The sequence below is a fragment of the Bubalus bubalis genome, chromosome 20 (genome assembly GCF_019923935.1).
Source record: "Bubalus bubalis isolate 160015118507 breed Murrah chromosome 20, NDDB_SH_1, whole genome shotgun sequence".
In the NCBI taxonomy this organism is placed as follows: Eukaryota; Metazoa; Chordata; class Mammalia; order Artiodactyla; family Bovidae; genus Bubalus; species Bubalus bubalis.
In genome coordinates this window covers 4,672,854-4,808,833 of record NC_059176.1, presented here as the reverse complement: position 1 = coordinate 4,808,833, position 135,980 = coordinate 4,672,854, and the positions used below count along the sequence as shown (strand labels likewise).

Here is a 135,980-nt window from a genome sequence, read left to right as displayed (position 1 = left end):
CACACAGCTGGAGGACCAAAGCCACCTCCTCTTGTCCTCCCCAAACAGCCAAACAAGGAAAGAAAAGGGAAAAAAAAGTTTAACAAGCTAGATAGCCGAATCCTATCTGAGCTGGTCCCAGGGAAGGAGTCATCAGGTGGCCAGGTCTGCCTTGGAGAAGGCGGGCCCTTTAGGGGTCAGAAGAGGGTGCACAGTACTAGGAGGCCTTGGAAGGTGGGCAGAGGGGCCGGGGAAGGGCAGGAGTGCCTAGGAAAGGGACCAGATGGCCCTGGGCGTCCGGGGGAGAATGGGGAGATCTGAGGGATATAGCAGGGGCTGGGAGGGGTGCATAGGAGGGTCTGGGAGGTAGGGCGCTGGGGTAGCAGGTAGGTGTCTCGCTCTGCACCCTTGTGCTTTTTCTCCTTAACCTCCCCACCTTAGAATGGCTTGCTTTCACCCATCCAGGCCCCTCTCTTGTCCCCTTTCCACTCTGAGGTTTTTTTTTTTTTTTGGCCTGTGAGTCAGCCCCCTACGGCCCTCCAGGAATCAGCTCAGACCCTGGACCCCTTAGCTCTTTTATGTGGCTTCCCGTCTCCTACTTCCTTGGCTCCTGCACTTTTTAAAGATATTGTTTATTATTATTATCTTCATTTCATGACCACTGCACTTTATTTTTACATGTTGATTTTAAAAACCTTTGATTACGATTAATTTCCAACAACATAAAAGTGGAGAAAAATGGTAACCTGTTTTCATCACAATTTACCATTTTCCTGCTGCTGCAGGCCAAAAACTCCCAGCCCCTCTCCTTCTGTCGAGACTCCATGCTGTCCTTCCACGACTCCCACTTGCTCCCAGACTCCTCTAAAGCAAATTCAGACACCATACCTTTTCCTCCAGGATTTGTCAGTGCGCGTCTCTAACAAAGAAGGACTCTTTTCTGTTTTGCAAACAACCACAATGCCATTATCAAAGTTAAAAAATTAACAGCATTTTCATAATGTCATCCAATAGCTATTCGGCATTCAAATAGCCCCAACTGACTCATAAATTTCTTTTACACTCGGCTTGTTCAAATCAGTGTCCAAATTCTTTCCTGCACTTTCAAGGGTGGCACCGGGATCGTAGGAAGTAAGTGCAGCTACAAATCCAGGGGTTTGCATAGCTACTTTCCCCTTAAGTGAGTAACCCGACCTCAGGAAGCTTCAGTTTTCTCACTGAAAGTGGAGCAAATTCTGGGTCTCCGCTGGGGTCATTTAGAGGATTTGAGATAATGCACATGAAGCCCCCAGCCCTGTATTTAATACATAGCAGACATACTAGCAAACAGTGGCTGCTAGAGTTATCCTCCACCCAGCCCCCCCGGAAACTTCTAAAGAGAGGCTGGGGTAGGCAAATCAGAGTTGGCAATCATCCAGAAAACAAAAGGCTCCTGGCAGTCCAGACCCTCTGAGTGATGAGGAAAGTACGTGCACTAAATCCCAACAGAGCAGCCTAACGTCAGGGAGGCTGGGACCTCCCAGCTGGCTTGCAACTCAGTTATCCTACAGCCAACAGCAGCTGCTGCAACCTGGGACCCACTCAGGACCCCACGGGTTGCCAGTCCACTAGGTGGCACTCTCTGCTGTGTGTCCAGGAGGGACCCCCCCACCCTCACCTGCCCTGGCCACCGCCCAGTTCCAGGTGCCACAGAGGGTTGCACGCCACAAAAACATTGCAGATAATTCCTAGAAAACATCATGCAAGATACAGTGGTTTTCTTCCCACGTAAATCCTAGCCCCATTGTAGACACAGTGGGAAGGAAGATTTTAGGACCCTTTGCTCAGGCCAGTTGCTGGTATGTCCATGCGCTCTTTCAATCGTTGCCCCAGCTACGTCTGATGTCCCTTTATGTCACAGATGAGAGGACTTGGAGAGATTAGTGACTTGTCTGAGACTGGCTAGGAAGCAGGACCCAGGATCCCGACCCAGGTCTGTCGGAAGGATGGATGCATCAAGATGCACCCGTGGAGGGGTGGCTGGCCGGCTGATGAAGGCTGTTGATTTGAGGGAGTGAATTAAAGTGCAGAGGGTGGATGGATGGATAAATGAGGGGGAACAGTCAGTTTCTCACCAACACCAAGGGCTCACTCGATTTGTGAAGAGAGGTCTCCTCTGAGTGGAGCTCGCTGGGAAAGCTCCTGCCTTCTGCGCTGCCTCTGAGCACAGTCACTGTCTCAGGGGGCTCCGGGCAACAGGCGGGCTGCCAGGCGGTGGGGACCAAGTCCCAGCTGTGGTGCTTGAGCTGCTCGGTTGCAGCCCTCGGTCCCAGCTGCTTTCATGCTGCACTGAGGGCCAGAAGACAATCCCCTTGCCACTGCCTCTCCTGGATGACCGAGCCCTGAGCCCAAGCCCGTGCTCAGTCTCGACATAGTCTTCAGTCATCAGAGCAGCCCTCCACTGCAACAGCCATCGTCCTCAGTCAAGACAGAAGGAAGCTGAGGTTCGAAGTGGCCCGTGTCTTGCCCCACAGCATGTAGGGGGCAATTGCAGAGCTAGGATTTGATCCCTTGTCTGCTCTTCTACCAAACCCATACTCTCTTCCTGTTTTCTTCTCTCTCTGACCATGCCTGGGAAAAATCTGTACTCCTTGGGGTTCACCCATGTCAGACTCAGCTTCCTGGCCTGTCAGGGAGCCAAACTTCTGTCCCCCAGACCTTAAATTTATTTCTCTGGCAACTCCTTCTCTGCTTCATCTCACTTTTAATTATCACAAATGTAGGGGTCAAACTTATCATTGACATCCTGCAGTGCAGTTATCTAAGTTATGAGTTAAATTTATGGTAGCTCCGATTATGACTGAATGCTCAGGGAAGCAGAGGTCGACTCTAGAGGCAGAAGGCGTGCAAGGCAAGGAGAGAGGGGAGCAGACAGGGGGCTGAAGGGGCAATCAGTGGTGTCCCTGGAGACCTGGCTTAAATTCAGCAGTTGTGTTTTGATAATCTGCTTAGGGGCTAAGTCGTGTTACACATACTCCAGATGCTCAGATTTCAACCCCAGCCCTGCCATTAATTAATTTTGTGAATTTGGACAAAGTGTTTAACCTCTGTGCCTCAGTTTCCGCATTTGTAGTCTGGAAATACCAATAGTGTTCGTACTTTCTTAATGGGAGCTTGAAGATGAAATGAGTCAAACACTTAAAGTGCTTTGAGCAATGTGTCCCATATGGTGAGGATGCAATAAAAATTTCATTATAATTAAAATTGCAGTTGTTATTGCTGTTGTCCATGAGATGGCATTTAGTATGTCTGACTGGTAATCTTTATCCATACTTTACAGGCAGCTGAATAGGTACCCATAGAGGTGTGTGAGCCTTTGCCTTTGGAGAGGGCAATCAGTGAAATAGGAAGACGAATATGCATTGACGATTTCATTTCTAGTTATGTACACAAGAGTTATATGTACCCAATGGACATGATCCATTTGATGAAAGCTTAAGCCTTGCAGTAGGTGAATCTGCCCTGCAGGAATTTTCTTGGGGGTCTTGAGAGTTTTAGAGAGATTGGATGGGAGCTGAGAAGAAGCTGAGTAAGTGAAGGGCAAGATGAAGAAATAAAATTGTCTTGGTTAAGCTTCATGGCTTCTGGAAGCAGCGGGCAAGTTCTCGATGTGTACTCTCTCCAAACTTCTCTCATGACGTGTTTTTTTTTTTTTTTTTGGTGGGGGGTGCAGGGGAGCCTAGAAAATAGCCACCTTAGACATGTTTCTTGTTTGGTCTTTTGAGGTTGGCCAGTTGGCACAAAGAATGGTTCCAGTTGAGTCTCACAGCATGTGAGACACGAGGGTGGGGTGACCTCCTCCCATTCCTGGGCAGAACATTTGCAACTTAAGCCTAGGTGGCGTGTGGCTGCGCGTGGGGTGGCACCAGGGGGAGCGAATGCATTTGGATGCCCTAACACCCATGCGGTAGGAGATGGGTTTAGCATCTCTGCTGACTTGCTGGGCCATGCTGGGCAGATTTTCCCAGGATGACCTGATCCCGGAATCCATGCAAGTCCTGTGGGAACTGTCAACCACTGCCATCTCCTCCAAGAAGGTTGGCTTATGTGTCCAGGACTCTTAGTACATCCTGGAGATGCCTGTGTGGCAGGGCAGATGAACCCTCCTGTAGGACCACCGTGCATTCACACACTCACTTTATGGGCTGACAGTTGGATAGCAGAGAGCAAGAGCTACTGCAAAAATGAGGCACTGGGCTTACATGATTAAGGCAGGCTGAGGCCAGGCTCTCCACCCTGGCTGCCAGCATCTTCCTAGCTGTGTGACCGCTTGTAAGTCACTTAACTTCTCTGAGGCTCTGTTTCCTCGTGTGTTAAATGAGACTAATCATGCCTTTACTCAGATATCACCTTCTCAGTGAGACTTTCTCCTTCTTGGTGTTTCTTCTTTTTTTTGACCATGCCCTGTGGCTTGTGGGATCTTAGTTCCCTCACCAGGGATCGAACATGGATCCCCAGCAGTGGAAGCATGGAGTCCTAACTGCTGGACCTCCAGGGAATTCTCTCTTGTTTTCTCTCTTTCTTTTCCCTGTTTTGTGTCCACCCCCACAGTTCTTATCAACATCTTATAAACTGTATATTGTACTTATTTTGAATATTATCTATTCCTGTCTCCACCTGCAAGGATGTTAGCTGTCAGATTTTGTCTGTTTCATTCATTGCTGTCTTCCCTGGCCTGTATCTGGCACCAAGCACATGCTCAAAACTTTTCTGGGGGGGAAAAGAAAGATGCTGTTGAATTGTTCTCATCCCAGAGCATTGTCAATGACTGCAAAGTAGGCAGCATGGTGCCTGGTGGAGAGTGTCCATCCAGTAAATGTTGGCTCATTGCGATGATCGTGTCTTATTCACAGGACCGTTGTGAAGATCAGATGGGACGTTGTACGCGAAGGCATGCTGTGGACACTACATGCCTGGGCAAGAGGTACAGCTTGACGGTCCTCTGTCTCTTTGAGGAAACTTGCACTTGAACTTTATGCTTTTCATTTTCACACCCTCTGGGAGGGAGGGAAGCCCGGGAGATCACTGACCCCTGAGGTTCAGCAGGGGGAGCGCCCAATGCCCCGAGGTGGGGTCAAGGCAGAGGCAGGAGCCTGGGTTGGGATCCCCAGCCTAGGGGTCTTCCCATGACTTCCTTATCTAGGTCCCCACGTGGGTATGTTTGTGTGCATATATTACATCATATGCATAACTGCATATGTTTTAACATATGAACATAATAGAATATGTTTTAACTTGTCATGTATTTTTTATTTTTCATGCCTGGGAGTTGCTCTGGGGCCAGCACGTTGGGCTCCCACCAGGCCAGTCTGGGAGGGCAGGAAGGAAGCTGGCTGTGTCTTGTCACTAAGGGTCATGGTTTTTTCGTTTCTGGGAAACAATGCGAACATCAAGAATCTCAGGGCATGGACTCCCCCGAAGGCAGGCCCATTTCATGAAATGAATTTTAGTTTTACAAAGCGCATCCCTTAGTTGGATTTCTGTTTTCCAGGGCACTTGTTTAAGCTTTGATGCCGGGTCCAAAAAAGAACAGATCCCAACAATTTCCGGCCCGAGGCCCATCCTTTCGGAAACCCTCGGCTTGGCCTGAGCATCGAGATCACTCGTTTCTCTAATCAGATCGGGGGTGTTGGACCCGCGGGGTGGGGGGGGGGGCGACGTGGGGGTGGGGGAGGGGCAGGGTGAGCGCAGGGTGGGAGCCGCTTGTGGAAAGGTGTGTAGTCTCATGCACAGACCAGGCAGTCCCCGCACTGGACCCTCACGGGTGTCGCTGTCCGCAGTCGACCGGTCGCACGAGTCTGGGGCACAAGGCAGAGAAGCCAGGTCACGTCTCTGCAGTTACACCGCTCACGAGTGCCTGCTGGGGTGGAACCTGGTCTGTCTGTCTGTCTGGCACCACACAGCTGCTGCAGACGGAAGAAAGATGTGGGGGAGGGGCTCAGAGCTGGGGAGGGAAGGGCTGGGTTCCCTGGCGGACTTTGGCATGCAGAGAACAGCGGATGCTGCCTAGGGACTGCTGCCGTGACTGCGGGTGGGGAATACGGCCATAGAGAGGTTAGTTTTCTTTCCCGATGCGGCCCAGCTAGCCCAGACTGGAGGCGGGTGTGGAGGCCCTCAGTGTGGCGCCAGCACACGTGCCTCGGCCCCGGGCCGCGCTGCCTCGTGACCGCCAGCGCGGATAGAGAGCCTCCGCTCCTTTTACTACCCCTTGATGGGTGTGCTCGGAAGCCCATCGTGTGTATTTAATTCTCCCCCTTGACACAGGCCCTGCGGCCCAGCCAGCCACTGAACTGTGGAAAATACTTTTTAAGAATACATATGTGGTGAAATTTTAAAAGGGGAAGGGAAGAGGACATGGCGGGTATGGGGGTCCTTGTTTAAGGTAGAGGGCAGCAGGGAACTAAGAGGGGGGCGCTGAAGGTGGGGGCCCTGCGTGGTTACTGTACTGCTTCGTGTAGTCAGTAAAGTAAGAGGGGCATCGGGAGGAGAGGGGGTCAGGGACCAAGGATTGCGGTTCATTCTTCACAACCGAGGGATGTGAAAAAGAGATCAGAGTGGTTTGTGGTCGTTCATTTTATCATTAAAAAAAAATCAAAGAATAAAGAAATAATGGCCTTGAGTAGCACAGGTGTGAAAATGGGTCTGCAGAAAAGGTGATGGTTAATCCAGGTATGCTAACCTGGCATTAACACACAGAAAGGTCTGGGCTGTTTTCTTCTTTTTCATGGGGGTTTATGTTGCATAGAATGGGCACACGAGGGTTTGTGCGCCAGAAGAGATCTTGGCTGTGGGAAGGGAAGTGTAGACAGATAAAAGCAGGCATTACTGAGTGTTTGCTGCATAGTTATTGTACAAATGAATGAATGCACAAATCGAATTAAAGAGAGCCAAGCAAGCGCCACTGATGACTGTGTTTTCAAACAAGCGTTATGACTAATTTAGTTCTACCCAACAGTAGTTATTAAAAATAACAAAACAAATACCCAGTAAGTTTTAGGCTGTTGGGACTGTGGGTAGGAGGTGTATTTACAGGTAGGTAGAATAATCCCAGGGACGGTGGAGCCTGGTGGGCTGCCGTCAATGGGGTCGCACAGAGTTGGACACGACTGAAGCGACCTAGCAGCAGCAGCAGCAGCAGCAGCAGAATAGTCACTGGTCTTGGGCAGAATGGTGGCTTCAGGTGTTTTTGATATATTATTAGGCGTGAATTAGATGAGTAAATAAAATACACGCCAGGAGGAGAGGCAAGACTGGGCCACCAAAGATCACGTTCTATGGATTTTGGCTTAAGATTAACCCATTTACATACAATTGTGGACTATTTAAAACAGCAATACAGAAACTCTCGCCTCTGTAGATCAGAAGCATTGGTCTGTAAGGACTAATCGGTATTTTTGTTGTGGATTAGTGCTGAGTTCATGTGTGCTTGTATTTCAAAAAACTAAGTAAAAACAAGAAAAAGGACAACTAGGAAACAAGGATGGGAATAACAAGGAAAACAAGGATGGATCAAAGATCATCATTATCACAATTCAGCCTAGCTGAGTCCAGTAGGAAGAAGAGCAGGGCTGGGTCTTCTGTAAGAAAGAAGCATAGAGACAGATGCTTGTCATAGTCACTGGGCTTGTTTTTGATTAGGGTGGTGAATTCATGCACGTTTATTGTAATAAATACAATTATTAGATGGAAAATACGTACAATGAGAGCTATATTGGGCCAGTGATGAGAATGTGTGAGGAACTGAAGATGGTGATTAATCCTGTGCTGCTCACCCGACGACCGTTAGAGAAGATCTGGGTTGTTTCACCGTTTTGAATATCTGCCTTGTGTTCCACAGCGTGGAGGCCCCAGAGTGGGTCTGATGACACTGTTGATGAAGATCTTGGCTGTGACCTCTGTGGGAGATGAACCACGGACCAACCAATGTGAGTGATGGGTCGTGGTGGTGTTTTACGGTTGGGTGGTTGGTTGATGGGTGCATATGCACTGTTGAACATAAATGGGCACAAATAAAATCAAAGATGGCCAAGCATATACCAGTGATGAGACACCGTCCTGAGCTCAGGATGAGGAATCTCATTTGGCCTGTCACTGAATTAAAAAATAATGTAACTGGGCTGTTCTCTCTGTAAGAAATGAGCAAATAAAAAAGTAATTATATATGTGGATCATTATGTTAATTATATGTATATGTGTGTGATTATATTATACATTAATAATATATATGTTTATATAAATATAATTGTTACTTTCCCTTAGCCTTGGGATGAATAGTGTGTCCTTATATGTTTATTGATTTATTATAAAGAAATGGGTGTTTATATTAGTAAAATCAAAATTAGTAAAATCATGGACTAAAGAAGATGATATAGCGTGACCCAAGATTTAGGACTACACAGTTCTGCAAATTTGAAGGACATTGAGACAAAAATATGCTATTTCATTTATTTTAGTAGCATTCTACTATTATGCACTATGGTTTTAGCAACATTTTCCTATTGGTGAAGTTTAGACTGTTAACTCAGTGAGAGATGCACATAGAAATGAAAAGAATTGGTAGCTTATTATATTTTGGGTAAGATTCATGAGTATCCTTTTATTGTTTTTTTTTTAAAGGGATACATAAAATTTAAAAGGACAAAGCACAGAGCAGAGAGGATAATGTTTCATAAACTAAGGCTGATTAATTCAGTTCTACACAAGTGAGACTCATTAAAAATGATCCAGGCTGTTCATTCTTTTAAAAAGTTGCTTTCTGTTGCATGAAATAGACACAGCATAGTTTATTTAATCATGCAGTTTTTATGAGAATTTTGACTCTTATTTGGGTGATACGGATAAGGCAAAGAAAATGTAAGTAATAGTTGATGTTCTTAAATCTTCAGCTAGACAGTGGTTCAAGGGTGTTCATAAGTAAGTAAATGAATGAATGAACAAATTAATGAATAAAATGAGAGGGCAAACATGAGTCACTAATAATATTTAATTATTCCAGAATTAAAATTTTTCTGACTCTGTACATGGGGCTTCCCTGGTGGCTCATGTGGTAAAGATGCTGCTTGCCAATATACGAGGGTTCCATCCCTGGGTTGGGAAGATGCCCTGGAAAAGGAAAGGGCAATCCACTCAAATCTTCTTGCCTGGGAAGTCCCGTGAACAGAGGAACCTAACTGGCGATAGTGCATGGGGTTGCAAAAGAGTCAGACAAGACTTACCAACTAAAACAACAATTCTGTACATCCCAGGTCCATTTAAAGTATGGGTAAGGAGTAGATATTCAGTATTCCTGTTTTTGCATGATGGTGTGTTGGATGTTAATTTCAGTGCTAAAAAATTAATAAATTATTTATTTACCAGATCTCCTGAATTTCAGGCAGATTCTTTACCATCTGAACCACGAGGGAAACCCATAATAAACATATAAGATACAGAATATCCAAAATGTAGACTGGTGATGGGACCGACCCAAAGATGAAAGGATTATGGATAATTTAGTTCTATGCTTTTGACTACCGTAACCTCGCATGTTTCATTCCTCTTACCAGCTCTTTTGTATTTGATTGTGTGTATGTGCTTAGCTGATTTAAACAGCCCTCCATGGATAAAGATTTAGGCTATTAACTCATTGAGCAAGGACCACAAACGGAGATGAAAGACAGCGTTGGTGTTCTACCTGTGGAGTCAGAGACTGGATTTATGGATGTTAATTAAAACTCCTTTAGAAATGATCAAATCAAACCAAGGAGAATCCGCATAGACCAATGATAAAGAAGTATGAACAGTCCCATTTAGCTTCATTAGAAACAGTTCTAGCCTATTACCTACAGGTAAAGAATGTATTTTATGTCCAATAGAAATTTCTGCACTGATGGACATGATCTGTAATTTGTTCTGTTCAATATGGTAGCCACTAGCCACATGTGACTAGTGAGCACTTGAAATGTGGTTAATGAAGATGGGGAACTGAATTTTTAATTTTACTTTATTTTTATTAATTTAAATTTAAAAAGTCATATATGGATAATGGCTACTCTATTAGTTGCATTGGGTGGTTAGTTAATGAGAATTTCTTGAATATTAGGTATGAATAATTAAATACATAAATTAATAAAAGGGTTAATTATGGGCCAGGGATGAAAATGTACCATGTAAAAAACATGATAATTAATCCAGTCCTGCATGGCTGAGATTCACTGGCACAAAAGTCTTTGGTTCATGAAAAATAGACGTAGGCTTATTCATTTATTTTATCAACTATTAAGTATACTTTGAATGCATGCCCCAAAGTTTGTGTGAACATTTCTCTAGTGTTGAAGGTTTGTGTATTTTGGTAAGAGAGTATCAAGCAGTTATTTTTAAGGTTGTAGTTGGTAGGTTGAAAAGTCATTTTGCAGATACTCATTGTAATAATATTGTTTATTTCAAAAAAATGAGTAATGAATAATAGAGACTCCATGTATGATGCAAGGAAGAGAATATGCCATGTACCAACATTTGTGGTTAACATATCAATAGTACCTGTTGTCCATGAGAAACGTGCAGACAGGTGTTACTAATTGTCAGTACGTGTTCAGAACTAAACAAGGGCCAAAGAAGAAAGTATATCATGAAGCAAATATTTGTGTTAATACCTTTCTGTACAGTTGAAACTAATTTCATAAAGTAAGAGTTTATGGGTAAGAATTACAAAGATTTAGCTACCTTTTATCCATGCCTAGTATATATACATACATTACTGAGAAATCCCATGGACAGGGGAACCTGGCAGGCTAGAGTCCATGGGGTTACAAAAGAGTCAAACACGGCTGAGTCCACAGCGACAACAAATTGCTGAGACGGATAGACATTATAGTTTTTGTTAGGTTTGATGGTACCTTCGTGGTGATTTCATTGACTATGTTATAAAAAACCAATAAATGAATACATTCTTAAAAATAAAAGGGAGGAAATGTATGAGTCATTGTTGTGATAGTGCACCATAACAAGTACCCCACAATTTCATTGGCTTACAGAATAACAATCGTTACAATAGTAGTGTTTATTTCTAACACAGGTGTCTTGCAGCATTTGTGCTCTAGGCTGTGGGTTGACTTCACTTCTTGCCTTCTTATTTGAAGTCCTTAGGTAAAGGAGTTGTAGTGTCTGGGTCATGCTTGTCTTGTAGTGAAAACTTGAAACTCCAGAGGCCAAGCAAAACCACCTCCGTACCTTTTAAAGCCTCTGCTCGGACGTTGCACATGTGCTCGGCTGTGTCCGACTCTGCAGTCCTGTTGACTGTAGCCGCCAGGCTCCTCTGTCCATGAAATTTTCCTGGCAAGGACACGGGGTGGGTTGCCATTTCCTTCTCCAGGGGATCTTCCTGACCAACGGCTTGAACATGTGTCTCTTGTGTCTTCTACATTCGTAGGCAGATTCTTTACTACTTTGCCACCTAGGAATACAACGCTATAAATATATCCATACGTTTGCTCTCTATTATCTGTTTCTGTTTTGCATATATATTTACGTATATTATTCTTTATTTCCACACATAAGTTCTATCATACAGTTTTTGTCTTTCTCTGCCTGACATATTTCACTAAGCATACTATTCTTTAGGCTCATCTGCATGGCTTTAAATGGCAGAAATTCATTCTTTTTTATGACTGAGTAGTGGGCCTTCCCTGATAGCTCAGTTGGTAAAGAATCTGTCTGCAATACAGGAGACCCCAGTTCAATTCCTGGTTTGGAAGGATCTGCTGGAGAAGGGATATTCTTGGATTTCCCTTGTGCCTCAGCTGGTAAAGAATCCACCTGCAATGTAGAAGAGCTAGGTTTGATCCCTGGGTTAGGAAGATCCTCTGGAGAAGGGAGAGGCTACCCACTCCAGTATTCTGGCCTGGAGAATTCCATGGATGGTATAGTCCATCAGGTCACAAAGAGTCAGACATGACCAAGCAAGTTGCACTTTCACTATCAATATACCATTATATATACATACAGACACACATAAAATATACATATGTATATGTGTATATATATATACATTTTAGTATATATGTAGATATGAAATTTTCTTTATCCATTTGTCTGTTACTGGAGACTTGGATTGCTTCTGTATCTTGGCTATTATAAACAGGACTGCTGTGAACATTGGGGGGCAAGTATCTTTTTGAATTAATATTTTCATTTTTTACCAGATATATCCTAGGACTGGAATTGTTGGTTGATATGGTAGTTTTATTTTTAGTTTTTAAAGGAATCTCCATACTGTTTTCCACAGTGGGTGTACCAGCTTGCATTCCTTTCATATCCTCTCTAACATTTTTTTTTTTGTAGACTTTTTGATAATAGCCATTCTGACAAGTGATACCTCATTCTTATTTTGATTTGCATTTTTCAGATAGCAATAAGAACATCTTTTCATATACCTGTTAGCCATTTGTATGTTTTCTTTGGAAACTTGAAACTTGGAATGAACTTGGAAATTCAAATCTTCTGTCTATTTTTGGGGGGTTGTGTGTTTTTATGATATTGAGTTGTGTGAGCTTTGATTTACTCTTACAATAGACATAGGATTAAATTAATGCATAACTAATTGAATTAAATAATAGACAAATAGATAAATACATAAAAAGGATCAAGAATGAATACTGGTGAAATATGCAGGGAACAAACTTTTAGATACACTTGACTTTGTTTTTCTTTCAATTGTATTTATTTATTTATTGGCTGTGCCTCGAGGCTTGCGGGGTCTTAGTTCTCTAACCAGAGATTGAACCTATGGCCCCCTTTGTGGAAGTTCACAGTCTTATCACTGGACCACTAGGGAAGTCCCAGATTAGCCCAACTTTGAATGATTGAGGTCCATTAAAAGACAAGATAAAAGAAAATGGTTCATTCATTTTACAGTTGTTTCTATTTCACTTCATTTATTTATTTTACCATGGTTGATTTACACATTCTGCTGGGAATAAAGATTTAGACTTTTAATCTGTTGAGACTATTGAGTTGGAAAATTGTTAGTGAAGTAAAATAAGGTGTTCCTGGATTGTTTTGTTGCACATTTAAAATCTGAACAAATTCAAGAAACATTAAAGAACCAAGAATTGCTATTATGAGTGTGGATTTGCATGAAATCCCACAGTGAGGTCCCTTATAGACACAGTGTTTTAGTTCTGAGAGAAATGAACAAAAACCAGAAGTTAGTAATATTCTTAAAGTCTTGCTTTATGGTTATGAAGGCTATTGATTCATTATTAATCAATCAATAAATTAACTAATAAATGTATAAATGAATAAAGAAGAATGTCCCAGGCCTAGATCACTGATGAGTACTCTGAGGTGTCCAAACCAAGGATTTTGACTAACCCCGATAACTCTGAGGTTTTTAGAAACAAACCTAATTTACAGCTTTGGTGGGATACAAGATTATCACTGAAGTTAGGAATACAGGCATTGATAGATCTTAGGGGTAGATCCTTTTATTAGTGAATCAATAATGAGTAAATAAACAAACATATTATTTAATGAAGACAAAGAGATAGAGTGAGATAACCACAACAATGAGAGTGCATAATGAGATATCAATTATTCTTGAAACATTTCTGTAAAGTTGAATTCCAATGAATAAAGGGACCAGGGTGTTTAACATGTTGATCAAGAGCCTATGGGCAGCTTTATGTAAGAGTCAGTGTTGTTTTGGGTTGGTGGTTGTTAATTTTATTAAGAAAGGGGAAAAATGGAAATACAATAATTGATCACAGAACTACCTAACTAAAGAGGATCAAGCATGGGCCAATATTAAGAATTCATGATATGAGAAGAGATAGTATTTAATCGGATTGTCTCAACCAATATCATTTTTGAAAAATATGTTTAGTTGTTATTCTTTGGGTGTTGAGTTTATGGGCAGATGTTAGTGTTATTTTGGATTCTTTCCTGGGGTACGTAGGTGATATTATTGTTAGCTAATGAAGGAGTGAGTGAGTGAAAGTCACTCAGTCGTGTCCAACTCTTTGCAACCCCATGGACTATACAGTCCATAGAGTTCTCTAGGCCAGAATACTGGAGTGGGTAGCCTTTCCCTTCTTCAGGGGATCTTCCTAACCCAGGGATCTCGCCCAGGTCTCCCACACTGCAGGTGGATTCTTTACCAGCTGAGGCACAAGGGAAGCCTAAGAATATTGGAGTGGGTAGCCTATCCCTTTTCCAGCAGATCTTCCCAACCCAGGAATCAAACTGTGATCTCCTGCATTGCAGGCAGATTCTTTACCAACTGAGCTATCAGGGAAGCCCCAGTGAAGGAAGAGGTTATTTAAAAGAGGGCAGATATAGACCAGTGAGGATATTGTATCATTAAAAATCATATATTCATCTGACTGTACTTTTCTGATGTTATATAAATAAAAGGGGATTGGGCTATGCCCGCTTTAGGTAAAGAACTGTAGAGACAGTTATATATATATATCTGTATAGATATATATCTAAAACATTACAATAGTGTTTTAGACCACTTGGCATTTGTTTTGAAAAAAAATGGACAAGTTATTCCACAAGTAAACAAATAAAAAATAAATATATGAACGAAGTCATAAAGTAAGGTCAAGCATGGTGAGAGAAAATGTGAAGAAAGAATGATGTAAACTTACCACACTCAAATCAAGGAAGACCTATAAAGATGGTCATGTCGGCTCTTAACTGTGTGGGTAGGGTTTGACGGAATTAGGAACAGACGTAGTTCGTAATTATTATACTAGGATATAGAGGTAGCAGTTGCCATCATTCCGTACATTAATAATTTAAAAAATAAAAAGAGAGCCGTTCTTGGGATAATTGAATGTGATTAGAAGGAGATTTTATGACAGATTTGTTTCAGCAAGACTAAGGTCTCTTAAAATAATCTACACTGCATCTTCAGTTTTCTAAAACCCGTGTTTTACTCCACAGATTCAACGTACCTAATCTGATTTATTCATTACCAGTGATGATGATCTTGTCTGTCACTTCTGTGGATAGAAAGCAAAGGGACTCATGTAAGTAACAACGTTTGTGTTCTTGGTTTGTGGTCCATGGAACTGTTTCAAAGGAATGAGTGGCTATTGCAAAGTCAGAGGAAGCCACAAATGGTCCAGTGCTGAGAATGTGTCATGAACCATGGATTAAGAGCGATCCCTATTAGTGCAACAGAGGTCCGTTAAAAACAAAGTTTGAAGTTTTGCATTCATTTTTGCAGTTGCTTAGTATTCCATTTTATTTTTGTACCACATTGTAGGAGTATTTCTCAGTTGATGACAGTCTAGGTTGTTAAATCCTGGAGGAGGGAGCGCCTAGCCAGATAGAAAGTATTGTCAGTCCTCTAGTTGTGAGGTAAGATAGTAAGTTCATTGTACTACTTCTAAAATACAAAGAAATTACATGAAAGCTGAGCAAGTAGAGAGTCATAAAACACATGGGAAGGGTATGAAGCAAGGTTATTGATTAATCTATATTGAAACACTGAGATTCAATTAAAAATAGACCTCATTTGTTAACTCTGTGCGAAATAAATAGTTGTAAACAGCTCTGTGCAATATTCAAAGATCTTGCTCTTAGGTTTCTGTGATTCACAGAAATCAATTTTTTTAAAAAATCAATGAAACCATGAATGAAATGATAAATAATGAATGCATAAATAATCCATAAGCAATGTATAAGTAGATAAATAAAGAGTATTGAAGTAAATAAAAAAAGAGTATTGAGCTTGGATCAGTGATGAGAGTTCTGGGGTATATGAATCAAGAATTTTGATTAAACCCTAACTCTGAGGTCCATTAGATAAAGAGTTGGTTTTTTCCCTTTTAGGGGATAGAGTTTAGGGAAAATTGGGGATCTGTTCTTGGGTCTTAGTTGTTCCTCATTATGGTGTTTATTGATGTAAATGAATCAGTGAATGCATGAATGAATAAATAAATGTGTAAGTTAATGAAGACAAAAAGGGTCACATGTGGGTATCCATGTTGGCATTCAAAGTTGGTGGGAGGATGATATAGTCATATATTTCTGTGGGTAATAAGCCTGGTGGAAATTGTTAGCATTTTTGGTATTCAAGTATACAGTGTGTAGATTCTCAGGTAACTGAGATAATATGATTTATCTTGAATGATTATTTTAAAAAGGCAAACTATGAACAAAGACGGAGTACGTGTTCTGAAGTAAGGTTTATCACTAATACTGATCTATCCTGCTGATGTTCATATGAAGAAAATAGGACCTAGTTTCTTCCTTCTAAGTCACATGGAGACTTATGCATGTGAAAATGGTGTTTCAGTTCTGGGTTTCAGTTGGAGAGTTTAATATTTCATATATATATACACACACATATATAATTTTATTATAGTTTATATTTACAGTATATGTTTTATTACATATTTGATATTTGTACAGTATATTTTATATCTTACTATAAGTGATATATTTTTTAGGAAAATAAATCGATGGTCAGATTATTCCATCACAAACTAAATAAATAAATGAAAGGCTTTGTAAAGGCATAGAGTAAGATAAAGCTAGGATTATTTGTGGGAATGTGCCATGACACTAGTTTTAAAAAGCTATCCAGTTCTGCACAAAGTTCCGGAAAATAATTAGTAGGCCATTAACTTAAGAGCAGAGAATATACAACTATGCACCTGTGATATCTGAAAACTCTGTTCTTGACTTGGGTATTGGATTCAGTGATGCTTATTACTACATAGCTTAAAATGAAAAATCAAATAAGTTGATAAATAAAAAGGATTGCAACTTTTCTACCAATTATGAGAATGTGATATGACTCAAGTTTATGATTAATCGGGCAGTGCAAAGCTCACATCCCTTTAAAAACATCTACTGTAGACTGTGTAGAATTGGCTTTTCCTCTACGGCATGAACATACCACAGCCAACTCAAGTATTCTCTAATGGCCAGTCTCTTAGCAGTTGCCATTGTCAGTAAAAAGCACAAAGATCAATATAAATAACTGTTGAAGTTCATGTTCTCAATTTGGGAAGTTTGTTCATGGATTTTCAAGGAATTATTTAAAAAAAAACTGGTTTCACTTATATAAATAAAATTAAAGAACACCAAATGTTGATCAAGAGGGGGATGTTATGCACCAAGGTTCATGATTAATAATTTTTAGGGCCACATAATGTCCCATTTTAGTATGACCCCAATGTATATTTAGACATCCAGTCCTTGATGAAGATCAAGATCGTTTATTTGCTGAGGATGGAGAACATAGGAAGAAAATTACATTGTTTTAGTTGTAAGGGAAGATGGCAGTTCATAGTTTTTTATTCTACCACTTTTAAAATATGGACAGATTGGGTAAAGAGATAAGCAGAAACCTATTATCAATATGGTTTTGCTTTGAAACACACCTGTTGATGATCTGTTTGTGCAACACGGAGGTGCATTGAAAGAAGACATTAAATGTGTTAGTTCTGTGCGACAAATATAAGTAGACTCAACTTAGTAACTATCACTCATCTTGTTCTTGGCATTTATAATTCATGGATATTGCTTGTATTATAATTTATTCATGTAAAAATGATCTTGAAGGAATGATGTGAATGAAGAAGATAAAAATGCCAAGTCTGGATCCATGATGAGTGTCTTGGACTGTCTGACTTGAGAGTTCTGATTAAACTCTGTAGCTCTGAGGTCATTATAAGAGATCTAGTTATTCCCTCTAGATAAAGGTGCTTGTGGCATAAGAAAGGAGTATTCAGGATTTTGTTCTTAAGCTCTGTGTTCCTTGGGTATGGATTTTCTTTATTATAAGTGAAGTAATGCATGAGTAGAGAAAGTCAGGAAGGAAGGAATGAAGACAGGAAAGCCATACATTGTTCATTTATGAGAATATGTTTTCAAATATTTCTGAAGCACTGAGGTCTAGGAAAATAAATATATCAAGATTTTACCTCTTTTGGCAGGGAGCAAATAGACAAGTATGCCCAAGATTGAATACTGTTATGATGGATTGATGGATTGATAGTTGGTTGCTGATTGTTTATTTTGTTAAGAAAAGGGCGAAATGTTTGCACAAATAATTAAATATCGAATAGAAAGAAAATCATGGACCAGTGATGCGAATAAGTCCTATAACAAGAGTTATGGCTAATTTAAGATGGTTGACTGTGAGTATATGATCACATGCTAATATTATTGGAAAGTTTTTGTCCAGTGAGTTATAATTATAATAGTGACATGTTATAATTATATATTGCTGTTAGTGAATGAATGAATAGATTCATATTTTACTTGAAAGATGCAAATTGCACACCAATGAGGCGCTCTATTATGGAAGAAACATAGTGATTATCCTGTTTTCCACAGTTGACTTTCATACTTAAAAAAAAATCCAGGCTTTTCCTGTTTTGCATAATGTGCACATAGACAGATGCACATAATAGTATTTTGTTTCTGGGTTGCTGCCCATTTTAGCATTTTCTGTTTTCTTTATAAAATGAGCAGCTGGTGAACTTATTCCATGAGTAATTAAATGAATGAATGAATGAGTGAGTGAATGAATACATAAAGACGAGTCAAGCTTGGGCCATGAAAAACAAAGATTAAAATTTATCTGATTTGCACAAGAAAGATTCATTAAGAAGAAAATCTGACTTTAAAGTTCTGACTTGTGGGTTAGATTGTGGATTCAGTGCTGTTAAGTATATAGCTTAAAATAAAAATTAAATAATTGAGTAAATAAAAAATAGTGATGTTCCTGGGTCAAAGACATGAAACAGGCTTTAGATCTCATCTAGAACTCTGCAATTAGTATCCTCTAAACATACCTAAATTCATGATTTTTCATTATTTTTAAAGCTTCCATTTCACTTCAGAATTAATATACCATAACTGACTTAATCATATCTAATGAAGAAGCATTTGGGTGATATTACTCTGTTTAAGAAGCATATATACCAAGTTGGGTAACACTCCAAGTTTATATTCTTGGTTAGGAGAATTTGTTCATTGTTCACTGAAATATTTAAAAAAAAATTAGATGGCTACATAAAAGTATAAAATTAAAGAATGCTGTACAGTACCTATGACAGACTAGCTAAGGAACCATAGGTGATAATGTTTAATTCAATTTTGTACAACTGATGAGTCCTCAAAAATTTGGAAAATGCTTCACATATTTTGAGAGATGTTTGCTATTCTTTTATATTTACATGACAGTTGATTTCAGCATTTTCCCTTCAAAAGATCTCCGTGGGAGGGAGTGCGTATGTCCACATTGAGGGTCATTGGAAAAGGAGGTCTCATGTTAGTAGTTCTATAGGAAATGAGCATGTAGATAGATCTTAGTAGCATTCAAGAATCATACTTTGAAGATTTTAAGATGTATATGTAGTGATTGTGTTATTACTGGACTGGTGAATGAATCAATACACAAAGGGGTAAATGGTTGAGGGAAACAAGTGCTGAGCTTGGGCCCATCAATGAGGACTCCTAGAGTGAGGGTTAGGTCTGAATCCAAAATTGTAATTAATTCCTATCTTGAAATTGGTGGCCTTTTGAGAAAAAGGCAGAAGATAAACTCTTTGGGAAATGAACTCAGAAATGGATAAATAAGTATATAAATGAATGAAGATAAGGAGGGCCATGCAGAGACCAATTATGGAATTATGCAATAAAGCAAAGATTATCATTAGTGCATGTTTGAAACATGAGGTTCTGTAGATGACTAGATAAAAGCTCTGAACTCTTCCATGGGGACAATCCAGAGATAACGAAGTGTCCAGGTGGCTGCTTTCATTGCTGGTTTTGCTGGTTTAATGATAAGAGAACAACAAAAAAAGTTTACATAAAGAGTTGCTTACATAGTTGTTTTATTGCGAGAAGGCCAAACACAAAGCAAAATTAGACTTCGTCATATGATCAGAGTTAAGATTAACCTATCTCTATTCACTGAGTTTTATTTAAAAACATCAAAAGAGGATTTAGTCAGTTACGTCAATAGGCTATGAGCATTAAGAAGGATATCCAGTGCTCTTATGCAGTACTTTGGTGTTTTTTTCATTGATCTTGATATATTGTTACAAGAGAAGAAAGGAATGCATTTTATATATAGACTAGTTATTCAAAAGAAGACCAAAGAGGGGCCAGGGAGGAACATGTGTCTGGAACCAGATCTAATGTGTACTCCGGATATATCCGAATATTGTCAAGATAAAGAAGGAGAACTCTGGGTTCCTGCCCACTTTGGCTAAGTACACATACAAAATTTACATGGAGAAATTCTTTAGACAAATTTGTAAATAATCTATTTCATGCCTAGTTATATACAGAAATCAATAAATGAATCACTAGACATTATAACTCAGAAAAAATCATGTGAACTGGTGAGAATATGCCGTAAAATAAAGATCTACATTTATCCAATGCTGCACAAGTGAGGTCCATTATAAGCAATCACCAAGTTGTTAGATTTATGGATAGGGAGTATGTAGACACATATTCGGAGAAGGCAATGGCACCCCACTCCAGTACTTTTGCCTAGAAAATCCCATGGATGGAGGAGCCTGGTAGGCTGCAGTCCATGGGGTTGCGAAGAGTCAGACACGACTGAGCAACTTAACTTTCACTTTTCACTTTCATGCATTGGAGAAGGAAATGGCAACCCACTCCAGTGTTCTTGCCTGGAGAATCCCAGGGACGGGGGAGCCTGGTGGGCTGCCGTCTATGGAGTCGCACAGAGTCAGACATGACTGAAGCAACTTAGCAGCAGCAGCAGACACATGTTTATGATTGATAAAGGTTTGTAGTCTCACATTGGTATTTACTGTATTATTTAAAAATAAAAATTAAGTGAGTCAATAAAGAGTGCCATTCTTGGGCAATGATGAGATTATTAAATGACCAAAGTTTATATTAATAATTAACACTGAAAAACTAACTTCCATTAAAGCAAACTTTTTGAAAGGCTACATTTTCTCCAAGTGAACATACTACAGATGATTTAATCACTATCTAGTGCTGAAGATCTTGGCTTTTACACACTTGGTGGGTAAGGACAGAACAGAGTAATGTAAGTGACAGAGTTTATGTTTTTGAGTTGAGAGGTTAGTTTATGGGCGTCACTTAAATTTTTCAAAGTAATAAATGGGTATGTTAATAAATAAAACCAAGTAACACCAACGTGGGCCAGAATTGGGGTTTATGATTGATTAATTTTTTAGGTCTCTTAAAATTCAATAAAAAAGATGCAGGTGTTTTCTTCATTTCCAGGGCTGCTTTACCTTGCATTTTAGTTTGGCAGTGCATTTCAAGTACTGCTCAATTGGTAAAGATTTAGGCTATTCATTTTTTGACAGAGGAGCACACTGGAAGATGGACAAAATTGTTCTAGTTGTGGAGTGAGATTATGGATCCCTAAGTTGTTCATTGTGTTGTCTTTAAATGAAAAAGGCCAAGCTAATGGACTAATGGGACTCATATGATGCAAGGGTGCTGATTAATTTATATGTGCAAAAAGCAAATATATAAGAATATTGCAAAAATGTTGTCTTTTGGCACAGTGGGAAGTGGGCATATATAGACGTTATTAGTGATAGTCAAAGATGTTGTTCTTGGGGTTTTTGATTCATGAGGATGGATTATATTATTATTAGTGAATCATTATATAAAGGAATAAACAATACATAAAAAAGGAAGAAAAAGATGTTCAATATAGACTAAAGATGAGTATCTGAAATGTGTGAGTCAAGGATTTTGATGAAGCTTTGTAACTTTGAGATTCATTAGAAAAAAGAAATCTTATTTCCTTAGTGGAAAAGGGACTTATAGCCAAAGTCAGGAGTAATCAAAGATGCATTTTTTGAGCTTTATTTCTTTGTGTCTGTGAAATGTATCCTAAGGAAAGCAATGCAAGAATAAATGAAGTGTAAATGAATGATGACCAATGATTCAAGTCAGCAGTGAGCAAGGATGATTAATATATTATTTCCTGAAGTACTAATCATAACCTAAGTAGATCAGGTCTTACGTAACTGTTTTCCATAGAGGAGATATGCTGTTACAAGAATCCATGTTGCTTTTGGATTGCTGTTGGGTAGTCGGTTGTTAGGTTATTTAGAAAAGGAACAAACCATTCACATTAAAAAGAATTGTTTAAATAAGTGCCTAATTGAAAAAAGGCCAAACATAGATAAGTATTGAGAATATGTTAGTGTATATGATCAAATCACTCTGTTTACTGTCTATTATTTGGAATGAAACAAAAAAGGATCTAACCAGTTGTCTGTGGAGAATGAGTGTATGGAAAGATACTAGTGTTAGTCAGAGTTCTCTTTCAGGGTCCTGGCTTGAATTCGTTTTGAATGTGTTGTTAAAAGTAAATGAATGAATGAGTTCATATTTTGGTCAATTATTTAAAAGAAGGTATTACATGAGTCCGTGAGGAGCAGGTGTCATGAAACAAAGGTAATGATAGACTATTTTCAATGAAAAAAGGATTCTTGTCTTATCAAGTTATTCTTGGAGTATTTAAATAAGAAAAAAATAAAAGTCAATGAAAAATTAAGGTAAATATTACACCAATATTTCACAGCCTACTCTAAACAATGCATGAATGTGGTCCTTTAAAAAAGATGAATGAGGCTGCGAACTGTGTGGTTAGGGAGTACATAGATCAATAGAATACCAGTTACATTAATTATTCTTGTGTTAGGTGCTGGATTTAACAGCATTTGCTGTATTAATTAAAAATTAAGCAGTAAACAAGTCAGTATATACAAAATCTATAATAAGAATGTGATAGGATCCAAGGTTTATGATTAATCTAGTACCTCGTGACTCCAGCTTGTTTAAAAAAGTTAAATTTATCCTATTCCATTGTTTATAAAAATGTGCATCTTATATCACAGAATGAAAGCTCTCTAGCTGATTTAATTGTTCAATAGTCTTAAGAGTTTAATTTTTACCTTTGGGTAGGGGATTGAGGAACTTCCCTGTAGCTCATATGGAAAAGAATCTGCTTGCAATGCAGGATACCTGGGTTTGATCCCCAGGTCGGGAAGATCTGCTGGAGAAGGGAATGGCAACCCACTCCAGTATTCTTGCTTGGGAATTCCCATGGGCAGAGGAGCCTGGCAGGCTACAGTTCGAGGGGTCGCAAAGAGTTGGACATGACTAAGGGACTGAGCACACACAAGTTATCGAGAGCCTTTGGTAGACGACAGTGGTCAAAATTCATGTCCTTGGGTAAGGAGATTCATTCATCCTGACATTATGTCGAAGGAAAAAGAGCTAAATATACAAAATCAAAGAAGACCACATGTCCGACTCTCTGTGACCCTATGGACTATTAGCTCCTCTGTCATGGGATTTTCCCAGCAAGAATACTGGAGTGGCTTGCCATTTCCTCCTCCAGGGGCTCTTCCTGAACCAGGGATTGAACCTGTGTCTCCTGTATCATAGGTAGATTCTTTACTGCAGAGCCACTGGGGAAGACCAAAGGATGCCATGCAAGGCCAAAAGTGGTAATTAATCAAGTTTTATGAGTAACCTGAGGTCCATTAAAAATGATGAAGAACTTTTATTCATCTTCAGTGTTTTTAATATTTTATTTTATACCATGGTTAATTTAAACCTTGCATCAGTGATAAAGAGCTAGGTCATAACTCCTTGAAAGGAGAGTAGATAGGATGAGAGAATATAGTATCAGTGTCCTCATTGTGAGATATGACACTTGGTGTTTGATCATTGTATTGTATCAGTTTTTTTATTGTGTAACAAATTACCCTACAACTGAGCAACAGAAAACAACAGTAAATATTTGTTATGCATCACATTTTCTATGGGGCAGGAATCTAGAGAGGATTAGTGGGCAGTTTTGGTTTAGGGTCTTTTGTGAGGTTGCAGTCAAGATGTCAGGTAGGATTGTAGATATGTGAAAGCTTGGGCGAGAGGATCTGCCTCCATGAGTCACTCAGAAGGCTATAGAGTTCGTGCTGGTCCTTGGCAGGGAGACCACAGTTTCTTTATACATGAACCTCTCCTCAGGACTGGTTGATTATCCTTACAACATGACAACTGAGTTCCCCAAGAGCAATCAATACAAGAGAAAGGGAGGCAGAAAGCTCAGTGTATGTGTAATTAAGATTCAGAGGTCATACACTGCCAGCCTGTCAAGTATTCTATTCGGTATAGAGGCCAGGCATCATTTAATGTGGGAGGAGACTGCAAGGCTCCGAGTACTAGGAGCCAGGAATCCTTGGGTGCCGTCTTGGAGGCTGGCTACTATATGTACCATCTTTAAAACATGGGAAAATTAAGTGAAAGAAGGACAGGCATAGTAGATAAAGTATAAATATGGGACTGACACGAAGCAAGTAAGCTGATAATCTTTGTGTATAATGTTGTGATCTGCTGCAAAAAAGATGTAACATCTTAGTTTTATGAAAAATAATCCTATAGATAGACCTTAGTAATATTCTAGGATATTGTTTATAGGGTTTTTTGAATTTTACACATTGACTTTATTATTACTAGTGACTTAAATAGGGAATCAGTAAACAAAGGTACACATGAATGGAAAGGTGCAAAGTTTGAACCAATGTATATCTGAGGTGTGTGTGCATAAATGATTTGTTTAAACCCTGTAACTCTGAGGTCAAAGACCTAGTTAATGCCTGTAGAACAGAAGTTAATGCTCAGGATTTTGTTCTCAGGCTATTAATATTCATAGGTCTGGATGGTATAAGTGAATTAATGAATAAGTATATCTATATAGAAGACAAGGAAAGCCATATGTGGTCCAATTATGAGTGTTTAATATATTTCTGTTATTAATGCATTTCTAAAGTGCTCAATTCCAATGTAAATCTATTTGGATAAATAGCATACAGAGATAAATACCTGGAAATCAATGTTCTGCATTATTTGAGAAGTGCTGACTGCTTATTGAAAATAAGAGGATATGATCTAATTGGTTATGTCTGGGAGTAAATGATGGAGAAGGCAGTGGTAACCCACTCCAGTACTCTTGCCTGGAAAATCCCACGGATGGCGGAGCCTGGTAGGCTGCAGTCCAGGGGTTCGCGAAGAGTCGGACACAACTGAGTGACTTCACTTTCACTTTTCAGTTTCATGCATTGGAGAAGGAAATGGCAACCCACTCCAGTGTTCTTGCCTGGAGAATCCCAGGGACGGGGGAGCCTGGTGGGAGGCCATCTATGGGGTCGCACAGAGTCGGACATGACTGAAGTGACTTAGCAGTAGCTGTAGCAGGGTAAAACAGGGGCCACTGAGGAAGGTGTGTTAAAAACCATGTGGCTCACTTGTCCTCTTGTTCCTTATTGATATTCAGATGAAGAAAAAAAGCAGCTAGGCTCTTCCCACTTTATCTCCGGTTCACGTGTATAGTTGCATCTAATCGTATTACAATTTGAGCTGTTCATGGACAGATCATACTGTGTTTTCTCTGGAAAAGTAAATTGAAGTTTAAATTATTCATGAATACAAGAGTAAATGAATACGTAAACAATGACTGGATAAAGAAATATACAATAGAGGGTCTAGCATATACTATTGGTAAAAATGTGCCATGTAAGAAGTGTTTAAATGAATCCCATCCTGCACAAGTGACATCTACTGTTAGGAAAAATGCTCTAGATTCTTTTTTAAAAAACATTTTATTAAAGTATAGGTGATTTACAATATTGTGTTAATTTCTGCTGTACATCACAGTGATACAGTTACATATCTATCTATCTATATACATATATACACATATATATTCTTTCCCATTATAGTTTATACATTGATAGATTCTTACCATGTTGGGAGAGAGTGCACTGTGGGATTCTTTTAATCACCATTTCATATTCTTCTGTTGAGTTCTAGATAAGTCAATAAATAATATGCTAGCCATTCTGGGCCCTTTGATTAAAATGTGTCATGAATCAAAGTTTATGATTGATCTAGTATAGGCTTTCATGCATTGGAGAAGGAAATGGCAGCCCACTCCAGTGTTCTTGCCTGGAGAATCCCAGGGACAGGGGAGCCTGGTGGCTGCCGTCTATGGGGTCACACAGAGTCGGACATGACTGAAGTGACTTAGCAGCAGCAGCAGCAATATAGGCTTACTAATATTCCTTGAAAAATATAAATTATAGACTCAGATTCTTTCTAAAATCCACTATTAATTCCACACAATGGATCCACCACACTTGACTTAATTATTCTCCATTGGTGCAAATCTTGGCATCATTTCTGTGGGTCAGAGTGCTAAAACAGATCTAAGTAATAGTAGAAGTTCTAGATTTGGTTCATGCTTATTTCAGAAAAATAAAATAATGCCTCAGCCAGTAATAGGAATGTATTATGAACAAAAATAAATTAGATTACTTCAATTCAACCTAAGTTAGGCTGTGAAAGAAAAGAAGATGGAGGACATTTTCATCCGCTTCAGAGTAGATAACTATTCCACTTTACTTTTGTACCATAGCTAATTTAAATTTCCTCAGGTGACTTTGGCTACCGAGTCTTCAGTGAGAGCACATAGGAAGATGGTTGGGATTGTCAGGGTTCCAGTTGTGGGGTGGTTCATGGTCATTCAGTCTACTATATTTAACGTGGGACAAATTAAATGAAAGGGAGTAAGCATGGATCAGCCATGACTACAGAATTTCCAAGAAATGAGGAAGCTAATAAATCCATGTGTGACACTGAGATTTGTATGTTGATCTTAGAAGTTTCAGAAATCTTAATTTTGAGATTTTTCTGTGTTGACTTTCTTATTGTTAGTGAATCAATGAATGATTCAGTCAATAAAGGTGCAAATGAATGAAGGAGTATAATGCCAAGCCTAGACCAATGATGAGTATCCTGGGGTATCTGAATTGAGAATTTTACTTTACTAAGCTTTATAGCTCCAAGATCTATTAGAAAAAAAAAATACCCCATTAACTCTGTGGGACATGATCATATAGCAGAAGTGAAGAAGTGTCAGTTCTTATTCTTGGTCTGTTGAGGTTCTCGAGTATAGATTATATTTTAAGTAAATCAGTGTGTGAATAAAATATGTAAATGAATGAAGACAAGGAAGGCGCTGAAAGGACCAATTATGAGAGTACATAATTAAATAAGGAACAAGACTAATACCATTTGGAAGTGCTGAGTTCCAATAAAATTAAATAGATCAAAGCTCTTGTACTTTTGAGTAAGAAACAGAAAAGACAATTTCATGTAAGAGTCATTTGATGAAGAGCAGATTTTTTCGTTTCTGTTATTTTTTACATATTGCTCCCTTTTCCGAAAGGCTTTATTTTTTTAAGAGCAGTTTTAGGTTCATGGCATAATTAAGCAAAATGTACAGGGATTTCCCATAGGCACCCTGGCTCTACATGCGTATCACCTCTCCTATTATCAACATCCCACACCAGAAGGGCCCGTTTATTACAACTGGTGAACCTTCACTGACACATCATTTTCACCCAAAGTCCATAGTCAACTTCAGGGTTCACTCTTGGTTGTAAATTCAGTGGCTTTGGACAAATATATTGGGTTCGTGAAAAAGTTTCTGTTTCTCTGTACCATTTTATGGAAAAACCCAAAGGAACTTTTTGGCCAACCCAATATAATGACATGTATTTGCCGTTGTGGTATCATACAGAATATTTCGCTGCCCTAAAAATCCTCTGTGTCGCTTCATTTTTCTCTCCCTTTAACCCCTGGCAACTTTAGCATGTAGAAATGTTGGAATTATACTGTACATAGCCATTTCATATTGTCTTTTTAAATTTAGTCATACTAAATTTGAGGTTCCTTCATGCCTATTTATGACTTTGATAGCTCATTTCTTTTTAGTGCGAATGATCTTCCATTATTTTGATGTAAAACAGTTTATTTATCCATTTACCCCCTGAAGGATGTGTTGGCTGCTTCCAAGTTTTGCCAATTATGAATAAAGCTGGTATAAATATCCTTGTGGAGGTTCCTGTATGGACATAAAATTTCAGCTCCTTGGGGTAAATACCAAGGAGTGTGATTTCTAGATAGTATGGTAAGAATATGTTTAGTTTCATAATAAACTGCAAAATATCTGCTCTAATAGGTGTGTAGTGGTACTTCATTGTTTTAATTTGCATTTCCCTCATTGAGCGACTTCACTTTCACTTTTCACTCGCATTGGAGAAGGAAATGGCAACCCACTCCAGTATTCTTGCCTGGAGAATCCCAGGGACAGAGGAGCCTAGTGGGCTGCCGTCTATGGGGTCGCACAGAGTCGGACACGACTGAAGCGACTTAGCAGCAGCCTCAGTAGCATGATATATAATGTGGACTGTCTTTTCGTATGCTTATTTTTCATCTGTTTATCATCTTTAGTGAGATGTCTGTTCAGGTCTTTGATTCATTTTTTAATCAAGTTGTTTATTTTCTTACTGTTGATTCTAAGGATTCTTTGTAAGTTTTGGAAAGAGTCATTTATTAGACATATCTTTTGCAAATAGTTTTCCCCCAGTCTATGGCTTGTGTTTTGTTCTTTTGAAAGTTTCTTTGCAGAAAAGAAACTTAATGAATTGGAGCTTATCAATTATTTCACATAATGTATCTTTGGTATTGTATTTAAAAAGTCATTGTCAAACACAAGATCAGCTAGATTTTCTTATGTTTTTGTTCTCGGGCTTTTATAGTTTTTTATTTTCATTTAGGTCTATAATCCATTTTGAGATAATTTTCAGGAAGGGTGTAAGATCTGTGTCTATATTTCTTTTTTTTTTTTTTAATGTGGACATCCAGTTGTTCCAGCACCACTTATTGAAAAGATTATCTTTGTTCCATTGTATTTCCTTTGTCAAGGATCAGTTGTCCGTATTTTTGTGGGCCTTATTTCTGGGCTCTCTTCTGTTCCATGGATCACTTTATATGTTCTTTGACCAATACCACACTGTCTTGATTATTGTAGCTTTATAGTACATCTTGAAGTCAGGCGATGTCAGTCCTCCAACTTTGTTCTTCAATATTGTGTTCACTATTCTGGTTTTTTGGCCTGTTCACATAAACTTTAGGATCACGGTGTTTACAACCACAGAACACCTGCTGGAACTTTAATTGGAACTGCCTTGAATCTATAGATCAAGTTGGAAAGAGCTGACGTTTAGATAGTATTAACTCTGCCTATCCATGAGCATGGAATACCTTTACATTTTAGTTCTTTGATTATTTTCATCTGAGTTTTGTAGATTTCTTCATATGGTTTTTGTTCATATTTTGTTAGATTTATACATATTTCATCTAACAAAATATTTCATTTTTTGGTTGTCAATTTTAAATTCCACTTGTTCATTGCTATTATATAGGAAAGTGATTGACTTTTATTTACCTTGTATCCTGCAGCCATGCTATAATTGCTTGTGAGTTCTTGTTAGTTCTTTTGTATTTTCTGCATAGATGCCCATGTCATCTGTTAACAAAGACAGTTTGATTTCTTCTTTCACTAATAGTATACTTTTTGTTTCTTCTTCTTCTCTTGTTATGTTTGCTATAACTTCTCGTACAATATTGAGAAGAAGTGTTGAGAGAGAACATCCTTGCTTTGATACTGATATTAGTGGGAAAGCTTCAAATTTCTCATTAGTTATGATATTAGCTATAGGTTTTTTTTTTTTGATAGGTAAAAAGTGGATTTATTCGGATTCAGAGAGAAGCACACTCCACAGACAGAGTGTGGGCCATTGCAGAGGGTGAGTAAGGCCTAGCTTTAGGTTTTTTTTTATAGATATTCATTGCCAAATTGAGGAAGTTCCTTTCTATTTCTAGTTTGTTGAGAGTTTTTTTTTCCTCATGAATATTGTGTTTTATCAGATGCTTTTCCTGCTTCTATTGATATAATCATGTGGGTATTCTCCTTTTGATCACACAGCCTTTTGATGTGATGTGTGTAATGGGATAATATCCAGTGGATCATACTGTATTTCTTTTTATACATTATTGGATTCGTTTGCTCATATTTTGTTGAGGATTTTTGCACCTGTGTGCATTAGAGATATTGTTCTATAGTTTTATTTTTTGTATTAATATCGCAGTAATGCTGGCTTCACAGAATGGGTTAGGAAATTTTTCTCAACTTTTATCTTCTAAAAGAGGTTTTAAGAGAATTGGTATAATTGTTTTCCCTTAAATATTCTGATCGAATTCACCAGAGACCCCACCTAGGGGTGGTACTTTCTGATTGGGAAGATTGTAGTTGTTGTTTTTCGCTCACTCGTGTCCAACTCTTTGTGACCCCACGGACTGCAGCACGCCAGGCCTCACTGTCCATCACCAACACCCAGAGCTTGCTCAAACTCTCGTCCATTGAGTCTGTGATGCATCCAGCCATCTCATCCTCTGTCGTCCCCTTCTCCTCCTGCCTTCAATCTTTCCCAGCATCAGGGTCTTTTCCAATCAGTTAGGTCTTTGCATCAGGTGGCCAAAGGATTGGAGCTTCAGCTTCAGCATCAGTCCTTCCAATGAATATTCAGGGCTGATTTCCTTTAGGATTGGCTGATTTGATCTCCTTGCTGTCCAAGGGACTCGCAAGAGGCTTCTCCAACACCACAGTTCAAAAGCATCAATTCTTCAGCGTTCAGCCTTCCTTATAGTCAAATTCTCATACAGACTACTGGAAAAACCATAGCTTGGACTAGTCAGACCTTGGTTGGCAAAGTAGTGTCTCTGGTTTTTAATGCGCTGTCTAGGTTTGTCATAGCTTTTCTTTCAAGGAGCAAGCGTGTTTTAATTTCATGGCTGCAGTCACTGTCCGCAGTGACTGTCCGCAGAGCCCAAGAAAATAAAGTCTGTCACTGTTTTCATCATTTCCCCATCTGTTTGCCATGAAGTGGTGGGGCCCGATGCCATGATCTTAGTTTTTTGAATGTTGAGTTTCAAGCCAGCTTTCTCACTCTCCTCTTTCACCCTTATCAAGAGGCTCTTTAGTTCCTCTTCACTTTCTGCCATAAGGATGGTGTCATCTGCATATCTGAGGTTATTGACATTTTTGGGGGCAGTCTTGATTCCAGCTTTTGCTTCATCCAGCCCGGCATTATGCATGATATACTCTGTATATAAGTTAAATAAACAGGGTGACAACATACAGTTGTGGGCACATGTTGAGGACCGATCATGTAAGAAGCATTAGGATTGACCAGATTGTATTCTCCAAATTTTATTAACAACTCAAACATAATCTAGTCAGTTATGTTTATGACTAATAACTGGATGGACAGATGCTTGTGTCATTCAGAATTTATTTTCTTTCTCTTCATAGATACTGATGTATTGTTATAATTGAACGAATAAAAAATGTTATCTTATTAGTTTGAGCTTTTGCTACTGATGTTATAGAAAGAAAAAATTCCTAACTTACTTGGATTTTTGATAAGCAACATATAGTACATTGCATATAATAATATTTCTGTTCTGGAGTACTAGCTGGCTTGTCATTTTGACTTTCTTCATATGATGGACATATGGTTTAATCATTCCTTGAGTCGTTACATAAATAAATAAATGAACATATAAAATTGAATTAAGCAGAGTCACCACTGAGAATGTGAAATGACGATATTTTATGAGATTGTGGGTATCTTCTTTTTCTGTTTTTTTTTAATTTAAATTGACATAAAGGTAATATATGGGCTTCCTTGGTAGCTCAGCGGGTAAAGAATTCGCATGCAATACAGGAGACCCTGGTTCGATTCCTGGGTTGGGAAGATCTGCTGGAGATGGGATAGGCTACCCACTCCAATATTCTTGGGCTTCCCTGGTGGCTCAGCTGGTAAAGAATCTGCCCACAATGCAGGAGACCTGGGTTTGATCCCTGGGTTGGGAAGATCCCCTAGAGAAGTGAAAGGCTACTCACTCCAGTATTCTGACCTGGAGAATCTGATGGACTGTATATTGCTTCCATATCTTGACAATTGTAAATGATACTGCTGTTAATATTGATGTACGTGCATCTTTTTGAATTAGTGTTTTTTTTTTTTTCTAATATAAACCCAGGAGTGGAATTGTTGGGTCATATGATCATATTTTTGTTTTTTTGAGAAACCTCCACACTCTTTTCCACATTCTACATTCCTACCCATGGTATCTGAAGGTTCCCTTTTCTCCCATCCTTGACAATACTTGTTATTTGTGTTCTTTTTGATGATGGTCATCTGACAAGTGTGAGGTGAAATCTCATGTAGTTTTGATTTGCATTTGTGAGGCTGAGTGGTTTTTCTTGTGCCTGTTGGGTACCTGGCATTTCCTCTTTGGAAAAAAATTAAGTTTTTCTGCCCATTAAAACTTTTTTTTAATATTGAGCTGTACGAGCTGTTTGTATGTGTTGGATATATACCCCTTATTGGATGTATTTAAATGTACCCAAATAAAGATGTAAATGTACCCAGTTCTGCAAAAGTAGCATCCATTAAAATTATCTTTTATCCTGTTAAACTGTTAAAATATAAAGATAGTTTTGATAAGTGTCTTTCTTATTCTTATGTGGTGGTTTTAACAGTGGTTATAACATTATCTGAAAGTCAAATATTGGATTAATTATAAAGGTTTGAAGTTTATAACTACCTAGTTGCACATAACTAAATCACATTTAAATTCTAGTTTAATTCTCCTGTTTCCTCCACAGAATGAACATAGGACAGCATACATTTATTTTCTAAGAAGCAAAATCTAGGAAGTTAGCTTTGTGCATTAAGAACGTAGAGAGAAATAAGTAAGACTTGAATTTCCTATCCTTGTATAGGATGATTTGTTCACAAACATTCAGTGGTATTTCAAAAGCGTCAACGTGTGTATACAGGAAATAGAAATCTCAAATATGGACCAGTGATGGGAATATGGTATGAATCAAAAATTATGTTTAGTCTAATTCAGCACAAGTGAGGCAATTAAAAAAAGAGAGTAGTCATTTCATTCATTTTTAGAACTATTTTATATTACATCTGGGGGCTTCCCAGGTGGCTCAGTGGTGAATCCACGTGCCAATTCAGGAGGTGCATGAGAGGTGGGTTGATCCCTGGGTCTGGAAGATCCCCTGGAGGACGAAATGGCAGCCTGCTTAGTGGCTGAGCACACGTGCGTGCAGCGTTACATTGTATGTTCCTCCACAAACCACGCTGGTAGCATGGCTAATAATGTGTGATGCTCCACAAGCCCATGGAAAACACTGTGTTTGAGTAGTGATTAAAGATGCTGACTTCACCACCCCTTTCGTTGAACCCTGTTTAGAGCATGGGCAATTAGATAGAAGAAGCACCCAAAATGATCAATGTTGAATATGAATTTTGTATGAATTATGGATGTTCACTGATCACGCATGTTCTCCGAGGTCCATTATAAAAGGAGGTTTTGTTCCTGGAATTTTATGATTGTGTTGTTATTCATGGATCAATTAATAAGTAAATACAGAAAGAAAAACGTGTCTGGATCGATGATGAGTTCCATGGGGTATCTGAAACAGGAGTTTTGATTAAACCCATAAGTGATTCTGAGGTCCATCATAAAGACACATGGCTAAATTATTCCCTCTGCGGGACAAGAGTGCTTGGTTCCTTGTGTTTGTACTTTTGTGGTTTTTGGGGATGGATTGCATTTTTATTATAATATTGACACATAGATAAAAAATGTATCAATAAATTTAAAAAATATATCATGTACCTATTATTAAAGTGAAGTTGCTCAGTCATGTCCAACTCTTTGCGACCCCATGGGCAGTAGCCTGCTGCAGGCTGCTCCATCCATGGGATTTTCTAGGCAAGAGTAGTGGAGTGGGTTGCCGTTTCTTTCTCCAGGGAATCTTCCTGACCCAGGGATCGAACCCAGGTCTCCCGCATTGTAGACATACGCTTTACCATCTGAGCCACTGGGGAAGTCCTACCTATTATTAAGGAATATAATAAAAAGTTAATGCATTTTCATTTCCTTAATACCACAACCACCCAGAAATGTAGCACCAACATGGAACAAAAACTGTTATATACAAATGACCATGTATATGTACACTTCTTTCCAGAATAGTAAGATCCTTTCCTGTTAATGTACAATAAACAGTCTCAGTTAGATTTTAATAATAATCCATTTTGAGCTCTCTTTATAAAAATAAAGGTATGATAATATTATTCCCTGAATAACACGATAAATCAGTACGTGAATGAATCCCTAAATCCACATAGTGGTGAATGGGTGAGATTGTCTCGTTAAAAAAAATGTCCAGTTCCATAGAAGTAAGTCCAATAAGGTGATCCTTGGCTCTTCCTGTAAGTAGCAGGTAAAGTGAGATATCTCTGATTGTAGTTTGTTGAGCAGTGAATTCGGTGGTATTCATATTATTTAACAGCCAAACTTAAGTAAATGAAAAAGTACCCTTCTTAGGAAAATGATGAGAATATGATATAAAGTAGAGTTTATGATTAATCTAGTCTTCCCTACAAATATCAATTTTAAAAAAGCTAAGTCTATTTTTAGAGTTTTTAATAATAGACTTTTTTTTCCCCTTTATAAAATGAACACTACACAGCTGACTTAATTAGCTTTAATGGTGAAGACCCTGGCTATTACTTCTGGGACTAAGGAGCTTAAAGACTGAAATAAGGAAATATCAGTGTTGGTGTTCTAAGCTCCGATGGGGATTATTAATGGGATCCCACTGAATTATTTCAATAAAATAAATAGTCAAATAGCACATGAAATTAAGGAATGCCAATTATGAGCCCATGATTGGAATGTGTCATAAATTAACATTTATGATTAATTCAACTCAGCCCCACTAGGGATCATTCATTACTAAAGGGATGCAAGGAATTTCACATATTTTCAGAGCAGTATTATATTAACTTCCTACTTAATATTCTGGCCACATTTGCTAAATCCATTTCTTCATTGATTAAGATTCAGTTGTTAACTCTTTGAGGCTGGAGTGCTGTGGAGGATGGCAGATGTCTTTTTTGTCGGTTGTGGGCTAAGATCATAGCGCTGTTCCTGTTGATCACCAGCTTTAATATAATGACAAATCAAGTGGAAAAGGAGCAGGTGGGCACTGATCTCAAGGAAGGGACTGATAGGAAGTAAGTGTGCTGATTAACTCCTGTGTGCAAAAACAGAGCCTTATTGTGAAAAGTGATTGAGTCTATTCACGCTACATTAACAGGGCCACGAACAGATCTTGATTGTGTTCAAGCCTTTGTTCTTAGTTTGATGTCACTGCAGCTTATTGATTGTGTAGTTATTATTCGTGAATCTGTGAACGAATGAATCAGTTCAGGAAGGGATAAGTGGATTAAGAAATAGAAAGTTATGCCTGGGTCAGTGATGGCTATTGGTGAAAGTGAATGAATCCATGACATTGAGTGTGCCTTCTGTGTAACTCTGAGGTCCATTCTGTATAATCAATCAATATTCTTTGTAGAAATTAAGTAGTAGAAGAAGTTAGGAAAAGACAGTGAGGCTTTTCTTAGGCTTTTGTGGTTCATGGATGTGGATTGTATTATTGCAAATGAATCAGCAGGTGAATAAAGAAAGAATTGTACATCTGAAATAGGAAGAGACCTGCTCCTGGAACAATTAGTAGAATGGCATAAAATAAGTATTAATGTTAATATGGTCTTGAAGTAAAATGAACAGGTTTAATTTGTAGTCCTCTTTCACATGGAATGTATTAGTATCTGTGGTCAAGAGGCAATGTTTTGAGTTTGGTACAATGCTGTCTGTTTTTTTTTTCTTTTAAGTAAGAAACGAAAAGGTGTTTGCCTATCACTATAAAAAATAGTTATAGTTATTTTTCTGGTGTTTACTGCTAGATTCAGTGGTATCCATCATATTTTTAAAGTTACCATAACTTAGAGGCTTCCCTGGTGCCTCAGATGGTAAAGAATCCACCTGCAACGCAGAATACCTAGGTTCAATCCCTTGGTCAGGAAGATCCCCTGGAGAAGGGAATGGCTACCCACTCCAGTATTCTTGCCTGGAGAATCCCATGAACAGAGGAGCCTGGCAGGCTACAGTGGATAGATTGCAAAGAGTCGAACAAGACTGAGTGACTTTACTAACATATACTTGACATTTGGATATTTTTAATCATTTGGTTCAGTCACTCAGTCGTGTCTGTCACTTTGCGACCCCATGGACAGCAGCATGCCAGGCGTCCCTGTCCATCACCTACAGATCTTAATCGGGGCTTGGTGGCGGACTTAATAATGTTTATTATATTATTCATAACTAAAAATTCAATACTGGATTAGTAAAAAATTGCATTTGAGCCAAAGTTTATGGTTATCTAGTTCTGCCTGACTAACAATCATTAAAAAAAAAAATCAAAATCTAGTCTAAATCAGCTTTTTTCCTCCCCAGAGTGAACACAGGACAGCTGATTTAATCACTTAATAAAGAATTTTTATTGTGAGCAAGCAGCATAAAGTCTAATATAAGTAAGTCTCTTGGTTCACATTCTTTGTTTGAATAGTTTATTCATGAGGGTCAGCTGAAGAATTCCAAAGTAATAATTATGTACTACATACATGAAATACATAAAACACTTCCAGTATGGACCAGTGATGGGAATGTGTCACAAACCCCAAATTGTGTTTAAGCTAAATCAGCACAACGGAGGTCACTTTAGAAGAAGATAGTAGTGATTTCATTTCGTATCATCTTCTCTTTTCTGCCACGGTTGATTTCACCATCTGCATGTGGGTAGAGGGGCTGATGGCTTTGCCGGCAGCCTGGAGATGATTGCTGATGGTAGTTTCATTCCGTTTTCATGGAACCATCTTTGACATACGAATGAATTAAATCAGAGAGGGCCACATAGGAAGGAATGCTGAATGTGGGTTTGATAGAAAGCAGGGATTTTTGAACCATCCACATGTGTAGCTTTCAGTTCCAGTACAGAAGAAATGTTGTTTTATTAGCTCTATAGGGCAAGAGCCTAAAGTTTAAGAATCTGATTTTTTGGAATTTTGTGATTGTGTTTCATGTGTGTGTGTGTCTCAGAAAATTAATAAACAAAAAGAAATTTCCTAGCAGGGATCAGTGATGAATCTCATGGGGTTTCTCAAGCAAGACCTGTGATTAAGCCCATCTGCAACTCTGAGGTCTATAACAGAGCGGCATCCCATTATTCTCTTTGTGGGAAATGAACCTACAACACCTTCTTCTCAGGCTTTTTGGTTTAGGGTGTGAATAGCTTTATTAAAATAAATATAACCTATGAAATAAAAATATGGCAGTGATTGAGGAATAAGAGATATATGCGTCCAACTTTGTAAGGTATGTAATGAAACATCGGTAATTCTGAAAACAGTTTTTCTAGATTCTTAATAGTCAAGGCTCTTGTCATTTATGTAAGGAGCAGATGGTCATTTGCACACAAAACTGAATGTTTTTGTTTTGTGTGGAGGCATGTTGCCAATCAATCATTTTACTAAGGAAAGAGAAATACATTTACATAAATAGTTGATTGAATAAACTGGGTAATTGGGAGGCAGAGCATGGAACAATGATGAGACTGTTTTATTCAACCACATTTGTGTTTAATTCAGTCTTTTTATGCAATTTTATGTTGCATACAAACAAACATTAAAAGAACCAGTTTGCTATTCTTTTGGCTGATGACATGAGGATAAATGTAAATATTATCTAAGGTCCTTATCCAGTGTGCGTGGGTCACAGATATTGAAGTATAATTATAAGTAATCAAATGTATACATTTGTATCTCAGTCACTTTTTCAAAAAGTCAGCCAATAGTACATCAGTGGAAGGCATGCAATTGGATGGAAAGATCCTAATTCATTATGTTTTACACAGCTGTTGTCCATGGGAAGATAAAACATTCTAGGCTTTTCCAATGGTGCACACAGACTTTTATAAATAATAGTGTTTCAGTTCTGTTTTGATGGTTACTTGAACTTTTTGGAATTCTTTTAGAAAAATAAAGGGATGGTCTTATTATTCCATGAGTAATTAAATAAAGGAATTAGTGAGTAAATTAATAAATTTATTAAGTAGGGTCAAGCTTGGACCCTTGGTGAGATTGTGCCATGAGTTGCCTCTCCCATGGATCCAGTTCCACACAATTAAAGTTCAGTGAAAAAGATGATTTAGCCCTTCATGGGTAATATGTAGAGAGACATATTCTTAATAGTTATAGTTATTTTTCTGGTGTTTCCTGCCCGATTCAGTGGTATCCATCATATTTTATAAAATAAAAGATTGCACAAGTTAATATATATAAAGTAGAGCTCTTTCCAAATGTTGAAAATAGGATGCAAGTCAAGGATTATGGTTACCTAATTATTGATCATTTAAAGTGGATAATTGTAGATTGATTCTTTTTAAAATTTGCTTTTAACTGCTCAGAGCAAGCATTTTGCCAGATTTGATTATTCACTCATGGCGAAGATCTTGACTTTTACCTCTTAGATAAAGAGAGAAGAAATCAATGTAAGTAATAAAATTCATGTTCTGTTGGGGCCTTGGTCATGGGTATTCACTGAGATATTTTGAAGGAATAAATGGCTACATACATGAACAATTCTAAGGTGGACATGCATTGGTCAATGATTAAAATATGTTAGGAATTTGAGTTATGATTAATCCATTTCAGCATGACTGAATTTATTAGGACAAAAGGATGAAAAGCATTTCACTCATTTTCTGAAAAGTTTCAGTTCACTTCAGTCCTTCAGTTGTGTTCGACTCTTTGAGATCCCATGGACTGCATATGGCCAGGCTTCCCTGTCCATCACCATCTTCCCAGCTTGCTCAAACTCATGTCCATTGAGTTGGTGATGCCATCCAACCATCTCATCCTTTGTGGTCCCCTTCTCCTCCTGCCTTCAATCTTTCCCAGCATCAGGGTCTTCTCCAATGAGTCAGCTCTTCACATCAGGTGGCCAAAGTATTGGAGTTTCAGCTTCAGTGTCAGTCCTTCCAATGAAAAATCTGGACTGATTTCCTTTAGAATTGACTGGTTTGATCTCCTTGCTGTCCAAGGGGCTTTGAAGAGTCTTAGTGTTCCACTTAATTTTTCTAACTCAAATTTAAATTTAAATTTTTTTTCAATTTTAATTTTCATACCACAGGGGATATAAACACTGTATTGATATTGATACAATGTATCAATATCAAACACTGTATTGATATCCCCCATCAAGGAGGGGAATATACAAAAATGAAAAATTTTGCCTTTTTCTTAATCATGGTAGAAAATGAAAGTTCATTGTCCTATCTTTAAAATATGGCTGCAAGAAGTCTAAGCATGGACCAATGGCTAATATGGAACTGATATTATACAAGGAATCAGATTAATTCATATTTTCAATGCTGGGCTGCATTGCACAAGGAGCTATTTCTCTAGCTCTGTGGGAAGTGAACTTTCACAGACATATTCATATCTTCAAGCGCCTTGGTTTTGTTTTCCTAATTCATGAACATTGTATTATTATCAGTGAATCAATGAATATGTCAAGAACAACATATCAAACAAAGGCACAGAATACCAAGTCTGGATCGATGATGAGTATGCGTGGGGCATCTGAATACTATTTTGATTAAACCCAGTTTGTAACTCTGAGGTCCATTGTGTCTTTGGGAAATGTGCTTACAAAGGAAGTCAGAAATATTCAAGGATTGTGTTCTTGACCTTTTGTTGTTCATGAATATGGATGGTATTATTACAAGTAAATCGATGCATGGATAAATGAAGTAGAAACAAAGAAGAGAGCTACCCCTTATCCAGCTGTGAAAGGAGCTTATGAACCAAGAATTATTGTTAATACATTTCTGAAAAGTTGAATTCAGTAAGATAGACTAAGGGTGCTCCTCTTTTGAGAAAGTATAGATAGATATATGTGAATATCAGTGTTGTTCTTGGTGGTAACTTTCTGGTCATATGTCTTATTTTTAAAATATTCATATAATTTATTATAATAATACTTAATATAATAGATGTGATCAATAATAATATAACAAATCATGATAAACACAGTATAAAATATTTTGATAAATAGTAGTTTAATATAATCAATAGTGAAAAATAAGATACAAATGATTAGATAGTTATTGAAACATGGAAAATGTTTCTGCATGAGATTTGTGAATGTAAAATTATGAATCCTCTTGTGTTCACTGATATTTATTTTTAATCAAGTAGATGCATGTTGATGATTTTTGTGGTAAGCAGATGGATATAGATTTAGTGTCTCTCAGTATGTTTGTTAAGCGTCTTTAGGCTTCACCAGTTTTGGTGCCATTATTACAAGAGAGTCAAAGCATGATTTCATATCTGTATTATTTAAAAGAGTAAAAGCTGTGGGCCAGTGAGGGACATATGTAATATGCGTAGGAGCCCAATTAATCTCGTTTTACTGCCTGGAAGTCCACTTAAAAAAAAGATCCAAGCCCCTCCATCTTCAGGGAAGAAGATATCTTGCTATTAACTTTTAAATTCAAATAGTCAAAAACAAAAATTTAGTTTCTTAGTAACACTCTGTGGCCAGTGCCTGCCATTTTTAAAAATTGGAGTATAGTTGATTTATGAGGGCTTCCCTGAGAGCCCAGTTGATAAAGAATCTGCCTGCAGTGCAGGAGACCCCGGTTTGACTCCTGGGTTGGGAAGATCCACTGGAAAAGGGATAGGCTACCCACTCGAGTATTCTTGGGCTTCCCTTGTGGTGCCGCTGGTGAAGAATCCGCCTGCAATGCAGGAGACCTGGGTTCGATCCCTAGGCTGGGAAGACGCCCTGGAGAAGGGAAAGGCTACCCGTGCCAGTATTCTGGCCTGGAGAATTTCATGGACTGTATAGACCTTGGGGTCTCAAAGAGTCAGACACGCCTGAGCAACTTTCACCGTCACTTACAGTTGATTTACAATGATGTGTTAGCTTCGAGTGTATAGCAAAGTAAATCAATTTTATGTGTATATATTTCAGTTTTTTAAGATTCGTTTCCTATACAGGTTATTAAATAATACTGAATAGAATTCCCTATGCTATATAGTATGTATTTGTTAGTTATCTCTTTTATATATAGTAGTATGCATAATGGGCAATGCTAATAGAGAATATTTCCATTGTTGGAGAAAACGTCATCAGTGAGGAAACTTGAATGTAATAACTTTTAGTGTTGAGTAGCAGGTCACTGTATGTATTTTATTTTTTAAAAAAGGTCTAGGTAGTTAAATTATCTTTAGAGCTATTGGGTGGTGTTTAGCCACTCAGTTGTGTCCGACTCTTTGTGACTCCATGGTCTATAGCCCACTAGGCTCCTCTATCCGTGGGATTTTCCATCCATTTATTAAAGCTATTTAATAAATAAATAAATTAATTAATAATTAATGAGTCAAAGTGTATGGTATAGTCAGATTGTTTTTCAGAACAAGAGTTTAAATTTATCAAAATCTCCCCCATTAAAAAGTTATCTGGCCTGTTTGTTTTGGTAGGGATATATAGACAAATTTCAATAATATAAGTCATATATTGGGTGATGGATTAAAAGGTCTTCATAAAAACATTTTAAAAGTCTTCACCAGTTTATGTCACACTAAAAGGTAAGTCAGTAGATGAAAAGGATACCTCTTCTGGATTGACTGATGAAAATGTGACAGAAACCAATGTTTCTGATTAATCTAGTAATGTAGAACTAACTTCTATTTTAGAAATCTGAGTTTACACTTTTCCTTCTTTAAAAAAATCTGTTTTTTCTGTCTGATTGAACACTCCACATTGAATTCAGTTATTGCCCAATGATGAGGATGTTGGCTATTACTTCTGTGAGTAAGGAGCAATGAAAGTAACAAAAGTTTCTTTTCTTGGTTTGTATGGTTTATTCATGTGTGGTCACTGAAGTAGTTCAACAGAATAAAAGGCTGTATGCATAAAACCAAGTCTAAGAACAGCAAGTATGGCCAGTAGTGAGAAGGTGTTACGGGCCAAGGAGCAGAATTAACACGTTTCAGAACCTCTGAGATTCATCTTAAAAAGAGATGGAAGGCATTCAATTCACATTTTCAAAACTGTTATCTAGTCCTTATTATTTCTGCACTGCAGTTGGTTTAATATTTCAGAATTATTAGAGACCCAGCCTATGAATTGTTTAGAGGAAGCTCTTAGAAGGGCAGCTTACTGTGTGTGTTCTAGATGTAGGGTGCCATTGTGGTTTTTGGATGGTCATTACATCATGTTTAAAATTGATTGAATTAAATGTGTATGGTCCAGTTATAGCTCATTTTTTGTGATTGTCCTGATATGATGCAAGGTTACACTTAAATCTAGTCTGCAAACTGTCGGAAATCAGCCTAGAGGCAATGATCAGAGTTACATCAAGGATCCTGTTCTGGGAGTTTGTGACTCATGGGATAATGGAGGTATAAATTAACAAAGGAAAAGAGTGATAAGCCTGGAGGTATAAATTAACAAAGGAAAAGAGTGCTAAGCCTGGACCAGTGATGAGATTGGAGGGTGTCTGAATCAAACATTTTGATTAAAGTGATATCTAACTCTGAGGTCCATCATTTACAAGTGGCCTTCTTTTTTTTTTTTTTCCCTTTATGGAAATGAGTATACAGCAGAAGTTCAGAATATTCAGATATCTGGATCACAGACGGCTTCTGGAGATAGATTGATTTCTCCAAGTAAATCAATGCATGAGTAAAGGAAGAAATGTAAAGATGGGTAAATATAAAGAAAGCTGGGCATGGACCAGTTATGTGAGTATGTAACAAACATGGATTATTATTATACATTACTATCGCACTGAATGGAGAAGGACATGGCAACCCACTCCACTATTCTTGTCTAGAGAATCCCAGGGGCAGAGGAGCCTGGTGGGCTGCCGTCCATGGGGTCACAGAGAGTCAGACATGACTGAGTGCCTAAGCACACAGCGCTGAATTTTAGTGAAATATATTCATAAAATATGACTCTTTTTTTCAAAGGAGTATGTATGCAGATGTATATAAGATTTAGTAGTATTGCTTGATGTAGGTGGTTTCCTAGTTGGTTGTTTTTGTTTAGAGAAGGGGAAAATTACATAAATAAATGCTGATTGAGTGATTATTTAATTGAGAAAAGGATGAACATAGCTCATCCTCAGAATGTGCCTTATGAAAATGGTTATTGTTAATCCAAGTCTTTTCACTGAGTTTTATTAAAAACAACAAAACCACGTAGTTTTTATTTATTTATTTTTTTAACTGAGAAAATGTTCTTTAATATCAACATATCTCTGTGGGTATTGAAATAGACATATGGACATAATAAATATTATTCACGTTTCTTATCTAATGTTAGTTAGTTCCTAGATATTGATGTGTTCTTACATATAAATAGATGAGGTTCTAATCACAGGCAATAGTTTAAAAGGAGGCAAATGTGGCTTAGTAAGAAAGAAGAATAATGACTCATCTTTATGTATACCACTAATTCTCTCTTCCTAGTTTAGATATGAGCATGTAGACAGGTACATGAAGATCATTTCTATTTTGGGTTCTTTCTATTCTGGATTTCTGTCATTTTTCTTTGTGTGTTTGTATATTTGAACATATGATCATATATTCCATGAATAATTCCATCCCTGAATAAATACAACAATGAACAGTTGAATTCATGTGAGTAGGGTCAAGCATAGACTTTGGTAAGAATATGCCATGAATGATAAATTCTGAATTCACCCATTTCTCTGCAAATTGAATCCATTAAAAGGGTTATCTAGGCTTTTACTTATGTGGGTAGGGGTCTATAGACAGGTATGAGCAGTAGTAACCATTTTTCTTTTTGAGTGATAAACTTGACTGTCCTCATTGGAGTATTTGAAAGTATTAGTTAAACCAAATAATAAGAATGAGTGCTCTTCATGGGTCAAAGATGAAAATGAGACTTGAGTCGACTTCATGATTAACCTAGTATCACGCAGCTAATATCCTTTCAATCAGTCTACATCTGGACTGTTCCTTCTTTTGAACATTGGCATTTGGCCCCACAGAATGAAGACTGGCTGCTTCAATCGGTCTTCTCTGAGGAAGATCTTGGCTGTTACCTTTGTAGGTAAGGATCCTAATGACTCAAATATAATAGTAATAGTCAAAAGATCTTGCCATAAGATTTTGGAGTGAATTTTTCATTAGAGTTTATCGAATTTTTTAGATTAGGAAGGTGCAAGAGAGCTGGAGTAAGATGCATATGAAGCAGGGGTGTTCACTGATCCATACATACCTCAATGAGGGCCACTAGAAAAGAAGCTTCATCTGTTGAGAAAGATCTAGTTTATGGGAAAAGAGCCTGCATACAGATCTTGGTCATATCTAAGGATCTTGTTCCTGGCTTTTTTTCTGTTCATGGACATTGATGTTATTTCTGTTGGTGGATCAGTGAATGGATCAATAAATAAAGGTATAAATGAAGTAAAAGATTATTTAGCCTGGATCGATGATGAGTACCCTGGGGTGTCTGAAGTCAAGGACTTTGATTAAACCCTGTAACTCTGAGGTCCATTGTAAAAAAATTCATTCCTCTTTGTTATCTCTATAGGAAATGAGATTGCTCAAGGGTTTAAAAATATTCAAGAGTTTGTTCTTATGTTTGGGCTTCTTAATATCGTATTTTTAGTAAATCAATGCATGAATAAATCAAGAAAGTATAAGTGAATAAGGACAAAATGGTTTATTCCTGGTTCAAATATGACAGTGTAATATATGTAATATAAAAATCATTATTAATACATTTCTGAAGCACTGGGTTCCAGTAAAATAAATTGACTAAAGCTTACCATTTTGGGTAAAGAACATTTCCATAAGTGGATGTAAGAGCTCATGCTATTTTTCTGGCCTGGTTTGTTGGTTTTTGTTTTATTAAGAGAAGGGCAAAGCTTTTACTTAATTATTGGTTAACTACCTACCTAATAGAGAGAAGGCTTTATACATGGATCTATGTTAAGAATAAGTCACATGACCAATTATGATTAATCCAATGATCTTTGCTACTTTTTAATTTAAAAAAATTATCTAATCTTTTTCCTGTGCCTGATGAGCATATGGACAGGCATTAATACTGTCCTGCTTCTTTTGTGTCACAAATATTAATGTTACTATTATAAATGTATCAAGTAATAAGTTAATATTTTAATCAGTTACTTGAAAGTAATACATGGTCCAATGAGGACCATTTATTATGAAACAAGGAGAGTGATTAATCCACTTCTAACAATTGCTATCTAGATAGAGGAACTAGAGCTAGGCTCTTAAGTTTTGGAATGGTCATTATATTTAGAGAGTGTTTCTCTTCCTGGTTGTTGGTGTAGTTTCTTTAAAAAATGTAAGAGAAAATGGCTGCACGTGTGATTATATACATACATACATATATGAAGGTGGAAGAGGCATGGACAATCGCTGAGAATGTGCTCGAATCTAAGATTGAGGTTACCTGAGTTCTTTCCACACAAGTTTCATTTGGAAAGGTGTTACAGCTCATGGGCTTCCCCTCTTGGTTAGACTGTAAAGAATCTGCCTGCAATACAGGAGACCTGGGTTCAATCCCTGCATCGGAAAGATCCCCTGGAAAAGGAAATGGCACCCCACTCCAGTATTCTTGTCTGGAGAATTCCATGGACAGAGGAGCCTGGTGGGCTCCAGTCCACGGGGTTGCGACACGATTTAGCGGCTGAACAGCTGTAGCTCGCACTGACTGGAGAGAGGACACGCAAACAGATGCGTAATAGTCACAGTTCTTATTCTTCTGTCTGATGTGGGTTTTGGAGGTGTTCATTGTATTCATTAAATTTAATACTTGGTTCAATCAATCATTATGTCATTCAGAGTTTTAATAAACAATAAGTACTAGCGTTTATTCCTCATCACTTGTTTAGTTGACTTGAATTCAACTAAAAAATCTGAATCTAGGTCGCCTTATTTGTCTACCTGCCTGTCTTATCTGTCTATTTTAATATTTCCTTTGTACTCTACAGAATGGATGCTCAATGATTCAATTAAGGACTGTAGAAACTTACGTAAGTAACAAAGTAATTGCTTCTGGTTTGGTGGTTTGTCATGGGTGTTAACTCTATTATTGGAAGGGATAAATGGCTACAAGTACAAATTAAATGAATGGAGGTCTTATGTAGGCCAATTCAGTACATCTGTGGTCAATTAAGGAGAAAAAAGGAAGACCGTTTTATTTATTTTCACAGTTAATTACTCAATTAATTAATGTACAATGTATTATCAATTTTACTTTGAATCACAGTTGATTTAAGCCTCCCTCTATAAAGACGTAGTTTTGTCACGTAAGGCTATCTGTGCTTGAAGATCAAAGGAACTGTTAAATGACTCACTCAAGGACAGGGATCGGAAACAGTTTAGATAGGATCAAACCCTGATTCTTTTCATATCACATATTGTGATCTCTAGTCAAACACAAAGTTTCCCCACACTTAGTCAATTTCAAGATCCCTGTATTTATTGAAAAAAATTTGTGTATAAATGGACCCAGACAATTTAAACTTGTGTTGTTCAAGGGTCAACTGTATACAAATAAATGAAGAGTGTAAAGCATTGTCCAACTCTGGTAATGTCTCAGGAAGTAAGAGAATCTGTAAATAAATGTTAAAAAGACTGGTTCAGCTCCGAAAGACATGGTTTTATGTTACATCTTTGGCTAATGATGCTATAGAAAGTGCAAGTAATAATTACTCTTACTATTCTGGCTCAGTGTTAAGCTTGATGTTCACTTTCTTGAGGGAAACATCAGTAAATATTAACCCTAATAAATAAATACCTAAAACTACTGATGTAATGAAAGATGAAATGCATGCATTAATGAACATGATATCTTTGTTCTTTTCATTTTCTCTGCTTTGTACTCGGAGTGGGTGTGCCAAGCTAATTTTAAGGATCTTTCCTGGTCAGGAGCTCTAGGTAAAAGTCAAAGTTATTGTCTTGTTTCTTGTGGTGATTTGTTTAGGATGTTAACTATAATATTAAAAAATAACAATATAATTTAAAAAGGCCAACCATGGCCCCCTAATACAGTTGGAATTGACATGAACCATTAAATTGATTTATCAATATTTATAACAGTGTAGATAATCAGCAAAAGGTAAATTCAGAAAAAAACCAAATGATTCTACGAAAAGATGTTAGAGATACTTGAAGGTTTTGTTTTCCAGTTTTTTGACTCATAGATATGTATTTTATAACAACTGCTTTATTATAAATGTAAGGCTAGAGGGCCTGCCTGGGTGGTGTAGTGGAACAGAATCTGCCTACCAATGGGGGAGACACAAGAGATGCGAGTTTGATCCCTGGTTCAGGGAGATCCCCTGGAGTAGTAAATGGCAACCCACTCAGGAAATGGCAATCTGATCCAGTATTCTTGCCTGGAAAATTCCATGGACAGAGAAGCCTGGTGGGCTAAAGTTCATGGGGTCACAAAGAATCGGACACAACTGAGCGACTGAGCATGTAAAGCTAAAGATAATATTAATAAATAAACAGTAAGTTAGTTAAAAAATAAATGGTTCAAGCACGTTTCCTCTAGATAGATGTTATAGATAATATAAATAATGGCCAGTATTTATTCTGCATTAGTAGAATGTTCAGTATGGTTTGCTTTCTTAGGAAAGAGTTATATATTAACCCTGGTAATATATAGCATAATCACTGAATCATGAAATGTAGATTGAAAGATTAATAGAGAAAGCATTTCAATCATGTGTCTACTCTGTTTTCTGTGTTTTGGAATGGACACATTCCAACTGATTTAAGCATGTGCCTTGGTCAACAGTCTCTAAATTTGCCTGTATGTGGAAACCAACATAATAGTGTTCTTATTTTACTTTGGGTGGTTTGTTTAGTTTATTCTTTGAAATATTTAAAAGTGTATTCAGGATAAAAAAATACTAACCATGGTCCAGTGATTAAATTGGAAATGTATGAAACACTGGGTTGATTAATCTATCTTTAGAATAATGAGGGTGATTAATGAAAGAAGTATACTCAATTAAGCAGTGATTGTAAAGAAAAATAAGGAAGCTACTGAAGGCTGAGCTTTTGTGACTCAGATATTTATTTAATTATGATTAGTAAATTAATGAACTAATCACTAAACAGAAGTAGATGGGAGGAAGAAAAAGCGGTCCAAACCTGGCTAATGATGATGTCTGATGGCTTGTGAATTATATATGGTAAATACTTAGTGACTGGAAGTCAGAGGCTCAACACAAAACAAAATCTGTCTCCTCTGTTGCAAATGATTCTATGGATCAATGTTAGGAGCAAACAACAATATTATTCTAATTTTGGATTCATGAATTTCTATATTATTAATATAAATTGATCAATGATAAAACCAATAAACAAAATATAACTAAAAACAAGAATGAAGCCTTATCAACCATAGTGTATTTCGTGGGATCAGAAATACTACTAATCTAAATTAGAGAAACTGCTGCACATAAAGAAATATATGGGCCCAAGGTATTAGCTCTTTGTCTAAGGATCGTATCATTATATTTCTATTTATGCTCATAGATATGTAAACCATGGAAAATGTAAGTACCTTTGTGACTGAGTAAATGAAATGAAGAAAATAAGAACCAATATACAGAAAGTCTCATTTTTTCCTATCACCTCCTCTGCTTTTTACTCCTCAGAATGGATGCCTATTAGCAGATTTCAGCATCTCCCATGGTCATGTGCTCTGCAGACCAAGGTGAGTAATGCAGTAAGCAAATTGGTGTCTTTGAAAGCTTTTTTCTCTGTGTTCACTGTATTATGAAAAGTTTGAAATATAACTAGCATCAGTAATAATGAGTTAATTAATGAACTTATACAGATGAGAATAAAGTTGATTAGTCAATATTTGCTGCAATGAAGATGATTATTGAAATAAATATATTTCATGAGCCAAAATATTCTATAGGTACAAGTTAGTCATATTGAAGGAGTTGTCCTTCAGTTTTTTGATTCATAGATACTTATTTTATTATTATTAATGAATTAATAAAGTGATCAGTAAACAAAGGTAGATCAGAATGAAGAAAAAGGGTCTGAAGGTTGGACCAGTGATGATGACTGATGGCATATGAGTTGTATACAATGAATACTGTGTGTCTGAAACTCTGAGGTCCAGCCAAAAAATCGAGTTCATTTCCTTAGTTGGGAGTGTCCCTATAGACAGATGTCAGGAATATGTAGGGACCTTGTTTTATTCTTCGTGGTTCATGAAGTTTTAAAAAAATTATTATAACAATATTACTGACAGAATCAAAAAGTATATAAATGAATAAAAATGATTGAATGACTAAAAATGGTTTAAGTATTGTTCTCTACTTAAATGTGTAGTAAAGAGAAATGACATTAATATGAATTAAAATGGATAACTGATGAATCAAGTATATTTTGCATATTTGATTAAGGATTATATAGACATTGATAAGTAGTAGCCCATTATTAATGTCTATATCATCCTTACTCAAAAATGCATAATATACTTGATTCATCAGTTATCCATTGATAAGTGCTGGTGCTGGTGCTAAGTCGCTTCAGTCGTGTCCGACTCTGTACGACCCCATAGACGGCGGCCCACTAGGCTCCCCTGTCCCTGGGATTCTCCAGGCAAGAACACTGGAGTGGGTTGCCATTTCCTTCTCCAATGCATGTAGTAGCCCATTATTAGAAGGCAATGGCACCCCTCTCCAGTACTCTTGCCTGGAAAATCCCATGGGCAGAGGAGCCTGGTAGGCTGCAGTCCACTGGGTCACGAAGAGTCGGACACGACTGAGCGACTTCACTTTCACTTTCCACTTTCATGCATTGGAGAAGGAAATGGCAACCCACTCCAGTGTTCTTGCCTGGAGAATGCCAGGGACGGGAGAGCCTGGTTGGCTGCCGTGTGTGGGGTCTCACAGAATCAGACATGACTGAAGTGACTTAGCAGCAGCAGCAGCAGCAGCCCATTATTGATCTGAGTCTGTTGCAAGTTTGATGTTTGTTTTGTTAAGGGAAACAATTAAATATTACCATAAATTAATAAATACCTAAATGACTATGTATATGAATTGTGGAAAGTAGGGCTCAATGGATAGAATATCTCAAATTTTTATCACTGGCATCTGCTTGGTACTATGCAGAAATGATGCTCCAGCTGATTTCAGCTTTTGCTGTGATCAAGATTGTCCTATTGCCTCTGGATTAAAAGGAGGAAAAGTTGAATGATGGTCAAGTTTGTCACCTTAGATTGGGTCATGTGTTTAAATGTATTCCTTGAATTATTTGAAGTATTAAAGAAGTTATGGCCAATGACAAATATGCTGTGAAACATATTTTTTAATTAGTATTGTGCCCCTTTGACATTGGTTAATGAAAGACCATCAGTTCATGTGTCAGATAATTCTATAGATAGATATTGGAGATATTCAGGGATCTTATTCTTGGATGGTGTGACTTTTTTTTCATTTTATTATTCCTAATGAATTAATGATTGATTTTATACAAATGTAGAAATGAATGAAGAAAAAGAGAGTCAACATGAAGCAATGAAGATAATCGATGCCACATGAATTGTAGATGGTGAATAATATGTGTGTCTGGAACTTTGAGGTCTAACAGAAAACATAATTAATCAAATCCCTTTGTTGGAAATGATCTTGTAGAGACAGATACTAGAAATATACAGAGATCGTATTCTTACCTTGGGTTCTTTGATTAAATTTATTATTGTTAATGGATCAATAATGTAACTATTAAAGAAGTCTTAAATAAATAGATGAAGGACCATTAAAGAAGTAATAAAGGAATAGATAAATAAAAAGAGAGTGAGGCATTGTCTAACTGTGAAGATATGTGGTGAGGCAAGAATTATTTTTAATAGAAATTGAAAACACTGATGCCTCTTAGGTATCAATTGATCAAGAATCACAAAGAGTCAGTTTTTATTTTCTGATCATTAGAGTCAGTTTTATTTTCTATGTCAATCTTAAATTTGAGGTTATTCCTTTTGTTAAGAAAAAATTAAAGTATGAAAAATTAATGACTACCAAAGTGGTTTAAATAAATAAAATATGGAAAGAAAAATCAGTTCAGACAAGGTCTCATTTTTATTGACTCATCTACTCTGCTTTGTATCTCTCAGAATGGACCATTGGAGCTGGTTGAAAAGCTCTTTCACGGACGTGCTCTCTGGTTGCCTCCATGCCTTTGGTGTATAGAGGCCCATGTGAGTAGTAAAATTCATGTCTTCTTTTGATAGGTTTTTAAAAAGTATATTTATTGGCCAATGATAAATATGAGATTATTCCCAAGCATTTTTTAAAATTAAAATTTAGGGTAGAGTAAGAATAATTAATGAAACAGATCATGTGATAAATGATTCTAAGGACAGATGTAGAATACTCAAGTTTCTTATTCTTTGGTTTTGTATGAATTGTAGGGTTTTAGAAACTATTATTTATGAATAAGGAATTCACGTACAGGAGAGTGAACAAAAGAGGCTGAAAAGTGGATCGATGATGACCGTTGGTGGAGTACGAGTCATGGACGATGACAACTTCATTCTGGAATCTGAGGTCTACTAAAAGACATAGAATCTATTGCCTCTTTTTGAAATGATCCTATAGGCTGATTTTAAGAATCTAAATGGACTGTTTTCTTAGATTATTTTCATGGATTTTGACTCTTCTTATAAGTGGATCAATTAATTAAGAATCAATATAAAATTTTAAAAAGTGAAGATTAATAGCATGAAGATATGTGGTAAGGCAGTAAAAACTACTAAAATATATTGAGAATACTGAATTCCATTAAGAAAAAATAAGTGGTTTGAGTGCCTTTCCTTCTTTGGCTCATGTCAATAGAGATGTTCTTATTCTGGGTCCATAGCCAGTTCAGTATTACTCATTTTTTAAAAAGGAAATTTGTAAGTATCGTTCCAGATTAGTACATTAGTAATTGATAGACTAAACGTAAGGCAGAGTGCACGCAATAATGATTTAGTGTCTCGATTTTGTTATATGTTCTGCTTTGTCCTTCTCAGAAAGAGAACCCGGAAGTTCATGGTGGCCTCACTGTAGCAGCGTTAAGCCCCCTGTGAGTAGTAATCAAAGCTTGTGCTTGGCTTGGGTGATGTGTTGAGGGTTTCCCTGTAATAATTTAAAATGTATTAAGTATAAGAAAAGAGACCAACTACGGTCCAGCAATTAAATTGGAAATGTATGAAACAGGATGATGTTTAATCAGTTTTTACAATAGTGACTAATGGAAGAGCTATATTCAATCAGGCAATGATTCTAAAGAAGAATGATACTGAAGGCTCTTGTCCTTGTGTTTCTGTGATTCATGTATATTTATTTAATTTCAATTAGTATATTGATGAATTAATGTATACAGAAACGTAGAGGAGAATGAGAGAAAGAAGCCTAACTTCAGGTCAGTGTGGCATAAGAGTCACTCACATGCCACATGTCTGGAAGTCTGCAGTCCAACACACACAAATCTAATCTGTTTCCTTTCTCATCAATGAGCCTATGGATTGATGTTAGGAATATATAATTATATTCTTATAATTTTTAATTCATAGATTTCTGTATTATTAATATAAATGAATCAATGACAGAACTAATAAATGACATGCAAAAAAATAATGGTGATACTGATGCCTTGTCCACCCATGAATGTATGTGGTGAGGTGAGAAATAATATAAACTGAGAAAACTCATGCATGTTGAGAAATAAATGGGCCAGTGATGTCACCGCCTTTTCTAAGGATCGTGAATACGATGACATTGATAAGTAGGACCCAGTTTGATAAGCCTGGGTCTGTCTCAAGTAGAGAATGTCAACTTTGTAATATTATAAATTTATATATAGATCATATGTACATATGTTTAGAAGAGTTAATAGTTACCTGAGTAAATGAAAAAATGATGAAAACAAAGACTGAGGGAGAAAAGAAAGATTTCGATTTTTCATTATTTCTTTTTCCTTGTGCCTCCCAGAATCAATGCACTCAAGCGGATGTATGCGTTTTCCATGATTTCCTTTGTGTGTTGAGAGCCTAGAGAAGAATGTGAGTAAAAGTTCAAGTTCTTGTATTTAATGGGTTTCTGTAAAATATAATTCAAAGCACCAATCATGAAAAATGTCAATGAGAATGAAGAAACAGGCTCAGATCTGGACCAGTGATGACCGTTGGTGGAGTATGAGTCATGGACGATGACCACTTTGTGTCTGAAACTCTGAGGTCCAGTCAAAGCCTGCTGCCTCTATTCGAAGTGATCTTATAGACAGATGTTAGAATTATGTTTCTAAGGATCACATTATTATCTTTATATGTAAGCTTATATATAAGTATAAATTATGAAAAATTATACTCTCATAACTGAGTAAATAAAATGAAGAAAAGTAAGACCAATTCAGAGAAAGTCTCAGTTTTTTTTTTGTCTTCTCTGCTCTGTACTCCTCAGAATGGACGCACACCAGTGGGTTTAAGTATCTTCCATGGTCTTGGGCTCTGTAGACTGATGTGAGTAACACAGTAATTAAAATTTATGTCTTTGAGAACTTTTTTTTCATGTATTCACTGTATTATAAAAGTGTGAAACATAATTAATGTTGATCAGTTAATGAATCAATCAACAAACTTATGCCGATAAGAATGAGGAAATAGAGGCCCATTCATGGACCAGTGATGATGACTGATGGTGTATGAGTCACGGATGGTGAATACTATGTGCCTGAAACTCTGAGGTCCAAAAAAAGTGAAAATGAAAGTCGCTCAGTTGTGTCCAACTCTTTGCAACCCCATGAAATGTATAGTCCATGGTATTCTCCAGGCCAGAATACTGGTGTGGGTAGCCTCTCCCTTCTCTATGGGATCTTCCCAACCCAGGGATTGAACCCAGGTTTCCTATATTGCAGGCAGATTCTTTACCAGCTGAGCCACAAGGGAAGCCCGAGGTCCAATAAAAACAAAATATAATCTGTTGCTTCTATTTGGCATACTATTACAGGCAAGTATTAGAAAAACAAAAGAATAATTTTCTTGGCTTGAGTTTATCAGTTTTTTATCTTACTATGAAAAATTGCCCAAAGAAAAAAATCAATGTACAAGTGTAAATAAATTACATTGAAGATGTTGAAGTATATTCACTCTTAATATATGTGGTGAGTCAATAAAAACTCTTAATATTGATTGATAATACTGAAGTTCATTAAGTTCAGGTCCTTGACCTCTGTGGCTAAGAATGATGCAGACAGTAAATAACAGTAATTGTTCTTATTCTTGGTCTGTGTCAAGCTTGACCTTGTTTTGTTTGTTAAGAATAAATTAATAAATATGATCCCGATGTACTATATTCCTATGCAACTATATAAAAATTAAAATTAGTGTAGTGTCCTTCAATTTTGTTATCATCTGCTCTGATTTGTATTCCTCAGAATGGATGCACCTGAATTTATTAAGCATTCGACTGTGATCAGGGCCTCTGCTGGTTTTCCTGTGTATAAATACATGTGGGTCATGTAAGTAGTTGTCAAATTCTTCTCTTGGTTTGCTTGTTTGTGATAATAAAAATAGCATTAAATGTATTCAAAGAAGAGTAGTCATGGTTTATAGATGAATACGGAAGTGACATGAGATGTTATGTTGCTTAATTGGTGTTGATATCAATTAAGTTGATCAATGACATGAGTGTACTCCATATGGCAAATGACTGTATAGATAGATATTAGAGATATTAAGGATCTTTTCCTTGAGTATTTGTGATTCACAGATATTTATTTTACTATTATTAGTGAATTGATGAACTGATCAGTAAATATATATGAGGATGAAGAATGAGTTCCTTACTTGGACCAATGATGAAGACTAATGGAGTATGAGTCACACATGCGATGAGTACTCATGTGTCTGAAACTCTGAGGTCCAGCACGAAGGAATCTAGCCCAATCCCTCTATTGATTCTACTGATTCTATTGATAGATGTCAGGAATATTTTCAATACAAAGATATTGTTCTTGGTCTTTGTGTTCATGAATTTTTACCAAATCTTACTCTAAAAGAATAAATGGCAGAATAAATAAACAAATGTTTAAGTAAAGATGAAGAGGCTGAAATATTGTTCATTCTTAGAATGCATAGTCATGAAAAGAATACTAATATAAATTGAAGCCGATATTAGATGGATCAAGTATATTATATCTTTATCCAAGGATGATGCAGACAATAAGTCATAGTTTCTACTCTGAATCTGGTACGACTTTGATGCTTCATATGTTAAGTGAAAAATAAAGAAATATTACCATTAACCAATAAATACATAAATGACTCTTTGGTGGAAAAAGTGAAAACATGGATAGAATGTCTCCATTTTTTATCATCTTCTCTGCTTGGTACTATCCAGAATGGATCCTACAAGCTGATTTCAGCTTCTGCTCTGATTAAGATCATCATGTTGCCTCTGTCAGGAGGGCGACAAAGGTGAGTAAAGGTTCAAGTTCTTGTCTTTGTTTATTTGTGTAAGGATTTCACAGTAATATTAAAAAATAATAAACATAATGAAAATGGACTATGTCCAAATACAGAAATCATTTGAAACATTGTATCAATTAATTGATAATGAAATATCATGTTGATTAACAAAAATTGAAGTTCATTTATCAAAGAGATAAAGTCTACATGGGATAGGATTCTATATAGTACGTTTAGGATATTCAAATATCTTTTCTGGATTTGTGGAATCATGTATTCATTATATCATTATCAATGAATTAATTTAATTTAGTTGATCAGAAGTAGAAATGAATGAAGGAAAAGAGACTCAAACATAGACCCATGATGTCAACTGGTGGCAAATGAATTATAGACAGTGAATACTATGTGTCTGTTACTCCCAGCACAAAAGATAATTAGTTGAATCTCTCTTTTGGAAATGATCTTGTAGATGGATGTTAGAAATATATCAAGAATCACGTTCTTATTTTGACATCCTCGATTAAGATTTATTATTACTAATGGACTGATGGTAGAATAAAATAGAAGTAAATAGATAAAGAGGAATGCCCAACTCATCTGCCAATACAGGAGACATAAGAGACACCGTTTCGATCCCTTGCTAAGGAAGATCACCTGGAGGAGGGCACAGCAATGCACTCCAGTACTCTTGCCAGGAGAATCCCACGGACAGAGTCGCCTGGAGGGGGGATGATCCATAGGGTTGCAAAGAGTTGGACACAAATGAAGCGACTTGGCATGCACCCACACTATTGACACTTTTCATTTTACTTAAAAACATGAATAGTTTGTGAAATTACTTCATGAATTAAAGAAGGGACTGCTGCTGCTAAGTCACTTCAGTCGTGTCCAACTCTGTGTGACGCCATGGACTGCAGCCTACCAGGCTTCTCTGTCCATGGGATTCTCCAGGCAAGAACACTGGAGTGGGTTGCCATTTCCTTCTCCAATGCATGAAAATGGAAAGTGAAAGTGAAGTCCCTCAGTCGAGTCTGACTCTTAGCGACCCCATGGACTGCAGCCTACCAGGCTCCTCCATCCATGGGATTTTCCAGGCAACAGTACTGGAGTGGGGTGCCATTAGCCTTCTCCCAAAGAATGGACAGATGAAAATTAAAATTACTAATAAATAGCTACCAACAAATAAAGTCAGAGAAGACCAAATATGGATATATGCTGAAGATATGCAGTGTGGCAAGTTTTATGAAGTCATTGAATTCAATATAATTTTCTAAAAGTTTGAGGCTTTTACATTCTCTTTCACAGCTACTAATTATTCCAGATTAGGTTTGCACCACAGTTTATAAACATTCCTCTGTCGAAAAGATCTAAGCTATTAATTTAGTGAAGCAACCTGAAGGAAAATGTAAGACATTTGCATTGTTTGAATGTGGAGGGGATAGTGAGTCCATGGTGGTTCATTTTTACATCTTTAAATAATGTCGAATTTAAATGAGAAAGAGTCAAGCAGGAACCCATGATGTGAATGTGTCTTGTGATTAATTCATTTCTGCATCATTGAAGTTCATTTCAAAAGGAGATTTGATATTATTATCCATGGGTGTAAGTCTTTAGTTAGATTTCTGTAATTTTCAAGAATCTAATTCTGGGGTTTAGATAGATCCTGGGAACTTGTTACAGTAGTCTACGGGAATAAATTAAAGAATCAATAGGTAGATGGATAGATAGAAATTTTTGTTCATATAGTTCTGAAGTGCAGCATTATGTTAAGAAACCAGTAGGTCAAGGGTATTACCTCTCTGGTTCGGTTAATGTACAGCAGTGTTCTCACATTTGATCAGAATCACCCAAAGGGCCTGTTAGATGACAGATTGCTGGTCCCAGAGTCAGCATTTCTGACTCAATACAATTAGTGTGGGTTCCACTAATCTGCCTTCCTAATATGTTCCCAAGTTCTGCTAATGCTGCCTATCAGGAAGCAGTGTTTCTAGAGCATCATTGATAAAGTCAAATATATGCCATAATAGTGGTCTTGCTGTGTGTCAGTGCTGAGTTTCGGGTTGCATATTTTTCAAGAAATAACAAATACAGTAATTAATAAATACCTAAATATTTAATGGAGAAAGGGGGCTCTCCAGTTGGCTCAGATGGTAAGGAATATACCTACAGGAGACACAGGAGATGTGGCTTCAATCCCTGGGTGGGGAAGATCCCCTGGAGTAGGAAATGGCAACCACTCCAGTGTTCTTGCCTGGAAAATCCCGTGGACAGAGGTGCCTGGCGGGCTACTCTCAGTGGGGCCAAGAGTCGGGCATAACTGAGCATGCATGTACGTGGAGAAAATGTCTCATCCTTTTAACGTTATCTTTACAGACCACTAAATGGGTGCACCTGGACTGAAAAGACCATGATCTCTAGGCTGCTAGTACGTTTAAGAAATGAGTACATGACCACATAGATGAACAAAATTGAACAAGGACAGATCTGTATAAATGCTGAGAAGTGAAATTTTATGACTGATTTGATTATGATTAATTGGATCACTTTGGATGATTTTGAAAACAGTTTGAGCCCCAGTCATCCATTTTTACAGCTCTTTAAATTTTTGTTTTAGGTTTTCCCTAAAGATTCCTTAGTTGATAGCAGTGTAAGCTATTTTCATCATGAGGAAGAGCACACTGGAGATGTAAGTATAATACTAGTCAATAGTTTAGTTCTGATATTGGGTTCATGGGCTTCCTCGGTGGCTCAGCTGTAAAGAGTCTCTCTGCTATGCAGGAGACGCAGGAGACGTGGGTTCGATCCCTGGGTAAGGAAGATCCCCTGGAAGAGGGCATGGCAGCCCAGTCCAGTATTCTTGCCTGGAGAATCCCATGGGCAGAGGAGCCTGGCAGGCTACAGTCCATACGGTCACATAGAGTCAGACCCGCACAACGCGTTCACATTATGAAAAAAAGGCCTACCATGGACCAATGATGGGAATGGAATGCATTTTGAAATATTTTTTTATGATCAAAACACCTAAAAACTACTGAGGTCCATGACAAAAAAATTATGTTTACATCTGTGGAAAGGGAGAGACTTCAGTAATGTTCAAGGATTGTATTGTTAGTCTTTGGTGCTGCATGAATTTTGATTTTATTATCTTAAATAATTAAATGGAAGAATAAACAAATATGTCAGTGTATAAAATGAAAAGGGTGAAGCATATCCAAATATGAAAATATGTGGTGAGGCATGAATTACGATTAATATAACTTAGACCCTCATTAAGGAGGTCCTCATTAATCAATAAATGGATCAGGAGATTACAGTTTGGGGAACAATGATAGAGGCAGGGGAACATATTAATCTGTTCTTGCTTTGAGTCTGAGTCTGAGTTCAAGTAGTTTGTTTACTTTAGAAAAAAATAAATAAATCACTATAAAATTATAAATACATAAATGACTGAGAAAATGCCATGAGAAAAGCAGGTATTCATGGGATGAATGTCTCAAGATTTTCTTATCTGCATTGCTTATACTCAGAATGAACTGAACTAATGTAACCCTTCTGCCATGGCAGTGAATTCTGTATTAGGAGCAAAGAGACAAATGTGAGTAACAGGCCAAGCTCTTATCCTGGTGGGGGTGTCTTGTTTAAGAATATTCGCTGTTTTGTTAAAAACATGCATTAAGTATAATCTAAGAAGTTAGCTGCGGCCCATTATGGAATTCATATGTCACCCATGGTCCTTAATGAGTAGATGCAAACCTATACTGAGAATTGCTGAGGGAAATTATTGTATGTACAGATGTTAAGGATACTTGAGGCTCTTGTTCTTGAGGTTCCTTGCTTCTTGTAAATTTTTAAATTAATATTAGTCAATTAAAAATTGAAAATCAACAAGTGTGCAGATGAATGAGGGAAAAGAGGGCAAATCGTGGACCGACAAAGGATAGCTAGTAGAGTATGAATCAGGGGTGATGGATGGCCTGTATCTGGCACTGAGTTGTACTATACAGAAAGAGATCTAGTCTATTGTCTCTGGTGGATGTGATCCTGAGGCAGGCTAGGAATGCTAGTCCTAGAATTTAGTCCTGGACAAAGTTCATGGACCTTAGTGGTTCGTGAATTTTGATGGCATTATTACTACAAAAAAAATCAATAACCAATCTATTCAATTACTTGAGTAAATAAAGAGGAAGAGGGTAAAGTGTTGTTCAATTATGGAAGACGAGACAACAAATACTATTAATTTAATTTGAAAGTATGAGTATTTTTTAAGAAATAATTGGATCAAGGGTATTACCTCTTTAGCTAACTATCTCATGCATAGGCAGAGATAATATATAGTCACTGTTAATGCTCCGTGTCAGTAGTGAGTTAAGAGTTGTTCTTTTTTAGGACATGAGACAGAATTATTAACATCAATTAGTATATATTTAAATGACTAAGGAAATGAAATGTGGAAGCAGTGATCAATGGACCTAAGGCCTGAATTATTTTATCATCTGCTATGCTTTGCACTCCTCAGGATGGGTTCTCAATGCTGTTCAAGTTTCTACCATGATTCCTGTGATCAAAAAATTTATGGCTGCATCTATGTGTAGGAACCAGTGTAAGTAATAGTTAAATTTCTTATTGAGGTAGCTAATGGTATTCACTATAAAGACTTGGAACATCCCTGGCAGTCCAGTGGTTCAAATTCCATGCTTCCACTGCAAGGGCTGTGGGTTCAATCCCTTTTCAGGGAACTATGATCCCACATGCTATGCAGCCAAAAAAAAAAAAATATGAAATATAATGATGGAAGGCCAACCATAGCCTGACAATGAAGGTGGTGTTGGTATGAATCATGATATTGATTAATCGGTATATTAAACATTGAGTCTGTTAGGAATTTTCCAGAAACTACTTAGGTCTTTGTGATTTACACAAGTTAATTTTGTTAGTATTTGTGAATGATTGTATTAAACAAAAAATGAAGACTAAGGGTAAAATCTGGACCAATGATGATGACTGGCGCATATGAGTCATGTATAGTGAATACTACGTGTCAGGAGCTCTGAGGTCCAACAATGAAAGAATCTGGTAGAAAATGTTGCTTTAGACATTTCTCATGTATATGCAAGGATCTGTTTTTTGACTTGTGGTCACAGATTTAAAAAATATTTTGGTAACATAATCAATAGGAGAATAAAGTTAATATCTGATTAAGAGAAAAATAATAAATATTACTATAAATTAATAAATACCTAAACTATGATGTATATGAATGGTAGAAAGTATGGATTAATGGTGAGAGTGTCTCAATCTTTTTTTTATCACCTTCTATGCTTGGTACTCTTCAGAACAGATACTGGAGTGGACTTCAGCTTCTGCCACAGTGAAGATTATCATAATGTCTCTGTCAGGAAAGAGGCCAAGGTAGGTCATGATCAAAAATCTTGTCTTGGTTTGAGTCTTCATTTAAGGGTGTGTTTGGTATTATTAAAAATCCTTAAATTAAAAAGTTAGCTGTTATCAATAATAAATACCTATGAAACATGTTGATTAATTGATAGCATGTAACATTGAGATTTGGAGAAGGAAATGGCAACCCACTCCAGTGTTCTTGCCTGGAGAACCCATGGACGGAGAAGCCTGGTAGGCTGCAGTCCATGGGGTCGCACAGAGTCGGACACGACTGAAGCGACTTAGCAGCAGCAGCAGCAACATTGAGATTGAATAACAGAAGAGGTATGGTCCATGTGGGAAATGATTGTATAGACAAACTGTAGATTCTTACTCTTGGCTTTTTCATAATGAATTATTTTTTCATTATTATAGAAAATAATAATTTAATAATTAATAATTTGATCAATACAAATATAGACACCCAGGAAGAAAATGAGACCAAAACAGTAGAAATGGACCACATAACAGTCATGATGGCTGGTGGCATATGAGTTGTAGATGATGAAAAGTGAGATCCGACACCCAAAATAACGTGTTCAAACTTTACTTTGGAAAGGATTTTATAGACAACTGTCAGAAATACACAAACATCATGTTCTTAGGTTTATAGATTTAGGTTTATTATTAATGGATCATAGATAGAATCATTAGAGAAGGAGGACGGAGAAAATGAAGCATTATTCAACCATGAGGTGAGGCAAAATATATGACTAATAAATTTTGAAAACACTGAAGCCCATTGAGAAATAAATGGATCAAGTATGTTACTTCTTTGGCTAAGGATCATGTAGACATGGCTAAGTAAGAGTCAGTTCTATTCCGGATCAGTTCCAAGGTTGAGTTTGTTCTCTTTGTTAATAGAAAAAATGTGTATGTGTAATGAAAAATTAATAGATACATAAAAAATGGAGTAAGTGATGTGGAAAGGAAGGATCAATGTAGATAAGATCCTAATCTTTTTTATAAACTAGTATGCCCTGTACTCCACAGACTGGACATACTTGAGATGATTTAACCATCTTCCATGATCCCAAGCCCTTTGGTTGCCTCTATACATTCATTAGAAGTATGGATGCCACTGTAAGTAATAGTAAAAGTTCTTGTGTTTGTTTGATTATTTACTTAAGAGTATTTACTATATGATTAGTGTGAATTAATGAGTTAATAAACAAAGAGAAATTGTGCCAATCCTGGACCAATGATGATGACTGGTGGTTTGAATCATAGATGATAAATAATGTGTGCCTGAAACTCTGAGGTCTGGGAGGAGGAAATCCAATACATTATCTCTGCTTGTAAATATCCTATAGATAGAAATCAGGAATATACAGGGATCTTATTTTTTTCTGTGTTCATGCATGCATTTTCACTTTATTGTTATAATTGGAGAAATGAAATAATCTATAAGTATGTAAATAAAGCTGGATGAGTGCATCCTTATCCAGTTGAAAAACTGTGTGGTCGTGCAAGAAATACTGTTAATAAATTTGAAAAGAAGTCCAAAGAGATACAAACAGTGTGTGACTGTTAAGTTTTGGGGTAAGAATAACATAGACGATAGTCATAGTCACTGCTCATTTTCTTGTTAGGGACAAGTTTTAAGTTTCATTTTCTTAAGAGAAAATGAAATAATTTAGAGTATTCTAAATTAATGATTGTCTAAATCACTAAAAATGAAATGCAAAAGCAAGGATCAATGATTAGCTCTCACTTTTTTATCATTTGCTCTGCCATGTACTCCTCAGAATGGATGCCCTTGAGCTGACTTAAGCATCTTCCAGGGTCTGGAGCCCTGTGGGTACATCTGTATGTGAGGACAGTGGAGAACAATGTGAGTACTAGTCAATGTACTTGTCTTGGATTAAGCCGTATTTTAAAAAGATATTATTAAAAATTAAATATCATAAAAAATTCCAAAAATCTTATGTCAAATACCATTGATACAAAGCAGTATGACAATTAATCCATATATGAAGCACTGAGATCAGTTAATGAAAGAGTTGAGTGTCAGCGGAAATGATTGTTTAGATGGATGTCAAAGATATTCAAGGGTCTTACTCATGATTTATTTGTGTAACTTATGCTCACTTAAATAATAATGAATTAATAAATGTAGATGTTAGTAGGGAATGGAGCCCTTCCTGGACCATATGACTGGAAGCATGGGAGTCTATGGTATATACTGTGTATCTATAACCCTGATTCCTCACAAAGCAAAATCTAGTCAATCTTTGATTTTAAATGACCCCAGAGATGGATGTTAGGAAAGCACAAACATCTTATTTCATTTTGGAGTTTACAAATTTAGATGTATTAATGATAATCAATAAGCAAACCATTAAAAATGTAAAAGAACACATAAAAAGAAGAAAGGGAAGCATTGTCCACTAGGAACATATGTGGTGAGGTAAGAAATATTATTAATAAAATTGAAAACATTCATACCCATTAAGCTAAGCACTTTGCCTTCTTACTGAAAAGGTCGTAAAGACACTGATATGGAAGAGTCAACATTATTGTTCTGGGCCAGTTTCAAGTTTAAGTGTTTCTTTTGTTAAGAGAAAAAAATGCTACACTATGAAAAATTAATAAATGCCTAAATGAGTAAATGAAAGGTGGAAAACAAGGATCAGTGGCAATAAGGTCTGCATTTTATCATGTTCTCTGCTCTGTGCTCCTTAGAATGGGTACTCTTAAACTGGTAGAAGCATTCTTCCACAGTCATGAGATCTCTGGTTGTATTCATGTGTTAGGACTGTGGAGGCCATATGAGTAGTAGAGAAAATTTGGTCTTAGTTTCAATGTTTTGTTTAAAGGTATTGACTTTATTATTGCAAACTGTGACATACAATCAATGAAATCCAAATAGCCCAGTGTGAAATATGGGATTAATATGAAGCATTATATGATTGATTCATATAATGAAAACAGAATAATTAAAGAAATATTGACATGAAAGTGGTTCTATATATGAGATTTCTAAGCTTTTTTGTGGTTTCAATAAAACCATTTAAAAATTATTACTGAATTATGAATTGAGCAATAAACAATATAGAAATAATGAATTAAAAGAGGTACGACATTGAATCGATGATAACTTCTGGTGGTATATGAGTTGTGTCTGATAAATACAAGTCTAGAACTCTGAGGTCTAATGCAAAAGAATTCTCTTACATTTTCATTCTTAATTATAATTGAACCAATGAAAGAATCAATCAATAAATATGTCAATCAATGAAGAGAAAGTGTCCATATTTTATCACACTCTCTATTTAATACTTTTCAGAATCAAAGTTCAAGCCTTTATTGTGATCAGAGTTATCATTTTCATGTTGCTATGGGACAGAGACCCAGGGGAGTAATGGCCAAGATTTCCATCTTGGTTTGGGAAATTAGCTGAAGTGTTTTCATTGTAATAAGTTCAATCAAGGACTTCCTTGGTGGTCCCCTAGTTAGTAGTTAAGTTCACCTTCCAAGGCAGGGGTGCAGGTTTGATACCTGGTTGGAGAGCTAAGATCCCAAATGCCTCATGACCAAAATACCAAAACATAAAAAGAAAAGTAATATTGTAACAAATTTAATAAAGACTCTAAAAATGGTCCACATCAAAAAATCTTAAAAAAAAAAGTCATGGTTTCTGGATCGATGATGATCCATGCCAGTGTATGAGCCATCAATGATGAATAATACATGTCTGGAACTGTAAGGTCCAATAGAAAAGAAATACGGTCTTTCTCTTCATGGATTTTCATTGGTTCCTTGATGGTGGTAGTGATTGGAGAGAAGTTTGAGATATTCAAGGGTCTTTTTGCTGTGTTTGGGGTCATCCTGCTTTTATTTCATCAGTATTGATGCCATGATGATTTATATAATCCGAATGAATGAATGAAAGACCTACAGCTGGGCCTAAGGGACCCAAAGATGAACTTGGGTAGAGGATGAGGGGTGGGCAAGTAACCCAGAGTATCTGGAAGCCTGAGGGCCATGACAGCACATCCCCTCTTGTCTACCTTTTTTTCTTCATGTGGACAGATACTGGGAATCTATAAAGTCATATTCTTAGGTTGGGTTAGTGAATTTAGATTTCTTGTTATCAAAAGACAGGTCCCTTGAAAGGATATACCTACTAGATTGAGTAGAAAAGGTCAGTTAGTGTCTCCTCTGGACACTTGCGGTCCGGCAAGAAATAATGATAAAAACTGCCTCTGTGGATACACATTTAGCAACAATGCACCTAAGAGGTCAACTGCTTGGCAAAGCGTCCTGTAGATGTAGCACTGGAAGACTCACTTGCATTGTTCGTACACTCTCAAATTTGAGTATAGTTTTATTTCTAGAAAGCAATATCTTTGCATTATGAAATAGGTATTAATTCCTCATGATTCAGATCATGAAATTTGGAGTGGAAGAATCAGTGACCCTAAATTTTTTTTTCTCTCTCTTTTTCTTTGGTTTTCATGGACTGGACTCTATTCGTGAGAATTGACACTTTTGAGCTGAATAAACCGTCAGTAGTCCGTGGTCATGAACCTTATGATTGTAGAAGCCCGTGTGAGTAATGATCACATTTAAGGGGGTGTACCCAGGAGAGATGTGTGGAATTAATGGTTAAATAATGTAGAAATCAGTGAAGAGAAGAAGAGACAACACTGGATCGATGATGACTACTGGTGGCGTATGAATTGTGAATGATGAATGCGTGATTGGAATGCTGAGGTCCAATGCAAATAGAATCGAGTCCATCCATTATCCATGGGAGTGACACTATAGCAGAGGTCAAGAATGCATCAGGGTCTCATGGTCCTTGTTTTGATGCTGGAACTTTCTGTTGAGTAGAATGGACAAATAGAGTAGGTCTTCCTAAACACAGGAGGAGATGTAAAGGTGAAAGTTGGAAGACAATTGCCAGTCCTGGAAGCATGGGTTGAGACAAGGGAGACTATGTATACGGCAAGGACACCTCAAATTTCAATGAGGAAGCCATGGGCCATAAATGTTAGCACTTAGGGAAAGGATGGAGGGGACAGGGTAAGGAATATTCAGCCTTTGTCTTGTGGCTGTACAGTAAGATCCAAGTGGTTTGTTTTCAAGAGATTTCCCACATACCCTCGGTTAAGGAAAGCCTGAATGGAAGCAGGGAGCTGTAGAGAGTGTCTCAACGATCCTGATGAGCTGCTTTGTTTTATACTTCTCAGAGTGAATGCATGGGATCTGATGGAGGGATTCCTCGTGGAGCACCAGCCTAGGATGGCATCTTTGCTGTTGGAACCATAGAACCTAGACCCACGTGAGAATCATCTCATTCCTCATCTGTTCTAAGATGGTTTCTCTACAAGTAAAGATTACACTGTTAACTTAGGTGACAGAAAATCAAAGATGGCCATTTTTTATCAGTTTCTTGATGAACAAGGAAGTGATGCAGCGGTAAGGTGACAGTAAAGATAAGACAGAGATGGAATGATGTGAAAAATTTCTAGAGACCTATGAACTATATGACACCTCGTTGGCCTCCTTTTAACCCCATAGTGTTAAAATCGTCATTAGTGAATTAAGGCATGAATCAGTTACCAATGTCGAATGAAAAGTCATGGTTTCTGGATCAATGATGATTCATGCTGATGTATAAGTCATCGATGATGAATAATCTGTGTCTGGAACTCTGAGGTCCAATAGAAAAGCAATGTGGTCTTTCTCTTCATGGATTTTCATTGGTTTCAGTAATTGAGCCAATGAAAGTATCAAAAAGCATGAATACACATCCAGGAAGGGCAAATGTCTCTCTCTGTGTGCTCCTTTTCTGCTCAGTACTTGTCAGAATAGAAGCTCATGGAGGTTTCAGCCTCCATGGTGATCAAGGTCGTGAGCTTCCGGTTGCTCTGAGACAGAGAGCTAGGTGAGTGTTTATTCAGCAAGTAATATAGAAATAAATGGGGTGGAATAAGATAGCACTGGATGATTGATGCCTGCTTGTTTCATGTGAGCTGTGTGTGATGAATACACTTTATGGAGTCTGAGGTATTACATAAAGGGAACCTAAGAATCTGGGGGGAGGCATTTGTGTTGGAATGCATTTTTTAGGAGCTAGGAGACCATTTTGAGCATTACCTGCTCTTTAACTCTTTTTGCTGTTTTCTAAAGGCAGTGGCACCCCACTCCAGTACTCTTGCCTGGAGAATCCCATGGATGGAGGAGCCTGGTGGGCTGCAGTCCATGGGGTCACTAGAGTCGGACACAACTGAGTGACTTTACTTTCCCTTTTCACTTTCATGCATTGGAGAAGGAAATGGCAACCCACTCCAGTGTTCTTGCCTGGAGAAACCCAGGGACGGGGGAGCCTGGTGGGCTGCCGTTTATGGGGTCACACAGAGTCGGACACGACTGAAGCAACTTAGCAGCAGCAGTAGCATTGGTTATTATTTTTCCAATAAGATGTTTGAAATATAATCAAATAATGTTAGTCACTCAATTGTGTCTAACTCTTTGTGACCCCATGGTCTGTAGCCCACCAGGCTCCTCTATCCATTCGATTTTGCAGGCAAGATACTGGAGTGGGGTGCCATTCCCTTCTATAGATAATCAAATAAGGGCATTTTAATCCCATTGATAAATAAGTAATGAATATGAAGCTTTCTATTGATTAATGCATTGTGAAACCTTACAATAAATATGTGACAGATTTGAGATGAGAGTTTCTGCAGAGATATATTAGCTATAACAAGGTTTTGTTGAGTATTTTCCAAGTACTGAGTGTTAAAATTTTAATTAAGCCTTTCCCCCTGATTTTGTGCCTCACAATTGCATCTCTGTGTTAGAAACAGAAAGCCCAGTTGTCAGTAATAGCCAACTTCTTGTCCTGTTTGTTTGCTTATTTCTACCTGAAAGAAATTTGGTCAAGTTTATCATGGATTTGTTGATTTCTGCATTTGTGTTATTTGTGCGTGTCTGTGTGTATTAAGGTTACAGTTTGAAATCTTCATACAGAATAACAAAAAGTCAATTATAGCTCAGTGAAAAATAGAGAATTTGATGAAATATTAGTTGATTAATACATAAATCAAAAACAGTGTCTAATTTTTTTTTTTACAGTGTCTAATTTTAAAAAAGATGCTGAAATCACATTGCTGTGAAATTGAACTATTTACACAGTAGTGATGTCCTGGGCTTGTTAGGTGTTTTGAATAATAGAGTTTTAAAATGTTTATGAATGGATTACTTGCTTAGTCAATAAACAAATAGAAATGAAAGAACAGAGACACATATGGACCAATTATGCTTATCATTCCAGGAAGAGTCCTGAAGGATGAAAACATTTCTGAAGTGTCTTTCTGAGATCCGACACAGAACATAAGTAGTCTATGTCCTTTGTTGAAATTGTTTTTATAAGGAGTTGTCTGGAATACAAAAAGATCATATGTTTGTTAATTTCATAGTTATAGTACTTATTAACAATGAATCTATGATGAAATCATTAAACTCATAAATAAACATGTAAGGAAAACTTGTGAAAGTGTTCTCATATGAGTATCTTCTTTTTAGACAAGCTATTGTGAATAAAAATTCAAAATTCTGAATCCCATTAAACTGGTGAGGGTCACCCCTTTGGCCAGAATGCTATAGACATGCTTATATAATAGCCATGTATTTATTCTTTTTCAGACTAGAGATTGAAATTTTCTTTTAATCAGTTTAAGAAAAAAACATAGGAAGAGTAAATAATGAATACCTGAGTGTGGTATAAATGAAATGCCCCAAGTAAGGGTCAGCGGTGATTTGGTCTCAATATCTTGACCCTCCTCTGTGTTTTGTGCTCCGTAGAATGAATGCACCAGCAATGATTTAGCATCTGTCATGGGCACCAGACCTGCGGTTGCCTCTGAAGAATAAGAGAATGGAGATTAATGTGAGTAATAGTTGAAGTTCCATTTTCAGTGTTTCTTATTAAAGAAATTCACTCAATCATTAAGGAATGTGGAATATGACTAGAGAAGGTAGCTGCATTTCTGTCTTGAGTATTTTTATATGAACCATTATGCTGATTAGCCCTAAATGGAAAATGACTATTAATGTGAGATATATTAAACTAGCAATAATTCTGTATACACCAAAGCTCCTGTGTTTTTAATTGCACTGCTAAAATTATTAGTGAATTTATGATTTATGCAATAAAGAAATAGAAACATATGTAGAAAAAGAGGGTCAATATTGGATCAGTGATGACTACCTGTGGCGTATTAGTCATGTATGATGAATACATGTCTGGAACTCTGAGATCCAATGCAAATGGAATCTATTCCATTGTGTTGTTTGAAGTGATCCTATAGTCAAAGCTTACGGATATAAAAAGATCTTTGTTTTGGTTATTACGACCATGCATTTTTTGACCATGCATGGTAGATGACCATGCATCACTCTGTTTTTATGATTTGATCAATGAAATAGTTAATTGCAAATTTATAAAATAAACAATGATGACTATAAAGACTTTTCAATAATAAAAATATGTGGCTTTAGGAAATAATACTAACATAGACTAATACATTAATATATATTGAAAAGACTGATATCCATTAGGTAAAAACGTCCTAGAAAGATGTTATCTCTTTGGTTAAGAATGATTTGGAAAATGATAGGTAGTAATTACTGACTGAGTCAGTAATCAATTTGACATTAGATTCATTAAGGGAGAAAGAAGTCAATATTATCATCATTTAGTAAATGACTAAGTTATTGTGCAAATGAAGCGCAAATTATTGGATCAATGGGGAGAATTATCTGAATATTTTTATCACCTTGTCTGCTTGTTATTCTTCAGAAGGGGTGTTCCTGCTGCTTCAGCCTTCACTGTGTTCAATCATCGGCTGCCTCTGTGTCAGGAAAGCCCTAAGGTAAATAATGGGCCAGGTTGTTGGCCTGGGTGATTTGTTTGAGGGTGCTCATGATGTTATTAAAAAGTATGAAATTAATAAAAATGTTGCCCATAGTTCAGTGGTAAATATGATAAGAAACATTGTTTTGATTAATAAATAATGTGCAGGATTAGGTTGAACAAAGCAAGAGAAAGCCTCTGAATGAGAAAATATTCTGTAAACTGAGATTATGAATATGAAGGTCTTATTCCTGGGACATTTACTGAATCATATATTATTTTTATTAATATCAATCAACTGATGATTTAATCAATACAAATATAGAAATGAATGAAGAGAAGAGACTAAGTCACGGACCAATGATGATGATCGTTTCGGGTAGAGTCCTGAACGATGAAAACATGTCTGAAACTCTGAGGTCCAATCCAGAACACCTGTAGTCTCCTCCCTTTTCAAAACTGTTTTTCTAGAGAGAGGTCTGGAGTATTCAAAGACCATATGCTTGTATTGATTTTCTGGACTTAAATTTGTTGTTATATATTAATGGATCTGTGACGGAAGCATTAAGTAAATAAAAATTAATGTATAAGGAAAAAATAGGGTGACGTATGGTCAAAATTGAACACATTTTCTGAGGGTTACTTATTTGACCAAGATTAGGTAGAAGTGCAGAAGTAAGAGGCAGTTTAATTATTGTGTTTTTTCTTTACAAGACAAAAAAATTGAGAGAATAAGAAAAAATGATAAATACCTAAATATTGAGTAAACTTAGTTCTCAATATTTTAATTATATTGCATTTTCTGTACTCCCCAGGATGAATGCAGTAGAATGATTTAACATCTTTCATGGACGCAAGCTCTGTAGTTGCCTCTGTATAATAGGACGATGGAGATTAATGTGAGTAATAGTTGTTCGTTTTGTTTTGTTTTGTTATTAAGGTGATTCACAGTATTATTAGGAATGTGGGATATAGTAAAGAAGGCAGCTGCTGTATCTCAGTGTTGAGTATGAATATCAGTTCAGTCAGTTCAGTTGCTCAGTCGTGTCTGACTCTGCGACTCCATGGATTATATGGATTATATGGATATATGCAGCATGCCAGGTTGCATATATCCATATAATTGGATAACATGAGATTCTATAAATAAACATTTAATTAAAAATAAAGATGAATGGAGTAAAACACTGTCTAATTATCAAAATATGTAGTGAGACAAGAAATAACTATTACTGTATTATGGAAACCCTGAAGTTCATTTATAACAAATGGTACATGACTGATACCACTTAGGCAAAGGATACGGGTGACAGGATCTAAGTGAAAAGACATTCTTCAGGTTCTGGCACAGAGGTGAAATCCCAGTGGTTCGTTTTTGACAGATGTTGTGTGTGTCCTAAGTTAAGGGTGGCCTGAATAATAATGTGAATGTGGAAGTTGGGAAGAGTGGCGATTGTCTCCGCCATGTTGATGGTCCGCTTTGCTTTATATTCCTCCGAGGGCGAGCATGAGACCTGAAGGAAGGATTCCTCATGGGGCATCTGCTTAGGATGGCATCTTCGTTGTTGGAACCAGAGACCCGTGTGAGCAGAATCAAATTTGTGGTCTTGGGTTGAATGGCTTGTCTAATGTTTTTGCTGCATTATTAATATATTTGAAGTATGGTTAAAGAAGGTCGTTTTAATCCTGTTGAGAATGAAGAGATTAGTATGATGCATTATATTGATTATTGCCTATGTGAAAAACTGATCATACGTAAGAAAGACATAATGGTATGAGTATTTTTCTAGAAACATGAGTGTTGGTGGTGTCAAGTCTTTTGTTGGGTTTTGTGAATCCTAGAGTTATAAATTATAATTAGCAAATCAATGAATTAATCAATTAACAATACAGAATGAGGACCCAGTCTTCTTTTCTGGATCAGTGATGATAAATGCCGGCGTATGAGTCATTGATAATGAATAATACGTGTCTGAAACTCTGAGATCCAATAGAAAAGCAGTGTCTTTCTATTCAAGCATTTTCATTGGTCGTGATAATTGAGCCAATGAAAGCATGGATAAACAAGTCTGCAGATCAATGGAGAGAAGGTTTCAATCTCTGTTTTCACCTTCTTTGTTTGATACTTTTCAGAACAGAAGCTCAAGGTGATTTCAGCCTCTACTATGATCAATATCATTTTCAGGAAAGAGCAAGGTGAGTAATGCTCAAAAATTTCTTCTTGGTTTGTGTTGTTTAAGTGTTTTCATAATATTCTTTGAAAGTGGTAAATATAAGCAAAATGTTAACTATGTCCCAGTGATAAATATGACTTGAGACCATATGTTGATTAGTTGATAATATATAACATTGATATTTATTAATGAAAGGTACAATCTATTTTGGTGTTAATTAAAGAAGAGTCAGGGATGTTTAATGGCTTGCTCTTTGGTTTTTGTTATTCAAATATTTATTTTGTTATTATCAGTGAAGTAATGATTTAATTGATATGAATATAAGTATAAATGAACTAAAAGTGGGCCCAAATGAACCAGTGATGATGATAGCCTGACTATGGATGATATAAAAAAGAGTCTGGTACTCTGAGGTCCAACAAAACCCATACTCTTTTTCTTTGTTTATTTCTTCCTGTGCACAGGTGTTAAGAATGTACAAAGTTCAAGTTCCTAGACTGAGTTTAAAAATTATTACTATATCAATGAACGCACTATTAAAGATATATAGATAATAGATGAATGAAAACAGTGAATTATTATCTAATTATGAACATATATGATGAAGCAAGAGATATTAATAAAAACTGCCAACATTGATGTCCATTTTGAAATGGATGGGTCAAGGGTGTCACCTCTCGGGCCAAGTATCAGATAGACCTGAACTATTCAGAGTTGACTTTATTATTCTGAGTCAGTCTCACATTTAAAGTTATTCTTTCTGTTAAGAGAAAACAATGTCTGCATTCTAAAAAAGTTATAAATTCCTAAATGACTGGTAAAATGAAAAGCAGATGAAGAGTCAGTGGTGATAAATTTTTTTCTTTTCTTCTCATTGATCATGCTTTCTGTTGTTCAAAATGGACACATCCACACTTTGAGTCTCTTGTAACGCACCTTACGATTGTATCTCTATGTTAGGAGCACAGAGTCCAATGTGAATAATGGTCAAATTTCTCATCATAGTTTCAGTGATATTTTTTCCTCTGTGTATACAGTGTATTATTTGAATTTCCATGTACAATAACCAAGGAGCAATGCAGCTCAGTGGTAAGTATAGAACTTTATGAAACGTGAATTGATTAACTCATAGACGAATAACAGCATATTGTTTATTGGGATTAGCATATGTACAGTACTGATGCTAGATATAAAATAGGTAAATCATGAGAGCCTGCTGTACAGCACAGGGAACTCCACTCAAAGCTCTGTGATGGCCTAAATGGGAAGGAAATGAAAATCAGAGGGGTGTATGTATACATATAGTTGATTCACATTGCCATACAGTTGAAACTAACAATATTGTAGACCAATTATACTCCAATGAATCAACATATATTCAATATAAAAATATTAGTGAATTATAAAAAATTAAAATGAGTACACTGCTGTGAGAATGGTTAGTCAATAAATAGATTAGTCAATGAACAAATAGAAATACACAGCAAATCGAGGGCTCGGTCACTGGGCCAGTGATGATCATGAAACGAAGAGTCCTGAACAGTGAAAACATGTCTGAAACTCTGAGGTCCAACACAGAACATAAGTAATCTGTTCCCTGTGTGAAATTATTTCTGTAGACACATGTCAGAAATGTAAAAATGTATATTCGTGTATTGATTTCATAGACTTACATTTGTTATTATTAACGGATCTGTGATGGTGGAAGCATTAAGCAAATATAAATATATAAGGAAGAATAGGATGAAGCATTGTCCATACTGGAATTTTGTGAGACAATAGGTACTATTAATACACATTGGAAACACTGATGCCCACAAAATAAATGAGTGAGAGTTACCTATTTGACCCAGATTGGCTAGAAATGCATATCTAAGAGTCAGTTTAGTTATTCTGCCTCCAACTAAAGATTGAACTCTCACTTGTAACAAATTAAAAAATACTGAGAGAAACAAAAAATAGTAACTACCCGACTAAATGAAATATGGAAAATAAGGATTAATGGCAATTAGGTATGAATATTTTTATTCATCTTTGTTCTATACTCCTCTGAATGAAGGCAGTAGAGATGATTTAGCATATTTCATGAGCATGAGCTCTATGGTTGCCTCTGAACAGGAGGAGGATGAAGGTTAACGTGAGTGATAGTTGAAATTTTTCTCAGTTTGTTATTTTATTAACATAATGCAATGTGTTATTAATAAATGTGGAATATAATAAGGCATCCACATTTCAGTGTTGAGTATGGATATATGAACCATATAGAAAGTTGAGAGTATTAATGAGATATATATTAAAGTAAGAATAATTCTAGTGTTGGACCAGTGATGTTTGTGATGGGAAGAGCCCTGAACAGTGAAAACTATGTTTGAAACTCTGAGGTCCAATCCAGAACATTGGTAGTGTCTTCCTTCGGGTGAAATTGTTTCTATCTAGAGAGATATCAGGAATATAAGTAGATTATATTCTTACCTTGATTTCATAGACTTTGATTTGTTATAATTAAGAGATCTGCGATGGAACCATTAAGCAAATATAACTATATATAAGGAAAACTAAGGTAAAGCTTTGTCCAAAGATGAACATACTGAGTGAGGCAAAAGATACTATAATGAGCATTGAAGTCCCTAAGTCCCATTAAATAAATGGTTGAGGGTCACCTCTTTGACCAAGGTTAGATAGAAATGCATAAGAGGCCTGCCGCAGACTTAAAGATTGAGTTTTTCCTTTCAACAAGATAAAAAAATAGATAGCAAAAGGAAAAGTAATAAACACCTAAATACTGAGAAAATAAACCATAGAAAACAAGGATCAGTGGTTATTAGGTCTCAATGTTTTTATCAGCTGTGTCCTGTCCTGTTTAGAATGAAGGCAATTCAGATGATTTAGCATCTTCCATGGACAAATGAGCTCTGTAGTTTGCTCTGTTTAATAAGAGCATGGAGATTAATGTGAGTGATAGTTGAGGATCTCTGTTTTTTTATTAGATTAATTTACTGTATTATTAAGAAATATAGTGTAAAATTAAAGAAGGCACCTGCTTTTCAGTGTTGAGCATTGATATATACAAACCATTATTCTGATTAAAGCACACATGAAAAACAATCTGTTAAAGAGAGAGATATATTTAAGTAAGAATTATTCTATACACATTAAAACTTTTTTTAAATTGTACTGCTAAAATTATTGAATTTTTATTTAATCAATACAAGTAGAAATAAATGTAGGAAAATAGGAACAATGTTGGATCTATGAGTGATATATGGTGAATACTTGTCTGGAATTCTGAGATGCAGTATTTAAGTAATCTAGTCCATTCTCAACTTGAGAAGGCATCCTATAGAGAGATGTCAGGAATAAATGAGGGGCTTATCTGTGGTCTTTGTGTTCATGAATTTTCATTGTATTATCATAATTGGAAAATGAGAGAATCCATAAATATATAATTAAAAATAAAGATGGATGAAATGAAGCAATTTCCAATTACTGAAATACGTGGTGAGCCATGAAATACTATTAACATACCAAGGACGCCCTGAATTTCAATCACTAATGAATGGCACACGGCTGTTACCAGTAAGGTTAAGGTCGAGGGGGACAGAATCAGTGATCAGAGAGGTGTATGCTCAGTTGTGTCCATCCCTTTGTGACCTCATGGACTATAACCTGTCAGGCTCCTCTTTGCATGGAAGTTTCCAGGCAAGAATACTGGAATGGGTTGCCATTTCCTACTCCAGGGGATCTTCCTGACCCCAGGGATTGAACCCATGTCTCTTGCGTCTCCCACACTAGTAAGTGGATTCTTTACCACTTTGTCACCTGGGAAGCTCCTAGTCACTAGCGAAAATCACTCAGTCGTGTACGACTCTGTGACCCCATGGACTATACAGTCCGTGGAATTCTCCTGACCAGAATGCTGGAGTGGGTAGCCTTTCCCTTCTCCAGGGGATCTTCCCAACTCAGGGATTGAACCCAGGTCTCCTGCATAGCACGCGGATTCTTTACCAGCTGAGCTACAAGGGAAGTCCGTGAAGCTCCTAGTCAGCCTTTATGTTCTGGCTCAGTGGTAATATTAAAATGGTTCATCGTCAAAAGGTTCTCTATGTACCCTAAGTTAAGGATAGCTTGAATAACACTGTGAGTGTGGAAACAAGAAACAGTGGAGAGTGTCTCTACCACATTGATGGTCCATCTTGCTTTATACCCCTCAGAGTGGATGCATGGGACCTGAAGGAAGGATTCTTTCTGGAGCACCAGCCCATGATGGCATCTTTGTTGTAGGAGCCAGGAGACCTATGTGAGCATCATCTCATTCCTAGTCTGGGGTTGGATGATTTCTCTAAAACTAATGACTGCACTAATCTCATGGGTGACAAAAAATGAAAGAAGGTAACTTTTATCCCAAAGAACTGATTAGTTCAGTTCAGTCGCTCAGTCATGTCTGACTTTTTGCGACCCCATGGACTGCAGCATGCCAGGCTTCCTTGTCCATCCCCAACTCCTGGAGCTTGCTCAACGTCATGTCCATTGAGCCGGTGATGCCAGGGAGCTGATAGGAAGCTAAAGTGAAAGAAAGTGAAAGTGAAGTCGCTCAGTCGTGTCCGACTCTTCGCGACCCCATGGACTGTATCCCACCAGGCTCCTCCATCCATGGGATTCTCCAGGCAAGAGTACTGGAATGGGTTGCTATTTCCTTTGCCAGGGCATCTTCCAGACCCAGGGATCAAACCCAGGTCTCCTGCATTGTAGGCAGATGCTTTACTGTCTGAGCCAAGGAAGCTAAAAGCTGATAATAAATTTAAGAGAGTTATAATGATGTGAGTCCCTTGGGCTGCAAGGAGATCCAACCTAGATCCAGTCCATCCTAAAGGAAATCAGTCCTGTATATTCGTTGGAAGGACTGATGCAGAAGCTCCAATACTTTGGCCGCCTGATGCAAAGAACTGACTCATTAGAAAAGACCCTGATGCTGGAAAAGATTGAAGGCAGGAGAAGGGGATGACAGAGAATGAGATGGTTGGATGGCATCACCGACTCAATGGACATGAGTTTGAGTAGGCTCTGGAAGTCGGTGATGGACAAGGAAGCCTGGTGTGCTGCAGTCCATGGAGTAGCAAAGAGCCAATATCGAATGAAGAGGAAGTTATCGCTTGTGGATCAGTGATGATCAATACCAGTATATGAGTCATTGATGATGAATAATATGTGTCTGGAACTCTGAGGTCCAAAATGAAAGAAATGTAGTCTTTCTCTTCATGCATTTTCATTGATTATGGTAAGTGAACCATTAAAAACATCAATAAACATGCCTGCAGGTCAATGGAGAGAAAGTTTCCATATCTGGGATCACCTTCTCTGCTTATTACTTTTCAGAATAGAAGCTCAAGGTGACTTTAGCCTCCATGGTGATCAAGGTCATGAGCTTCAGATTGCTATGGGTCGGAGATCCAGGTGAGTAATGGCCAGGGTTCTGGTGTGGTTTGGGAACTTGTTTTCAGTGTTTTTGTTGTATTTTTAAAAGCAATAGATAGAAGCAAAAGATTAATGTGGCCCAATAATATGTATGATATATAGCCTTATATTGATTAACTGATAATATATAGCAGTGATATTTATTAATGAAAGGTATAATCTATCTTGATGTTAATTAGAAGTAGGGGTATTCAAGTGTCTTTTCCTTTTTTTTTTTTTTTTTTTTTACTAATCATGTATTATTTTCAATGAATGAGGATTTAATCGAAATAAATAGATAAATGAATGAACTAAAACTGGGTCTCAGATGTACCAATGATGATTAGCAGGTGAGTCATGGACAGCAAATGATAACGGTCTGGGACCCTGAGGCCCAGTACATTCCTTACTCCATTTCTTTATTTTTTCCTGTAGGCAGATGTTAGGAATGTTTAAAGTTCAAGTTCTAAGACTGAGTTTTAAAATTATTAATAGATCATTGAGCGTACCATTAATGATACAGATAAAAGATGAAGAAGAACAGATATATTAGTGTCTTAACTGTGAACATAGATGGTGAGGAAAGAAATAGCAATAAAAATTCCCAATTCTGATGACCATTAAGAATTATGTCACCCTTTTGGCTAAGATTCAGATCAGTTCAGTTCACTCAGGCATGTCTGACTCTTTGTGACCCCATGGACTGCAGCACCAGGCTTCCCTGTTCATCACCAACTCCCAGAGCTTACTCAAACTCATGTCCATCGACTCAGTGATGCCATCCAACCATCTCACGCTCTGTTGTCCCCTTCTCCTCCTGCCTTCAGTCTTTCCCAGCATCAGGGTTTTTTCCAGTGAGTCAGTTCGGCTGATTAAGCATTATTCCATGGTGCTGCACCTTATGACTGTACCTCTGTGTTAGGTACACAGAGACCAATGTGAGTAAGAATTTTTTTGTCTCGGTTTTGTTCATTTCTTTTTGTTGGTTTCTGCGTGTGTGTGTGTATGTGTATATATTCAGTGTATTGGCTGAATGTTCCATATAGAATAACAGAAGGCCAAGTCTATCTCAGTGATAACTATTGAAATTTATGACACATTAATTGATTACTGCATAGGTGAAAAACAGCATCTAATTTAAAAGAGATACATTGTTGTAAGAATGATCTATTTACGTCTTAGGAATATCATGACTTTTCTAGAGTTTTGTGAATAATAGGATTTTTAAATTATCACTAGTGAATTACTGAGTTAGTCAATAAACAGAATTGAACAAAGAGTGGAGTCTCAGTCGTGGACCAATGATGATGATCGTTTCGGGAAGAGTCCTAAACGATGAAAATATGGCTATAACTCTGAGGTCCATGATACATAAGTACTATTTTCCCTCTGATGAGAAACTGTTTCTTTTGTGAGATTTCAGGAATATAAAGAGATCATATTCTTATATTAAGTGTTTAAGTAAGAATAATTCTGTATATATCATCTCTTTTTAAAAAAATTGTGCTGATAAAATTATTAGTGAATTTGTGATTCAAAAATTAAACAGAAACGTATTTGAATGAGATGGACAGTAATGGATGGATGGTAACTCCCTGAGGTGTACGAGTTGTGTGCGATGAGTGTGAGTCTGGAACTCTGAGGTTTGATGCAAATGAAATCAAGTCCACTGTCGTGTGTGAAGTGACCTTTTTGTCAGTGGTTAGGAATATACAAAGATATTTATTTTGGTTATTATCAACATGCATTTTTTTCTATTTTTATAATTGGATCAATGAAATAATCAATATACAAATGTATAAGATAAAAATGATGACTATGTAGCCTTTTCAATTATAAAAATATGTGGTTAGGTAAAAATTACTATTATATATATATTGAAAAGACTGATAATCAATAGGAAAGATATGTTATGAGGGTATTACCTCTTTGGCTAAGGGTGATACAGAAAGTGACAGGTATTAGTTACTGGCTGAGTCAGTTACAAGTTTGACAATTGATTTTCTAAGGGGAAAAACAAATACGAGCATAATTTAGTTGATGCCTCAGCTACTATGCAAATGAATAGTCAGATTCTTGGATCAATGGAAAGACTATCTAAGTAGTTTTACCACCTTGTGTGTTTGTTATTTTGTAGGACCGATGTTCCTGATACTTCAGGGTTTGTTGTGCTCAGTTGTCACACCAGCTGTGTTAGGGAGGAGAATAAGGTGATGATGGACAGGCTGTCGTCTTAGATTGGGCGATTTGTCTGAGGGTCCTCATGGTGTTGTTAAAAAGTATTAAATTAATCAAAAAATTACCATAGTTCAATGATAAATAATCAAGAATGATTATTTCAAATAATTGATAATGGGCAGAATAGAGGTCGAAAATTGGTTGAGAAGACTCCTGATGATAACTGATCCTGTAACCTGAGGTTAGGGGTATTGAAGGGTGTCATTCTTGGGATACTTATTTTTATTATCACAATTATTATTTTTATTATTATTAAACTATTGCCATTATTAAATGGAGAAGGAAATGGCAACCCACTCCAGTTTTCTTGCCTGGAGAATCCCATGGACAGAGGAGCCTAGTGGACTGCAATCCATGGGGTTGAAAAGAGTCAGACATGAGTGAGTGACTAACACAACAACCATTATTATATACTTATTATTCTTATTTATTCAATGATTAATATATATTACCATTTATTCAATGGTTTTATGAAAACAAATATAGAAATGAACAAAGAAAAGAGACTTAATCGTGGGCCAGTGATGATGATCGTGATGGGAAGAGTCCTAAATGATGAAAACACGTCTCAGACTCTGAGGTCCAACTCAGAACGTCAGTAGTCTCTTCCTTCTGGTAAAATTGTTTCTGTAGAGATATCAGGAATATAGGTAAGTTATATTCTTCTTTTGATTTCATAGACTTAAATTTGTTACTATTAATGGATCTCTGAAGAACCATTAAGCAAATGTAACAAAGTGAAGCACTGTCCAAATAGGAACATATTGAGTGAGACAAGATACCATAATAAACACTGAAAACACTGAATCATATTCAATAAATGAGTGAGGGTCACATCTTTGACCAAGGTTAGATAGAAATGCAGGAAAGTGAAAATATTAGCCACTCAGTCATGTCTGGCTCTTTGTGACCCCAGAGACTGAAACCTACCAGGCTTTTCTGTCCATGGGATTCTCCAGGCAAGACTACTGGAGTGGGTTGCCACTTCCTTCCCCAGGGGATCTTCCTGAGCCAGGGGTTGAACCTGGGTCTCCTGCACTGCAGACAGACTCTTTACCGACTGAGCCACCAGGGAAGCCCTAGAAATGAACAAGAGACAGTTCAGTAGTTTTGCTTCAAAATGAAGATTGAGTGTTTTGTTTTAACAAGATTAAAGGCATGTGAACAGAAAGGAAAAGTAATACATTCCTAAATACTGAGTAAACCAAGTGTAGTAAACAAGAACCAGTGCTTATTAGGTGTCAATACTTTTATTATTATCTGTGCTCTGTACTCCTCAGAAAGAAGCCAGCACAGATGATTTAGCATCTTCCATGGACAGAAACTCTGGGTTCGCCTCTGTATAATAGGAAGGTGGAGATTAATGTGAGTAATAGTTGAAGTTCTCTGTTTTTTTTTAAATTGAAGTAATTTACTGTATTATTGTTGAATGTTGAATATAAGTAAAGAAATGTTGAATATAAGTAAAGAAGGCAGCTGCATCAGAGTGTTGAATATGGATATATGACCTATTGTATTGATGAATGTATATATGGAAAACAGTGTATTATTGAGGAAGATACATTAAAGTAATAATACTTCAGTGTACACCTGGACTCTTTTTGCTTTATTTTTTGAATTGTTCTTGCTAAATTTATTAGTGGATTTTTATTTAACCAATAAAGATATAGAAATATGTGCAGAAAAAGGGGGACCAGTGTTGTATCTATGATGATTTCTAGTCAGCATCAATATGAATCATATACAATGAAAGCGTGTCTGAAACTAGAGGTCCAATATTGGATTAAGCTTGTCCATTCACAGCAGAGAAGATATTCTGTAGACAGATGTTGGAAAGACTGCCACATTTTATTATCATCTCCTTTGCGTTATTCTCCTCAGAATGGGTGCACTTGGGCGGGTGGAAGCCTCTTCCACGGTTACACACTCTCTGGTTTCATTTGTGCTGTAGATATGTTAAGACCATGTGAGTAATAGCCAATGCTTTAGTTTGAGTGGATAGTTGGTAGTTCAGTCGCTCAGTCGTGTTCCACTCTTCACGACCCCTCGCACTGCAGCTTGCCAGGCTTCCCTGTCCATCACCAACTCCGGGAACTTGCTCAAACAATCAAAGAAGTGAACATGCCATGTTAAGTATCAAATTGACATGAAATATTACCTTTATTAATCTATAAATGTATCTTTGAGGTCAGTTTTGGAAACAGAGTTAGTCTCTGGAAAAGATTTTTGAGATAGACATTGCGGATATTTTCGTTTATTTTTCATTTATGTGTATTTAGTAGCAAATTTATAAATTAACTCAAATATTTATGAGAATGAAAAATAAAAGGGTTTTCTTGGGCTAGTGATGATGACTGGTAGCAGATGAGTCTATATAATGAATAATATATGTCCTGATACTGAGGTCCAACAAAAACCTAGTGTATTTCTTTTAATTCATCCAAGAGATAGATGTTGGAGAAGGCAATGGTGCCCCACTCCAGTACTCTTGCCTGGAAAATGCATGGATGGAGGAGCCTGGTGGGCTGCAGTCCATGGGGTTGCTAAGAGTCAGACACGACTGAGCGACTTCCCTTTCACTTTTCACTTCCATGCATTGGAGAAGGAAATGGCAACCCACTCCAGTGTTCTTGCCTGGAGAATCCCAGGGACGGGGGAGCCTGGTGGGCTGCCCTCTATGGGGTCGCACAGAGTTGGACACGACTGACGCGACCTAGCAGCAGCAGAGATAGATGTTTACATATACCCAGTACAGCTATTGTATTCATTGATTTATATTTATTATTGTTAAGAGATTAATTTTAGAACCAATAAAAAAATGTAAACAATAGGTAAAGAAAAAGGTAAAGAAATAATAAGTAAAAAGGGTGAAACCTTGTCCAACTATAAACAGGTGGCAAGGCAAGAAATACTATTAATAAAATTGAAAATACTGAAACTCAGTCAGGAAAAAGTGGCTCACCGGTATATCTTTGACTAAATATTATATCAATACAGATAATTAAGTCACTTATAGTATTATGGATTTGCCTCAAGTTTGTTGTTCATTCTGTCAAGAGAAAAATAGATCCATTATGAATAATTTATAAATACTTCAATACGTGAGTAAATGAAATGTGCAAATCAAAGCTCGATGGGCATTGTACTTAAACCATTTTTTTTTTTTTATCATTGACTGTTTTGTTCTTTGCAGACCCTACACCCTCGAGCTGATTTAAGCGGTGGCACCGTGGCACTGACCTCTGTGTTTGCATCTGCGTTAGGAGCACAGAGACCAGTGTGAGTAAAAGTCAAAATCTTGTGTCCTTTCTGTGATTTTTTTGAGAGCATTCTAATGTATTGTTGAAAAGTAACATATAATAAGTATCGCCAGCAGTAGCCCAGTGGTAAACATTGAATTGACATGTAACAGAAAAACAAAGGGTATAAAGAAAGAGATACATTGTTATGAAAATGATTCTCTACATAGAATAGTGGTTTCGGGGTTTTTTGGGGGTTTTTTTTTGCAAATAATTGAGTTTTTAAATTATTATTAGTAAATTAATGAATTCAGAAATAAACACCATAGAAATGAATAAAGAAAGAAGGTACAAAATTGGATCAATGATGGTTTTTCAGTGCGTGTATGAGTTGTATACGACGAATACGTGTCTGGAACTCTGAGGTCCAATGCAAACTGAGACCCATTGCCTCTGTTCCAGGTGACCCTATAGACACCTGTCAGGAATATACAAATATCTTGTTTTATGTTCATATATTTTCTTTTTATGTTTATAATTGGATCAATGAAATAATATATGAAGATGAAATTGGTGAAACTTTGTTCAACCATAGAAAAGTGGTTAGGCAAGAAATTCTATTAATATACATTAAGAACAAATGTAAAGTAGGAAATTCATGGTACAGGGATGTTACTCTTTGGCTAAGAATGATATAGTTATGGATAAGTAAATTGTTATGTCCTCTATGTCATGTGTCTATGATCTGTGTCAGTGTCAAGATTAATACTGTTCATTTACTTAGGAGAAGCTAAAGTATAAATGATCCCAATTCACTACCTGCTTAAATGATTAAATGAAACATGGAATTCAAAGACTAATTAAACTGATATCTTAATGTCTTTTTTATCTTCTAGTTTTATCTTCTCCTCCTTAGGCTTGTCACCGTGGGCTAATGTAAGGCTTCCTCGTGGTCATGAATTCTGTGGTTGCATTTGATGTGTTAAGGGTTAGGAGAACAAAGTGAGTCATAGTCAAACCTCTTCTTGGTTTTGTGGTTTTCATTTTCACTGCATTCTTTAAATTCTATAAAAAAAAATAATCGATGATTGTGAACCATGGCCAAATAGTAGAAGTAGGGTTAATATGAAACATTATATTAATGCATCTGGATAGGACACTTTGAGGTCAATTGATGACTGTTTCTGTGGGAAGTCCTTCTATAGACAAATGAAAGAGCCAAGGACCTTACTTGTTTTAAGTTTTTGTGACCATGAAGCACTTTAAAAAAATACATAGTTAATAGTGAATAGGCGATCAGTAAAAAGTGTTGACATGAAGGAATTATGGGCAAACAGTGATGACTTGTGGTATGAGTCTTTGATTAGGAACACCACAGGTTAACACAAAAAATCTAATACTTTCCCCTCTTTTGAAGTGATCCTATAGGGAGATGCCAGGCATATATGGGGATCATGTTCTTAGTCTTTGTGTACAGTAATATCTAAAATTATTATCATTAAGAAATCAATGTTAGGATAAACAAATATGTAAGTGAATAAATATGAAACAAGGAAACACTGTTCATTATAAGTATTATAAAGAAATCTGATGACATAAATTGGAATGGAAAATAAAATAATCAAGTGTATATGTCTTTGAGTGGGAATAATAGTGATGATCATCATTTGCTGATAAAGTTACAATGTTGATATTTGGTTTATTAAGAGAAAATTAAATAAGTATTACTGTAAATTAATAAATGCCTAAATGACTATGCAAATGAATTGTGAAAATTCTGAATCAATGGAGAGAAAGTCTCAACATTTTTATCATCTTGTCTGCTTGATCCTTTTGCGAATAGATGCTGAAACTGATTTTAGCCTCTGTTGTTACCAAGATTGTGAGACCAAGGTGAGTAATGGTCAACATTATTGTCTTGAACTGGATCATCTGTTTAAGGGTATTTACAGTATTATTAAAAAGTATTAAATTCATTAAAAAGTTTATCATGGCCTAATGATAAATATGAAGTACTATGTTGATTAATCAATAATGAACATGATTGAGGTCTATTAATTAAAAAGGTTTAGTCTATGTGGAAAATGATTCTGCAAACTGATGTTAAGCATATCCTTGATCTTGTCCTGAAGATTTTATGAGCCATGTATTATTTTTATTTGTATCAATGCATTCATAATTTAATCAGTACAAACATACAAATGAAGAGGAATAGATCCAGTCATGGACCAATGATGATGACTGATGATAAAGGAGTCATGGGCGATGAGAAAATATGTGTCTGAAACTCTGAGGTCCAACATGGAACAAAATTAATCTGTTCCTCTGTTGAAATTGTTTCTGTACAAAGATCATATTCTTGTATTGATTGTGATCAATATTGGTCATATTCTTGTATAGCCTTAGATTTGTTTTTAATAATGAAATTAGCTTCCCTCTCAGCTCAGTTGGTAAAGAATCCTCCTGCAATGCAGGAGACCCCGGTTCAATTCCTGGGTTGGGGAGATCCGCTGGAGAAGGGACAGGCTACCCACTCCAGTATTCTTGGGCTTCCTTTGTGGCTCAGCTGGTAAAGAATCCACTTTCAATGAGTGAGACCTGGGTTCGATCCCTGGGTTGGGAAGATACCCTGGAGAAGGGAAAGGCTACCCACTCCAGTATTCTGGCCTGGAGAATTCCATGGACTATACAGTCCATGGGATTACAAAGAGTTGGACACGACTGAGCAACTTTCACTTCATTAGACATATATGGATAAATTCATTAAAAAAACAATGGGATGAAACGTCGTGCAATTAGGAATGTATGTTGTATAGCAAAAGGTATTGATAATGAAATTGAAAGCATTGATGCCTATTCAGAAATGGTGATTGTGTCTTAATTTGTTTTACTGTCTGCTCTGTGCTGTGCTTCTCAGAACAGATGCATCTTCCACCGTCATGAGCTCTCCGGTTGCCTGTGTCTAATAGGAATACAGAGATTAATGTGAGTAATCATGAAGTTGCTTTCTCAGTTTCTGGTTTTTTTAGAGGTTCTGGTTTTTTTAAGTTATTCATTTAAAAGTGTGAAATATATTTAGAGAATGCAGCTCTACCTTAGTGATAAATATAGATAGAGTTAACATATTGATATATATAAGAAAAACTGAGGATAATTAACAAGAGATATATCGTTGTGAGAATAATTCTATATATAGATTAGGGGCACAAAAAGTATTCTTGAAATTTTGTGAATCATAACTTTAAAAATTATTATTAGGGAAAAAATTATTTGATCAATAAAGCTATAGAAATGAGTTTTAAAAGGGGGGGCAATATTAGATCAATTATGACCAATGTTGACGTATGAGTCATATATATGTGTGCCTGGAAGATGGTCCAACATGAAACATTCTAGTTTATTGTCTCTGCTTCAATTGACCCTTTCAACTAAGGTCAGGAATGTATGAGGAGGCATAGTATTATTGGGAAGATCCCCTGGAGGCGGGCATGACTACCCACTCCAGTATTCTGACCTGGAGAATGCCATGGACTGTATAGTCCATGGGGTCGCAAAAAGTTGGACACAACTGAGTGACTTTTATGTTCACTTTCCTTATTAATGAATTAATAAACAAATATAGATGCAAATGAAGAGAAATTTGACCAGTCACTGTCTAATGATGATGTCTGGTGTGTGAATCACATACAATGAATTCTGTGTGTCCAGAAGTCTGAGGTTCAATGCAAAAGAACTCATCTATTCAACATACTTTAAATTACTGTAGATAGATTTTAGTATTATACAGTGATCTCTTTCTCAGTCTTTGTGCTCATGAATTTTAAAAATATAATTATAAATGAATCAATGGCAGAATAAATTAGCAAATGTATAAATGAATAAAGATGAAGAGGGTGAAACATTGTTCATTAATAAAATATTTAGTCAGGAAAATGAATATTAATATATTGAAATAGATAATAAAATGGACTAAATATATTCTGTCTTAAATTACGCATATTTTCAGTGATAAGTAGTAACCAGTAATTGCCCTGAGTCAGTTGCATGTTCGATGTTTATTGTATTGAAAGAAAAATAAAAATTACTATGAATTAATAAACACTTAAATGACTCCATACATGGAGACTGGAAATTGTGCATCAATGGACAGAGGAGAATATCTCAGCACCAAGCTGATCTCGGGTTCTGCCTTGGTCAAGATTATGTTGCCTATGTTAGGAAAGAGAACGTGATGAGTAATAGTAGTCGAAGATCTTATTTTGGGTTCAGTTATTGTTTGAGTAAAGATGAGCCTGGTGGGCTACAGTCCACGGGGTCACAAAGAATTGAACATGGCTGAGCAACGAAGCACATACATACACACACACAGTGTATATGGGAAAAGCTTCTTTAGACAGAGTTCAGGAATATTGAAGGATCTCATTGGTGTATTTTCTTAAATAATGTGATTTTTTTTAATATCCATGATGAATGATTTAATTGATACAAATGTAACACAAATGAGTAAAATGAGGGTCTAACATGGATCATTATTGATGACCAGCAGATATGAGATTTGGTCAGTTATGAATGAAGCAAAAGTGGGACAATATTGAATCCATGTCCCCTGGAGGAGAAAATGGCAACCCACTCCAGTATTCTGGCCTGGAAAGTTCCATGCACAGAGAATCCTGGAGGTCTACAGCCTATGGGGTTTCAAAGAGTCAGACACGACTGAGCAGACACACATACAAATAATCTGAATGTCCATCAGCTGGTGAATAGACCAGCAAAATGTGGTATATCTATGCAGTGGAATACTATTCAGCAAAAGAAAAAGGAACAAATTATTGATAATCTATGACTCTAAAAAGGAATGCTGGATCAATGATAACTACTGGGATATGTAAGTCATGTACAATGAATAAGTGTCTCAAACTCGGAGGTTCAACTGAAAAGAATACTGTAAACTAATGAATATTGAATGACTGAGTCTAGGAAAGGTGGAATGCAAACAACTAATAGATAGAAGGTCTCAAACTTTATTTTTTGTTCTTTTTTGTGCTGCTCAGAACGAACACTCCTGCACTGATTTTAGTGTTCTGCCATGGCCCCAAACTCAGTGTTGTCTCAGGAGCAGGGAGACCAGTGTGAGTCATAGTTAAAGTTCATGTCATGGTTTGGTTGGTTTATCATGGTCAGTGCATTGTTAACAAGTAGGAAATATAATCAGAGCAGGGCAACTGTAGTCCAATAACATGGGTTGTTAGGCCAAATTGTGTCAAGGTATCCATGTAGGAAGCACTGAGGTCAATTCAAGAAACAGATCTCGTTTCTGGGAAATGATTTGATAGGTAGATCTTAGGGATATCAAGGTTCTTATTTTGTTTTTTTTTCTGATTCATGTATATTTCTTTTTAGTTATAATCATAACGTAATAAATCAATAGGCCGGATATAATGAAGAAAAGGGACTTCCCAGGTGGCTCTAGCGGTATAGAAGCCCCCTGCCAATGCAGGAGACATAAGAGACATGGGTTTGATCCCTGGGTCCGGAAGATCCACTAAGGGAGGGCATGGCAACTTATTCCAGTTTTCTTGTCTGGAGAATCCCACCATCAGACAGGCCTGGACGGCTAAGTCCATGGGGTCACAGAGTCGGACACAGTTGAAGCGACTTTGCACTATGAAGAAAAAGATTCTGTGCTTGAACCTTTGCTAATGACTGGTGGTGTCTGAGTCAAGGATGATGAATAATACTTGTTTGCGTATCTGAGGTCCACCATGAGAAGACATCTAATCTATGGCTCTGTTGAAAATGATCCTATAGACAATTGTTACAAATATTGATTATCCTGTTTGAGGGCTTTTTTGGGTCATGGATAATGATTATATTAGTATAAGTGAATTAATGCATAAATGTGGCCAGGCCTAGAGCAGTGATTGCATAGGTAATGGAGCACGTATTCTTAACCTATTTTTGAGGAGTTAGTATTCACATTGCTTATCTTTCAGAATGCAACACATAGAGACAGATGCATGAATTGTCACTTTCACATTCTTGGATGTCTTTGGTCTGCTGGTTATTTGTTTTATTACTAATTAGGAAACATGTTTATAAAATTAAATAAAAGATTAAGCACTGTTTAAATTAAAGAAGGACACTGATAAAAGTTTGTTAGGCAGCACGAGCTATTGTGCTCACAGAATTCCATTACAGAGTTACACTGTCTGTTATCAGTTTGGTAATGAGCAGCGAACTGCGCATGTGTTAGTATTATTAATGCTATGGCATTGAGCGTGTGCAGTTTTATCATTAGAGTGCATAAATGAATAAGTTAATAGCAATCAGTCGCTCAAAGGGACAAAGCCTGGGCCAGTAATGAGCATGTCTTGAAATAATTATGATTTAACCAGTTCCGCTCAGATGATGTCCCTCTTAGAGCAGAAATTCTGTCTCTTGCTGGTTTGGGTAAGAAGAATATTGAGGGACTTCCCTGGTGGTTCAGTGGGTAAGACTTCACTTTCCAATGCAAGGGGTGTGGTTTTGATCCCTGGTTGAGGAGCTGAGATTCCTCATGCCTCATGGTCAAAAAATCAGAACCTAAACAACAGAAGCAATATTGTAACAAATTCAATAAAGACTTTAAAATATAGTCCATATCAAAAAGAATCTTAAAAAAATGTTTAAAAAATTTATCATTGAACTAATTAGATTAAAGGGGGATTAACTTTCCGCCAATTGAAGCAAGTGGCACACCCAAAGTTTTCAGGTTAGTCACAATTTTCTCACTCTGCATTCATTAGTGTATTAGAGCAAAGTCGAAATCTAGGCTGTTTCATTCTTTTTAATATTTGTTTTGTGCTCCCCAGAGTGACTCCTCATAGGTAAATGTCGTGGCTAGGGAGTCTCTGGAGAAGAAGCCTGTAGGCCTGTATAATGGTAAACAGAGTTTTCATCCTTGGACTACCAGTCTGTTGGATTACAGAACAATGGATAAAAGGCTACATCTGGACACAAAATTTTAAAAGACCAGAGATGAGAATGAATTACACATTAAGGATTAGGCTGTTAGTTAGTTAGGCTAACTAGGCTGGTTAGGTTGGTTAGTCAATACAACTGTTGAGCTGCACGTTTTTAAATATCATCCTAGAACCACACCCCTTGCATTGGAAGGTGAAGTCTTACCCACTGGATCAGGAAACCAGAGGAATTTCCTGTTTGGGGTAAGGTCACTCTACAGAGAAGAGTCATAGTCAGTGTTCTTGCTCTCGATCAGTGGTGAGTTCTAGTTTGTTAAGAGAAATGGAAATAAATAATGAAGTAAAGTAGTCAAAACCTAAATAGCAAGTCAATCAAGGGGGAAACCATGGATCAACGGAAAGAATTTTTTTCCTTTCTATATTTCTCTTTTTGGGGACAAGAGATACTCTGTCATTTCATTTAACATTTTAATTTATAAAAGAATGCCTATTCATTTTTCCTTCCCCACCCCCCCTTTTTTTTTTTTGCTATTTTCTTTGTCCTTCATAGGATGGACATGAACTACTAATCATTCTCTAATGATCAAGACCTTCATGGTTGAAGGTGAGTAATAGCCAAGTTCTTGTCTTCTTTGGGGGAACCTGTTTAGGATATTCAGTGTATGGTTTGAAAGTATGGGATACATTTGATGGCTGTTCCTCTCACTGCTTTATACCTTGGGTAGTGGGATTTTAGTCCATCATAGAGCAAGCAGATTTGTTTTCACCCAGAGCACCATGCGGATGGCTTGCCTATCTGATAGTGACTCCTGGTTTTTGCAAGTCGAACAGTTGAAAAAAAGGAAGGACAGGATATAACCAAAGACGGCCATAAAAGGACCAGTGATAAGACTGTGTTGTCAACCGAGGTCCATGTTGAATCTGATTCAACACAACAGGAAGCTTTTACAAAATGAAGTTCTAACTTCTTCTCAATGTCAGTAAAGGGCCCAGAGTTCTTGTCTGCAAGATTCATAGTTCTTATGTTGGGTGGTTCATTTAAGGGTGCTTATTATGCTATTAAAATGAACTGAATACATTAATTAATAAAATGTAGGTCCATTCATTCGTAGAGCCAGAGATGAGAGTGTAGTATAAATGATTGTTTACAATTAATTATTGTCATGGTTACCTAGTGTTCACTAAATTAAAACCCGAATCCAGGCATTTTCATTTGTCAACATCTTTTCATTCCACAGGGTGGATCGACTGTAGCTCATTAAGTTATTCTCCAACCATGAAGAGCTTTGCCTAATGCCTCTGGGGAAGGAGCACACCATGCCATGTGAGTAATAAAGTTCTTGGTTTCGGTGGTTAGTTTGTGGGTTTCCACTGTATCATTAAAAAAGAATAAATGTAATTAAAATTAAATGCCATGCATAGACCTATGATGAGAATGTGTTATGAGCTGAAGTTTATGATTAACACACTTTAGCACAAATGAGATAAAAGGAAAAAAAAAACTGAGCTTTCCCATTCATTTCAAAACTAATATGTCCCCTTTCGTGTTTGTCCCATTCCTCTCTTGATGATGATCTAGGCTGTTACTCATTTAGGAAGTCAGTACTCCATTTGTTGAGTTAGGACTGCAGATTCATGGCTGTTCATTGTAACATCTAAAAACTGTTCAAATTAAATGCTGAAAGACCACACCTGGACCAATGATGTGAATGGAATGCATCTGAATGAAAATTATGATCAATCATGTTTGGAACCCCTGAGGTCCATGGTGAAAAGACAATTAGTGTATGACTCTTGGGGGAATCATCTCAGGATGTTTGAGAATCTAGTTGAGAGAGTTCATAGATACTGGCTTTATACTATCTGTAAATAAATGAATGGATCAATAGATATATTGAAAAGAAAAGAGAGGTCAAAACACAAACCAACATTGAGGATATTTATAAAACAAGGAATATAATTACTTCAGTTCTGAAATTAGTTTCAGTTCAGTTTGAAACCTCAGTTCTGAAATATAGTTACTTCACTGACTCAATGTGAAGTACATGGCTCCATTAAGAAGACACACGTTATGTTGTTACTGGTTTGTGTGAGACACAGCTAAGCTAAATATATGTCCTTCTCCTAGTTTGAAGTGGGTTTGATTCATGAAAGAAAAAAATTAGGATTAAAGAAATGGTTAACCAAGTGAATGAGTATAAAATATGAGCCAATGATCAGTGTATGTTATTCTTTTTTTCACCTGTTTTGTGCCCCAGAATGGCTGCCCCTTGGTTATTTTAGCTATTATTTAATGATTAGTTATTATTTAACTGTTACCTATGTGGTCAAGGAGAATATAGATCAAAGTAAGTATGAGATTAAGTTTTTATTCTTGGTTTGGTCATTTTGTTTATGGATGATGAGTATATTCTTTAAAATAGATGGTTTCATGCAGTTATAAAACAAATCAAAGATTATGCTGGCACCAAGGATAATTTTTCTGAGAAACGTCATAGTTGATTCATGTTGAAAAAGGAAAAAAGGATTTTCATTTGAAAATAGATTTAGTGCTACCTCTTAAAGTAAAAAGGGCATAGATGAATTCTAGACTTAGTCCAAGATATTATTCTTGGGTTGGTTGTATTTTCCTTGGGTTTTAAATAATTAAACAAATTAAAGATAAACAGGCTAGTAAAATCACAGTGGCCACTCATGACCAATGATGCAATTATTCATGAAACAAAGATTTGTTTAATTCAACTGTTTACCCCTCTGTTTAAAGGGTACACAGAGAGACTTAATAGTCAAAGTTTACCCTCTTGTTTATTTTTTTATTCATTTACTTTTAAGTGGAGGATCATTGATTTACAATATTGTCTTGGTTTCTGCCGCTCGTCAACACGCATCAGCCATATGCACCCTTCCTCATTGCCCTCCTGCCCGTCTTCCCCTCCATCCCACCCCTCTAGGCTGTCACAGAGCACCGAGCTTGAGCTCCCTGCCTCATACAGCAAATGCCTACTTCCCCCTTGTTTAGAAGCAGATTCTTTGCTATTGATTTTATTTTTGAAAATGAGTACCTGACTACATTAATAAATAAGTAAAATTCATATATAAAGAAAATTAAAATGACCAAGATTATTCCAATGATAAAATTTTGTGAAACAAGAATTGTGGTCGACCCAGTTTTGCTTCTCTGAGATCCATTTAACCAAGAAGATTTAATCCATCAATATTAATTCTGTGTATAGTGAGTGAGGACATAGAGGTTAAAATATTCGTTGTGTTTGTTCTTATATTTTAGTGAGTTAAATCTATGACAAACTAAGAAAGAAGAGGACCAGTGGTGAAAATGTATTTTGAAACAAGGATTATGATTATCACAAGTCTACATTACTGAAATTTATGAAATAAAACATTTTAAAAGATATTTGTTGTAATGGTACATAGTCCGTAGTTCAGGCTTCCTGGGTAACTCAGCAGGTAAAGAATCCACCTGCCGTGCAGGAGGGATAGGCTATTCACTCCATTATCCTTGGGCTTCCCTGGTGGCTCAGATGGTAAAGAATCCACCTGCAATGCAGGAGGGATAGGCTATTCACTCCACTATCCTTGGGCTTCCCTGGTGGCTCAGATAGTAAAGAATCTGCCTGCAATCCAGGAAACCTGGCTTTGATCCCTGGGTCGGGAAGATCCCCTGGAGGAGGGCATGGCAACCCACTCCAGTATTCCTGCCTGGAGAATCCCACGGACAGAGGACCCTGGCAGGCGACAGTCCAGAGTCGCAGAGTCGGACACGACACAGCACCTAAGCACAGGGCAGCACAGGGTACAGGTCTGCTCTGCGTGTTGCACTGAAATTATTTGGATATTTTGCATACTAAGATCATAATTCATTACTTGAATTATTTTTTTACCCTATATCAGGGCAAATACCAGTGATCTGATGGGAGGTGATGGCAGGAGGTCCCTATACTCCAGATTTAAAAAATTTTTCTGGCACTTGGTATCTGAGAGAGTACAAAAATAACCAATACTAGGGTAATAATTTCAGCTCAGCAGTATAGATCCAAATCCATGTCAGGCTCTGTATTAGTCATGGCATTCATATCTAAATCAGATCTAGTTCCAGCCATCAGGTAACTCTTTGGGATTAGGTGGGATTACTGATAAATATAATAATTCAGTATAAGGGCAAATACATGGGTTTTCCAGAAGCACAGAAGGCAAGACCCCACTTACATATCACGTGCTTACATATCACATAAAAGAGAAGATGCCTGAGCCAGTGACCAAGTCCCTGGTTTGTAAGATCCAGGACGTTAGGAATTGCACTCCTCATATGCCCTGCATGTGGAGCACTCGTAATATATTCGTTGAATGAGTGGTTGAATAAATGGTATACATGATGAATGAATGAAACAGTGAGTTAGTGAATGAATGAGTCTTTGAGTAAACAATGGAATGGAAAATTGAGTGAAAATGTAGAGTATAAGAATGAGGGAATAAATTAATAATGCATTGAGCAAATCAATGTGTGTATGTTACATTCTTAAGTGGATGAGTCTCTGTGTGGGTAAAATTGTCAAGAGGTGGATGGTGAGGTCCAAATAGGTCAAGGAGGGAATGGACCAAAGACTAGTAGGTCAACGGTCCAATAAGTGAAAGATGAGTGAATTAATAAATGGATTCCAGAACGAGTTTATCAATGAATGCTTTAGTAGAAGTTAGTAATGAGGGGATGAATAAGCCAGTGGGTTGATGAGGAACCAAATGAATTAATTGATGAATAAGTCAAAAAATGAGTGAGGGAATAAAGTCAGTAAAAAGCGGACAAAGTTGAATAATTTAACTAATGAGTACATAAATCAATGCATGCACAAATTAATGAGGGAGTGAATAGGCAAATGGATGGGGGAATGCATATATTAGAGTTATCGAGGGAAAGGATAATTATTGAGTGAGTCAATGACTCAATGAATGAGTATGTCATCCAAGAATAAATGGAGCGCTCTGTGAATGGAAGAGTGAATAAGTGAACGGATCAGTAAATGAGTGAGCAAGTCAGTGACCCGTGTGTGAGGCAGTGAGTGGAGCAGGTCCCACTGGGCTTCCTTCCCTGACCACTCAGCCACACCCCAGCCTCAGGGCACATACTAAACACCCAGGACTACCCATCCTCTTCCGCTCACAAGCATTTGTTTACATGTCTCCACCAAGCTGACCTGCCCGGACAGCCAAGAACTGGGTCAGATTCTTCTCTCTCCGCAGGGCCTTCCCAGCCTGAGCCTAGGAGGCGCCCAGTAAATTACTGCTGAATGAATGAACGAAGAGCTAAAAATACACGTGCTTTTGTGGAACTGGGATGGCCCTTCTGAGAACGGCCGGGAGCCATTCTGCGGGGAGGTGGTGGTGTGTCAGATGGTCCGTGGCATTCTCCCACCCGCGTGCAAATTCTCCCTCGAGTCCAGCTTCCTGCATCCAGTGCCAGACAGTGAGACAGGATCCTGGCAGTTCCGACTGCCCTGGACCTCGGCCCATCCTTGGGCAACATTGGCTCGGACTGGTGGAATGGAGGCCCTGGGTCTTCCCGAAAGCTGCCCCTGCCTCTGCCAAGACAGGAGGTCAAAAATAACAGTCTTGTTTTTGTGCCTCCAGCGAGGGGGCCGCTCCTCCACTTCCTCCTGCTTTCCAGCTGCGGGACAGTGGGTTAGACGGGGAACACCCTGGACCTCCAGCCTCCCCATCACCTCTTAGACAAGGATAATGATACCTCCCTGGCTGGATTGTCCTGAGAATTAACCTTGTCTGTGTGTGTGTGTGTGTGTATGTGTGGTCAGTCACACAGTTGTGTCCAGCTCTTTGTGGCCCCATGGACTGTAACCCGCCAGGTTCCTCTGTCCATGGGATGCTCCAGGCAAGAATACTGGAGTGGGTTGCCATGCCCTCCTCCAGGGGATCTTCCTGATCCAGGGATCGAACCCAAGTGTCTTGCATCTCCTGCATTGGTAGGCAGATTCTTTACCACTAGCAGACACCTGGGAAGCCCAACCTTATCTAGCAAAAGCTTATGAGGCTCTTCTTACCTAACATAATACCTGTCCTGTACATAATGCGATACCAGGGAGGGAAGAGATGCGTTAAAAATTACTAAGGAGCTGTAATAGATGGTGTCACCTGCATTCATTTAAAAGCTCCCAACTGGATGTGGTACCCATATTCCCCTGTCCCAGAAGAACGAGGAGTTCAACTGAGTTTTTACAGAATGCCAGTTAGGATGAGCCCAGACCACTCACCTTTCAGGCAGCATTACGTGCCCTCTTCAAGAATGAATGAATGTACAAAGGAATGATTGTGAGGCCATGCTGGGGGGCAGATTACCTCCCTGGCAGAGAATCAGGGTCCTTGGCACCAAGGACTGGCACCTCCTCATGACTGAGGCTGGTCCTACTCTTCCAGCCAGCTCCACTTTGCCTTCCGCCTGCGACTCATTAAGAGATATGTAACCTTAATCCTTGAAATTGCCTGGGATGGAACGTGTTTTCACTCAATGGGCTGAACATGGGGATTTTATTCCTTTCTTAAATAAATCTCACTCCCCCAGGAAGTTTGGACAGGATGTAAGCAGTCGGACCAAGGGCTTGAAACTGAACATTTTGCAAAAGGCCCATTTCAAAATTTGAAACCCAGTGGCCACCGGCCAGAACTGAGTTTGGTTTGTGGGGGTCGCTGAGGCCTCCTCCCCAAGAAGGGAAGGGAAGATTGAAAATAAGCCTTCAGCTGTCATTGAGTAGGCTGAGGGTTTGCAAGACAGAATTCCGCGGTTTGGTTTTGCTTCTCTGATGAAACTGGAGCAGACTGGGTCAGCCTCATCAGCTCTTCTTTGAAGCTTTTTGTTGGAGACCTTAGACCCTCCAGAAGCCAGAGGGGACTTTGAGCTGCTCGTGATATCAATGGGACACGTGTGTGAGTGCTGGAGGGGCCGACAGTCCTCGCTGAGTGGACGCTGGCCCCGGCCTGGCCCCCCGAGGACAGGCGATTCTGTTGTGTCTCGTTCTCTTCTGACTTCTTCGTCTTCTTTCTACCAGGAAGGACAGCAAGGTGTGCCTTTGGGGACATCACCAGGCCTCTCCATGTCCCATGCCCGTCATCTGTAAAAGGGAAGTCAAATTTCATTCATTGATTCTGCCAGCATATTGAAAGTGTAAAGAGCTGTGCCCTGGCTGGAGCACGTGCCCCTGCGTGCAGCTCCCTGCCCCGTGCAGCGTGTGAGCTCCGTGTCACGTGTTCTTCTCCCATCCCTGCCCTTTGAGCCTCAGCGGTGCTGTGGGCTTTCCCTCCCGCGCAGAATCTCCCCACTGGCCTCCTCTTCCTCACGTCTTCCCTCCCCCGGTCTCCCAGGACCTTGGTCTCCCCCAGGGACCCTCTCAGGGGTGTTGCCTCCTTCTTTTCATCACCTGAGTCTCGCAGTTGTAGCCAGAGGCTGCCTAGCCTGGCCTCAGTTTCCCCATGTGCAGATTGAAGCAAGGATGATAGCACCAAGCTCTGTCATCCCCCTTGTGCCCAGTGGGGCAAGAGAAAATCTAGCCCATCGCATGGATCCTTCCAGGCCCTTGAGCCTCACTTGTAATTTGGGGCCCAGGTTTTATTTTCTTTTCCCGCAGATCTAAGGCACCTCCCAGCTCGTGTGTTTTTTCAACATGATGCAATGAGCGTCCGTTAGCTTGGCGGGGTCTGGGCCACGTCCCCGGCAGACGTCCCCGGTGTCAGTGTGAGTTGCTGGCAGCTGCCCGGAGGGGAGGAAGGTGGGCCCGCTTAGATGTGTCCCAGCTGTGGCCCCGACTGTCCCCTCACTTCTGCTGAGAGGGGAGTGGGGAGGTGCTCTGGGCACGGAGCCTGGTGTGTGCTGTTCCACCTGTGGGATCGGAGGCTGTATCTCCATTCATGCCAGGGTTTGGGTCCTGAGAGCATCACAGCACGGTTTGTGGTTTGCGTGTCAGGATGAAAGAACTGAACCAGTGCTCTTGGCCAGGTCCACCAGTTTGGTAACTGTGGTTACCTGCAGAGAAGGGTTATAAAAACCCTGCAGAGAAGCATCTAGAAAATGTTCCTCCTGCTCCTAATAGTTGCCCCAAAGAGCTCGTTTCAAAATACAAGGATCACAGGGCCCTGCCCATCAGGGGAGCTGGTGCAGGGCCACCCTGGGTCTGCCTGAGCTTGCCCCCTGCCCCAGAGCCCACTTGGTGCTCACTTGCCCCCAAGCCCTGGCTTCCAGGACCTCTGGGAGAAGCTCAGTTGGGTCTGGTTTGCTGTTGAGACCAGCCCATTTCCTTCCCAGCAGGGAGAGCCAGGCTGAGCCTGGTCCCCAGGTCAGGAACGGTGAGGCGAGAACTGATCAGGGTGAGAGGTGGAGAGCCGGAGCACAGCTCCCAAATCCAGGATTGGGGGGTGCCCACCTCCAACGGCAGGGCTGCAGGGGAGCCCTGTGACCCCGGGGCTGCACAGAATGGCCACCTCTGGGTTGACACTCTGGTGGTTTTATGAATGAGCAGTACCTTCTTAAAATGTCGCCTAAAGGGGATAAACTGAAAGAGCCATCTGTGGACCGGTGATGGCTGGTATTGGGATTGAAGACTGTCATCAGTCCAGTTCCGTGTATCCCTGGATATAAGGATGATGACAGAGATGCTAATACTGCTGCTGCCTGGATGGGTGGAAGGCTGAGGGCGCTGATCCGCTCAGCCAGTCACATGGCCCCCGTGTTTATCTTGAGGAACATCCAGGCTGGCTGAAACTCTCCATCCTCCCCTCTGCCGTGCTCCAGCCTGAGTTTCTCGTCCTTCGCCCATTCGCACCTAGACCCGTGCAGCACCCCTGAGTTTCATGCCATGGCTGTTCGTTTCTCGTTGGATTAGAAGCATCCCAAAGGTGGGAGCAGCTCTGCTCCAGCTCCATGTCCCCAGGGCTGGCCTTGCCATTCCCAACAGCCCTGCTGGGGCTGGACACTGCGGTTGTGGTCGGACATGTGCTCACACAGTTGGACTTGGTTTTGTGACTGAGCCCTCTTGTCTTGGAAGGTTGTTTACATGGAGCCCGTGGAGGTGTGGTTGGCGGAGCACAGGACTTCCCCTGGGTGATTCCGATGGGTGTATGCCTTCCTTCGCTGGGTGAGTTCTGCTTTTCTGGGCGACACTCTAAGAGGCATGTGCGCCAGTGACCAAGCGTCAGGCATGGTCTAGGAAAGGTAAAGCCTGGAGGGGGTCCTAGGAGAGCTGGGGCACACATGCAGGTCCCAGAGGAGCCCACCTGGGGCAGTGGCAGGGAGCAGTGGGGCCATTTCTGGCAGCTGCTTCTCTGAGTGGAGGGTGAAGCCATTCAGAAGTTACCCAGGGCAAAGAGGTGAGGTCAGACACCTGGCCTTCATCTCTGGTCCCACCCAATTGGTCACTTTGCAGCTGACTGGACACCAGAGTCCTTTTTAGGACTCAGGGTTACCTTCACACCTTGCCCCACACTGAATCTCTTTTACAAATTATGCAGATAATTTCATTTCTGTAGTGGAGAATGAAGAAGGCGGAGTCATGTGAGTTTTTCCTAGAAAAGATACTAAGCTGATAACTAAAACTTATTACATGTAATAATTCTAGAAAAAGAAACACATTTATTGCCAAACACTGAACAGAACAAGAGGAAGAACAGGACTCACCCTAGTCTCATCACTCAAAGATGACCACTGCCAGCATTTTGAAGACCAGCTTCTGGTCTTTTGGTTTCACCTGTAAATTGCAAAAGTGAGTGTGTGTGTGTGTGTGTATACAAATGTACACACATTTTTATTTGGGTTCATCATAGCCATCCTAATTTTTCACCTAAGTAGACATCCTAAACATGTCCCATGCCATTAAGTAATTTCCTATCTTATGATTTTTTTTTAACCTAGTATCCTAGCAAATGACTATATCATAATTGATTTAATTGACGCACTCTTGTCAGATATTTACATGATTTTTAAAAGTTGGATGATAGAAGTTGGAGTGAGCAGCTATGTTTTTCCATCTTCACGTATGTCTCTTATTTGTACTCGTAAGAGTGGAGTGGCCATGTCAAAAGGTGCGAGCGTTTTATGGCCAAATTGTCCCCCTTGAACTTTGTACCAATTTACATTCTCAGAATTAGTTTAACAAGTGACTTTCTCTGGGAATTATCAAGGTTTTAAACATTCATCAATTTGTCAAATTTCATTCTTCTCATTTTCAGTTCTTTTATTATCTGTGATAAGAGCATTTCCCCCATATCTTTATTGGTTCTCTATAGCTGAATTGCCAGTTCAGTTTCTTTGCTTTATTCAGCTTTCATTAAGTTTTATTTTTGTCAAAGTCATGCATATGCTTCATTTTAAGAGTCAGATAGCTGTACAAGATTATGTAGAAGCATCCTTCTCCACTCCAATTCCATATCCACCTAAGCTACAGCTTTTTACTCTTTTAAATGGTTCTTTTGCCATTTACAACAATTTTTCTAAGTAACATTCTGATTTTTCTAGTTCTCAAAAAAAAATTTTTTTTTTTGACTTAGGCATTACCTTGACTTTTCAACCACAGAAAATGAAGATTGAAATCTTTCACCTTTGGCCTCAACACACACAAGAATACCTGTCTGTCCCCTTCTTTTAATTTATTTAGCTCAGTTTTGGTTTGATCAGTATTCCATCTTTATATATTACAACAGTGTAAATACTTGAGAGTTCAACAACAGCACTGTGATTTTTTACTTTTCCTTGCAACTTTTGTTTTCTCTGGAGTCAATAATTTTTTGGTTTTGTCTTTCTTTTTTCCTTCTCTCTTTGGTTGGTTATTAATGAACTTATCCCAAATTCATCTCCAGCCTTTCATGACATCCAAACACATTAGTGTTTTTCGTTTTATTTAATGTGTTTATCTTTTTGAAGACTTCTCTTCCTGGAGCCTCCTTCCCTCTTTTGTTCAGGATGGGCTCGTCTTTGGGCTTTCTGCCCTTATCGTGGAATCACTTCCTCATTACTTCCTGGGGATTCTCCTTGGTCGGATCCCTAGTTTTGTAAATCCTGTGTTATTCTCATTTTTTGTTTACTCCCTTGTTTAGCTAGAGTGCATCCTCTAGCAGTTTCCTGGTAAAGGGTCCATGGGAGGTAAATCTTTGGAGATCTTTCACATAAGAAAAGGGTAATGTCTAGTCCACACTGATGGTGATAGTTTAGCTTGGTACAGAATTCTAGTTGGTACCTTTTTTCCCCTTCAGATTTGAAAAGCATAAATAGTTGTCTTCTGGCTTCCCGTGATATTGATCGGAAGTCTGAAGACTTCTGATTCCCATCCCTTGTATGTGATCTTCTGTTACCCTCCCTTTCCGGAACTTCTGGTCTTTTCTCACTGTGTTTTGAATTCCGTGTGTATATATTTTGATGTGGTCTACATTCGTCCGTTTGGCCAGGCCCTTTTGATCTGAAAGCGTATGTCTTTCAGTTGTGGATATTTCTTGTTCAATTCCTCGGACAATGGCCTCCCGTCTGTTTCCTCTTAAACTTATATTGAGCTTGGATCGTATGTTGGATCTCTTTGACAGGTTCTCTGCTTTTCACGTATTTTTCCTCTGATTTTCGTATCTTAATCTCTTTGTTCTCTTACTGAGCAATTACTCTGTCTTCATTTTTTAATCTATTTTCATTTCTGCAATCTCTGATTTTCAAGAATTTTTCATTACACTCTAAATATTGTTTTATTGAATTTTGTTTCATGGATGCAATCGCTTCTTTGATATTTCTAAAAATATTAATATTAGTTTTTTGAAATTGTCTTTCTCTTAAAGAGTCTTCAAACTTTTTTTTTTCCTTCCAAGTGTGTGTCATTGTCTAACTTTCATTTTAGGTTCTTTTCTCAAGTCTTTGGTTGTATAGATAGATATATAGATATAATTGATATTGATAGATATATATATACAATGCACACATCCAGATAAACTACAGAACTATTTGGAAGCTCTCAGTCTGTGGTTGGGTCTTGTAAACTATGGAGTTTACTGTAGAGAGAGCTAACTGGTCTTTGTATTGTGGAACCCCAGGTTTTAGCATTTTTATGTCTTTTTCTTTTAGATTGATTGGATGATCCAAAGAGTTTCTGATCTAGAATTTTACTAGTTGCTGGTGCTCTGTGAGGTTTGTGAAGGAAGACTGAGTGGTCTGAACATCCAGCTTGAAGAGTTTGCCTTCTTTCTCTTTTGATGTAGGGCTCTGGCCCTCGGCTGTGCATGCATCTCTGCTCCAGTCACCTCTGCCTTGCTCTCTGCATGTAATGCCTTTTCAGTCTTCTCTCCAGGTTAGGGAAGGCTTTGCCTAACGGGTGAAGACTGGGGGCTCTGTCTTCTTCTTTAACAGACTTTTAGCCAGTTGATCTTATTTAGGCCCAGGCTTTCCTGGAGGTTCCTGAGACTTCTGTGGGTTCTGTTGACTACACTGGCCTTTATTTCAGCTGTCCTCACTGCCAGTCCAGGGTCCCAGCTCTGAATCAGTTCCAAATCTCCTATTGTCTTGTGTTTGTCCTCTGTACTCATGCTCAAGATCAAAATCTCTCTTTCATTTAGCGCAGTTTCAAGAGCAAAGGCTGGTGGATATCTATATGCTATTCACTATGCTGAACTCAAAGTCATTTACCCATCTCTCTCTACTGCTATATCTATTATTTTTATTTTATTAATACCTTTCAAAGTAAGAATAGTAACTGTTTTTCCATCCTATGTTACCAATGTCCTGCCCCCGCCCCCATTTTTCATTTACCATTCCATTTTGTTCATGGAGCATTTAACTTTTTATTTACAATTTTTATTTTCTAAAAAATCTATGACTAATTTTTTCTTATAGTTATTTCTTACTTAGAAAGACATTTCCTACCCCAAGCTCATATGTTTAGTCACATTTTTTTTTCTAGTTCCTTCATGATTTCTTCTCTATATTGAATCTTTACTCCTTTAATTGAATTATTGTAAGAAACAACTTTTTGCTCCATTTCCACATGCTACATGTTAGATAGTTTTTGTTTCTCACTGTGGCTTTCTATTTGACATTAATCTGTCTATTCTTATCCTAGTATTGCTGTTATAATAGATCATATTGTTAAAATATGTATTATTATTTGATAGAAATAGTCTTCCTTCATTCTTATTTTTCAAGATTTTCTTGATTAGTCTCACTTGTTATTTTTCCAGGTGAATTTTAGTGATATAGCGAAGTTAAAAACATTCCTTATAGATTTTCTGTGAAATTTTATAAAATTATAAAGAGAATTGGTATGTTTTGACACTTGGGCTTTACATCTTTTATAGTTTATAATATATAGTCACAATTCATCAAATTTGACAAATTCACAATTTGTTATTGAGTTTATTTCAAGGAACTACATATTGCTTCTGTTGTGAATTTTTCTTGTATTTTCTAACTGGTTATTACTGGTATGTAGGGAAGAGATTATGTATCTATTGTTATTGTCTATCTCATTAAATTTTCTCATATGTTCTACAAGTTTTCAGTTGAATGTTTTGGAATTTCTAGGTAAAGTGTCATATACAATTATAGAAAAATTTTGAAAATATTTTATCTCTTTTACTTTTCTTTCTTGTCTTATAGTATTGTCTAGATCTTCCAAAACATTAAATTGTTGATAACAAATCTTTGTCTCATTTCTGGTTCATGTTAATTATGATAACAGGTACTTTTTAAGGCTGTATGTTTTTTATAATGCTAATTAAGTATCTACTTCATGTATGATTAAAATCAGGAATGGATTAGAATTTCCTGAAATACTTTTTTGATATCTGTAGAGATACTTGTGTTGTTTTTCTCCATTGATCTATTGATGAAATGAATTATAATAATGTTTCATAACTTTGAAACATTTTTGGGTCAAATTCTACCTGGTTTTCGTTTATTGTTCTTTTAATATACTTCATGATTTGGTCTGCTAGTATTTGGAATTAAAGTTTTGGTCATTTGATATCAAAGTTATGCTAGCTTTGTAAAATGAATTAGGGAGCATTCCATCTTTTTCTGTGTTCTGTACCATATGTACATCATTTAAATGATCTATTTCATGGAAAACTTGAAAAAACATAGCTATATAACTCTCCTGGGATAATTCTGGCAACCTTTTCTATTTCTTCTGTATTTATTGGATACTTTAGATTTCCTAAATCTTTAGATTGTTTGCTTCTTTTTCTCATATAGCTTAGTGTTTACATGTGCAGGCACTGGAATCAGACAACTTGGGTTCAAATTCTTGCTCTCTCATTTCTCATGTGACCTCAGGAAAACTATGTCTTCTCCCTAATTCTTAGTTTGTGCACTTGTTAAATGGATAATAAGAGCCTGAAGCCAAGAGGGCTGCTGTGAGAATTAAAGAGATAAAGTGTCTTGCATTGAGTCTGGCACATAGTGAGTGCGCTGTGATTCTTTTAAAGCTAATATTAATCCTAGAAAATAATCTATGTTTTGAGATGTAAATACTTCTTAGTATAGAATTGTAAGTAGTATTTGTATAATAAAATTTATTTCTATATCGTCTTTATCATTCTTAAGTTTGGATGTGTGTACTTTGTTTTTTATTAGATGAGCTACAGGAGTGTCTATTTTAGAGATTTTTCAAGGAATCAGTTCTTGGAATAAGTTGTCAATTTAACTTTTTTGTGTGTGTGTTCAAATTCACCAATATCTGCCTTTATCCTTATGGACTCCTGCCTTCTGGTTTCCTTATTTTGTGGACCTGTTCATATGTCCTTTCTGTTATTCTTCTTCAATAATGAAAGCATTTCATAATATGAATTTGCCTCTAGTTGCAATTTTGACTGCATGTGATGAGTTTTAATATGTAGTCTTTTCAAAATTTTAAACTCTTTGTAATTATGCTTTCAATTTCTTGTAATTAATGCTTTGCATTTCTTCTTGTTCTTAGAAGAAATGATTATCTGAATAAAATGTGCAAAACTGGAGCTTACTTTTTAAATTATTTTCTACTTTATTTGGGTTGTATTGTTGCTTATACTTTCTTATTAAATTGTGATCTTATTGCATCATGCTTAGAAAATGTGGACACACAAACTTCTACTTTGAGAATTTATGGATGTCTTCTTTGTGCCTTCTTTTATCACTTTTTTGAATGACTCGAGGGCCTTTAAAAGTAAGGTGACATCTTGTTTATAGGATACAGGTTTTGATGTAAAGGCATTTCATTTTACAGGCTTTTCAGTTTATTCTTTTGGATTTTCTTAGTAAATAATTAAGTAACCTATAAAATAATCATAATTTAAACCTCACTCTAAGAGTTTATAACATTTGTCTATTTTTTTGCCTTTGTTATATTGATTAGAACTTTTTGAACAGTATAAACTAATATTGAAGAAGTAAACATTTTTCTTTATTTCTCATTTTCTGTTAAATACGATGTTGCTTGTCTCTGGATTCAAGGTATTTTTCTCCTTTTCTTTTTGCCCACTTGATGACTTTGGACTGAGAGGTTTTTGGAAACTGTGCTTCTGTTTCCCCATCTTTGGATGCTATTTTATTCCTAATGTAAATGTTCGTGAGTGTCATTGCTATGGATGGTACCTTTTGTCTCTGAGAGGTGTTTTTCATCAACCTATATAATGACTTTGCTCTTGGGTACTTGAAATTCAGAAGCACTTCTGCTTTATTTTTATTTGTTTTCCTGTGTCTGGTAACCCTGCTTTCTCATATAATTGTTTCTGAAAGTCTGTATTCAAGGCAAAGTGTTGTTTGAAAGTTGAACCAGAGGCTTGCGTGTTCCAAAGAATTCTGCTCCTCGAGAGCTCAACATTCTGTACCTTTCCAGGCAATTTCTAGCATTCCATGGATGTTCTTTAATTTTATTTTTTCCAAACACATAGTTGACTGCCTTAAATTCAATTATTGAAACTTAGGACTGGCCATATTGGGTTCGCCTAAGGATTTCCATGTTTGTCTTAATTTCTTAAGTACATATAAGATCGGTACTCTTACCACTGGTGTCAGTGATTTTCTTTTTTCCATTTTCCACTTATTTTTATAAAACAATAAGAGCGAAATGTAATTAAATACTGGTTTTCAACGGCAGCCAAGCCTTTTATTCAGTCCAAATATTACCCAGAAGCCCAATAAGTAAAATAGATCAGATCAAAGCTGCCCTGTTTGGAGCTGGATGGAGACCTTGAGCTGTGGGCATCATCCTGACAGTGGTGGGGGCCCCAAGCACCCCTAAAATACCATTTGAAAACCTGCACAATGAATCATTTAAGGAATTGCACAAATAAGTTGAGCAAATTGCTGTATATGCAAAACTGAAGATGCTGCCGACAGGGAGCTGATTGCTGGCCGTTGGCTGTTGTATGAATTCTGTGGTTTTTTCAGATGTCATTGCATGATTGTGTGGGCTGCCTGAGAGTCAAATGCATGAAAATGGATGCCCATTCCTTGGGTTTGATTATTTTTTCAATTTGTTGAATGTGTGCTTCAAATAGACAACATAGAGTTGGCTTTGAAGATTTTTGACTTGAGTTGGAAACTCCTTTTAAGGGCATATAACTCACATTTGTTTTCTGGATTTTCTTGTTTTAACTTCAGAAAATTGCACTTAAGGCTTGTTTTCTTTTTTCACCCTGAGTTTATTTCCTGCTGTCTTATATACACCACGTTTTTCTTGGGCTTCCGTGGTCGCTCGGTGGTAAAGACTCCATCTGCAGTGCAGGAGAGGCAGGTTCGATTCTTGGGTCGGGAAGATCCCCTGGAGGAGGGCATGGCAGCTCACTCCAGTATCTTTCCTGGAAAATCCCATGGACAGAGGAGCCTGGAGGGCTGTGGGGTCACAGAAGAGTCAGACATGACTTAGTGACTCAACAACAACAGCGTTTTTCTTAAAATTGTTTTTTGATGATTCAAAAAGTATACAGTCAGTTTCTAAGTCTGTTAGTGCTTACACCTCAGTTTTGTTTGTTTGCTTGTTTTTTAAACAGTTTACGTCTAAGTTTCTCGACAGTAAAAATGAAATAGTTTTTTTTTTTAAGTGAAATGATTTCGTACTCCCTCTGCCCTCTGTGTAATTATTAAGTTGAGGATGTATCTGTTTCTTCCCCTTCCTCTTGTGTATCCCCTCCCAAATGCTAAGAGGTGAGTGGGTCTTTTCACCATCTCCTCTGCTTGCCTTCCCCGCCCGCTTGCCCTCCTCTTTGGGAGGAACACGGTGCTTTCTGTGTCCAGGCCATCCTGCAGGAGCTGAAACCCTGTCCTGTTTCTGGACTCAAAATCCTCGCCGCAGTGCTGCTCCGTCATCACGCGTCGCTCTGCGGATTGTGTCTGTCTCTTTCCCATTCTGTGAGCTCCCAGGAGGCAGGAACACAGAAACCACTCCAGGCCCGCCTTGGGCTCCTCACGGGACTGATGTTGGCACATGTGTGTTCGTGGCTGTGTGTCTGCAAGGACATCAATGAACAGGTGAATTAGTGGGGGAGTAGATGTGTGTGAGGGGGTGAGTTTGTGAGACGGAATACACGAGTGGATGGGTGGGTCGATGTGCCCTTGAAAGAGTGGATGGGCCAGTAGATGTGCAAGGGAGTGGAGTGATGCCTGGGGTCTGGGGAAGTGAGAAGAGCCACCCTCTGGGGTCTGGAGGGTGGGAGGGAAAGGTGGGCTTCCTTGTGTCTCTAGTGGTCCAGGATGCCAGTGGAGTGGCATGTCACTTTATCCAGGAGGACAAGGGTACTTTCCGGGTCCATCTTTGCTACTCAGAGTTGTCCATTCTTTCCTTGCCCACTACTCAGTGGAATATCTGATGCTGGGCCAGTGACCCCCTCCCTGCGTCAGAGGAACCCCCGTACCAAGGAGCGATGTGACTGGCTTCCTCCCCGATCCCGGACACAGAGAACATCAAGGCCATCCAAGAGAACCCCTGTGGCTTCCCCCCATCCTCCCCGACCCCTTGCTTCCCTTTCCCTAGGACCAGTGGAGGAGGTGACCTACTTCTGGCCCAGCAGCACCTGCCCCAAAGCCTGACTCCATTCTTCAGCTTCTCAGGGGTCTCCCACTGCTCTTTCCAGCCCCCACTTCCTACAGCCTTCCCATGGGCTCCTACCAGGCTGTGATCCTTCGAGTCTAAAAAATCCCGAGCCACCATCTTCTTGGTGGATCCTTCATGTCTCATTTTTGTTTGCTCTTTGACCCTACCTTTCCCCCAGAAGTGCCTCCATTAGGATCGCCGGTGACCCGCATCCAATTGCTGACTCAGCATCTGGACTAGGATTTCTTACCAGCGCTTTGAACTCGGAGTGTTCAGCAGTGAACGCGTGCCCCCGACCCATGCTTGTAGCCGTGCTCACCAGCCCAGAGGTGTGCTCCCCAGCCCAGAGGCCCTCTCCTGGCTTCTGTGACCAACACTCGCCCAGATGCTTCCCATGGTCTTACTGCTCCCCATTCCCCACCCACACCTGGGACCTTACCACATCTCTTCCACTCTTCTTCCTAACTTCCCAAACATCCCACTTCCCCCCAGTGTCCATGGCTCCTACTCTGTCCAGGGCACCACTCTCTTCTTTGAGCCTCCTGTATTCTTTCTCCCTGCTTCCACTTTTGCCTCCAGCACTTTCTTTTCACATTTGCAAGAGATATCAAACTCAAGTTCTTTATCCATTCTTTTTCTTGGCTTGAGGATAAAATCCGTAATCTTTAAACTTTGCTGTAAGGCTCTAAATGATCTAGACCTCACCTGGCTTGATCTCGGGCACATTTCTTGCTTTCCATGTACCATTCACACAGATGCTCATTTGCTTACCATGCTCCATCCAGCCCTTGCTCCACCTGTCTGGTCCAGGAGCCATTGATCTGGCTCATGCTCCATCTGGTCCACGAGACCTCTCTAGTCCACACTGCATCTGTGCCTCTGCTTCAGTCTTGCACGGTCCTCTCTTGTTTCTCTTCCTGGCTTAGCTTCCTCATCCTTCATCTTTTACTTTATCCTTCTTCTAAGAAGCTTTCTCTAAAACGGTCAGACCTTCTTACATGTCCCTGGTTTTTCACATTTTGGCCCCTTTTAATTTTGAAATCAATGCTCTGCATTAATTATTTCCACATGACTCTCCCCTGATAGCTTAGAAGCTCCAGGGGGAAAGAGATCATGTTTTATTCACAGTTCCAGCAGCTCATGGGTGTTTGATAAACATGAGCTTGTTTCTTTGACCACGTGGGCAGGGGGCTGTGGAAGCAAAGGTTGGAGTTGGAGGGTGGGGTCAGGGCTCAGGGAGCCCAGGGATGAGGATGGGGACAAAGGCTGATGCCTTGAATGCAGTTCCAGGCAGTTTGGTCTTCAGCAGCTGGACTGTGAGCAGAGGGTGCCATGCAGTGGGCATCAAGACTTAACGGGACAGCTGTGCCCCACCGTGCTGCCTGGAGCCGGCCCTACCCTTTCCATGGTGATTACCTGACCTCACGGCTGTGCCTCCCATTCATCCAAGGTGGTTGTATTGGCAGTTGGGCTATGAGAAGGGATGGAGAGACCCAGGGAAGACCTCGGGGAGGAGATGGAGGTGTTGAGCAGGATAACGAAGAGCCCATTTCACACCCAGCCCTGCAGCTCAAGTCTACAAGGGTGGTGTGGCATGTGGCGAGGACTGTCAGAGGCTGGGTGAGCTCGCGTAGGTCATTACCCAGAAGTCAAGGGCCCCCTTTCACACACGAGCTCTGCTATTAGAGCTTCCCGTTCTGCCATGCAGAGCAAGCCGCTGCCCATCCCTGTGGTTAAGACGCCGTTGACCGTGCAACGGCCAAAGCACAGTCAGAGTTGTGTGCTTTGCCTCTTCTCGGTCTTTCCGAGTTGGTGTGGCCTTCCTATGGGAGATGCTAGTTCAGGAGGGAGGCACGTCTTCCCTATCAGAACTGCTCCCCCACAATTGAGGGGAGCAGTTTGTGTTCCCCACGTGCCTGCTTCCTAATGCCAAATGGGGCCTCAGAAACCTTAAGCCTGGAAGCGACACCAACTTCAGGGACAAGCCCTGATTCTGGGGTCAGCACCACTCCATGGTTCCTGCAGAGATGGTAGACTATGGAACGTAGGCTTTGTGATTTTTGACCTATGTAACATGGTCCACTAACTCTCAGTATCCAATCCGTCCTCGGAGGGCACCCCGGAGGTGTTGCCAACGTGAGGGAAGAGGACACTGGGTTTAGCCGTGGCCCTACTCTGCGGTCACCCCTGGGGCCCGTGTCTGATGTCCGAATCTTGCAACAAGGCCTTTTAAGTGCATCCTCTGGGGGCTTTTCTGGAGGTGACGCTGCCTGGGGAAGAGACCCTGCTTCCAGCCTCAGTCATGGTCCTTGAAGAGAGATGGCTTGCTTTGTGGCCTGTGCATGAGGAAAGACTGGTGTGACATGGGCCACCACTTCCCAGTAGCCCAGCCAGCTTTGGAGGGCTCCATGGAACCGACACCACCTTCAGGGAGACCCAGCAGCCCAGCTTCCATCACGGTATTGGAGAGATAGTCCCCTATGTTGAAGTTCCTATGTTTGTATGAAAGTCCACCTCTGATCAATATTAAATTCCTCCTCCAAGGTTTTCTGGAGGCAATGCCAAGACTGGGGATGAGATGGAGGTTCTGACCTTAGGGAGTCTGTTGACCAAAATGACATCTGCCTGGTTTACCGAAGATGGCACGGTGCTTACTGCTCAGAGCCCATCTGGCCTGGAACAATCTCTTGGAAATTCCCTTGGCCATCAGTCCTTCTTTGTGGCATATATATATATATATATATATATATATATATATTCTTTTTTTTTTTTTTTGATGCTCAAAACTAGGGCTCCCAACCTGGGCTTCATGTGCCCGGAGACTATTTGCTTGGCCTGCTCAGGAGAACTAGACAGGTGTTCCTTGTGATGGCACACACGCCGTCTTCTTTACATCAATTTGCTCACGACCAGCCCCTCACATGTTCCTCTCTGCCACATGCCATGCCCACCCTCCTGCCATACCCACCTACCCATTCTCTCAGATCCAACACAGTGCCTGACACCTAGTGGGCATTTGATCGATATTTTTGGAATGATGAAACAGACCATCGTCCACTTCTGCTCGGTGGGACATGCAGCCTTGGAGGGCTTCCTGGAGGAGTTGCCAGCTTTGGGGATAAGCCTCCCGTTCCAGCACCCGCGCCAGCTCCTGACTGTGGAGACAAGACTTCTAGCCCGTGTGTGCTTGTCGCATGATGTATGTGTTGTAGTCGGCCTGCCCTCTGATTCTCTCCAGCTCTGGAAGACTTTCTGGACGTGTCCCCAGCCTCTGTCCTCGGCGTCCCTGTGTGGTACTTGGAGAGATAGTAGACCGTATAGCGTACGCTTTATCTGTGACGTATGTAACACGGTCCACTAACCCTCAGTATCAAATCCATCCTCGAGGCCCCTGGAAGTGACGCCATCTTCAGGGAGGCGCCCTCGGACCCAGCATCAGGCCTCTCCATGACACTCGAAGAGATGGTTTTCTGTATGGCATGTTCTTTTCTGCATGATGCGAAATTACATACTCTCGCTCTTCTTATATCAAGTTCTGCCTCGGGAAATCTCACCGTCTCTGGGGAGTGGATCTTGCTTCTCTTTCGGGATCAGTGCTGCTCTCTGGCATTCAGTGACAATGGTTGACTTCGAAACTCTTGTTTAGTATGACACCATGACCTGCTTCTTCTCAGCATCAAATACAGCCGTGAAGAGGTCCCCAGAGACAACTTTGCCGATGCCAGCCTTCCTCCAGCGTCACTGCCATCGTGCGGTACTTGAAGAAATGGTTTACCGTCCCACATACATTCTGAATATGTATGTGGGACGGTAAACCGCTTCTTGGTATCCAGCCCAGCCATCAAAAGCCTCCTGGAGAAAGCCTGAAGTCAAGAGAGGCGACGCTGGTCTCCGCGCCCTCCCTGCTCCATGGTACTTGGCGGAATGGTAGACTGGTAGATGTGTACTTAATCTGTTAATGCTTGCGACGCCGTCTCCTCCTCACTGTCAAATGCAGCCTCCAAGGGCTTCCCTAGGACAACGCTCACCTCTCGGGAGCGATCCCGTTTCCACCATGGCACACCCCTCGCCCATGGTCCTTGAAGTAACCGTGGCCGGCACGGAGAATGTTCACGCAGGGCTGTGCCACCTTCTGCGTCCCATCAGTCTCAAGGCTATGCTCCACTGACTTCAGGACCACGTGCCCATGTAGAGGCGGATACGGCGCCCACAAGACGATGCCACACCAGGTACTTGAAGAGACACACTGACTCTTGTTTTTCATTGACGATGCGTGTACAGTCTATCTTTTTTCCATATCAAGCTTAGTCTTCTCGGGGAAGACACCTCGGCTCTGGATTCAACACTGAGCCCCCACGAAGATCTGATTGGCCTCAAGTGCTTTCAGACGATGTGCGGTCCACAGGCCCATTTCTTCCCCCATCTCCCACCCAGCCTTGAGGAACTTGCCGAAGATGCTGCCAGCCTGAGAGCCAAGTTGGAGCCCTGGTTCTGGCCCCTGCGCCGACCTCACGGTACCTGGAAAGGGTTCCACCACACTGCATGTGTTTGATTAACAGCGTATGTAATGTGGTCTGCTTCTTTTCAGTATCGCGTTCAGCCTCAAAGGTCTCCAGGGAGGTCATGTCCACCTCCGAGACGAGGTATCGGTTCTGGCTCCAGGACTGCTTTGAGATACTTAGAAGAAGTTGACCATGTTTCATACGTCTTACTTACAAAGCATGTGACTCAGTCAGCCTTTTCGTAACAGCCACTGCACTTGGGGGGCTTCCTGTAGGCAGTGCTGAGTATCAGGCATAGCGCTCGTCCCGGCGTCATCTCCACTGTGGGTCCTTGAGGGGTTTCTCTGTGCCGCGTCCACTGCGCCTCTAGCAGACATTGCATAGGGGCCTCTTCTCAATACTGCATCTGGCCTCTGAGGGCTTCCAGAAGGTGATGCTAAGGAGAGGAAAGAGACGCCGGTTCTTACATCAGCCCTTCCCACGGTACCTGAAAAGATGGTTGACCATAGAACATGCGCTGTCTCTATGTCGTATGTAATGTGGTCCACGTCTTCTCAATATCAAATTCAGTCGCAGAGGGCTTCCCCAAGGCAAAGCCAACTTCGTGGGAGACGCGCTGGTCTGGCTTCAGCACCGTTTCGCTGTATGTGGAGAGATGGTCGACCATAAAACGTACGTGTGCTTTATGACGTATGTCACATGGTCCACTAATTCTCAGCATCAGTCAGCCTGAGGGGACTTCCTGGAGGCTACGCCAGCTCGGAAGTAGGTGGTAGGCACCATCCAGCACAGATCACGGGCTTTATTCCCCTGGCCAACACTCAGCACTCAGTCCCAGCCTTACCGGGCATCCTGGAGGTGGTAGTGGCTTTGGGCGTGGGTGTGTGTGGTCACGGCCACCCTTGCTAATGGCTGGTAACTCATGATGTAGATTGCCAGGGCTTCCGGGAGGTGGTGGTCCCAGATGAAGGGAGGCGAGGCGAGGTCGGCTTCCTGGTATTTGAAGACGCGGTTGACCATGGTGTGTACGCTTTATTTATGACGTAGGACACATGGTCTACTTCTTCTCGATATCACATCTTCGCCTTGGAAGACCTTCCAGGAGGTGATCTCAGCTTTGAGGAGGAGCCACTGCCCGGTGTCAGCACTGCCGCTGCTTGGTACTTGGAGAGAGGTGGTCCGTGGCGCGTTCGCTTTATTTATGGCGCACATTACACGGTCGACCTCTTTGCAGTATCTAATCCCGCCTTGCAAGCTTTCCTGGAGCTAACCTCTACAGCGGGGTGGGCACACTCATTCTGCGCTCTTTGCCACTCGGCGGGGTTTGTTTGTGATGCATTTGTCTTGTGTGTGCTGATGACTGTCGCGCGGCAGCCTTCTTCTCAGCAGACTTCGCTGGCTTGGCGGCTTCGCGGGCAGGGCTAACTTGCGGACAAGGAGAATGGCTTCACCACGTGCCTGGGTACATGAGATGGTTGACCAGAGAGCACACGCTTTATTTGTGCCGTTTGTGACCTGGTCCACTAACCCTCAGTATCTAATCCCCTCTTGGAGAACTTCCGGAAGAAGTGTCCACTCTGGGGGAAGGAGACTTTACGGGATCAGCTGGGCCTCCGCTAGACTCGGAAGAGAACACCGTCAAGGCGTCTGCCACCCGCGTGCCAGATACTGCAGACCTGGACTCGTTTTCAGTAGGGGATCTTGGCTTGGAGGGCTTCCCGGCTGTGAGGCCATCCAAACTCAGGGGAAGGGGCATGCTGTCTGCGCCACCCCAAAGTACTGGAGTGACCAGCTGACCAGGGTGTATGGACTTTATTGATGACCCAGGTCATACACCTCAGTATCCAGGGAATCCTTGGGGGGAAATTTGGAGGGGGGAACCCACCTTGGCTTGGGGGCATATGTGTCTCTATGGTAACTGAGAAAAGTTTGCCCCGGGGGTGAACCAAACATGTGACAGCTGTCCCGAGCAGCATCCCTGTGGTCTCACCAGCCTCTGGCCACAATGCCAGTTTCAGGATGTTGAGGCTGCCACCAGGTCTGCTCCACTGGGGTACTTGGATGGACAGCATGCGCTCAACCAGTGGCTTAAACCAGCACGCCAGCCGCCACAGAGTCCAGTTCCGTACTCACAGGACGCCCAGGATTGAAGGTCAAGTCTGGGGAAGAATCACTGGTGTTCTGGTCAGTGTTCATCCATGGTACCTGAAGAGAGGTTTTCTGGGTTTCTGTTTCTTTAATGAGGATGAAACACACCTGGTTAACCTCTTTTCCAGTATCAAATCCCATCTTGAAGGCCTTCCGGTCCAGACCTCAGCTTCCGGGAAAGATGTTTACTGTCGGCTCCCACCCAGTGGACAGAAATAAGTGGTTGACTACAAAGCCTGTGCCTTGTATGTATGACTCGTGTCACCTGTTCTACTAACCATCCATGTGCAATCCGTATTAACAGGGCTTCTGGGATTGGCTGTCAAGTCTGAGGAAGAACCAGCTCATGTCAGTGTAATTGGTGGTACTTGAGGAGAGGTTTTCTAGGTCTCTGTTTCTTTCATGAGGATGAAACACACCTGGTTAACCTTTTTTCCAGTATCAGATCCCACCTTGGAGGCCTTCTGGTCCAGACCTCAGCCTGTGGGATGGGGTGCTGTAGACATGAATGACTTGTTGCCCACAAGCCTGTCCCGTATTTCTGATTTTAGTTACCTGTTGCACTAACCATCAGTATCTTATCCATTCTCAGGAGTACTTCCCAAAGGAATGCCCATGTAGAGGAAGACAGTGGTCCCCAAGATAGCTCCATGCCTGGAACACACAGGTGGGTCATCTGTGGTTGCATTTAGCTTGGACTTAGCCCAAAAACCCATGTTGGCGAATGCCTGTTGCATGGCCAGCATGCCCTGGACAGTGTAGGTTGCCTAGACCACTGCCCCTCAATCTCTGGTTTATTCCGAAAAGATGTCCTAGACATAATGACATCTTTGGGAAGAAAAACCAGTTCTGAGATTAAGACAAGGCCTTGGCGGTCTCTAGAGTTGGTCTGGGATAGGAGCTGTTTATTTCTAGTAGGAATTCTGGAGTGCATGTACCTCTTTAGGAATGTTCGATGTTACACCAGTTCAGGGAAGGGGGCTTTATTATCACCCTGGTCCAGGAGAAATGAGCACATAGCTGACCGCAGGCCATGAGCTTTACCCGGGACACACCTGGTTCACTTGCCATTGTGTCTACTTCATCCTTAGGGGGCAGTGCTGCTGTCGAGGAGGAAGCTGTGTGTCTGGAGGTGGCTCTTTTCTGCGGTCCTCAAGGAGAGGTTTCCTTCAGTATACTCCATCTTTTATGACAAATTATTCACACCAAAGGGCTTCCCCAGTGGCTCAACTGATAATGAACCCGCCTTCCAATGCAGGAGATAGAAGAGATACAAGTTCAATCCCCGAGTCAAGAAGATCCCCTGGAGATGGAAGTGGCAACCTGCTCCAGTAGTCTTACCTGGAGAATTCCATGGACAGAGGAGCCTGGCAGGCTGCAGCCCATGGGGTCGCAAAGACTTGGACATGACTGAGCATGCACACGTCAGGGGGCATCCACACCAACCTCTCTTCAGTATCAAATACCAGCTTGGAAGATTCCCTGAACGAGACAGAAGTTGTCAGCTCAAGTCCAGGGTAAGTGAGCCCACACGTCTGTTTCCCTTGCTCTGCATGGTGTATTTGACACTGATGCTCCTTTCATATCCTTTCCAGTAGGACTCCATGGAGGTGACGCCAAGCTTTGGGGAAGAAAGTGGTTCTTGGTCAGCTCTAAAGCCGGGACACAGAGGTAGGTTGTCTGCATCGTGTTTGTTTCAATGCCAGTAGGCCATGTCTCAGTTCTGGGCTTTCTCGTGGCAGCTGGGGAAGGGGCATGGGTTCTTGAGAAGCCCCAGGTCTTTCCACTTCATCCCCACGTGGTTTGATGAGTGTCAGAACGGTTGCAGGGGTAGCCATAAACAGCAGTGAAGAAAGTCAAAGTGTTAGTCGCTCAGTTGTGCCTGACTCTTTGCGACCCCATGGACTGTAGCCCACCAGGCTCCTTCATCCATGGAATTTTCCAGGCAAGAATACTGGCGTGGGTTGCCATTTCCTTCTCCAGGGGAATCTTCCCAATCCAGGGTTCAAATCTAGCTGCCTATACTGCAGGCAGCTTCTTTACCATCTGAGCCACCAGGAAAGACTACTAGTCTTTAATATCCTGTTAGCTGATGCCCAAACATTATTCCTTCCACCAGAAAAGAGCCATGAGGGGAAAAAGAGAAAAAGGTGAGGAAGTGGGGTCGTGGCGGGGACCATCGCCTCTGATGTGTCCAGGGTAGCAGCTGCTGCATTCTTGCAGGCTGGGCACTCTGGTGGCTCACCAGGGATCAGAGACAGATTTTCAGGGTGGAGTTGGGCAGCCTGAGTGGTGACCCTCTTTGTCCTCTGCTCTAAAGGCCAGCTACGAAGAGAGGGGAGGGCACCATTATACCACTTGACAAGAGAAAGCCTGGGCTTCTTTTTCTGTGACTTTGAGTCCTAGCTCTCCTGGCCTGTTGGGGTGGGCCTGCCTCCTTAGTGAAATGAAAGTCTGCAGAGATCAATATTCCCCCATCAGAGAATTATGGTCAAAAGGGTTTTGCAGTAAAACAGAAGAGCTAACCCAGATGTGGCACAAACATTTGGCCAACTGAATTCCAGAAATGAAAGTTGTTTTTCTTCCTTAATTCTGCTGAATTAAATGGAAGGCAGTGGAAAGTAGTTAAGTGGTGTTTCATGAGGAAGATGGAGGCCTGGCTCTATTCCCAGCTGTCCCTACCCTGCCTTGGCGCTCACTTTACTTAGGACTAACTTGATATCATGCATCTGTTTTTAGAACCACGGCTTACCTGGAAGATTACCTGGACCCGTAGCCGATTCCTTGCAGGGCCTGGGTGTCTATTCACTGCAGACCACATCTCCGGCCTCTTGACCACAAAATGTAGGATTTATTTATGAATTTGCTCCTGATACGTTGACCTTGGGATGCAAACCATTGCTGGGACACTTCCTGAGGCCTGATATATCAATACTTCCAGAAGGAGGTTACAGTTTCCCCATCAAGGAAAGCTCCAATTCCTGGAAAGCAGTTGTAACTAAATGTTCTCTGTACTGGTGGAAAATATTTCACAAGTGACCTCTATGCAGTGTTAAGTCTTAAAGGGTTTCTTGGCTGACCTCTGGAAGCAACCCCAAGACACTTGATTCAGACTCTTCGCTTGTATACGACACATGTCAACGGGTCCATCCGGGGCCACACAGACTCTGGAAAACTTCTCCAGCATCAGTGGAAGGCTGCACGATGTTTTGTTTTTTTTGGTGTGTGTTTTTGACCAGGGCTAATCTTGGATACTTGAAGGAGAGGTTATCCGTGTTGTCTTCTCTTTATTTATGATGAAACATACACGGGAAACCTCTTTTTTAGTATCAAATCCCACCCTGGAGGCACGTCCTGTTCCCGATGCAGCCTTCAGGGAAGGGACGTGGCCAGCTGCACTCTGAGTAGCCAGGGGGAAGGCGGACTGTCGGGTGTCGCAGGGACAGCTGCGTGGAAGGGAAGCCACGTTTGGAGAAGGGCCCAGCTTGCTGTGTTGGAGGGAGGCTGCGCCTTGCGGGTCTCGTCTGTTTAATGACTCACGGTGGGTGGTGGCGCCTCAGGGTGGGATCCAGCCAGGATGGCTCTCTGGACACACCAGCCGCTCTCCAGGGTAGCTGAGGGGATGGTAGGCCGGTGACGTGCACTTCATTTACGATGTAGGTCACCCGTTTGACTATCCACCAGCACCCAGTCCATCTGTGGGATGACATCTTGATGCACATGGCGACTTTGGAAAAGATGTAGGGGGATGGGGGACCGGTGTGAGTCTGCTGTATGGGAAGAGGGGTCGCCCTCTCAGGGGCTCCCTCTCCCACCTTTTAAAAAACAAGTAGAAGCGATCGTCAGTCAACCGTCTCTTCCCAGGGAAACCTCTCCCAGGCGATGGCTAAGCTGCACTGCAGGTGTTAGGGAGGAGGCCCAGCCCGCAGCACAGGTTGAAGACAGGACTTGTGTGTTACCTGCTTCAGGGTCCAGTCTGTTCAGAGAGTGTGTGTGTGTGTGTGTGTGTGTGTGTCTATGGCCAATAGTGCCAATGTGGGGAGCACCTTCTTTTGTGACGTCAGCTCTCTTCTGCGGGGTGTGAAAACAGGCTGTTTGATGAGGCTGTCGTGTATGAGATGAATATCACATGGTCCATCTCTTTTCAGTAGTAAAGCCACCCTGGAGGATTTCCTGGATGTGACGCCTGATTCCAGGCAGCACCACTGGTATCTGTACCGCTGCCAGTGAGCGAGTGGCTGGGGCACCGGCCTCGGTGTGTGCTCACAGCAGGTTTCAGTGTGCCCCTCCTGCATCGTTATCACCTATGGAACCCAGCCTCTCCTTGAGTGTGTTTCAAATCCACGTTCATTACCTGGGGAGGGGGCTTTGCTGTTGTCACTCATCTCTGTGTCTGTTGTTCTGCATTTTTTTGGCCTAGGAGGACTCATCCAGGCTGGACACTGATCAGTGTCAGATGCTGCTTCAGATGCATTCTGGACACGACACGTATGGCAGAGAACACGCCTTGGAGCTCACCATCTGTGAAGGTATGGATGTTGGTATCTCACTCAAGACCATGTGCTCAGTGCAGCACATGTGTCTCCTGGTCCAGTAATTCTGAGTGTCCTTCCCTGGTAGCTCAGCTGGTAAAGAATCCACCTGCAATGCAAGAGACCCTGGTTCAATTCCAGGGTTGGGAAGATCCCCTGGAGAAGGGAACGTCAACCCACTCCAGTGTTCTGGCCTGGAGAATCCCATGGACAGAGGAGCCTGGCGGGCTACAGTCCATGAGGTTGCAAAGAGTTGGGCAGGACTGAGAGACTTTCACTTTTTCCATATCTAAAACAAGTTCTGGAGATGAGGCTTGCTCCAGGGGGTGAAGGTGGGACTCACCATCTGTCACTCTCCTCTTGGACTGCCTGGTGTGTGGGTCTCGCAGCCGTGACAGGGCCCTAGAAAGTAAGGGGAGACTCAGAGGCTGCTTAAGACCGAAACTTGCAACAGGCACATCTCTGTCCACGTCTCATTGGTCAAAGCAAGTCACACAGCCAAGCCCAAAGACACGTGATACGAGGTCCAGGGCACCACGAGGAGGTTACAACGAGGGTGGGATGTGGAGACAGGTGAGGATGTGCCAGTCATCCACATGGGCCACCAAAAACTCGGGTTTCATTCACATACCTCCCGTGTCCTGTCTGCATGGGGGCGCTTCCGCGAGCTGAAGCGGTCAGCAGTGGCGCCGCCGCCAGGCCAAAGGTCGTTCCCCTTCCTTTGAGGCAGTGTTGCCCTTGAGCCGTCTTCTGTGTTTCGACAATCGTGAAACATCCCTTCTGGCACCCGTTTCATGAAGACATGTCACCCGATGTGCCAGCAGGACCCATTTGCTCTCAGAAGTGTTGCCACGCAGAGAAGCTGAGCTGCTGAACGATCCTGACGTGTGGTGCTTAAGGAGAAGTTGCCCGTGTCTTTTTCGCTTTATATGTGACGAAACATTCGCGGTGCACTTCTTTTTCAGTATCCAATTCAGCCTCGAAGACTTCTTGGTTCCGGTGCCAACCTCACGGAAGGCATGTGGGCACATGTAGTAGACTCTGGTCAAGATTTTTGCCCCCCGCCCGCCGAATCTTTTTTTCTTCCCCAGTGTCCCCTGATTTCTCTCATGTTTGAGCCCCTGAATCAAACCTTGCCTGAAGCTTGCCCTGCCTTGACGGTTTTCAGTTGTATGAAGCCTCTCTCTCCCTTTATTTTTTGGCCAGTTTGAGTTGGGTTTTATCTTACTTGGATATAAACAGATGATACTGCGCTGCTGCAGTGATCCAAAAAAAAACAACCCTGCATTTATCTTTCAAGGATATATGTCTCTTAGTTCAGCTATCTTCAATATCGCAAGGTGAAGTCTTGGTGAAAAATGCCTTTTTCTTACAGATTTACTGTGTTTGCACTTCAAAAATGTTGTCCTCTTGGTTTAATTTATGAATGACAAGTAATCCCCAATTATGTGCTTTGTGTCCAGGGAACACCATTGGCATGGGCCCCTCTCCAAGAGACCTGAAGGACGGTTGGACCCCAGAACATCTCCCCTGCCTCCTTCGCCCGCAGGATCCCCGCTCCCTGGGAGGACTTCCTGGAAGTGATGCTGACTTTGGAAAAGACATCATTTCTTCATCCCTATGGTCCAGTGGCCCTCTGTGATGGATTTTCTGTATTTGTCACAAGTCATCCTGAACAGACTGTCTTGTAGAACTAGACCATCTCTCAAAGGAACCAGGAGTGTCTGTAAGAAGGGGATGCTGGAATCAGGAGCTTGCCAGACACCCTAGGGGTGGTCCACGGACAGCAGATGCTCCTTCGGCGGCTTGTCCCACCTAATTTGAGGTCCTTGGCTTCGCATTTCTCAAGAGGATGCCTTGCAGAACCGCTGACTCACGGAGGAGATTTTATTTCAGAGTCCCAGACCACCCCATTTCCTCTGAAATGATGCTCCGCATGACCATTTGCAGACTTCATCGCAAACATACGGAACCCGGCTGTACTGATTATTGGATTCTGCCCGTGAGCTCTCCCTGGAATCATGAGTGAGAGAGAGGCTGGGGTTGATTGACTTCATCTGTGACAGCCATGTGACCCACCTCCGCCCCGTGTCAGCCTCACCCGTGAGGGCTGCCCCGACGCTGCAGACACGGAGCGCCGTCCGCCTCCTCCCAGGTGAGCAGATGCCCCACCGCCTTCAAGCACCCATTGACTGGATGGTACTGGCCGAGGCCCGGCCGCCGCACCCTGACGCGCAGTATCCCTTCCACACAGGCGGACCGTGGGCTGTGAGCATGTCCGTGCCCATCGGGGCTGACCACTGGTGCCTGGAAAGAAGTCGCCCATGTTCTTTTCGCTGATATGTGACGAAACAAACATGGTGCACTTCTTTTCCGGCATCAAATCTCAGCTGGAGGAGCCCTGGCCCCCACGGCGCTTCACGGAAGGGGCTCCGGCGTCCCTGCTGTCTGGGTATGTATGTGGAGGCTGGCCCTTCATCTCAGCTCGAGGAGCCCCTGGCCCCCAGGGCACGTTACGGGAGGGGCTCTGGTGCCCCTGCCTCTCTGGGTATGTACGTGGAGGCTGGCCCCTCATCCACTGACCATCCTTGGTTTGATCACAGGTCATGCTTGCCTCTAAGAACGGGCATGACTGTGAGAGCCCTCGGTCAGGTTCCCATTTCCCGCTGCAAGAGAGGCTGGGTAAACATGTCCAGGTGAAGAATTTCACCCAGCATTTGAGGGGGAGGTTCAGATGAGAAGCGGCCCCCTTCCCAAAATAATACAGCTAAATAGTGGCAGTGGCAACAACAAAAACTCAGAGCCGATGCAAACGATCCACCAGCCCTCTCCGGAGGTGGAGGTGCATGGTGCCCAGGTGCGTGGATGTTAGCTGTGATCGTCCCCTGGGGGACCGTCCCCCACACCTCCCTAGGAGGGCTGATCAGGGACACCTGATGTTGTGGAGGGTGGCGGTCCCTGGGGTTCTGGAAGAGGGGTTTTCCCAGGACGGCCATTTCACTGGGACTAATTCTGCTCAGCCCCTCTTTCTAGGTTCCAGTCCTGCCCTGGAGGGACATGTTCCCAGATGCCGTTGGCAGAGCAGGAACATTGGTGTCGGCCCCCTGGTCGGGACCAACGAGTGGACGTGCCTCCTAAAAGTTGATGCTGTCCCGTCTTTCGGTCTCTGGCTCCATGCACCTGCCACCATCTTCCCGCAGGAGGCACCACGGGGCTCTGTGGACCCTTTTATTCTGTGGTCCTTGAAGAGAGGTATTCCCAGGTGAATTCGTTTTAGTTATGACGAATCGGTCTTGGCCAACCTCTTTGCAGTATCAAATCCGACGTGGAAGAAGGGCCATCGGAGCTGGGACTCTTGGCGTTGGCAGTTCCGGAGGGTAAGTAAGTGGCCAGTTGCTGTCTAGAGAGTTCGAGTGGCATTCCTGGACAGCTGGTCCCCTAATGCTCACTTTCTGTCTTCCTTAGGAGGAGTTTCTGGAGCCCTGCCAACTGGGACCAGAGGCCGCAGGGTTGGTTCCTCTCAATGCTCTGTTTGGTACTAGAAAAGAGGTTGTCTGTGTTTCTTAGCTTTGTTTATGATGAAAAATATGGGTACACTTCTATTTGAATATCATACCCCATCATGGAAGCCCAGCTCCAGCTTCCGGGAAGAGACGTTAGTGATGAACCCCATTAGTGGCACTTGGGTGATGCTGGGCTCAGTGGCTGCCTGCGGAACGGTTGACTCCTGCCCCACCCATCCTTGGGGGCCTGTCCTCCTGTCAGAGGCTGTCATGGGGACAGAAACAACTTTGGAGAAGAAGCAGCTGTTCCCAGAGGTCCATCAAGAAAGGCTGTCCAAGATGTGGCTCACAGAGCCTGCCTGATTGACCAAGTCAAGGGCCACCCTCTTGGATGATGGGAAGGCTCAGATGCAGGAACACCTGCCAGGCTTTCTGAACCAAGATAGAGGGCAGCTGGCCCCAGAGCCCCAGAGTCTCCGCAGCCCTGAGGACCTCCTAGAGGGGGGATTCTGGTTCTGAGCCACCCATGGGATGTGAAGTCGCCCAATGATGCCTCTGTCCTATGCCCAAGGAAACAGGAAAGGTACAGCCTTCAGAACTGAGCCTCCTTCCCACCTGGGAGGCCGTCCACATCCTGCAGCTGATGTCAGGGAGGGCCACTTATACCTGCATACCAGGTAGGTCAAAGGATGGCTTGGAGGGAGTGTGAGGTCTTTGATGGCATCTGTTCTTTGCGTGTGAGTGCTCACCATCCATTTCTTTTGCAGGAGGATGTCCAGCAGACAGAAGAGGAACATTTCACAGAAGCTGGTCTGAGATGTTCGAAAGGAGGTTGTCCGTGATGTATTTGCTTTATTTGTGGCAGATATTGCACGGTTGATCTCTTTTCTTCATCAAATGCCTTCTTGAAGGATTCGCTGCACGTGGGGGGTCAAATTCTGGCATGGGGAGTGGGGAGGTGTTAGCCCCACTCTGAGGGCATGGGAACAGATGGTTGACCAGATGGCTAGTGTTCTCCTCTGTTTTTCTTCATTTCTTCTTTTGCAAATTAAGAATGTATTAAATGATATCCTATCATCCTGTTTTTTACAGTAAATCTGTCAATGTGAAAAATTAGGCTGTGTAACACCAATTTCTTTTAAACAGTTGACAAATAAATGTGAACAAAAAGTTGTTTAGCACATTTTTTTTTTTTGGAGTTTTAGAAGAATCCTGAACCAAAACCTCCAGTGTTTTGGTTTCCAAAGCTTAACCTCTGAAAGAACAGATTAGCCACCAGAAATACACTGAACAAATTATAATGATAAAGATGAGATGATCATGGGAATTGTTATGACTGTGTGGCAGGTGTACTGATGTTTTAGTATAAAACTTATTTTTCAGATTGTTTTATTTTAATAATAACTTTTTTTAAGACAAAATACCAGTCTTCTTGGGAAAGTTACAATTTTAAAGTTCTTAACAGAAAGAGACTACAAAGTCTTTACACACTCCTCAAAGGCCCCTGTGCTGCATCTCATCTAATTGTCTCTGACTTATCTTTTTGTAGTTTTGCTGGGGAGCAGAGTGCTGTTTTTAATACGTACTTTTATCCTAAACTTGGAGAAGAGTTCCTCAAGACTTGTAGGCAGGTGGATTATTCAAGAAGAGTTCTCCAGGAAGACCATTCCAGAGGGAAGTAGGGGTAACAGGAGAGGGAGGGGGTTAAGCCCAACAGTGAGCAGACACGGTTATCAGCTCATGGACCCCTGGTAGCCCACCTGGCATGTTATCCTCAGCAGGACACTCAGGGCATGATGCCTGCTTCTTGGAAGAGACAACAGGTGAGTTGACATTGATTCCCCAGGACCCCTGCAGAGGAGTTTCGTGGCTAGTCACTACATCTGTTCCAAATCTCAACTGGCTGCCTACATTTCAATTTTTTAAAAAATACAGCCCAGCTGGGAATTATTCCTTAAACAGCATGTCCTCCTCATGCATGACCATGCTTGTAAGACCCACTCCTGGGTACTTGAGCGATGTTGGTCACAAACTTAGACCCTCTGATCCCCTAAACATCCACAGCCCACTTATTCTGGACAAGGCTTCATGGAGGAAACACCAACCTGGATGGCATGGCACAGCTCCCGATGGCCCGTGGAAAGCACTGGGCTGTGTACGTTTGCCTCATTTATGATAAATGATGCTTGGGGACGTCAGGGGGTTCAGGGTTGCTTCCTCAGCAAGCCAAGGCTGTAGGGGAGGGGCTCTGGCTCTGTAGATGATGGGCGTGACCTGGTCCCCTCCCCTTGGGGTCCATTCATCTCTAGAAAGAGTGCCTGCCTCCGCCCTTGTGACAGGCCCTAGTTTTCCAGGTCAAGGTTTTTTTGAACCAATTCCAACTTTAGCAAAGCAATACTGGTATCAGTGCCTCTCTGTGGAATATGAACGGAGGGTCAAGCACAGAATACGTGCTTTGCTTCTGAAGAGCGCCTTTCGGCCCATTTGTCTTCAATGTGGAGCTGTGTTTAGGAGGGCTTCCCAGGCGGTGGCAGCTGTGCAGAACAGGGGCTGAGTCTGGGATTATTGCTGATGTGATGTTTGCTTCAGGTCGGGAAGACCCCCTGGAGAAGGAAATGGCTACCCACTCCAGTATCCTTGCCTGGGCAATCCCATGCACAGAGCAGCCTGGTGGGCTGCCGTCCATGGGGTCACACAGAGTTGGACATGACTGAGTGAGTAACACTTGTGCCTTCACTTTAGGAAGCACACTTTACCAGGAATTGACAGCACCTATTTTGGTAAGTCTCTGTATCCCCCGGTCCACCTAAAAAGTGATTTTTCTGGAAGTTGTAAAATGTTTTGGTTGGGAGGGAGGGTGGCTGGTAAGCCTCTCAGTGGGGTTTGAAGTGACACTGTATTTGTCTAATGCAGCCCAACAGCCTATCCTGTTGATTTACCCAGTCCTGCCTTTTGGGACCTTCCAAATACAATCTCACTTTCTAGAAGGTTCTTTGATGTCCTCATCCCTCCAAGGTATGAGAAAGGATGCCTGACGACCTTGCACGCTTTCCCGCACTCTGTGTTGTAGGATGCCTCAGGAGGGCCTCAGGGAATTGACCTTGACTTTAGGAACGTTGCCTGGAGAATCCCATGGAGGGAGGAGCCTGGTAGGCTACAGTCCGTGGGGTTACAAAGAGTCGGACATGACTGAGCGACTTCACTATGATATTTTCAGGACTTACTGAAAGGATAGTTATTCCTACTGTATTTGCTTTATTTATAGTGACTTTTTGAAGCCTGTTCACTTTTCCAGAATGAGATTCTGCTTTTCCAGACCTGATTGGGGTGGAGATACCAGGGTTTCCCTCAGCAGGGGGGCTGACAGCAAGGTAGACCCCAAGGGGCCAGGGTCTGATGTCATAGTTCCTTCCTGGAGTTTAGAAAGGACTTGATGGCCTGCAGTTGCATCTTTTCTAGCTGTATCATGTTCTGGCTTGTGCTTCCCACGGCTGCTCAATGTTTGATATTCAAAAGGTGGATATTCCTTCTATGTTTACAGGATTGACAGCTAAACATAGAGGAAAATCCACATTTTAAGTATCTAAAGTTGCTTTTGAGACATTTCTGCACACAAAATCCGCCCCCTCATTGAAGAGAGAGGAAGGTTAACTGTCGCCCCAAAACACAACCACACACACGTGCATACACGTGCATGCACACACACACACGGAGGGAGTACATGTACTCCACCTCCTTCCCCCTTAGTGACGGGACAGGCGACCTTCCTGGCCGCCAGCTCCAGAGGCTCACGCCTAGTGGACTTGTCCTGTGTTATCTCTATTTCTGATGGGTTGTGCTCAGGTTCACGCTTTCCGGGACTAAATCCTTCTTTGGTATTTAAAAGGTGGATATTCCTTCTATGTTTATGTTATTTATGGTTAAACATAGAGGAAATTCCACGTTTTCAGTATCAAATGCTGCTTGGAAACTTTCCTGGACTGAAATCTCCATCAGGGGAGCCAGGTGGGGCTAAGCCCCTCCAGGGTAAGTGGAAGTTGGTGGACCCCAGCACATGTGATCCGTTCCTGGCACATGTCTGTGGACCACCTGCTTGTCTTGGGGAGACCCTCCCACCGAGTGGCCAACTCGGGGGGAGAGGCTGGGGTCCCGGTCTCTCCAGGGCAGCTCAGCAGTTTTTGCTATGTGTCTTTCATTTCAGATGGATCGTGCCTAGGGCGACGCTTCCCGGGATCCATCCTCTTTGGTATTTAAAAGGTAGATTTTCCTTCTATGATTACGGGTTTGGTGATTAATCATAGAGGAAAATCCACATTTTCGGTATCAAATGCTGCTTTGGAGACGTGATTGGGACTGGCATGCGGGTGGGGGCAGGAGGCAGGGCTGAGCCCCCAACCTGGGTTAGTGGAAAGGTGGTGGGCTGCAGAACATGTGCTTCCTTCGCGTCATATGTCTGCTGACCATCACCTTTAGAAGCCCCCTCTCGCTGAGGAGCCCACCAGCCAAGGAGGCCATGGCGTGTGGCCGCAGCTCTGCCACAGGACTGGACACAGCTTCCCTGACCGTCTTGCTTCCATTTTCGGTAAATTACGCACGCAAGTCTTTTCCAGAACTCCATCTTTCTTTGGTATTTAAAAGGTGGATATTCCTTCTATGTTTACGTGATTCATAGATAATCATAGAGGAAAATCCATGTTTTCAGTATCAAATGCTACTCTGGAAATGTTTCTGGAAGAGACTGGAGGGCCAGGCCCCGAGGCCTGGGCAGGTGGAAGGTTGGTGGGTGGGTGGCATGCCGTGTCTTAGTTAAGGACGAACGCCTGGGGTTCATCCATACTCGGGAACCATCTCTGGCCGAGCAGCCCACTCGGTGAGATGCACATCGTGGGTTTCTTGTCCGTCCATCCGTGAAAGCTTATCCACCCGACGTGACTTTCATGTTTGATGACTGAAGCACAGATTGGAGTTCTCCTGGACAGAATCCTTCTTTGGTATTTAAAAGGTAGATTCTCCTTCTATGAGTACATTATTTACGATTAATCATAGAGGAAAATCCACGTTTTCAGTATCAAATGCTGCTTGGAAACCTCGGAGGATGCGACATCGCCGTCAAAGAAGGAAGGGGGTGGTCAGGGGTCTCCTGTGCTCTGTGTGAGGTGTGCCATTCAGCTGACTTGCCCTCCGTCTGGTCGTGCGGTCATGAGACTGCTCTCGGGATTACTTCGAGTCTGAATGAATTTTGTTCTCTGTGTGTTTGCCATGTTTATATAGCATTTTCCAGAGCCCCCTCTTCTGCAGGAATCTTAGAGATTACCTGGGGGTCAGCGTTAGGAGGGGGCCCTGGTGGAGGTACCACTTTCGGGATGCGGGATTCACCCACGGCCAGGAGCTCTGCCCACAGCCCCGTGTTGCCTGCCCACTAACCCTGCCTGTCCAATCTGTCTGTCTTAGACTCACTCCTGGAGCAGAGGCCAGCTCTGCCACAATGCAAATGGCTTTCCTGCCAGTAGTGGTGTTTGCTGCTCAAAGAGAGATTATCCTTCTTGGGTTTGCATTGATTGTCATGAACATGCATAGGGCAATCTCTCTGAGATGCAAGTGCCTGCCTGGGAGGGCTTCTTGGAGAATCAGAGGTCAGGACCACCACAGGGTAGGCAAATGCATGCTGACCACGGTGTATGCGCCTCTATCTTGATGTCTGTGACCTGGTTTCTCCTCTTAATCCCCTGCATCCTCCCAAGAACCTTCTGGAAGAGATGATGGCTTTGTAGAGGATGCGGTGGTTTTCTGTTCAGTTTGGGATGTGGTGTCTTCCTTGGTGGGAAGACTGCTTAGTGTGATGCTGAAGCTGCCATGAGCTGTCACTCTGTCCAGTGTCCCCAGCTACGATGCCAGGCTCTGGAAGGAGACCTCAAGGTCAGTGTGTCTCCCAGTATGAGGAAAGAAGGCTCAACAGCAAGTCAGGGTCTGGCTCATTCTTGACTCATCTGGTCTACCCCATGGACTGTATCCCACCAGGCCCCTCTGTCCATGGAATTCTCCAGGCAAGAAGATTGGAGTGGGTTGCATTCTCTTCTCCAGGGGATCTTCCTGACCCAGCAATTGAACCCATGGCTCCTGTATCTCCCACATTGCAGGCAGATTCTTTACTGTCTGAGCTACCAGGGAAGCCCCACCCAGTCTACATACCCAGGCTATTCTTGGGCTGACTTCTGGGCTTTAATGTCCTTTTGAGGGAAGGGAGTGGGTGTGGCTGCTAGTCTAGAGGAAAGGAACCGGGTAGCCCTGAGCACCATATTTTATGGAATTTGCCCTGGGACCATAAGCCCAGTGTTCTCTTAGTCCATAGTCCTTCTCTTGGCCTCATAATTGTGATGGGAGGATCCTGGGATGTCTGATGTCATTATCTGTTTCATTGGAGAGTTGGCCCCTGGGGATTCCTCTGTCCTTTAGTGAATCTTGCCGTAGATGAGTGCTTTTGAGTGGCAGCTCGGGTGACTTTCTGGACACAGTGTCAGCTGCAGGTGGGAGGATGCTGGCCTTAACGCTGCCGCACGATTTGTGAGTGAGGAACAGGTCATGGACTGTGTTGCTTTCTTCTTTTGCTTTTGCTCTTTAGTGATGCATGCGATTGTGTCTTCTAACCCCTGGCAGCCCACCTGTCACCAGGGGAACTTCCTGGAGGGAAAGACTTCGGGTGGAAGGGCGGTTTTGCAGGCTCTCAAGGACTGTCAGTCATCTGATGCTCGCTGTCAAGTTCTACAGGACAGCGCTGGCTTTGGGAGGCAGTCCTGTCTTGGAAAGATGCTGGGGAGCCCAGCCATCCCAGGGCTGGGTCTCAGTGTGCAGGGGCGGGGTCACTACCGGCTCCTCCCCCTTGGTCTCGGGGCCTGCAGGAGGCGAGCCCCCTCTGGGGAGGCTGCGGCGTGGTCCTCATTGGAGCTGCTCTTTGGTACTTGAAGAGAGGATACCCTTTGTATGTTCACTTTATTAATGGCGAATATACAGAGGGAGACTCTTATTTGCGTATCAAACTCTGACCGGGAAGGCACTTGGACCCAGCTCCACCTTCTGGATGGAGACCCTGTTGTCGGCTCCTCGCAGGTATGTCCTCGCTTCCCAGGCCCAGATGTGGGCTCTGGCCATGACGTCAGCCCCAGGTCCTCCTCTGGGGGACTCCCCAGAGGCCGCGCCAGGCTGGTGGGGGACAGCGGTGGCCTTTTGTGCATGCTGTCTGTTGTCTGTATTGAGTCTAACGGTGATTTGCTCTTTTAAAGGCACGTGGACCTGCCCTTTGTCACTACCAAGTCCCACCCTGGAGGCTTCCCAGTACCATGTCTAACTCAGAAGAGAGAACCTGATGCAGACCCTTTTGAAGGAGACGCATGAGTGATGGTGGACCACAGGCTTTATTTATGATGGTTCCAAGCAGGATGGGCCAACACCTGCCAGTCCATCCCAGAGGACTTCCTAGAGGTGGCGCTCACTCACGGGAAGAGGCTGAGGTTTGCTGGCCAAGGCTCCTCTTCGATGTTCAGGACAGCACCCTCGTGCTCACGGTCCCCAAGATGAATCTGTAAGAACTCTTTCTGTTTGTGATTCGTGGTTCCAGTCCTGCCTGGAGACAGTGTCCTCCACAGGAAGCACCCAGCTCTGGGGAGGAGCATGGGAGCCATCGCCCTGGGCCAGGTACGTGGATGCTGAAGGTCAGAGGGACGTGCTTCTGTCTCCACGTGTGTTCTCCAGTCCTCTGACCTTCCTGCATCCCGTTCATCTCTAGGATGACAGCTAGAAGACGAGGGCTCTGGCTCTGTGTTTGTGGAGACGTTTCTTGGGCTGTGTAACCATCCACTTGGTGGACAGCCTGACCACCGTGGGGGTCCCCAGACCCTGAGGCCAGCATCGGGGAAGACGTATTGCTGTGGCCCCATCGAGGAGCAGGTGTCGTCTGCGAGAGGTGGGTGCCTTCCCCTGGGGGAGGAGCTGGGTTTCCTGCTCGCCCGTGGCCTTCTGTTTCTACCCCTTCTGAAGGGCCTCCTTGGCATTGAGGCTGCCGTGGGGAGCTGGTCGTGCTCTGCTGAATCCATGTTTCTGTGGTACGTGGAGTTAGACTCCTTTTCAATGTCGACTCTCCTAGCATGGCTTCCCAGTGTGATGCCAACCTCCAGTAGGGCATGGGGAGTGTGGGGAGGAGGCCCCTGTGGGAGGTATGATGGTGACCACGGGGCCTTGACTTCATCCGTGATGTAAATTCACCCAATCCCCTCACCCTGGGTGCGTAGTCAGGAGGACTTCCTGGAGGAGGTGTCCATTCTGGTTCCACCTCCAGCGTCATTCTGCAGAAAGCAAGAAGCTAGCTGAGCTCTGGGCATGCTCTGGAAGGCCGTGGGGTTGATCTTTTCAGGAGTAAGCCCTGATTTGGAGTGATTCCTGAAAATGATATTGATGTCAGTGAAGGGGCACTGGCTTCTGTCCGTCCCCAAGCTGGGATGGAGAGCAGTCCAGCAGGCACACACCTGGCAGGCGGTGTCTGCCCCCTGGTCTGCCGATTCTGCATCCCCCACCCCCTCCCTAGGCTGTTTCCCGGGAGACGAGGCCAGCTCTGTGAACAGTAGCGATGGACCTGCCCAATGCTACTACCGTTTGGTACTTAGAGCGAGGTTGCCCTTTGTATATTCAGTTTTTTGATGTAGAATATACAAGGGCAAGCTCTCTGTGAGTATCAAACCTTGGACCCAGTCCACATGCAGCAAGGGATTCGGTATGTGTGCATGACCGTGTGTCCAGTGGTGTGTGGCAAATGGCTTCAGGGTCACCAGTTGGCAGAGGTGACATCTCAGGCACACGGCTGCCTTTAGAGAAGTTGATGGGCCCTGGGGAGTGACACCTCCCGGTTCTGCCTGGGGTGGGGGCGGGGGCGGTCAGGAGGCATGCACTGCGTGTGTACGACCCGGGTCCTGAGACGGCCAGGTCGGGCCCGGTGTGGGTGGTGGCTGCATCGTCACTGCACGTGTATGCTGGGTGCCTGTGAACTGATGCACTAACCCTCAGCGTCTAATTTGTCCCCAGGACTGTGCCTTGAAGACGCTCCACGTCCTCCCAAGGCAGTGGCTTTCTTTCCCGTGCTAACCTTTGGTACTTGGAGAGTGGTTATCCCTGTCCTGTTCGTTTTACTCATGTCGAATCGTACAGGGTCATCCACTTTTTCAGTATCAAGAGCGCAGACCGTAGAGTTCGATTTCCTGTGTTTGGATCCCGCCTCTGACACTTACTAACCGGGCAACCTTGGGCAAGGATATTTCATCGTGCCGTGCCTGCTGTCTCGTGTGGAAGGGGGGCCGGAGGGCTGTGGGGGGCTGGGTGCGTGCAGACTTGTACATGGATTAGAGCAGAGTCACAGTCGGGGCACTGTGTGCTAGGAAATGCTTGGTAATGGTGATGCAATTATCGAAATTTCTCCTTGGCATTTTGGAGTGGTGTTGAGATGTGGACAGCAGATCACCCTCAGGTATGTGAGTGGATGCTTGAGCCCACTGTGTTCAGTGGGGTGGCCGAGGCTTTGGAAATGCAGTCACTAAGCCCTTCTCCTGACGGCATTTGGAAAAGCAGGGTACAGTGGGGCCCTCGGCCGTGACCATGGGCCACCTGGAACCTTGGCCCGAGGGAAGGTGGACAGTCCTTGGCTATCTGCCTGAGCCACCCTCCGCAGAACACTAGGGCGTGGTCACCAAGCAGAGGGAGCAGCGGTTCAGTTCCGCCTCCCCGGTACCTGGAGACACATGGTCCTTGATGCATGCGTGCACGCGCGTGTGTGTGTGTGGTGTGTGCACGCACATATGTGTGTGTGTGTGTGTGCTCGGGTTTGCTGAGCTGCAGTCACTGTCCATTCTTGAACTGAAGACCTGGAGGTGCCAGTGTTCCTGTCCACGTCGCTATTTCATACTTGAGGAGAAATTATCCTTGGTGTGTTTGCTTTATTTGGGATGAATCATACAAGGACAATTTCTTTCTGAGTATCAAATCCTGCCTCAGCGGACTTGCTGAACCCCATGACGAATTCCATAGAGATGCGTGTGTCAACCCTTTGGGGGGCTCCTGCCTGGCTGGGGGCTGAGAGCTTGCAGGGACTCATGCTGGGGGACCACTGCTCGAACCTTCAGGAACCTAGCGGCGGGGCCAAGATTGGCCACGGGCCACCAAGCTCCCTGGTACTGTCTCGACGTGCTTTCGTCATGGGTGTGTGTCATGAGTGACCCAGCATTCAAGGCTCATCAGATCCTGCTTCTTGAAGGCTCTGCTTGGACACAAAACCAACTTTAGGATCAAGTCATTGCTGTCGGCTCCCCTGTCCCCTGCCTGAGGACGTGAGCAATTGCCGAGCATGTGGCCGACTCTGTGTGAAACTGACCCACTAACCCTCATTGTTTGGACCACCCAAGAAGAACCTTCTGGAAAGGACAATGACCTTGGAGACGACGCCAAGTTCTTCTGGATGGCACAGTTCATTGATGCTTAAAGAATGGTTGTCCATAGTATGGTCTCTGGAAGAATTGAAGCTTTTGAACTGTGGTGTTGGAGAAGACTCTTGAGAGTCCCTTGGACTGCAAGGAGATCCAACCAGTCCATCCTAAAGGAGATCAGTCCTGGGATTTCTTTGAAAGGAATGATGCTAAAGCTGAAACTCCAGTACTTTGGCCACCTCATGTGAAGAGTTGACTCATTGGAAAAGACTCTGATGCTGGGAGGGATTGGGGGCAGGAGGAGAAGGGAACGACAGAGGATGAGATGGCTGGATGGCATCACTGACTCGATGGACATGAGTTTGAGTGAACTCCAGGAGTTGGTGATGGACAGGGAGGCCTGGCGTGCTGCGATTCATGGGGTCGCAAAGAGTCGGACACGACTGAGCGACTGAACTGAACTGAACTGAATATCAGACAACCATTTTTTTAGTATCCAAATGTCCAGATGTGCTTCACAGTTCTTCTTGAGGATGGTGCTGACTTCAGCAAGAGGACACGGGGGCCTAACTTACCATGGAGCATGTTTTTGTTGATGATCTCTGACAACTAATTCAGTGACCTAGGAATGCAAGCCTACAGTGTGATGCCCCTTGAACTAACACCAGTTTTGGGGTGGACATACAGTTCGGGTGCTCAGGGCCGTTTGGACGATGCTGGTAATTATTCATCTGTCTTTCTCTTTTTGTTACTCAATCTTAGCCATGAGGAATTCCTGGAAGAGAGACCACTGTCAAGCATCTCTCTAGGCAGCTGGAAGATGAACTGGGTCATTTGGTTCTCCTGCCCCCTGATCTTTGGCATAAATCTGAGCATGAAGATGTCCTAGAGAAAATGCAAAATTAAGGAAATCACAGTCCATTTCCTGCCACTGCTACTAAGGAGCTATCTATTGAACGTCTATCTTATTCCTGGTGGACACGGCATGGTTATGTGCCTGTTACTGGACCCACTTCATCTTAGAGACTCCTGTGAGACATGTTATTGTTCAGTTGCTAAGTCGTGTCTGACTCTTTGTGATACCACGGACTGCAGCACGGCAGGTCCCTCTGTCTCCCACTATCTCCTGGTGTTTGCTCAATGCTGTCTAACCATCTCATCCTCTGTCACCCCTTCTCCTTTTGCCTTCATTCTTTCCCAGCATCCGGGGCTTTTCCAATGAGTCAGCCCTTTGCATCAGGTGGACAAAGTACTGGAGCTTCAGCATCAGTCCTTCCAATGAATATTCAGGGTTGATTCCTTTAGGATTGACTGGTTTGATCTCTTTGCAGTCCAAGGGAACACAGACCCTGGGATAAGACATTGTGGTCAATGGCACCTCTGGGGTGTGTGTGCGTGCACATGTGTGTGTGTGTGTGTGTGTGTGTGTGTGTGAACTGTCAGCTAGAGGGGTGTTCCTCAAACTCTAATATGCTTCTCAGATTTTCATCACCTAGGGATCTTGTTAAAAGGCAGATTCTGATTCAGGGACCAAGATTCTGCATTTTTAGCAAGTTCCCAAGTGATGCTAATGCTTCTGGTCTGTGGACAACACTCGGAACAGCTCGGGGCTGGAGAGGATGTGCTTTCTTTGTGATGTGTGTCCCCTGCGTCCCACCTTCCGTATCGTGAGGGCACTTCCCAGGCCAACACACCGCTCTTCTGTTCGTGCGCAATGGTTATCAGCCCCCGGCTCTCTTATGCATAAATGTCATGAGATGACTCTCCCTTAGAGTCAAATTCCACCTCCCAGGGCTTCCTGGATACAAGACCCTCGCGGGGAGAGGCCACCAATGTCAAGGCTCATCAGGTACTGGACCATCAGCAGTATTGATGACCGGGACTATGAAATTCTGCAATCATCCATTTCCAGTCAGTCCGAAGCAGCATTCCTGGGGCCAAGGCCATCTTTTGGGGACCCCCTATCTTGGGGATCCGTGATATGCTTCGTTTTATCAGAAAAGGTATTATCACGATGGCTCTGCATCACCTGTGACACGTGTTCCTTGGGTCTCTTCTTGGCATCAAATTCCATCTCTCAGGAATCCCTGAAGGCCTTTCATTGTCCTTGTTGTCTTTGTTGTCATTGTTGCTGTTTTTAGGATCGAACCTGCTTTGGGAGTGTCTCTGAGCATGGTTCCAGCTCTGGGGTTTGGACTCTGGTGTCGAGGCCAAGTGCAAGCCCTGGGACCCAGGTATGGGGGATACATGATTGATGCCCACATGTGGGCTTTCTTTACAGGATCTGAGGTCCCAGCTCTCTGAGCCTTGGATTCAGGTCTTCCTAAGAAGAACCTTCCGGAGCCAGAGACAACCAACATTGGGGAAGAGGCCATGGTTTTCATTTCAGAACTGTTCAGGGATATTTGAGGAGAGGTTATCCGTGTTATGTTCGCTTGGCTCATCATGAATAATACATGGTTAACCTCTCTTTGAATATCAGACTCTGCCTCGAGGGCTGCCCGCACAGGAGACGTGAGAGCGTGTGCCTGGTGTGAGCTGTGACCCCGGGGCCAGCTGCGATGCGGAAGGCATGCTTCCTGGAAGGGAGGCCGGCTGGGGGAGGGGCCCGGGCTTGCTTTGCAGTGGTTTTGCAGTGCACTTGGTGTGTTTCTCTGATTTGGACAAGGTCGCCCCAGCTTTCAGTCCAGCCTGCCTGGGGGTGAGGGGCTGAGACAGGGCCCCTGAGTCCGTGTTCCTGCAGGGCTGGTCAGTGGGGGCCTGACGGCTGAGCTTCGCCCACAGTGAGAGCTTGCCCCAGTCCAGACCAGACTGGCCCTTTGCAAGGCAGCTTCCTGGAGGCTACACCGTCCCCTGTGGAGACTGTGTGCCTGCTCCCCTGGGACTTTCCAGGAGAGGTCACTCCCTTCATGAAGACTCTGAGGGCCATCTGTTTTCAAG

At 40.6% G+C, this 135,980-nt stretch overlaps 2 long non-coding RNA genes, 34 other non-coding genes and 4 pseudogenes across 37 annotated transcripts; all 40 read left to right on the top strand.

Annotated features, from left to right (window-relative positions):
- The first annotated feature begins 15,740 nt into the window (after positions 1-15,740).
- On the top strand, positions 15,741-15,810 carry LOC112581001. Its single transcript, XR_003105452.1, has one exon. It is a non-coding gene; the product is annotated as a small nucleolar RNA SNORD113/SNORD114 family (small nucleolar RNA).
- A 17,634-nt stretch (positions 15,811-33,444) lies between these two features.
- On the top strand, positions 33,445-33,519 carry LOC112581008. Its single transcript, XR_003105458.1, has one exon. It is a non-coding gene; the product is annotated as a small nucleolar RNA SNORD113/SNORD114 family (small nucleolar RNA).
- A 304-nt stretch (positions 33,520-33,823) lies between these two features.
- Positions 33,824-104,428, top strand: LOC102389540. Its single transcript, XR_006640357.1, has 34 exons — positions 33,824-36,443; positions 42,575-42,687; positions 43,997-44,058; positions 45,974-46,922; positions 48,659-48,717; positions 51,139-51,222; positions 52,039-52,091; positions 53,000-53,070; positions 53,468-53,526; positions 54,441-54,524; positions 55,406-55,482; positions 58,091-58,162; positions 58,255-60,076; positions 60,810-60,885; positions 61,906-61,995; positions 62,661-65,466; positions 66,111-66,202; positions 68,201-68,815; positions 69,728-69,800; positions 70,597-70,680; positions 71,282-71,364; positions 71,915-71,977; positions 72,993-73,044; positions 76,167-76,252; positions 77,329-77,406; positions 78,234-80,024; positions 80,131-81,009; positions 82,838-82,923; positions 83,780-83,885; positions 84,727-84,776; positions 85,801-85,868; positions 90,396-90,449; positions 91,084-91,169; positions 96,916-104,428. It is a non-coding gene; the product is annotated as an uncharacterized LOC102389540 (long non-coding RNA).
- LOC112581010 lies at positions 35,319-35,396 on the top strand (annotated as a pseudogene).
- LOC112580999 lies at positions 39,523-39,597 on the top strand. Its single transcript, XR_003105450.1, has one exon. It is a non-coding gene; the product is annotated as a small nucleolar RNA SNORD113/SNORD114 family (small nucleolar RNA).
- Positions 42,452-42,525, top strand: LOC112580997. The gene has a single exon (XR_003105448.1). It is a non-coding gene; the product is annotated as a small nucleolar RNA SNORD113/SNORD114 family (small nucleolar RNA).
- Positions 44,433-44,505, top strand: LOC112580998. Its single transcript, XR_003105449.1, has one exon. It is a non-coding gene; the product is annotated as a small nucleolar RNA SNORD113/SNORD114 family (small nucleolar RNA).
- Positions 48,150-48,224, top strand: LOC112581002. The gene has a single exon (XR_003105453.1). It is a non-coding gene; the product is annotated as a small nucleolar RNA SNORD113/SNORD114 family (small nucleolar RNA).
- Positions 49,063-49,137, top strand: LOC112580984. The gene has a single exon (XR_003105437.1). It is a non-coding gene; the product is annotated as a small nucleolar RNA SNORD113/SNORD114 family (small nucleolar RNA).
- Positions 50,536-50,612, top strand: LOC112581007 (annotated as a pseudogene).
- On the top strand, positions 51,505-51,577 carry LOC112580996. The gene has a single exon (XR_003105447.1). It is a non-coding gene; the product is annotated as a small nucleolar RNA SNORD113/SNORD114 family (small nucleolar RNA).
- On the top strand, positions 53,176-53,250 carry LOC112580981. The gene has a single exon (XR_003105434.1). It is a non-coding gene; the product is annotated as a small nucleolar RNA SNORD113/SNORD114 family (small nucleolar RNA).
- LOC112580983 lies at positions 53,682-53,756 on the top strand. Its single transcript, XR_003105436.1, has one exon. It is a non-coding gene; the product is annotated as a small nucleolar RNA SNORD113/SNORD114 family (small nucleolar RNA).
- Positions 54,854-54,931, top strand: LOC112580990 (annotated as a pseudogene).
- LOC112581009 lies at positions 55,830-55,904 on the top strand. Its single transcript, XR_003105459.2, has one exon. It is a non-coding gene; the product is annotated as a small nucleolar RNA SNORD113/SNORD114 family (small nucleolar RNA).
- LOC112580988 lies at positions 60,461-60,534 on the top strand. The gene has a single exon (XR_003105441.1). It is a non-coding gene; the product is annotated as a small nucleolar RNA SNORD113/SNORD114 family (small nucleolar RNA).
- LOC112580993 lies at positions 62,107-62,179 on the top strand. The gene has a single exon (XR_003105444.1). It is a non-coding gene; the product is annotated as a small nucleolar RNA SNORD113/SNORD114 family (small nucleolar RNA).
- Positions 63,999-64,070, top strand: LOC112580994. Its single transcript, XR_003105445.1, has one exon. It is a non-coding gene; the product is annotated as a small nucleolar RNA SNORD113/SNORD114 family (small nucleolar RNA).
- Positions 64,554-64,628, top strand: LOC112580991. Its single transcript, XR_003105443.1, has one exon. It is a non-coding gene; the product is annotated as a small nucleolar RNA SNORD113/SNORD114 family (small nucleolar RNA).
- LOC112580987 lies at positions 65,566-65,637 on the top strand. The gene has a single exon (XR_003105440.1). It is a non-coding gene; the product is annotated as a small nucleolar RNA SNORD113/SNORD114 family (small nucleolar RNA).
- Positions 66,511-66,585, top strand: LOC112580986. Its single transcript, XR_003105439.1, has one exon. It is a non-coding gene; the product is annotated as a small nucleolar RNA SNORD113/SNORD114 family (small nucleolar RNA).
- Positions 69,119-69,190, top strand: LOC112580980. Its single transcript, XR_003105433.2, has one exon. It is a non-coding gene; the product is annotated as a small nucleolar RNA SNORD113/SNORD114 family (small nucleolar RNA).
- On the top strand, positions 70,135-70,206 carry LOC112581000. Its single transcript, XR_003105451.2, has one exon. It is a non-coding gene; the product is annotated as a small nucleolar RNA SNORD113/SNORD114 family (small nucleolar RNA).
- LOC112580982 lies at positions 71,698-71,772 on the top strand. The gene has a single exon (XR_003105435.2). It is a non-coding gene; the product is annotated as a small nucleolar RNA SNORD113/SNORD114 family (small nucleolar RNA).
- On the top strand, positions 73,460-73,528 carry LOC112581011. Its single transcript, XR_003105460.3, has one exon. It is a non-coding gene; the product is annotated as a small nucleolar RNA SNORD113/SNORD114 family (small nucleolar RNA).
- LOC112581013 lies at positions 74,273-74,342 on the top strand. Its single transcript, XR_003105462.1, has one exon. It is a non-coding gene; the product is annotated as a small nucleolar RNA SNORD113/SNORD114 family (small nucleolar RNA).
- Positions 75,178-75,251, top strand: LOC112581016. The gene has a single exon (XR_003105465.1). It is a non-coding gene; the product is annotated as a small nucleolar RNA SNORD113/SNORD114 family (small nucleolar RNA).
- Positions 77,109-77,183, top strand: LOC112580985. Its single transcript, XR_003105438.1, has one exon. It is a non-coding gene; the product is annotated as a small nucleolar RNA SNORD113/SNORD114 family (small nucleolar RNA).
- LOC112581005 lies at positions 78,701-78,772 on the top strand. The gene has a single exon (XR_003105456.1). It is a non-coding gene; the product is annotated as a small nucleolar RNA SNORD113/SNORD114 family (small nucleolar RNA).
- On the top strand, positions 78,984-79,055 carry LOC112581012. The gene has a single exon (XR_003105461.1). It is a non-coding gene; the product is annotated as a small nucleolar RNA SNORD113/SNORD114 family (small nucleolar RNA).
- On the top strand, positions 80,159-80,230 carry LOC112581004. Its single transcript, XR_003105455.2, has one exon. It is a non-coding gene; the product is annotated as a small nucleolar RNA SNORD113/SNORD114 family (small nucleolar RNA).
- LOC112581006 lies at positions 81,982-82,054 on the top strand. Its single transcript, XR_003105457.1, has one exon. It is a non-coding gene; the product is annotated as a small nucleolar RNA SNORD113/SNORD114 family (small nucleolar RNA).
- LOC112580989 lies at positions 83,241-83,314 on the top strand. Its single transcript, XR_003105442.3, has one exon. It is a non-coding gene; the product is annotated as a small nucleolar RNA SNORD113/SNORD114 family (small nucleolar RNA).
- On the top strand, positions 85,108-85,183 carry LOC112580992 (annotated as a pseudogene).
- LOC112581015 lies at positions 86,535-86,606 on the top strand. Its single transcript, XR_003105464.1, has one exon. It is a non-coding gene; the product is annotated as a small nucleolar RNA SNORD113/SNORD114 family (small nucleolar RNA).
- LOC112581003 lies at positions 87,743-87,813 on the top strand. Its single transcript, XR_003105454.1, has one exon. It is a non-coding gene; the product is annotated as a small nucleolar RNA SNORD113/SNORD114 family (small nucleolar RNA).
- Positions 88,570-88,644, top strand: LOC112580995. The gene has a single exon (XR_003105446.1). It is a non-coding gene; the product is annotated as a small nucleolar RNA SNORD113/SNORD114 family (small nucleolar RNA).
- Positions 90,533-90,678, top strand: LOC112581023. The gene has a single exon (XR_003105472.1). It is a non-coding gene; the product is annotated as a small nucleolar RNA SNORA79 (small nucleolar RNA).
- LOC112581014 lies at positions 91,539-91,612 on the top strand. Its single transcript, XR_003105463.1, has one exon. It is a non-coding gene; the product is annotated as a small nucleolar RNA SNORD113/SNORD114 family (small nucleolar RNA).
- A 7,302-nt stretch (positions 104,429-111,730) lies between the features above and the next one.
- LOC112580813 lies at positions 111,731-133,250 on the top strand. Of its 2 annotated transcripts, none has more exons than XR_006546873.2 (10): positions 111,731-114,581; positions 114,674-114,790; positions 115,138-115,212; positions 115,637-116,062; positions 116,144-116,216; positions 117,285-119,074; positions 120,541-121,232; positions 121,332-122,454; positions 122,543-130,269; positions 130,361-133,250. It is a non-coding gene; the product is annotated as an uncharacterized LOC112580813 (long non-coding RNA). The 2 variants fall into 2 exon arrangements; XR_006546874.2 differs by having other exon boundaries at positions 116,141-116,216.
- Positions 133,251-135,980: the final 2,730 nt, after the last annotated feature.